The 109,582-nt window shown below is 40.4% G+C and overlaps 13 protein-coding genes, 1 long non-coding RNA gene and 1 pseudogene across 16 annotated transcripts; all 15 read right to left on the bottom strand.

Moving 5' to 3' along the window:
• Positions 1-16,162: 16,162 nt before the first annotated feature.
• LOC138595691 (ADP-ribosyl cyclase/cyclic ADP-ribose hydrolase 1-like) lies at positions 16,163-17,678 on the bottom strand. Its single transcript, XM_069667059.1, has 5 exons — positions 17,483-17,678; positions 17,188-17,308; positions 16,946-17,081; positions 16,540-16,613; positions 16,163-16,240 (listed from the first exon to the last, which is right to left on the bottom strand). Exons 1-5 carry the CDS (start codon positions 17,632-17,634, stop codon positions 16,163-16,165), a joined length of 561 nt encoding a protein of 186 aa, XP_069523160.1. The 5' UTR covers positions 17,635-17,678.
• A 3,451-nt stretch (positions 17,679-21,129) lies between these two features.
• Positions 21,130-23,897, bottom strand: LOC138596220 (ADP-ribosyl cyclase/cyclic ADP-ribose hydrolase 1-like). Its single transcript, XM_069667835.1, has 8 exons — positions 23,755-23,897; positions 23,460-23,580; positions 23,218-23,353; positions 22,812-22,885; positions 22,439-22,512; positions 21,663-21,746; positions 21,391-21,477; positions 21,130-21,296 (listed from the first exon to the last, which is right to left on the bottom strand). Exons 1-8 carry the CDS (start codon positions 23,895-23,897, stop codon positions 21,242-21,244), a joined length of 774 nt encoding a protein of 257 aa, XP_069523936.1. The 3' UTR covers positions 21,130-21,241.
• Positions 23,898-25,291: 1,394 nt separating this feature from the next.
• Positions 25,292-34,478, bottom strand: LOC138596122 (ADP-ribosyl cyclase/cyclic ADP-ribose hydrolase 1-like). Of its 3 annotated transcripts, none has more exons than XM_069667728.1 (8): positions 34,283-34,478; positions 33,988-34,108; positions 33,746-33,881; positions 33,352-33,425; positions 32,979-33,052; positions 32,203-32,286; positions 25,657-25,743; positions 25,292-25,562 (listed from the first exon to the last, which is right to left on the bottom strand). In XM_069667728.1, the coding sequence occupies exons 1-8, from the start codon at positions 34,432-34,434 to the stop codon at positions 25,508-25,510; spliced, it is 783 nt and encodes a 260-aa protein (XP_069523829.1). In that variant the 5' UTR covers positions 34,435-34,478; the 3' UTR covers positions 25,292-25,507. The 3 variants fall into 3 exon arrangements, with proteins under 3 accessions (XP_069523829.1, XP_069523831.1, XP_069523830.1); XM_069667730.1 differs by lacking the exons at positions 32,203-32,286; positions 32,979-33,052; positions 33,352-33,425; ... (1 more) ...; positions 33,988-34,108; positions 34,283-34,478 and adding exons at positions 25,930-26,013; positions 26,706-26,779; positions 27,079-27,152; ... (1 more) ...; positions 27,727-27,847; positions 28,021-28,163; XM_069667729.1 differs by lacking the exons at positions 25,292-25,562; positions 25,657-25,743 and adding exons at positions 31,597-31,834; positions 31,929-32,015.
• Positions 34,479-39,241: 4,763 nt separating this feature from the next.
• On the bottom strand, positions 39,242-40,757 carry LOC138595690 (ADP-ribosyl cyclase/cyclic ADP-ribose hydrolase 1-like). Its single transcript, XM_069667057.1, has 5 exons — positions 40,562-40,757; positions 40,267-40,387; positions 40,025-40,160; positions 39,619-39,692; positions 39,242-39,319 (listed from the first exon to the last, which is right to left on the bottom strand). Exons 1-5 carry the CDS (start codon positions 40,711-40,713, stop codon positions 39,242-39,244), a joined length of 561 nt encoding a protein of 186 aa, XP_069523158.1. The 5' UTR covers positions 40,714-40,757.
• Positions 40,758-44,149: 3,392 nt separating this feature from the next.
• LOC138596116 (ADP-ribosyl cyclase/cyclic ADP-ribose hydrolase 1-like) lies at positions 44,150-47,029 on the bottom strand. Its single transcript, XM_069667720.1, has 8 exons — positions 46,834-47,029; positions 46,539-46,659; positions 46,297-46,432; positions 45,891-45,964; positions 45,518-45,591; positions 44,742-44,825; positions 44,470-44,556; positions 44,150-44,375 (listed from the first exon to the last, which is right to left on the bottom strand). The coding sequence occupies exons 1-8, from the start codon at positions 46,983-46,985 to the stop codon at positions 44,321-44,323; spliced, it is 783 nt and encodes a 260-aa protein (XP_069523821.1). The 5' UTR covers positions 46,986-47,029; the 3' UTR covers positions 44,150-44,320.
• A 3,353-nt stretch (positions 47,030-50,382) lies between these two features.
• Positions 50,383-53,308, bottom strand: LOC138596117 (ADP-ribosyl cyclase/cyclic ADP-ribose hydrolase 1-like). The gene is made up of 8 exons (XM_069667721.1): positions 53,113-53,308; positions 52,818-52,938; positions 52,576-52,711; positions 52,170-52,243; positions 51,797-51,870; positions 51,021-51,104; positions 50,748-50,834; positions 50,383-50,653 (listed from the first exon to the last, which is right to left on the bottom strand). Exons 1-8 carry the CDS (start codon positions 53,262-53,264, stop codon positions 50,599-50,601), a joined length of 783 nt encoding a protein of 260 aa, XP_069523822.1. The 5' UTR covers positions 53,265-53,308; the 3' UTR covers positions 50,383-50,598.
• A 4,763-nt stretch (positions 53,309-58,071) lies between these two features.
• On the bottom strand, positions 58,072-59,587 carry LOC138595689 (ADP-ribosyl cyclase/cyclic ADP-ribose hydrolase 1-like). Its single transcript, XM_069667056.1, has 5 exons — positions 59,392-59,587; positions 59,097-59,217; positions 58,855-58,990; positions 58,449-58,522; positions 58,072-58,149 (listed from the first exon to the last, which is right to left on the bottom strand). The coding sequence occupies exons 1-5, from the start codon at positions 59,541-59,543 to the stop codon at positions 58,072-58,074; spliced, it is 561 nt and encodes a 186-aa protein (XP_069523157.1). The 5' UTR covers positions 59,544-59,587.
• A 4,763-nt stretch (positions 59,588-64,350) lies between these two features.
• LOC138595688 (ADP-ribosyl cyclase/cyclic ADP-ribose hydrolase 1-like) lies at positions 64,351-65,866 on the bottom strand. The gene is made up of 5 exons (XM_069667055.1): positions 65,671-65,866; positions 65,376-65,496; positions 65,134-65,269; positions 64,728-64,801; positions 64,351-64,428 (listed from the first exon to the last, which is right to left on the bottom strand). Exons 1-5 carry the CDS (start codon positions 65,820-65,822, stop codon positions 64,351-64,353), a joined length of 561 nt encoding a protein of 186 aa, XP_069523156.1. The 5' UTR covers positions 65,823-65,866.
• Positions 65,867-69,302: 3,436 nt separating this feature from the next.
• LOC138596214 (uncharacterized) lies at positions 69,303-69,890 on the bottom strand. The gene is made up of 3 exons (XR_011308575.1): positions 69,859-69,890; positions 69,587-69,673; positions 69,303-69,492 (listed from the first exon to the last, which is right to left on the bottom strand). It is a non-coding gene; the product is annotated as an uncharacterized lncRNA (long non-coding RNA).
• A 740-nt stretch (positions 69,891-70,630) lies between these two features.
• LOC138595686 (ADP-ribosyl cyclase/cyclic ADP-ribose hydrolase 1-like) lies at positions 70,631-72,146 on the bottom strand. Its single transcript, XM_069667054.1, has 5 exons — positions 71,951-72,146; positions 71,656-71,776; positions 71,414-71,549; positions 71,008-71,081; positions 70,631-70,708 (listed from the first exon to the last, which is right to left on the bottom strand). Exons 1-5 carry the CDS (start codon positions 72,100-72,102, stop codon positions 70,631-70,633), a joined length of 561 nt encoding a protein of 186 aa, XP_069523155.1. The 5' UTR covers positions 72,103-72,146.
• A 3,370-nt stretch (positions 72,147-75,516) lies between these two features.
• Positions 75,517-78,389, bottom strand: LOC138596196 (ADP-ribosyl cyclase/cyclic ADP-ribose hydrolase 1-like). Its single transcript, XM_069667811.1, has 8 exons — positions 78,247-78,389; positions 77,952-78,072; positions 77,710-77,845; positions 77,304-77,377; positions 76,931-77,004; positions 76,155-76,238; positions 75,882-75,968; positions 75,517-75,787 (listed from the first exon to the last, which is right to left on the bottom strand). The coding sequence occupies exons 1-8, from the start codon at positions 78,387-78,389 to the stop codon at positions 75,733-75,735; spliced, it is 774 nt and encodes a 257-aa protein (XP_069523912.1). The 3' UTR covers positions 75,517-75,732.
• A 1,610-nt stretch (positions 78,390-79,999) lies between these two features.
• Positions 80,000-82,067, bottom strand: LOC138595685 (ADP-ribosyl cyclase/cyclic ADP-ribose hydrolase 1-like; annotated as a pseudogene).
• A 2,771-nt stretch (positions 82,068-84,838) lies between these two features.
• On the bottom strand, positions 84,839-88,096 carry LOC138596082 (ADP-ribosyl cyclase/cyclic ADP-ribose hydrolase 1-like). The gene is made up of 8 exons (XM_069667677.1): positions 87,883-88,096; positions 87,647-87,767; positions 87,412-87,547; positions 87,017-87,090; positions 86,697-86,770; positions 86,327-86,410; positions 85,656-85,739; positions 84,839-85,574 (listed from the first exon to the last, which is right to left on the bottom strand). The coding sequence occupies exons 1-8, from the start codon at positions 88,032-88,034 to the stop codon at positions 85,520-85,522; spliced, it is 780 nt and encodes a 259-aa protein (XP_069523778.1). The 5' UTR covers positions 88,035-88,096; the 3' UTR covers positions 84,839-85,519.
• A 10,006-nt stretch (positions 88,097-98,102) lies between these two features.
• LOC138595567 (ADP-ribosyl cyclase/cyclic ADP-ribose hydrolase 1-like) lies at positions 98,103-100,787 on the bottom strand. The gene is made up of 8 exons (XM_069666862.1): positions 100,627-100,787; positions 100,333-100,453; positions 100,091-100,226; positions 99,693-99,766; positions 99,375-99,448; positions 99,005-99,088; positions 98,243-98,323; positions 98,103-98,157 (listed from the first exon to the last, which is right to left on the bottom strand). The coding sequence occupies exons 1-8, from the start codon at positions 100,785-100,787 to the stop codon at positions 98,103-98,105; spliced, it is 786 nt and encodes a 261-aa protein (XP_069522963.1).
• A 3,862-nt stretch (positions 100,788-104,649) lies between these two features.
• Positions 104,650-107,657, bottom strand: LOC138595596 (ADP-ribosyl cyclase/cyclic ADP-ribose hydrolase 1-like). The gene is made up of 8 exons (XM_069666910.1): positions 107,503-107,657; positions 107,222-107,342; positions 106,978-107,113; positions 106,005-106,078; positions 105,836-105,909; positions 105,052-105,135; positions 104,786-104,863; positions 104,650-104,704 (listed from the first exon to the last, which is right to left on the bottom strand). The coding sequence occupies exons 1-8, from the start codon at positions 107,655-107,657 to the stop codon at positions 104,650-104,652; spliced, it is 777 nt and encodes a 258-aa protein (XP_069523011.1).
• Between the last annotated feature and the right edge of the window lie 1,925 nt (positions 107,658-109,582).

Genomic DNA, 109,582 nt, shown 5'->3' with positions numbered 1-109,582 from the left:
TGGTTTACATTTAAAACATTGACTGTGAAAATCCCAGCCTACGAGTAGCTGCTTTCAGGTTTGGCATTTGATGTTTGATTGAAATCATGAACATGTTAAGATATTGGTTAATTGCTAGTTGGGCAAAATATGCCAGTCAAAAGTTTGGACACACTTTCACCTGTATGAGAAAATGTGTCCAAACTGTTGACTGGTAGTGTATTTGTAATTGTCCAGGAGGATGTGGATCATTTATAGAAACTTTAAAGTACAAGTGGGGTTTATTTTCCATGTAAGACAGAACAGCATCCACTCGGGCAGTTTGAAGTTGCTACGATTGTGATCTGAACAAACTAAAACATACAAAAAAGTAATGTTTTAGTTTATTCTCTGTGAGTGGCTGCATTTAATCTAGTCATAGTAACAATATTCAATGACAGATGGTTTACAACAATGTTATAGTGCACTATTTCTTTGTAGGTGTGTTTATAATATATACTGAGAAGAATATTAAATAAATTGACTTAACAATTTTACAGCATTCATTTAGAACTTGATGGAAACTTTGATGTTTTATGAACACCTGGTTGTACATGTCTGTATATGATCGATGTTTTACTGTGTTTTCAATCAGTTATAAGCTGTTTACTTACCAGGTATGAGTGCTTTTTTAAGCAATGACCTTAGAGTGCATCATCAACCAGTTGTTCATTTCCGTACTGCCAAATAAATGCAAAATAGTCAGGATCAAGAAAGGGTATTACAAATATCTTGTGTTCTCTTTTATTATTATTACAGGATTTCATCCTTTAAGGCAACTGAAATTCTTATTTTGATGGTAATACTAGAAATAATAGAATGTCATGGAAAAGAAAGAAGCAGTTGTTACACCTCCTTCTGTTCACCAGAAGAGGTCGCTAAAGGTCAGCTAAAGAATTACCACCACTCAACAGAGTAAATAAATGCTTGTTCTTCTTAAAATAAGCACTGGAGACAGACACGCACCTGGAAACTGGGGCTTTCCAGATCAAACAGCCAGCCTTCAGTGGGTTCGAGACAGTCACCATCTTTGGACAATCTGCAGGTGGCATCAGCGTCTCGCTGTTGGTGAGTATGAAGGGCTGTTTTTAGTTATTTGATCGGAGCTGAGGCGATAATTACCCGGGTCTACTGCAGAGTCATTTGACCCGGCTCTGAATGCCGATTGTAACCTTTCCCAGTAAGCAAAAAAGCTGAGTGTTAGCGGGTTTTTTGACCAGTGGGAAAGCGGCTTATGTGTCAGCCCTGTGACTGACTGGGTGATCAGTCCATGGTGTACCCCGCCTCTCACCCTGCCCCCTGTGACCCCGACAGATACTGGATGGATGGATGACAGCTGTTGTTTGGCGTATAAAAAAGCAACTGTTCGCTCTATCAACTTCAAACTTCAAAGTACTTCATCAAAGTTTTGTGCTCACAGCTTGTTTATGCAGCGGAGAAGTCTGTTAAATACTACATATGTCCACGCTGGGTGAAGTTTACTGACACTGTGGAGGAACCATTTCTGTCTTTTAATTGAAATTTCCATTTGCAGCTTATTCTAAAGTGTTTTTTTTATTATAATACATTAACAACACATATAAGGAAAGCTTTTTCTAGATTTTTTTATGTTTTAGTTTCAGCTATTTTTGGGTCCAGCTATTGATGGCGTGTTCCTGACAGGCCCACCTGAGGATGTTTTAAAGAGCCAAGAGTTTCAGAAGGTTCCTATGCTGATTGGAGTGACCAATCATGAGTTTGGATGGATGCTCCCACAGGTAAACTCTACTAAACTAAACAAGTTTAACTACTTGTATCTGGAGGACATGCACATTAACTTACAAGGATTGGCAGTATATTAAGATTTACATGCATTTAACCAAAACATATTTTGATGGCCTTTTTGCTCATTTTCAAAAGATGCAATGCAAGAATATCAGTAAAACCTTCATAGTACAGTTTTTCCACATTAATTGTAAACACTTAAAGTGTTTGGTTTAGCTGACATACTGCCTGTGCCCTGATCAGCTCTTAGTACCTCCCGGATGGGATCAAGGTATGGAGAGGGAAGATGTGCTATCAGTGCTGGACATGTTCTTTCCCTCTCGTGTAAGTGACCGCAGTGCAGTTTTGAACGTATTCACTCAACTGTGCAAGAGAGCCAACACACGGATGCACATTCAGTGATTTATTTACATGATAAATAAACAAGCAACAGTGATTATATGTACCAACAGATTCCTTCAAACTTTCAGAAACACGCTGAATAAATAAATGTTACTACACATTTTTTCTTCTTCTCTCACAAGCTCTATATTTCCTCTTTTACAGGCCTCAGGTGCAAATGAACCGATACTGAATGAATACATGCAACAGAGCGACTCTCCACAAAACACGAGGGATGCTCTCACGGAGATTCTCAGCGACAAGGTCCTCGTTCTCCCCATACTGAAAGTGTCTGCGTACCACCGAGGTACTTTCAAAACATTTCAAAACAATTACAGCCCTCATGGTCTTAACATGACGTGTATGATGCTTTCTCCTGGCAGACACTGGTGTGCCTGTGTACGTCTACGAGTTCCAGCATTCACCTCTGATGCACAGTGGAAAAGGACCCACTTTCGACCACTACACTTTGTTTTTCCTTGGTATCCCTTCTGTACTGGGCACACTGTGATTACAGGTCCAAGAAACAGAAAGATCCTTCATTCTTTTTTGCAACTTTGACTAATACTATCCATGCATACAGTGTTTGGGCAGTGCAATAATTGACATCACCCGTGTCAGAAGAAGAGGAGGAACTGAGTACAATCACATTGGCTTACATTGCAAACTTTGCACGCAATGGGTAGAGTATTTTTTTATGCTTTACTAGAGGTTTTTGTTTCCCAGGGTAAGTTAAGTGTTTTTTGTGTGTGTTTGCGTGTTCCACATAGGTCTCCTAATGGGCCTGGTGGAATGGCCTCATTATGGCAACAACCAAAACTACCTGAAGCTGAACCTGCAGCAGACTGCTGGCCAAGGACTGAGCTCATTTCCTGGTTGCTGTCCTGCCAGAGAAGCTAGCAAAGTCTCACCCTGCTAATGATGAGCTCTGATCTGAGACTTCAGTAAAGTGCAGTCCACATTATCAAACAAAGAGTGAGGAGTAGATTGATTTTCACGGTTTGTTTTCTAGAGTATAACGCGCTTGTATCACCATATGGTGAGGGTTGATTTGACGGATCTCCCAGTTTGGACATTTTGCCTGAGTTGTGCAGTTGCATTCAAGTACAGCCTGTGGTGTCCGAGTCACCTGGAGAAACAGAGACACCATGTTAAAGTATGCATGCCTTTGTTCTATATTTCCTGTAGTTAACAAGGAAGGATAAAAAAGACTTTCAAATGAGATGTTGTACCTGAGATTTTAGGACGCGTAGCTCACTGTGAACTTTTCTCAACCTCTTCTCCACTTCCAGAGACTTCTCCTTCAGCTTCTCTCGGTCCTTTCGCTCCTTCAGAAAGTCCTCCTTGTAAACGTCTGCCTAAAATAGAGGACATAGAAATGTTATTTAATGATTCATACGGGCATTTGGTGAAGTGTATTAAAGGAATAGTTCATAATTTTGGGAATCATTCTTAGTGGGATGAGAAGATTGACAACAATCTCGTGTCTAGGCTAGCATAGGTTAGCATACAACTGGATGCAGAGGGACAAAGTTAGCCTAGCCTTTTCCAAAGTTTAAAAGGTGCCTCACTAAACCAGTGTTAGTTGTTTTATAATTCCTGTTTGCGTACAGCATAAGGAACAAGATAGGCCGACAACTTATTTATTTGTAAAATATAGACTTTGGAAGGATTTTTACCTTGTCCAACCTAGCATATCTAATTAGGCAAGTTGTTTACATAAGCAGCTTGTTAGCTTAGCTTAGCACAAGGGCTGAAAACAAAGGGAAACAGCTAGCCTAGCTCTTTCTGAAAGTAAAAAATGTTCTATCTACCTTAAATATGTTCAAAAAAGTGTAAAATAGCAATTTGTGGTTTTGTGGGGACCTGTATGATTATTTCTCAGACGGGGGGAGGTTACCGCTCCTGGCCAAGAAATAGTTCCACACGTATTTCCACACAAAACCACATTTTTTCTTATTAATCTTTATTTTTCTGTATGGATCAAGCTAATTTCATGTTGATAATTTAGCTTTAAAGCTGCTGGTAGACAGCTTTGTTACTTGTGGACAAAGCCACAAGTGTCTGCCTCTATTTCTAGTCCTTATGCTAAGCTAAGCTAACTGTTTCCTGTTTTTAACAAATTAAAGATACAAGTTTGGTATCAATCTTCTCAGCAAACTTCCGGCAAAAAAAGTGAATGTGAATAAATGAAGATGAACAAAGCTCACTTGATGTTTCCAGACTTGCTGTAGTGTTTCACTGTTCACTTCACGAGGTTCAGTAGTCTGAAGTGAATCCTCTAGAGCCTGTAGAAACATTTTAAATCAAATTTTATACCACTGTAGTTGCCTCCGATATGTAATTGTTTTGATGTGAAGGGTGTTTTAGGTCCCTCGATCTGTAACAGGAGCGTGTTTCATATTGAGTTACCTTGTTTAGTCGTCTGATCTCCTCGTGCTGATGCTGCCCTCTTCGGATTAAAGTGCTATTTTGTGCTCGCAGCTCCTTCGCCTCCATCTCTGCTTTTAGTAACTTACAGTGGACATCGGCGTCACAAGTCTGTGGGATTATTATAAATTATTAACATGTTTCAACAGATTAAATCCAACTTGGAACGAAGACAAAGTCAAATCAGAAGGACGGTGAATTTGTCCCCTTCTTACCTTCTCTTTGAAGTACTGTCTCATGGTTCTGTACTCTTTTGCCCATTTCTCATTAATAGAAAGAAGCTGTGTGAAACAGAAAGAACATTTGAGTACTGAAATGTCCGTGTGTTTGTGGATGGACATATATCTCACTTCTGAAATGTACTCACCTCTTGCTTCTGCTCCTCCAAGATAACAATCCGTGCTTTCATTCTGACTGCACTGCTGGCAGTTGCTTCTTCTAACTGAAGTTAATAAAAGAGGAACTGTTAAAATATGGCACAAAATACGTCCGACTATACTAGTTATGCAACGTGATTGTTCACTAACTTCCTTTTACACATTTTTGGAAGTTTTGTATGGGAGTGTTGCCAGTAATATGAGCATGTTAATTTCCTTGTGGTCGGGAAACAGATTATGACAGCATAAGAATGAATATGTTCGCACGGCACTATCTTCCAGTGTTGCAACTGTTAATATTACCTGGGTGTCTCCCTGATGACCGTCTGGATGATAGTCTGCAGCTGGATGAAGCTTTTCTTCAACGGAGCGGTCCACCACACATAAATCATAACTGAAAGCATTAAATCACATGACCAAAAATTTAATTTATTTAACTTTATATTAAAACAAAGCCAGTAAATCGCAAGTCGAACATGTGAGATGTCTCACCTGTCTATATTTGGCAGTGATGGATACAGTCTGTTGGTCGTGACAGTTTCACCGGCCTGTGATCGCTCCACAGGAAGCCTGTGTGTTGTGTTTTTGTGTAGAGACTGTCAAAACACAAAAGAGAACATCAATTATACATAACAGACAGTTGAAATCAAAAATAAACAACGGCAAGTTAAATATTAAATGTATTGCTTAAATTATCTATCAAGCAAAAATGGCAAAAACTTTGGTATTTTAATGCAGTTTGTTAATAATATGGACATAAGCTCTTCTATGTTTAGTCAATCAAATAACAAATTGTAATATGTAATAATATTTAGGCTAATGTTTTAATATTTAAGCAAAAATGCAGATGCAGATCTGAAATGTTGTGATTGTAGGCTACATGACGGATACGCTGTACTGATGGTGCAACCTGCCTCTGCCTGAAAATGACGGCTGAGTCAAACCCACAGAGGATGTGAATTATCTCCGCACACTCACGCGATCTCACACACACACACACACACACACACACACTCTGCTGCACGTGGCTCTCACATACATTCATACAACCTGATCTGCACGAGTATCATCTTTAAGCAGGAGTCATTAATCTTGTTGACGGAGTAAAACAGTCTACAGTGCAGTTAAAAGTAAAACCTAATTCAGTTAAATAACGAAATTATCTCCTGAGTGCTCGAAGAATGCAGGTGTCGCATAAAAACCTAGTAACTAAATCTTTTTAGCTAGTAGGAGTAGGATTTCTAAAACAAACAAACTTTATAACACTTAAATAACTAAATAAATATGCTTAAAGTCACTTTAAATGTGGAGAAAATATATTAAAAAAATCAACTCACCATATTATTATTGTTTAAGGTCCAGGACACGTGCTGATCCCACAATAAATAGAATTTGAATCAGCCAGTCGCTCAGTGTGCAAGTTATACTGACGATCCTGTGTGACGTGACAAAACCAGCGTCGTCCAATCAGCTGCCGGGATTCCCTCGGGGCTCGTGCGGTCATTGGGCTGAACCGCTGACGGAGTTTGTCGAGGAAAGGAAAGTACAGGCGATTGATCAGCAGCACGAGCGGTAATCAACGATGTGTTGACGGACCAAATCGATGACTAAGAGAAAAATGTACCTCCACACTGCAAGAAATGTCTCATTGCTCACATTAAGTTAAGTAACATTGAGTGTGGTAATATTTAGGAACTTTATAAATTTCATTATTATAAATTAATACAACGAACACAAAATAGCAATGAAACACAAAAAAGTCATAAAAAGATAAAAGATGTCAAATAAATGTCAAAATAAACAATTGTTAAATTCATTTTTGAAGAAATTTAAGATTTTAAATAAAAAAATTTTTATAGGGCCTATGAAAAATAATAATAAAGCCAAACATACCTTGGCTATTTTAATGACATAAACAAACTAGACATGATGACTTAATGTAAAAAGTCTCTCTTTAAGGTCTTCAATATTTTAAGAAAAGGCTTGCTTTTGTAATTGGATCTCTTTCAATTAAAGGAAATCAGGCTTTGAAGAATTTAATTCTAGTTTCAATCGAGAGAAAGGGGAAAAGAAACTACATGAAATCGTGAGCTATGGGAAGATTCGTTTGTTTAAAGCAGGTGCTAATGATTTATGACGTAACAACCAATTAAAAATTATTATGGAATTACAAAATCCTGCAGCTGTGAGCAAAAAACGACTGTAGCCCTGCTTGAGTTGAATACTTTATGGTAAGTAAAGCAGATTACTATTGGAACCATAAGACACACACCTCCTGCTAGCTAGCAGCTGCAGCTAACGTTAGCCTGAGCGAAATCTCTATTTAGACAGGGGCGTGAATTTCCGGGACGTAAAGTGTTCTAGTAGCAGTAGTCAAAGTAAATGTGGAGAGTAAAATCAGGCGGATGTAATACGCCGAAATGACATCCCGGCTCCCATCAGCGGCCTTCTGACGATGATAAAGCTTCTTATTAATCTCTGTAAACAGACATCTGCATGCTAACCGCTAACAATCCATTCTAGATCCAAAATTCAGCTTGAGATAAATTCCCTGAGGCGGTGCCACGAAAGCCGTTCAGCGTTCAAATTTCCCGACTTCAACGAATGCATCAGAAATGATGGATTCGACCTCCGTTCAAAACAAACGAGCATTTAAAAAGTAGTTTTGTTCTCCTCTTGAGGACATACCTGACAAATCTTCATTTTGACTTCTAACTAATCCGCATCATGATGTTGAAATTTCGGCAAAGGTAAGACCCGTTAATTACATGTTAATCACAAGAAAAACAGATTATTTTTGTATACAATGCAGCACGTGGAAAAAGAAGTCGTTTATTACTAACCGCCGGCTATATGTCCTGGTGTACACAGGTGTCCCCAGAGGCTATATAGTCAGACTATAGCTGATGGGATACGAGATTGGCCGCGATTGAGCGCAACATGACAGAGGTAGCTTACTTTTAACTAACAATGCTAACTTACTGTATGCAGCTCAGACCAATGCCATAGATAGGAGGTAGCATCTCCATCTACTCTCAGTGTACGAAACAGGCGCTGCCATCTTGCGCTGATTAAGTCATTTGGAGCCAGAGCTGCGCAGTACTGCCTGTGTTAGTAGGGGCTCGTCCTTTTTCAGGGAAGGCTAAAGACCCTGCTAGCCCCTTCTTTTGCAACCAACAACATGAAATACCAACAAAGTAAGATAAAGTCAAGTGTGCTTTTGGAATCGAGCCGGAGATCGACATTTTTTACAGCGGGCAGGCTGCACTTTGAAGCGCGGTGAGTGAACCGAGAAGCCGGAAATCGTTTTTTTAAAGACTGATATCAACACGAAACTGTCCAAACAAACAAATCACAACTAACGTGGGAAAATCACACATCTCAGGTTAATTTTATTGCTCAATCTTTGCACAGGCTGTTCTCAAAGGTGTTGACTCAGACATGTTTCAAGGAAGAAGGAAAGGGGAAAATACGCTGCAGCTCCTCCTCCAGTAACCGGTACAGTGCAGGGGAGTCAACCCATAGCTGCTCATTTATTCTTATGTGTAACTGAAACCTAATATTTCTTCACATGCAAAGCTGTAAGACGACCCTTTCCTTCTTTTTGGGAATCTCCTCCTCAAATTAAATTCGATCAACCTGTTGCCCAGAAATGTGATCACCCTGAGAGTTGTACAAAAAGCTAACACAATGTATTACAAGTTGTGTGCATGGAATTTTTTTGGTGAAGTAGGAGCTTCCACTTTCATTAGCCTATTTTAATCAGATGTTTTGGCAATGTGATTTGGGATATCCAACTTCATAGTGAGAAACTGCTTCTTTTAAAATTAGAAAAAGAAAAAAGTGAATGTGTATTTTTGGATGGTGGAAGTTTTTTGTAGTTTAAATTGAAAATATTACATAAATATACTTAATTACTTTCTTGCCAAGAGTTAAATGACAAGATCTGTGTTATAAATAAGATAAGATAATACTTTATTGATCCCAGAGGGGAATTTTTTGTGTTGCAGCAGTACAAAGACAGAATAGCAAGTAAGTAAATACAGTGTTATACAACTGTTATACAAGTACGAGTAAGTGACAAGATAAAGGGACAAGTTAAAGTGACATTGTATGTAGGATGAGAGTATACAGTATGGTATGAGGTCTAAGGCATACGATATGGGACAGTATAAGGGGCGGTATAAAAGTGGCAAATAAATACAGTGTGTATATTACAGCCATAAAGCTAGAACTGTGACATGCAGGCCTTGCTTAGCTTAGCACAAAGACTGAAAGGAGGACACAGCTAGCTTAGCTCTGAAGGTTTGTGGCCTAAAGGAAGTTTCAGACCCCTCATATAATACCACAGCTTGTTTTTACAATTTATGTTTTCTAATGACAAACAAATATATATAAATATAATATAATATATTATTTCTTTACTTTTGGACAGAGCTAGACAAGGCATTTTCTGTTGTGTCATTTTGCTACTGTAAACTAAGCTAAGTGCATGGGGGGAAGAATCAGCTAAATCCGCCCACACACCTCAAAGGAAAGTTTGTTGTAGGATCATAAAATGAGATATAACTTCCTTATAACTAAGCTTTAAAGCTGTAAATTATTTTAACATTTGTACTTAAACAGGCTCGCTGATTTCCCCCTCTCTCCATTCAAGCGTAGCTACGCTAGCGACCTGTTAGCTACAACATAATATTCAGCGTATGTAGACATTAGAGCAGTATTACGCTCTTTTTACGCTGCGGTTCCGCCTCAACGCCGTAACAAAGCTCTGCCGTCATGCAGCCTTTGCCATTTTACATTGGACCTAGCAACGCCAGTGTAAAGCTGCCCAAGTGTGTGTTTTTATATAGCGTTCCGGCATTGATGAAACAAATCTTTCTCAAGGTGTAAACAAACAGCACGTGCTTCAGATACACACACACGGTGCTGTTCCGCCCTGCCGGCTCCGCCGTTTACACAGACGCCGTTACGCCTGTTACTACCTCCGATGCCAGCTCAGAGGCAGAACGACTTCGCCCCACCATTCTGCCTCCGTACGTTCTACATAGAACAACGGAACTGAACAGACGCGTAATAATCCCGCCTTGAACTGGCAGTGTAAAAGGGGCTTCAGTCTTCTCATCCAACTCCTCGGTAAGTGAGTAAGTGTATTTCCCAAAATTATACATTTCATACTTCCTGGTGACATTGCTAGTGTTAGCATAATTTTGCATTTACATGTAGTGTTTAAAGCCCTTAAACCAGTAACTGTTTGGGGAACACATTCTGACTCAACCTGAAAAATTCTCTCCACAAAACCACTGACGATAAAAATGCTAATGTTTTAGTATTTGAAACAGAGTTGATAAAATACTCATTGGTCATGTAGGCAGACAAAACCAGGTGAATTATTTTATCTCTTAGCTAGCTAGCATAAACCATCTTGTAATGATGGATGTCTATGGTTAAGTGCCATGTATGAGTATGATAATGTTGAAAATTAGTTTTAATTCAAAGTCTGTGATAGACGAATATGTCTCTTTACTGTAACAGCCTTGTCTTTCTCTTAAAAGATGCCATACAAAGACTCTATTAGGAAGGTCATGTCAGTGGTATTGCCAGTGAGTTAAACTGTGAAAATGTTAAATGACTTGTCACAGAACCCCGTGCTGTGGTTTTACAGAGGGGGCGTCCTTCACGTACAACACCTGTGCAGAGAGAACCCTGGATGTCTCTTCCCAGCACCGACGCAGCCTGTTTACGGTACGTGTGACACAGCAGCAAGTCACCAGAAAGGAAAGAGAAGGTAAAGACTGTTCTGCTGAGCCTCCTTCTTCCTGCCACAACAATCTCACGCTGAAAGTTCACACCGCACTTCTTAAGTTCCGGCCTGTGTTGCCATACACACGCCCTCGCTTCACACATACAATAGATAAGACATTTTGTGGCCTACACCTATGACGTATACACCTATTTATGAGCACTTTATTTTATTTTTAGTGGTGTTGTGGTTTTATATATCTGCATACACCTTCATCTAACCTAAGAAAGCATCTTACAGTTTCACGTGAATCAAAAAAGAAAGTAAAAATGTGTGTAGCATTAAAAACAAGTAGCTCAAGGAGTTTGTGTGGCTGTGTTATTTGAGAGAAGTAGCCACAAAACTGAGAATGAGAATTACCTCTCAAGTTCTGTCTCTGAAAAACGCTCGACTTAATTGCTTGTTCTGTTTCTTAAATTAAATCAGACAAAGCTAAAAAAATCTGCTTTCATTTTTGCTCAGATGATTTATTGTACGATTACAGTCAATGTTTGCACAATTTAAAACTGCCAGACAGTTTTTTTATTGGCTTACCTTAATATAATCTCCAAAAATCATTATCAGTTTAACAACACAATATTATTTGAATATTTAAATTTTGCAACCAAGTAAGGAGTGAAATCATCATCTTTTTACCATAAAGTGAAACATTTTTAAAAAGTAATGAGACATAAAATATGAGTGGAATTTAAACCCAAACATTTTTGTTAAAAATACAAAAGGTAATCATATGATGAATTTAATAATCACAGAAACACACGACGTACGTGATTTGAGGCTCATAACAGTGTTTGCAAATGTCTGAGAAGTTGTCGGTTTATGAACTTTTTCTCTCACTACCCGATTGCACACCATAAATGTCTTATTAAATGAGGAAGTTCCTGGTCATGTAAGTCTGAAGGACACCTCACGACTAAATGATTTGATTCAGGTCAATAATTGTAGCTTGACTTTTGATTTTCTGTAGCAGTGAAGCAACAAGCCCATTTCCTTAAATGGTTCCCTGTACTTTGGTAAGCACATTACATTGATATAATAATCCACCTCATATATTCAGTTGTTTAAAAATACAAAGGCTAACTTGTACGATGCGGTTCTACTATATGTGCAGCATATATCTGTGATATGATATCTAAGATATCTCGGCCCCCGTAGTCTGTATTTGTATCAGAGATACACTTCATGATCTTAGATCTACAGTGAGAGACAAAATATCAGGTTAGATAATGTACTGTGCCACAAAAAATACAAAACATGTTGATTTTTATATTTTTATATCTCACACACAGCATGGTGTACTTACTCAGGTACTTCACAGCAAGTATATTCTATGTTTGGATCCAGGCGTAAGTCCTTTAAATTCTCAGAGGCACAATTTGACCTATGTCAAAGAGATACATGAAAAAAGTCTTGGGAAAGTGTGCCCAAACTTTTGACTGGCAGTGTATATATACATATATGACACATACATGACATATACAGTACATAACATGCACAGAAAAATCACATATGGTGTGAACAAAATGCATAGGCTAATTAAAAGAAAGGAAACGAGGCAAAACATTATTTAAAACAACGTAAAGAAAATTTTACACAGATTGGTTTCAGGTGACTCATTCTATTGGCTAAGGTAAACTCACAGACATTGACTTAATGATCGTCCCATACAGAGTTAAATAGATGATAGAGCAAGATGCTTTGGGTTGTGGCTGCCTTGTGATTGACAACTCGCTACCATGGCAACTGGAAAAATGCCTTGCACAGCAAATGGTTGTTCTAAAGAGTTATTTGATTTGGTATATTCAGAATAAAGTCTATTTTTTGATAGCTAAATTAGCATTAATATCATAGTTACTGTGAATTCCAGATGCACCTTGCTTACCAAGCTAGCACTAGCGTAAGCTGACAATTTGGCATAACCCCTCACTCCTTGCCAGCTCCACCCACTCGACCAAATATGATAACTTCTAACAACAAAAACCCCGAGATAGTGACAGCCAAATAGCAGATTTAAAACGATCAGACCAACGGGTGACAGCTCAGTGGTTATGTCTACTTCTTATACAAAGTCTATGGTTTTAGTTATATGAGAAACTCTATGTGAAGCCTGAAGTCCATGCATGTAAAGGCCTGTGTGCGTATGAAAACTAACTCTTCATTTCTCTAGCACTTTACCATCATAATCTTTTGTCTTTAAAAACTCACGACTATTATTCAAATATTTGTGAGCGTAGCTGCGGTGACATGACCGATAAAGTTGAATTTGAATGACAGTAAAAGAGATATCAATGTTCATACCTTATTGTAGGTTCATCATTATCTCTGAAGATATAGCTGTGTAATTGTTAACTTCACATTCTCATCATGTTGGTAACAGGATTAGATAATAGGAGACGGGCCATCATGCAAAGTCAAACTCCCTACATGCAAAGTCAAACTGACTGAAAAATACAAAGAGGACTTTCAATTCTCTGGCCAACAAACACTAGATTTGTGTTTTGTGACCTAATTATGTTCATAGTGTATTTTAACATATTGTCCCTCAAAGTATTAAACTAACAACTACTTGTTAGTGGGAGGGAGAGGAGATGACGTGTATGCCGCCTTGGTGTTGGCATAAAACAGGTCCACTATTTTATTAAAGATGAAGCAGAGAAATAATCTCTGTCAGCTACACTTCTTCGACACTACTGGGACTGACCATAACCTTCCTGTGTACAAACCTCTGGTTCACAGACAACCAGATGTCACCCCCACTGTTAAAAGATGGACCGACGGGGCTGAAGGGGCTCTCAAGGATTGTTTTGAGTCAGCCTCCGGGAAGTGTTCTGTGGGGATCACGGTGGTGGACTTTCACAGACTCTTACAAGTTCCTGGGTGTTCATCTCAACAATAAACTGGACTGGACAGATCACACCAATGCGCTCTATAAGAAGGGCCAGAGCAGACTCCATCTGCTGAGGAGACTCAGGTCCTTTGGAGTGCAGGGAGCTCTCCTGAGGACCTTTTATGACTCTGTGGTGGCATCAGCCATCTTTTATGGAGTGGTCTGCTTAAGCAGCAGCGCTATGACTGCAGACAGGAGGAGACTAAACCAACTAGTGAAGAAGGCCAGCTTTGTTCTGGGCTGCCCCCTCGATCCTGTGGAGGTGGTGGGAGACAGGAGGATGATGACAAAGCTTCTCATGGAGATGCTTCACCTGCCGGATGTGACAGAGAGATACCGCAAGTCCTTCCTTCCTGCGGCAGTTTAACCAAACGTGCTCCCAGTAGAACAATAAAAGCACATTTCAATACATATATATATATGCACTGTATTGTTTTTGTGTGTGTGTCAGGGAGCTCACTGGTTGTACTCAACCGCCCCAAAATGCATTGCAGCTATTCAGCTTCTTCTATGGCAGAGGTGGACCGGAGATCAGACCGGACATACATAAACGATTAAGTCACGTGATACGGAGAAGACGGCTCTGAGTGTGATGCCAACGGCATCCTAATAGCCAGGTTAGTAGGCAGTATGCAGTACTGTTTGAGTATGTAGCAGGCAGTACGTTAGTATGCGGTTTCGGACACAGCCCTTGTCTCTCGTGTTGATCCACTTCCTACCTTTGTGTGTTTTCCTGCTTGTTTGATTACGTGCCCTGCCCTTATTGTTTTCACCTGCCTCTCTCACCTGTGTCTAATTATGATCACCTCCCAAGTTTATTTAGTCTTTGTGCTCCCTTGTCTCAGTGTCAGTCCGTATGTCTTTGTCCGCGGAACCCTTAGTAAGACCCTTATTCTAGTTGCATGTGTTTTTCTCTCGTGGATTGTAATGATTTTAGGACTCTTCTGTTTTCTCCTCATGACTCATCGTGTTTTCCTTTGTTCTGGTTGGATTTACAGTTGGATCTGCATACACGTTTGTCTAACCTTAGGCAGCAGCTTCCAGTTTGAAATGATCAAGAAAGAAACAAAAGAACGTTCATTTTTGCTCAGATGATTTATTGTACGATTACACTCAGTAAGACAACATTTGCACATTTGAAAGATCAGATAACTGCATGATCTATTCTTCTTCTCACCAACATTTTTACCTCATATCGGATCAAATTCGCACGAACTGAAAAGAAATTAAAACAAATTTAAGATACATCTTCTATTTTGAGATTTGTCTTGTCTAACTGTGTAGTTTGAGATGGAGTGCAGAAGCCTTCACCAGCACGCTCCACAGGTCTTCTTTTCTCTTATGCACTTCTTGATGTGTGACCTACAGTGAAGCAAATAACAAGAGGAATTTACATGAATGTTTTTTGACAGCAACAGCAGAGTACAATGTTACTCGTGACCTGCGGTGAACTTACTGAGTCACTTCCTTGCAAGCATAAACAATTTCTTTTCCATTCAGGATATTGTTTAAATTCTTGAGTGACTCGTTGTTGCACTGATTCCTGAAGAAAAGAAATGCAGGTATATCGGCCTTTATCAGTTTGTCTTTGTACTTATTTTTGTATTATTAAAAGAAAGAGCAGGAGCTATTATCATTTTATCAACAAAAATTTTTTAAAACTACCTACAAAAAGATTATTTAAAAAGCAATGTGGCGAAACGTGCTAAAAAATTACAAGGAAAACATACTTATTCTCCTTAGCAACCAGAACAACTGTGAGCTGTGCCACCCTGGGTGATCGAAGATTTGGAACCTCAACACCTCCAAAGAAACTAACAACAAAAGAGCAACAGTTTAGAGGAATACATCAGCTCTAACATAAAGCAGCGTTTAAATGTTCAAGTGAAGGACTGAGAAACTTTAGACATAAAAAACATTAGAGTTTATCTTATTTAACATCTCTGACTCAATACACAATAAAGTTATTGTTGTAGTGACTTTTAAACAAGAATAGAGCCACTGTTCACTGCGGGGGAGCTGCGGTTTCCGACTCACTCTGATGTTTTGAAGTAAACCCGGAGTTCGGTACGTTGCATCAAAATCATATTTATTTGTCGACTTGCAGCGCACTAACATAAGGATTAACCATTCACCTGCCATCACCTGTCTCCTCCTTTATCTCTTCTATATATGGACATAGAGGTAGGCGGCTTCTTTACTGCGGCCACGGTGCAAATTAAAGGGGCAGCAATTAATGGTGATGCAAAAATAATAATAATTATGAAATTCTCAAACATCTCAGACCATTTGAAGAAAGCAAAAATGGCTCCAACAATTGTTATTGTTTTTGTTATTTCAGAGGCTCTGAAAGTCTGTGGCTCACACTTGCTGACATCCCAACTGTTCGAATGTTCTGTGCATATAAAACATTTTGTGTATATAAAGCAAAGCAACGTTAAAACATGTTTTTCATCAATGAAGAGTTCATAAAAACTGCCAACTTGGCATGTGTAGTGCTGCTTACCTGTTAGCATTGTATGGTTCATCTATCTCACCATTAAGCATTACTGACACTTCACCACAGGCATGTTGTGCAAACTACAGACAGAAGAACAAGATGGTAAAGTGTAAGAAACATAAACAATTGTTATTACACACACAGCTTTAGTGCAAGACTAAAAGGGCAACATTATTTGTACTTTCTACAGTACATGAGGTCAGATTTGCCTCATGTCTCTCCTTCAAAATGAATGCGCGATGTTGCTGCCTGGAGACCAACAAAAAGCCTCATTGATGATGAACCAGGCCGAAAGGCCTCAGTCAGTCCTTCAACGTTGGTCCAACATCATGTCAATGATTTAGCTGGTAAAACAAGTGATTTTCTGCTGGGTGCTTACTCTTGTAGACGCAGTTTTCCAGAATGAGCTTACAGGGTTGGTCTTGTTCTCCTTACAGTGCTCAGTGAATGTTTCTGTAATGACACACACAGAAGATATTTATAAATGTTACTTTTTCACTGTTGACGCTTCAGTCTACGTCTGTGTGATCGTGTACAGACTTTAGGCTTCACATGAAGTTCCTCATATTGTGATGGATATCACAAATTATTCTTTGTTTCTCAGAAGCAGACAAAGAACATGTTATAGTTTAAAGCTGAGGAAGAAAACAGCAAAAGTTAGCATTTTGTATTTGTTGATGTATTTTTACTGCATTTCATGCATGCTAGTTGATCACATGTAGCCTGCTTCACCAATCTTTTTCCATTTTAAGGCTATGTGATGCACTGTGACTTATGAGTCTTACCATTGTTGCCCTCCTTCCCACACCATTCCAGTCCATCCAGCACAGATCCCAACAAAGTGTCCTCCAAGGTGAACAAACAATCTCTCTTCTTAGTGAACTCATGGACCAAATCCTTTGTTTTGCTCCAGAACATCGTCTAACACAAAAAGAGTAGACATGACGAGGTTAAATATACAAATTATATTCTGCTTTGATTAATGAGCATATGTTTGTTAGACAGTTGTGTGATCGTGGATGTTTACTTTGCCACACGGATGCTTGAAGGGGGTCTCAGCAAAGAGTTGATCATAGTTTCCCTCAGAAAAGTCACTATGTTTCTTCCCTACATAAGCTTGTTGAAAGGTAGCCAATGTTTTTTCACAGCTGAAAAATAAATGTCAGTACTTAGGATATAAAAGAAATTATAGACCATTTGCACATAATGAACAGAATAATGTTTTTCTTCTTGTTATTAAAAAATGAATGTTTTTTTTTTTCACAATCCTGACGTTTATTCAAATGGCAACAACTTTAAATCAGAAATATAAAGAGACTTACATGTGGCTTGTCTCTCCATACGCCTCACATCTCTTCATGAATGTTGCCTTGAACTTGGCTGTTCGAGGAGTCAGCCGCACAGAAAGAACAACTACAGCAACCACGACCAATACAACAGTGACAATACAACCAATGGCCTTTTTAGACACCATCTTCAAGCTCCTGTAAAATGAAGCTCTGATGAAGTTTTGGCCTCACAGAGCTGCTAATATGTGTTTACGGTTCGTGTGAAACAGCAGCAAGTCACTAAAAAAGGAAAGAGGAGGTCAAGTTCTGCTGAGCCTCCCTTTCCTGCCACAATCTCACACTTTAAGTTCACGCCGCTTTTTGTTGTCACTTTACTTTTTGTTCCTGTGTACCCTCGCTTCACACATATAATAGATAAGACATTTTGTAGCCTACACCTACAAATATTAAAGTGAAATCAGGTGTTATATTTTTATGAGCACTTTCTTTTCTTCTTAGTGGTGTTGTGATTTCATATATATCTGCATACACCATCTAACCTTAGGCAGCAGCTTCTAGTTACATGTGAATCAAAAAAGAAAGTATAAGTAGCATGAAAAACAAGTAACTCAAGGTGTTTGTGTGGCTGTGTGATTTCAGAGAAGTGTCACGGCCCCTCTTCTTGGAACACTCTTCTGTTGTTTTGCAGCAGCCAGTCTTGTGCAGACCTCCTATGGTGTTGGCATAAAACAGGTCCACTATTTTATTACAGATGAAGCAGAGAAATAATTCTGTCCTCGGTCTCTGTCAGCTACACTTCTTCGACACTACTGGGACTGACCATAACCTTCCTGTGTACAAACCTCTGGTTCACAGACAACCAGCTGTCACCCCCACTGTTAAAAGATGGACCGACGGGGCTGAAGGGGCTCTCAAGGATTGTTTTGAGTAAGCCTCTGGGAAGTGTTCTGTGGGGATCACGGGGAGGACATTGACAGTCTCACACACTGCATAATGGACTACATCAATTTCTGGACTACACCGTACTTACCAGGACTGTATGGTGTTTCCGTGGATCACCCCCGGCACAAAGGCCCTTCTCAAGGACAAAAAGAGGCTTTTTAAGTCAGGAGATGAAGACTGCAGAAAGAGCTGAGGAGGAAGATCAGGGAGGGGGAAAGCAGCTACAGGAGGAAGATGGAGGATCAACTGCAGCGGAACAACGTCAGCTGAGTCTGGAGGGGCCTGAAAACCATCTCTGGCCACAAGGACTCCAACACTCAGCTGGTAAGGGACCAGGAGTGGGTGAAAGACCTGAACATGTTCAGGTTTGAACAGTCATCCACCCCTCTCCCTGCCCATTCCACCCTGCCTCAACTCGCCTCCCCCGAGGCCTCCCCACAATCCCCTGCTCCAACCTGTCCCTTTCAAAAAGCCAGGTGAAAAAAAAACTGAGCAGGATCAAGGTCAAGAAGACTGCGGGCCCGGATGGCATCAGCTCCAGGCTCCTCAGATCCTGCGCAGACCAGCTGTGCGGGATTACAGAGCACATGTTCAACATGAGCCTGAAGCTGGGGAGAGTACCACACTGTGGAAGACATCCTGCGTGGTACCGGTGCTGAAAATCTCGCACCCCAAGGACCTCAACCACTACAGGTCAGTGGCACTGACATTGCATCTGATGAAGACCCTGGAGAGGGTGGTCCTTTGCCATCTGCGCCCCCTGGTGAGCTCATCGATGGAGCACTGTGAGAATCATGTTTTTTGATTTCTCCAGTGCTTTGAACACCGTACAGCCCATGCTTCTGAGGGACAAGCTGGAGCACACAGGAGTCACCTCACATCATGGCTCCTGGATTATCTAACCAATAGGCCCCAGTTTGTGAGGACACAGAACTGTGTGTCCGACATGGTGGTCTGCTGTATGGGGGCCCCGCAGGGGACCATTCTGGCTCCCTTCTTCACCCTGTATGTTGCAGAATTCTCCCACCACACAACCAACCGTCACCTACAGAAGTTCTCTGACGACCTTGCCACCACTGGCCTCATCACTGATGGGGACGATAGGAAGTACTGGGAACTGACACAGCACTTTGTGGACTGGTGCCAGTTGGACTGCCTCCAGTTAAACGCAGGGAAAACCAAAGTACTGGTGGTGGACTTTTACAGACTCTTACAAGGACCTGGCTGTTCATCTCAACAATAAACTGGACTGGACAGATCACATCAATGCCCTTTATAAGAAAGGCCAGAGCAGAATCCATCTGCTGAGGAGACTCAGGTCCTTTGGAGTGCAGAGAGCTCTCCTGAGGACCTTTTATGACTCTGTGGTGGCATCAGACTGCAGACAGGAGGAGACTAAACAAACTAGTGAAGAAGGCCAGCTTTGTTCTGGGCTGCCCCCTCGATTCTGTGGAGGTGGTGGGAGACAGGAGGATGATGACAAAGCTTCTCATGGAGATGCTTCACCTGCCGGATGTGACAGAGAGATACCGCAAGTCCTTCCTTCCTGCGGCAGTTTAACCAAACATGCTCCCAGTAGAACAATAAAAGCACATTTATTTATATATACATATATAAATATATATATATAATGATTTGTGGTTCGGTGTTCATATATTTTTTCCTGTTTTACTGTCACTTTGTCTCTTGTTGTCATGAGTTCTTATTGTTTAGTTTTAAATTTAGTTTATTCCGTGTTCTTGTCACGATTTAGTCTTGTTTAGTTAGCATTTCTTTTGTGTCTCATTGGTTAGATCATTTCCTGTTTTACTTTGTCACCTTGGGTGTGTCCGAAACATACTATGATACATGCATACTATCATACTAATCATACTAACCGTGACATCAAATTGAGTATGTCATGCGTTCCCATCTCATAGTATGCTATTTTGTGTATGCGAGAAATGCCCGGATGTATACTAGATCGGCTCCAATGTTTGAGCATGAGACGGGAGCTCACTGGTTGTGCTAAACCGCCCCACACTGCATTGCGGCTATTCAGCTTCTACTATGGCGGAGATAGACCGGAGATCAGACCGGACATACGTAAACTTTTAAGTCACGTGATACGGAGAAGATGGCTCTGAGTGTGATGCCAACGGCATCCTAATAGCCAGGTTAGCAGGCAGTATGCAGTACATACTTTTTGAGTATGTAGCAGGCATTACATTAGTATGCGGTTTCGGACATAGCCCTTGTCTCTCATGTTGATCCACTTCCTGCCTTTGTGTGTTTTCCTGCTTGTTTGATTACGTGCCCTGCCCTTATTGTTTTCACCTGCCTCTCTCACCTGTGTCTAATTATGATCACCTCCCAAGTTTATTTAGTCTCTGTGCTCCCTTGTCTCAGTGTCAGTCCGTATGTCTTTGTCTGTGGAACCCTTAGTAAGACCCTTATTCTAGTTGCATGTGTTTTCCTCTCGTGGATTGTAATGATTTTAGGACTCTTCTGTTTTCTCCTCATGACTCATCGTGTTTTCCCTTGTTCTGGTTGGATTTACAGTTGGATCTGCATACACGTTTGTCTAACCTTAGGCAGCAGCTTCCAGTTTGAAATGATCAAGAAAGAAACAAAAGAACGTTAATTTTTGCTCAGATGGTTTATTGTACGATTACACTCAGTAAGACAACATTTGCACATTTGAAAGATCAGATAACTGCATGATCTATTCTTCTTCTCACCAACATTTTTACCTCATATCGGATCAAATTCGCAAGAACTGAAAAGAAATTAAAACAAATTTAAGATACATCTTCTATTTTGAGATTTGTCTTGTCTAACTGTGTAGTTTGAGATGGAGTGCAGAAGCCTTCACCAGCACGCTCCACAGGTCTTCTTTTCTCTTATGCACTTCTTGATGTGTGACCTACAGTGAAGCAAATAACAAGAGGAATTTACATGAATGTTTTTTGACAGCAACAGCAGAGTACAATGTTACTCGTGACCTGCGGTGAACTTACTGAGTCACTTCCTTGCAAGCATAAACAATTTCTTTTCCATTCAGGATATTGTTTAAATTCTTGAGTGACTCGTTGTTGCACTGATTCCTGAAGAAAAGAAATGCAGGTATATCGGCCTTTATCAGTTTGTCTTTGTAATTATTTTTGTATTATTAAAAGAAAGCAGGAGCTATTATCATTTTATCAACAAAAAAAAATTAAAACTACCTACAAAAAGATTATTTAAAAAGCAATGTGGCGAAACGTGCTAAAAAATTACAAGGAAAACATACTTATTCTCCTTAGCGACCAGAACAACTGTGAGGTGTGTCACCCTGGGTGATCGAAGATTTGGAACCTCAACACCTCCAAAGAAACTAACAACAAAAGAGCAACAGTTTAGAGGAATACATCAGCTCTAACATAAAGCAGCGTTTAAATGTTCAAGTGAAGGACTGAGAAACTTTAGACATAAAAAACATTAGAGTTTATCTTATTTAACATCTCTGACTCAATACACAATAAAGTTATTGTTGTAGTGACTTTTAAACAAGAATAGAGCCACTGTTCACTGCGGGGGAGCTGCGGTTTCCGACTCACTCTGATGTTTTGAAGTAAACCCAGAGTTTGGTACGTTGCATCAAAATCATATTTATTTGTCGACTTGCAGCGCACTAACATAAGGATTAACCATTCACCTGCCATCACCTGTCTCCTCCTTTATCTCTTCTATATATGGACATAGAGGTAGGCGGCTTCTTTACTGCGGCCACGGTGCAAATTAAAGGGGCAGCAATTAATGGTGATGCAAAAATAATAATAATTATGAAATTCTCAAACATCTCAGACCATTTGAAGAAAGCAAAAATGGCTCCAACAATTGTTATTGTTTTTGTTATTTCAGAGGCTCTTAAAGTTTGTGGCTCACACTTGCTGACATCCCAACTGTTCGAATGTTCTGTGCATATAAAACATTTTCTGTATATAAAGCAAAGCAACGTTAACAAATGTTTTTCATCAATGAAGAGTTCATAAAAACTGCCAACTTGGCATGTGTAGTGCTGCTTACCTGTTAGCATTGTATGGTTCATCTATCTCACCATTAAGCATTACTGACACTTCACCACAGGCATGTTGTGCAAACTACAGACAGAAGAACAAGATGGTAAAGTGTTAGAAACATAAACAATTGTTATTACACACACAGCTTTAGTGCAAGACTAAAAGGGCAACATTATTTGTACTTTCTACAGTACATGAGGTCAGATTTGCCTCATGTCTCTCCTTCAAAATGAATGCGCGATGTTGCTGCCTGGAGACCAACAAAAAGCCTCATTGATGATGAACCAGGCCGAAAGGCCTCAGTCAGTCCTTCAACGTTGGTCCAACATCATGTCAATGATTTAGCTGGTAAAACAAGTGATTTTCTGCTGGGTGCTTACTCTTGTAGACGCAGTTTTCCAGAATGAGCTTACAGGGTTGGTCTTGTTCTCCTTACAGTGCTCAGTGAATGTTTCTGTAATGACACACACAGAAGATATTTATAAATGTTACTTTTTCACTGTTGACGCTTCAGTCTACGTCTGTGTGATCGTGTACAGACTTTAGGCTTCACATGAAGTTCCTCATATTGTGATGGATATCACAAATTATTCTTTGTTTCTCAGAAGCAGACAAAGAACATGTTATAGTTTAAAGCTGAGGAAGAAAACAGCAAAAGTTAGCATTTTGTATTTGTTGATGTATTTTTACTGCATTTCATGCATGCTAGTTGATCACATGTAGCCTGCTTCACCAATCTTTTTCCATTTTAAGGCTATGTGATGCACTGTGACTTATGAGTCTTACCATTGTTGCCCTCCTTCCCACACCATTCCAGTCCATCCAGCACAGATCCCAACAAAGTGTCCTCCAAGGTGAACAAACAATCTCTCTTCTTAGTGAACTCATGGACCAAATCCTTTGTTTTGCTCCAGAACATCGTCTAACACAAAAAGAGTTGACATGACGAGGTTAAATATACAAATTATATTCTGCTTTGATTAATGAGCATATGTTTGTTAGACAGTTGTGTGATCGTGGATGTTTACTTTGCCACACGGATGCTTGAAGGGGGTCTCAGCAAAGAGTTGATCATAGTTTCCCTCAGAAAAGTCACTATGTTTCTTCCCTACATAAGCTTGTTGAAAGGTAGCCAATGTTTTTTCACAGCTGAAAAATAAATGTCAGTACTTAGGATATAAAATAAATTATAGACCATTTGCACATAATGAACAGAATAATGTTTTTCTTCTTGTTATTAAAAAATGAATGTTTTTTTTTTTCACAATCCTGACGTTTATTCAAATGGCAACAACTTTAAATTAGAAATATAAAGAGACTTACATGTGGCTTGTCTCTCCATACGCCTCACATCTCTTCATGAATGTTGCCTTGAACTTGGCTGTTCGAGGAGTCAGCCGCACAGAAAGAACAACCACGACCAATACAACAGTGACAATACAACCAATGGCCTTTTTAGACACCATCTTCAAGCTCCTGTAAAATGAAGCTCTGATGAAGTTTTGGCCTCACAGAGCTGCTAATATGTGTTTACGGTTCGTGTGAAACAGCAGCAAGTCACTAAAAAGGAAAGAGGAGGTCAAGTTCTGCTGAGCCTCCCTTTCCTGCCACAATCTCACACTTTAAGTTCACGCCGCTTTTTGTTGTCACTTTACTTTTTGTTCCTGTGTCCCCTCGCTTCACTCATGGAGATGCTTCACCTGCCGGATGTGACAGAGAGATACCGCAAGTCCTTCCTTCCTGCGGCAGTTTAACCAAACGTGCTCCCAGTAGAACAATAAAAGCACATTTTTATGTATATATATATAATGATTTGTGGTTCGGTGTTCAGATATTTTTTCCTGTTTTACTGTCACTTTGTCTCTTGTTGTCATGAGTTCTTATTGTTTAGTTTTAAATTTAGTTTATTCCGTGTTCTTGTCACGATTTAGTCTTGTTTAGTTAGCATTTCTTTTGTGTCTCATTGGTTAGATCATTTCCTGTTTTACTTTGTCACCTTGGGTGTGTCCGAAACATACTATGATACATGCATACTATCATACTAATCATACTAACCGTGACATCAAATTGAGTAGTAGTATGCGGTTTCGGACACAGCCCTTGTCTCTCATGTTGATCCACTTCCTGCCTTTGTGTGATTTCCGGCTTGTTTGATTACGTGCCCTGCCCTTATTGTTTTCACCTGCCTCTCTCACCTGTGTCTAATTATGATCACCTCCCAAGTTTATTTAGTCTTTGTGCTCCCTTGTCTCAGTGTCAGTCCGTATGTCTTTGTCTGTGGAACCCTTAGTAAGACCCTTATTCTAGTTGCATGTGTTTTTCTCTCGTGGATTGTAATGATTTTAGGACTCTTCTGTTTTCTCCTCATGACGCATCGTGTTTTCCCTTGTTCTGGTTGGATTTACAGTTGGATCTGCATACACGTTTGTCTAACCTTAGGCAGCAGCTTCCAGTTTGAAATGATCAAGAAAGAAACAAAAGAACAACAGCGACAGTACCACCGATGGCTAAGACTGCCATCTTCAAGCTCCTTCTGTAAAATGAAGCTCTGATGAAGTTTTGACCTCACAGAGCTGCTAATATGTGCTTACGGTTTCAAGTCACTAGAAATGAAGAGGAAGTTCTGCTGAGCCTCGTACTTCCTGCCACAACACTCACAGTGCAAGTTCACACCGCTCTACAAATTTAAAACCGAAAGCTGTATTTTTTTTTTTCATGAGAGCTTTATTATATCAAAGAAAGTAGCACTAAAGATGAATTTATTTCATGCGGTCACCTGTCAAGTTTGTGAATCATTCTTGTTTTCTCTCTTAAATCACACCAGACAAAGCAAACAAAACAAACGTTCATTTTTGCTCAGATGATTTATTGTACGATTACACTCAGTCAGACAACATTTGCACATTTGAAAGATCAGATAACTGCATGATCTATTCTTCTTCTCACCAACATTTTTACCTCATATCGGATCAAATTCGCAAGAACTGAAAAGAAATTAAAACAAATTTAAGACACATCTTCTATTTTGAGATTTGTCTTGTCTAACTGTGTAGTTTGAGATGGAGTGCAGAAGCCTTCACCAGCACGCTCCACAGGTCTTCTTTTCTCTTATGCACTTCTTGATGTGTGACCTACAGTGAAGCAAATAACAAGAGGAATTTACATGAATGTTTTTTGACAGCAACAGCAGAGTACAATGTTACTCGTGACCTGCGGTGAACTTACTGAGTCACTTCCTTGCAAGCATAAACAATTTCTTTTCCATTCAGGATATTGTTTAAATTCTTGAGTGACTCGTTGTTGCACTGATTCCTGAAGAAAAGAAATGCAGGTATATCGGCCTTTATCAGTTTGTCTTTGTAATTATTTTTGTATTATTAAAAGAAAGAGCAGGAGCTATTATCATTTTATCAACAATTTTTTTTTAAAACTACCTACAAAAAGATTATTTAAAATCAATGTGGCGAAACATGCTAAAAAATTACAAGGAAAACATACTTATTCTCCTTAGCAACCAGAACAACTGTGAGCTGTGCCACCCTGGGTGATCGAAGATTTGGAACCTCAACACCTCCAAAGAAACTAACAACAAAAGAGCAACAGTTTAGAGGAATACATCAGCTCTAACATAAAGCAGCGTTTAAATGTTCAAGTGAAGGACTGAGAAACTTTAGACATAAAAAACATTAGAGTTTATCTTATTTAACATCTCTGACTCAATACACAATAAAGTTATTGTTGTAGTGACTTTTAAACAAAAATATAGCCACTGTTCACTGCGGGGGAGCTGCGGTTTCCGACTCACTCTGATGTTTTGAAGTAAACCCAGAGTTTGGTACGTTGCATCAAAATCATGTTTATTTGTCGACTTGCAGCGCACTAACATAAGGATTAACCATTCACCTGCCATCACCTGTCTCCTCCTTTATCTCTTCTATATATGGACATAGAGGTAGGCGGCTTCTTTACTGCGGCCAGGGTGCAAATTAAAGGGGCAGCAATTAATGGTGATGCAAAAATAATAATAATTGTGAAATTCTCAAACATCTCAGACCATTTGAAGAAAGCAAAAATGGCTCCAACAATTGTTATTGTTTTTGTTATTTCAGAGGCTCTGAAAGTCTGTGGCTCACACTTGCTGACATCCCAACTGTTCGAATGTTCTGTGCATATAAAACATTTTGTGTATATAAAGCAAAGCAACATTAAAACATGTTTTTCATCAATGAAGAGTTCATAAAAACTGCCAACTTGGCATGTGTAGTGCTGCTTACCTGTTAGCATCGTATGGTTCTTTTCTCTCACCATCAAGCATTACTGACGCTGCACCACAGGCATGTTGTGCAAACTACAGACAGAAGAACAAGATGGTAAAGTGTTAGAAACATAAACAATTGTTATTACACACACAGCTTTAGTGCAAGACTAAAAGGGCAACATTATTTGTACTTTCTACAGTACATGAGGTCAGATTTGCCTCATGTCTCTCCTTCAAAATGAATGCGCGATGTTGCTGCCTGGAGACCAACAAAAAGCCTCATTGATGATGAACCAGGCCGAAAGGCCTCAGTCAGTCCTTCAACGTTGGTCCAACATCATGTCAATGATTTAGCTGGTAAAACAAGTGATTTTCTGCTGGGTGCTTACTCTTGTAGACGCAGTTTTCCAGAATGAGCTTACAGGGTTGGTCTTGTTCTCCGTACAGTGCTCAGTGAATGTTTCTGTAATGACACACACAGAAGATATTTATAAATGTTACTTTTTCACTGTTGACGCTTCAGTCTACGTCTGTGTGATCGTGTACAGACTTTAGGCTTCACATGAAGTTCCTCATATTGTGATGGATATCACAAATTATTCTTTGTTTCTCAGAAGCAGACAAAGAACATGTTATAGTTTAAAGCTGAGGAAGAAAACAGCAAAAGTTAGCATTTTGTATTTGTTGATGTATTTTTACTGCATTTCATGCATGCTAGTTGATCACATGTAGCCTGCTACACCAATCTTTTTCCATTTTAAGGCTATGTGATGCACTGTGACTTATGAGTCTTACCATTGTTGCCCTCCTTCCCACACCATTCCAGTCCATCCAGCACAGATCCCAACAAAGTGTCCTCCAAGGTGAACAAACAATCTCTCTTCTTAGTGAACTCATGGACCAAATCCTTTGTTTTGCTCCAGAACATCGTCTAACACAAAAAGAGTTGACATGACGAGGTTAAATATACAAATTATATTCTGCTTTGATTAATGAGCATATGTTTGTTAGACAGTTGTGTGATCGTGGATGTTTACTTTGCCACACGGATGCTTGAAGGGGGTCTCAGCAAAGAGTTGATCATAGTTTCCCTCAGAAAAGTCACTATGTTTCTTCCCTACATAAGCTTGTTGAAAGGTAGCCAATGTTTTTTCACAGCTGAAAAATAAATGTCAGTACTTAGGATATAAAAGAAATTATAGACCATTTGCACATAATGAACAGAATAATGTTTTTCTTCTTGTTATTAAAAAATGAATGGGGTTTTTTTCACAATCCTGACGTTTATTCAAATGGCAACAACTTTAAATCAGAAATATAAAGAGACTTACATGTGGCTTGTCTCTCCATACGCCTCACATCTCTTCATGAATGTTGCCTTGAACTTGGCTGTTCGAGGAGTCAGCCGCACAGAAAGAACAACCACGACCACTACAACAGTGACAATACAACCAATGGCCTTTTTAGACACCATCTTCAAGCTCCTGTAAAATGAAGCTCTGATGAAGTTTTGGCCTCACAGAGCTGCTAATATGTGTTTACGGTTCGTGTGAAACAGCAGCAAGTCACTAAAAAAGGAAAGAGGAGGTCAAGTTCTGCTGAGCCTCCCTTTCCTGCCACAATCTCACACTTTAAGTTCACGCCGCTTTTTGTTGTCACTTTACTTTTTGTTCCTGTGTCCCCTCGCTTCACTCATATAATAGATAAGAAGTTTTGTGGCCTACACCTACAAATATTAAAGTGAAATCAGGTGTTATATTTTTATGAGCACTTTCTTTTCTTCTTAGTGGTGTTGTGATTTCATATATATCATCTAACATCTACACCATCTAACCTTAGGCAGCAGCTTCTAGTTACATGTGAATCAAAAAAGAAAGTATAAGTAGCATGAAAAACAAGTAACTCAAGGTGTTTGTGTGGCTGTGTGATTTCGGAGAAGTGTCACGGCCCCTCTTCTTGGAACACTCTTCTGTTGTTTTGCAGCAGCCAGTCTTGTGCAGACCTCCTATGGTGTTGGCATAAAACAGGTCCACTATTTTATTACAGATGAAGCAGAGAAATAATTCTGTCGTCGGTCTCTGTCAACTACACTTCTTCGACACTACTGGGACTGACCATAACCTTCCTGTGTACAAACCTCTGGTTCACAGACAACCAGCTGTCACCCCCACTGTTAAAAGATGGACCGACGGAGCTGAAGGGGCTCTCAAGGATTGTTTTGAGTAAGCCTCTGGGAAGTGTTCTGTGGGGATCACGGGGAGGACATTGACAGTCTCACACACTGCATAATGGACTACATCAATTTCTGGACTACACCGTACTTACCAGGACTGTATGGTGTTTCCGTGGATCACCCCCGGCACAAAGGCCCTTCTCAAGGACAAAAAGAGGCTTTTTAAGTCAGGAGATGAAGACTGCAGAAAGAGCTGAGGAGGAAGATCAGGGAGGGGGAAAGCAGCTACAGGAGGAAGATGGAGGATCAACTGCAGCGGAACAACGTCAGCTGAGTCTGGAGGGGCCTGAAAACCATCTCTAGCCACAAGGACTCCAACACTCAGCTGGTAAGGGACCAGGAGTGGGTGAAAGACCTGAACATGTTCAGGTTTGAACAGTCATCCACCCCTCTGCCTGCCCATTCCACCCTGCCTCAACTCGCCTCCCCCAAGGCCTCCCCACAATCCCCTGCTCCAACCTGTCCCTTTCAAAAAGCCAGGTGAAAAAAAAACTGAGCAGGATCAAGGTCAAGAAGACTGCGGGCCCGGATGGCATCAGCTCCAGGCTCCTCAGATCCTGCGCAGACCAGCTGTGCGGGATTACAGAGCACATGTTCAACATGAGCCTGAAGCTGGGGAGAGTACCACACTGTGGAAGACATCCTGCGTGGTACCGGTGCTGAAAATCTCGCACCCCAAGGACCTCAACCACTACAGGTCAGTGGCACTGACATTGCATCTGATGAAGACCCTGGAGAGGGTGGTCCTTTGCCATCTGCGCCCCCTTGTGAGCTCATCGATGGAGCACTGTGAGAATCATGTTTTTTGATTTCTCCAGTGCTTTGAACACCGTACAGCCCATGCTTCTGAGGGACAAGCTGGAGCACACAGGAGTCACCTTGCATCATGGCTCCTGGATTATCTAACCAATAGGCCCCAGTTTGTGAGGACACAGGACTGTGTGTCCGACATGGTGGTCTGCTGTATGGGGGCCCCGCAGGGGACCGTTCTGGCTCCCTTCTTCACCCTGTATGTTGCAGAATTCTCCCACCACACAACCAACTGTCACCAACAGAAGTTCTCTGACGACCTTGCCACCACCGTCAGCCTCATAACTGATGGGGACGATAGGAATTACTGGGAACTGACACAGCACTTTGTGGACTGGTGCCAGTTGGACTGCCTCCAGTTAAACGCAGGGAAAACCAAAGTACTGGTGGTGGACTTTTACAGACTCTTACAAGGACCTGGCTGTTCATCTCAACAATAAACTGGACTGGACAGATCACATCAATGCCCTTTATAAGAAAGGCCAGAGCAGAATCCATCTGCTGAGGAGACTCAGGTCCTTTGGAGTGCAGAGAGCTCTCCTGAGGACCTTTTATGACTCTGTGGTGGCATCAGACTGCAGACAGGAGGAGACTAAACAAACTAGTGAAGAAGGCCAGCTTTGTTCTGGGCTGCCCCCTCGATTCTGTGGAGGTGGTGGGAGACAGGAGGATGATGACAAAGCTTCTCATGGAGATGCTTCACCTGCCGGATGTGACAGAGAGATACCGCAAGTCCTTCCTTCCTGCGGCAGTTTAACCAAACATGCTCCCAGTAGAACAATAAAAGCACATTTATTTATATATATATATATAAATATATATATATAATGATTTGTGGTTCGGTGTTCATATATTTTTTCCTGTTTTACTGTCACTTTGTCTCTTGTTGTCATGAGTTCTTATTGTTTAGTTTTAAATTTAGTTTATTCCGTGTTCTTGTCACGATTTAGTCTTGTTTAGTTAGCATTTCTTTTGTGTCTCATTGGTTAGATCATTTCCTGTTTTACTTTGTCACCTTGGGTGTGTCCGAAACATACTATGATACATGCATACTATCATACTAATCATACTAACCGTGACATCAAATTGAGTATGTCATGCGTTCCCATCTCATAGTATGCTATTTTGTGTATGCGAGAAATGCCCGGATGTATACTAGATCGGCTCGAATGTTTGAGCATGAGACGGGAGCTCACTGGTTGTGCTAAACCGCCCCACACTGCATTGCGGCTATTCAGCTTCTACTATGGCGGAGATAGACCGGAGATCAGACCGGACATACGTAAACTTTTAAGTCACGTGATACGGAGAAGATGGCTCTGAGTATGATGCCAACGGCATCCTAATAGCCAGGTTAGTAGGCAGTATGCAGTACATACTGTTTGAGTATGTAGCAGGCAGTACATTAGTATGCGGTTTCGGACACAGCCCTTGTCTCTCATGTTGATCCACTTCCTGCCTTTGTGTGTTTTCCTGCTTGTTTGATTACGTGCCCTGCCCTTATTGTTTTCACCTGCCTCTCTCACCTGTGTCTAATTATGATCACCTCCCAAGTTTATTTAGTCTTTGTGCTCCCTTGTCTCAGTGTCAGTCCGTATGTCTTTGTCTGTGGAACCCTTAGTAAGACCCTTATTCTAGTTGCATGTGTTTTCCTCTCGTGGATTGTAATGATTTTAGGACTCTTCTGTTTTCTCCTCATGACGCATCGTGTTTTCCCTTGTTCTGGTTGGATTTACAGTTGGATCTGCATACACGTTTGTCTAACCTTAGGCAGCAGCTTCCAGTTTGAAATGATCAAGAAAGAAACAAAAGAACGTTAATTTTTGCTCAGATGGTTTATTGTACGATTACACTCAGTCAGACAACATTTGCACATTTGAAAGATCAGATAACTGCATGATCTATTCTTCTTCTCACCAACATTTTTACCTCATATCGGATCAAATTCGCAAGAACTGAAAAGAAATTAAAACAAATTTAAGACACATCTTCTATTTTGAGATTTGTCTTGTCTAACTGTGTAGTTTGAGATGGAGTGCAGAAGCCTTCACCAGCACGCTCCACAGGTCTTCTTTTCTCTTATGCACTTCTTGATGTGTGACCTACAGTGAAGCAAATAACAAGAGGAATTTACATGAATGTTTTTTGACAGCAACAGCAGAGTACAATGTTACTCGTGACCTGCGGTGAACTTACTGAGTCACTTCCTTGCAAGCATAAACAATTTCTTTTCCTTTCAGGATATTGTTTAAATTCTTGAGTGACTCGTTGTTGCACTGATTCCTGAAGAAAAGAAATGCAGGTATATCGGCCTTTATCAGTTTGTCTTTGTACTTATTTTTGTATTATTAAAAGAAAGAGCAGGAGCTATTATCATTTTATCAACAAAATTTTTTTAAAACTACCTACAAAAAGATTATTTAAAAAGCAATGTGGTGAAACATGCTAAAAAATAACAAGGAAAACATACTTATTCTCCTTAGTGACCAGAACAACTGTGAGCTGTGTCACCCTGGGTGATCGAAGATTTGGAACCTCAACACCTCCAAAGAAACTAACAACAAAAGAGCAACAGTTTAGAGGAATACATCAGCTCTAACATAAAGCAGCGTTTAAATGTTCAAGTGAAGGACTGAGAAACTTTAGACATAAAAAACATTAGAGTTTATCTTATTTAACATCTCTGACTCAATACACAATAAAGTTATTGTTGTAGTGACTTTTAAACAAAAATAGAGCCACTGTTCACTGCGGGGGAGCTGCGGTTTCCGACTCACTCTGATGTTTTGAAGTAAACCCGGAGTTCGGTACGTTGCATCAAAATCATATTTATTTGTCGACTTGCAGCGCACTAACATAAGGATTAACCATTCACCTGCCATCACCTGTCTCCTCCTTTATCTCTTCTATATATGGACATAGAGGTAGGCGGCTTCTTTACTGCGGCCACGGTGCAAATTAAAGGGGCAGCAATTAATGGTGATGCAAAAATAATAATAATTATGAAATTCTCAAACATCTCAGACCATTTGAAGAAAGCAAAAATGGCTCCAACAATTGTTATTGTTTTTGTTATTTCAGAGGCTCTTAAAGTTTGTGGCTCACACTTGCTGACATCCCAACTGTTCGAATGTTCTGTGCATATAAAACATTTTGTGTATATAAAGCAAAGCAACGTTAACAAATGTTTTTCATCAATGAAGAGTTCATAAAAACTGCCAACTTGGCATGTGTAGTGCTGCTTACCTGTTAGCATCGTATGGTTCTTTTCTCTCACCATCAAGCATTACTGACGCTTCATCACAGGCATGTTGTGCAAACTACAGACAGAAGAACAAGATGGTAAAGTGTTAGAAACATAAACAATTGTTATTACACACACAGCTTTAGTGCAAGACTAAAAGGGCAACATTATTTGTACTTTCTACAGTACATGAGGTCAGATTTGCCTCATGTCTCTCCTTCAAAATGAATGCGCGATGTTGCTGCCTGGAGACCAACAAAAAGCCTCATTGATGATGAACCAGGCCGAAAGGCCTCAGTCTGTCCTTCAACATTGGTCCAACATCATGTCAATGATTTAGCTGGTAAAACAAGTGATTTCCTGCTGGGTGCTTACTCTTGTAGACGCAGTTTTCCAGAATGAGCTTACAGGGTTGGTCTTGTTCTCCGTACAGTGCTCAGTGAATGTTTCTGTAATGACACACACAGAAGATATTTATAAATGTTACTTTTTCACTGTTGACGCTTCAGTCTACGTCTGTGTGATCGTGTACAGACTTTAGGCTTCACATGAAGTTCCTCATATTGTGATGGATATCACAAATTATTCTTTGTTTCTCAGAAGCAGACAAAGAACATGTTATAGTTTAAAGCTGAGGAAGAAAACAGCAAAAGTTAGCATTTTGTATTTTGTCTGCATTTCATGCATGCTAGTTGATCACATGTAGCCTGCTACACCAGTCTTTTTCCATTTTAAGGCTATGTGATGCACTGTGACTTATGAGTCTTACCATTGTTGCCCTCCTTCCCACACCATTCCAGTCCATCCAGCACAGATCCCAACAAAGTGTCCTCCAAGGTGAACAAACAATCTCTCTTCTTAGTGAACTCATGGACCAAATCCTTTGTTTTGCTCCAGAACATCGTCTAACACAAAAAGAGTTGACATGACGAGGTTAAATATACAAATTATAATCTGCTTTGATTAATGAGCATATGTTTGTTAGACAGTTGTGTGATCGTGGATGTTTACTTTGCCACACGGATGCTTGAAGGGGGTCTCAGCAAAGAGTTGATCATAGTTTCCCTCAGAAAAGTCACTATGTTTCTTCCCTACATAAGCTTGTTGAAAGGTAGCCAATGTTTTTTCACAGCTGAAAAATAAATGTCAGTACTTAGGATATAAAATAAATTATAGACCATTTGCACATAATGAACAGAATAATGTTTTTCTTCTTGTTATTAAAAAATGAATGTTTTTTTTTTTCACAATCCTGACGTTTATTCAAATGGCAACAACTTTAAATCAGAAATATAAAGAGACTTACATGTGGCTTGTCTCTCCATACGCCTCACATCTCTTCATGAATGTTGCCTTGAACTTGGCTGTTCGAGGAGTCAGCCGCACAGAAAGAACAACTACAGCAACCACGACCAATACAACAGTGACAATACAACCAATGGCCTTTTTAGACACCATCTTCAAGCTCCTGTAAAATGAAGCTCTGATGAAGTTTTGGCCTCACAGAGCTGCTAATATGTGTTTACGGTTCGTGTGAAACAGCAGCAAGTCACTAAAAAGGAAAGAGGATGTCAAGTTCTGCTGAGCCTCCCTTTCCTGCCACAATCTCACACTTTAAGTTCACGCCGCTTTTTGTTGTCACTTTACTTGTTGTTCCTGTGTCCCCTCGCTTCACTCATATAATAGATAAGAAGTTTTGTGGCCTACACCTACAAATATTAAAGTGAAATCAGGTGTTATATTTTTATGAGCACTTTCTTTTCTTCTTAGTGGTGTTGTGATTTCATATATATCATCTAACATCTACACCATCTAACCTTAGGCAGCAGCTTCTAGTTACATGTGAATCAAAAAAGAAAGTATAAGTAGCATGAAAAACAAGTAACTCAAGGTGTTTGTGTGGCTGTGTGATTTCGGAGAAGTGTCACGGCCCCTCTTCTTGGAACACTCTTCTGTTGTTTTGCAGCAGCCAGTCTTGTGCAGACCTCCTATGGTGTTGGCATAAAACAGGTCCACTATTTTATTACAGATGAAGCAGAGAAATAATTCTGTCCTCGGTCTCTGTCAACTACACTTCTTCGACACTACTGGGACTGACCATAACCTTCCTGTGTACAAACCTCTGGTTCACAGACAACCAGCTGTCACCCCCACTGTTAAAAGATGGACCGACGGAGGTGAAGGGGCTCTCAAGGATTGTTTTGAGTAAGCCTCTGGGAAGTGTTCTGTGGGGATCACGGGGAGGACATTGACATTCTCACACACTGCTTAATGGACTACATCAATTTCTGGACTACACCGTACTTACCAGGACTGTATGGTGTTTCCGTGGATCACCCCCGGCATAAAGGCCCTTCTCAAGGACAAAAAGAGGCTTTTTAAGTCAGGAGATGAAGACTGCAGAAAGAGCTGAGGAGGAAGATCAGGGAGGGGGAAAGCAGCTACAGGAGGAAGATGGAGGATCAACTGCAGCGGAACAACGTCAGCTGAGTCTGGAGGGGCCTGAAAACCATCTCTAGCCACAAGGACTCCAACACTCAGCTGGTAAGGGACCAGGAGTGGGTGAAAGACCTGAACATGTTCAGGTTTGAACAGTCATCCACCCCTCTGCCTGCCCATTCCACCCTGCCTCAACTCGCCTCCCCCAAGGCCTCCCCACAATCCCCTGCTCCAACCTGTCCCTTTCAAAAAGCCAGGTGAAAAAAAAACTGAGCAGGATCAAGGTCAAGAAGACTGCGGGCCCGGATGGCATCAGCTCCAGGCTCCTCAGATCCTGCGCAGACCAGCTGTGCGGGATTACAGAGCACATGTTCAACATGAGCCTGAAGCTGGGGAGAGTACCACACTGTGGAAGACATCCTGCGTGGTACCGGTGCTGAAAATCTCGCACCCCAAGGACCTCAACCACTACAGGTCAGTGGCACTGACATTGCATCTGATGAAGACCCTGGAGAGGGTGGTCCTTTGCCATCTGCGCCCCCTGGTGAGCTCATCGATGGAGCACTGTGAGAATCATGTTTTTTGATTTCTCCAGTGCTTTGAACACCATACAGCCCATGCTTCTGAGGGACAAGCTGGAGCACACAGGAGTCACCTCACATCATGGCTCCTAGATTATCTAACCAATAGGCCCCAGTTTGTGAGGACACAGGACTGTGTGTCCGACATGGTGGTCTGCTGTATGGGGGCCCCGCAGGGGACCGTTCTGGCTCCCTTCTTCACCCTGTATGTTGCAGAATTCTCCCACCACACAACCAACTGTCACCTACAGAAGTTCTCTGACGACCTTGCCACCACTGGCCTCATCACTGATGGGGACGATAGGAAGTACTGGGAACTGACACAGGACTTTGTGGACTGGTGCCAGTTGGACTGCCTCCAGTTAAACGCAGGGAAAACCAAAGTACTGGTGGTGGACTTTTACAGACTCTTACAAGGACCTGGCTGTTCATCTCAACAATAAACTGGACTGGACAGATCACATCAATGCCCTTTATAAGAAAGGCCAGAGCAGACTCCATCTGCTGAGGAGACTCAGGTCCTTTGGAGTGCAGGGAGCTCTCCTGAGGACCTTTTATGACTCTGTGGTGGCATCAGACTGCAGACAGGAGGAGACTAAACAAACTAGTGAAGAAGGCCAGCTTTGTTCTGGGCTGCCCCCTCGATTCTGTGGGGCTGGTGGGAGACAGGAGGATGATGACAAAGCTTCTCATGGAGATGCTTCACCTGCCGGATGTGACAGAGAGATACCGCAAGTCCTTCCTTCCTGCGGCAGTTTAACCAAACATGCTCCCAGTAGAACAATAAAAGCACATTTATTTATATATATATATATAAATATATATATATAATGATTTGTGGTTCGGTGTTCATATATTTTTTCCTGTTTTACTGTCACTTTGTCTCTTGTTGTCATGAGTTCTTATTGTTTAGTTTTAAATTTAGTTTATTCCGTGTTCTTGTCACGATTTAGTCTTGTTTAGTTAGCATTTCTTTTGTGTCTCATTGGTTAGATCATTTCCTGTTTTACTTTGTCACCTTGGGTGTGTCCGAAACATACTATGATACATGCATACTATCATACTAATCATACTAACCGTGACATCAAATTGAGTATGTCATGCGTTCCCATCTCATAGTATGCTATTTTGTGTATGCGAGAAATGCCCGGATGTATACTAGATCGGCTCGAATGTTTGAGCATGAGACGGGAGCTCACTGGTTGTGCTAAACCGCCCCACACTGCATTGCGGCTATTCAGCTTCTACTATGGCGGAGATAGACCGGAGATCAGACCGGACATACGTAAACTTTTAAGTCACGTGATACGGAGAAGATGGCTCTGAGTATGATGCCAACGGCATCCTAATAGCCAGGTTAGTAGGCAGTATGCAGTACATACTGTTTGAGTATGTAGCAGGCAGTACATTAGTATGCGGTTTCGGACACAGCCCTTGTCTCTCATGTTGATCCACTTCCTGCCTTTGTGTGTTTTCCTGCTTGTTTGATTACGTGCCCTGCCCTTATTGTTTTCACCTGCCTCTCTCACCTGTGTCTAATTATGATCACCTCCCAAGTTTATTTAGTCTTTGTGCTCCCTTGTCTCAGTGTCAGTCCGTATGTCTTTGTCCGTGGAACCCTTAGTAAGACCCTTATTCTAGTTGCATGTGTTTTCCTCTCGTGGATTGTAATGATTTTAGGACTCTTCTGTTTTCTCCTCATGACGCATCGTGTTTTCCCTTGTTCTGGTTGGATTTACAGTTGGATCTGCATACACGTTTGTCTAACCTTAGGCAGCAGCTTCCAGTTTGAAATGATCAAGAAAGAAACAAAAGAACGTTCATTTTTGCTCAGATGGTTTATTGTACGATTACACTCAGTAAGACAACATTTGCACATTTGAAAGATCAGATAACTGCATGATCTATTCTTCTTCTCACCAACATTTTTACCTCATATCGGATCAAATTCGCACGAACTGAAAAGAAATTAAAACAAATTTAAGATACATCTTCTATTTTGAGATTTGTCTTGTCTAACTGTGTAGTTTGAGATGGAGTGCAGAAGCCTTCACCAGCACGCTCCACAGGTCTTCTTTTCTCTTATGCACTTCTTGATGTGTGACCTACAGTGAAGCAAATAACAAGAGGAATTTACATGAATGTTTTTTGACAGCAACAGCAGAGTACAATGTTACTCGTGACCTGCGGTGAACTTACTGAGTCACTTCCTTGCAAGCATAAACAATTTCTTTTCCATTCAGGATATTGTTTAAATTCTTGAGTGACTCGTTGTTGCACTGATTCCTGAAGAAAAGAAATGCAGGTATATCGGCCTTTATCAGTTTGTCTTTGTACTTATTTTTGTATTATTAAAAGAAAGAGCAGGAGCTATTATCATTTTATCAACAAAAATTTTTTAAAACTACCTACAAAAAGATTATTTAAAAAGCAATGTGGCGAAACGTGCTAAAAAATTACAAGGAAAACATACTTATTCTCCTTAGCAACCAGAACAACTGTGAGCTGTGCCACCCTGGGTGATCGAAGATTTGGAACCTCAACACCTCCAAAGAAACTAACAACAAAAGAGCAACAGTTTAGAGGAATACATCAGCTCTAACATAAAGCAGCGTTTAAATGTTCAAGTGAAGGACTGAGAAACTTTAGACATAAAAAACATTAGAGTTTATCTTATTTAACATCTCTGACTCAATACACAATAAAGTTATTGTTGTAGTGACTTTTAAACAAGAATAGAGCCACTGTTCACTGCGGGGGAGCTGCGGTTTCCGACTCACTCTGATGTTTTGAAGTAAACCCGGAGTTCGGTACGTTGCATCAAAATCATATTTATTTGTCGACTTGCAGCGCACTAACATAAGGATTAACCATTCACCTGCCATCACCTGTCTCCTCCTTTATCTCTTCTATATATGGACATAGAGGTAGGCGGCTTCTTTACTGCGGCCACGGTGCAAATTAAAGGGGCAGCAATTAATGGTGATGCAAAAATAATAATAATTATGAAATTCTCAAACATCTCAGACCATTTGAAGAAAGCAAAAATGGCTCCAACAATTGTTATTGTTTTTGTTATTTCAGAGGCTCTGAAAGTCTGTGGCTCACACTTGCTGACATCCCAACTGTTCGAATGTTCTGTGCATATAAAACATTTTGTGTATATAAAGCAAAGCAACGTTAAAACATGTTTTTCATCAATGAAGAGTTCATAAAAACTGCCAACTTGGCATGTGTAGTGCTGCTTACCTGTTAGCATTGTATGGTTCATCTATCTCACCATTAAGCATTACTGACACTTCACCACAGGCATGTTGTGCAAACTACAGACAGAAGAACAAGATGGTAAAGTGTAAGAAACATAAACAATTGTTATTACACACACAGCTTTAGTGCAAGACTAAAAGGGCAACATTATTTGTACTTTCTACAGTACATGAGGTCAGATTTGCCTCATGTCTCTCCTTCAAAATGAATGCGCGATGTTGCTGCCTGGAGACCAACAAAAAGCCTCATTGATGATGAACCAGGCCGAAAGGCCTCAGTCAGTCCTTCAACGTTGGTCCAACATCATGTCAATGATTTAGCTGGTAAAACAAGTGATTTTCTGCTGGGTGCTTACTCTTGTAGACGCAGTTTTCCAGAATGAGCTTACAGGGTTGGTCTTGTTCTCCTTACAGTGCTCAGTGAATGTTTCTGTAATGACACACACAGAAGATATTTATAAATGTTACTTTTTCACTGTTGACGCTTCAGTCTACGTCTGTGTGATCGTGTACAGACTTTAGGCTTCACATGAAGTTCCTCATATTGTGATGGATATCACAAATTATTCTTTGTTTCTCAGAAGCAGACAAAGAACATGTTATAGTTTAAAGCTGAGGAAGAAAACAGCAAAAGTTAGCATTTTGTATTTGTTGATGTATTTTTACTGCATTTCATGCATGCTAGTTGATCACATGTAGCCTGCTTCACCAATCTTTTTCCATTTTAAGGCAATGTGATGCACTGTGACTTATGAGTCTTACCATTGTTGCCCTCCTTCCCACACCATTCCAGTCCATCCAGCACAGATCCCAACAAAGTGTCCTCCAAGGTGAACAAACAATCTCTCTTCTTAGTGAACTCATGGACCAAATCCTTTGTTTTGCTCCAGAACATCGTCTAACACAAAAAGAGTAGACATGACGAGGTTAAATATACAAATTATATTCTGCTTTGATTAATGAGCATATGTTTGTTAGACAGTTGTGTGATCGTGGATGTTTACTTTGCCACACGGATGCTTGAAGGGGGTCTCAGCAAAGAGTTGATCATAGTTTCCCTCAGAAAAGTCACTATGTTTCTTCCCTACATAAGCTTGTTGAAAGGTAGCCAATGTTTTTTCACAGCTGAAAAATAAATGTCAGTACTTAGGATATAAAAGAAATTATAGACCATTTGCACATAATGAACAGAATAATGTTTTTCTTCTTGTTATTAAAAAATGAATGTTTTTTTTTTTCACAATCCTGACGTTTATTCAAATGGCAACAACTTTAAATCAGAAATATAAAGAGACTTACATGTGGCTTGTCTCTCCATACGCCTCACATCTCTTCATGAATGTTGCCTTGAACTTGGCTGTTCGAGGAGTCAGCCGCACAGAAAGAACAACTACAGCAACCACGACCAATACAACAGTGACAATACAACCAATGGCCTTTTTAGACACCATCTTCAAGCTCCTGTAAAATGAAGCTCTGATGAAGTTTTGGCCTCACAGAGCTGCTAATATGTGTTTACGGTTCGTGTGAAACAGCAGCAAGTCACTAAAAAAGGAAAGAGGAGGTCAAGTTCTGCTGAGCCTCCCTTTCCTGCCACAATCTCACACTTTAAGTTCACGCCGCTTTTTGTTGTCACTTTACTTTTTGTTCCTGTGTACCCTCGCTTCACACATATAATAGATAAGACATTTTGTAGCCTACACCTACAAATATTAAAGTGAAATCAGGTGTTATATTTTTATGAGCACTTTCTTTTCTTCTTAGTGGTGTTGTGATTTCATATATATCTGCATACACCATCTAACCTTAGGCAGCAGCTTCTAGTTACATGTGAATCAAAAAAGAAAGTATAAGTAGCATGAAAAACAAGTAACTCAAGGTGTTTGTGTGGCTGTGTGATTTCAGAGAAGTGTCACGGCCCCTCTTCTTGGAACACTCTTCTGTTGTTTTGCAGCAGCCAGTCTTGTGCAGACCTCCTATGGTGTTGGCATAAAACAGGTCCACTATTTTATTACAGATGAAGCAGAGAAATAATTCTGTCCTCGGTCTCTGTCAGCTACACTTCTTCGACACTACTGGGACTGACCATAACCTTCCTGTGTACAAACCTCTGGTTCACAGACAACCAGCTGTCACCCCCACTGTTAAAAGATGGACCGACGGGGCTGAAGGGGCTCTCAAGGATTGTTTTGAGTAAGCCTCTGGGAAGTGTTCTGTGGGGATCACGGGGAGGACATTGACAGTCTCACACACTGCATAATGGACTACATCAATTTCTGGACTACACCGTACTTACCAGGACTGTATGGTGTTTCCGTGGATCACCCCCGGCACAAAGGCCCTTCTCAAGGACAAAAAGAGGCTTTTTAAGTCAGGAGATGAAGACTGCAGAAAGAGCTGAGGAGGAAGATCAGGGAGGGGGAAAGCAGCTACAGGAGGAAGATGGAGGATCAACTGCAGCGGAACAACGTCAGCTGAGTCTGGAGGGGCCTGAAAACCATCTCTGGCCACAAGGACTCCAACACTCAGCTGGTAAGGGACCAGGAGTGGGTGAAAGACCTGAACATGTTCAGGTTTGAACAGTCATCCACCCCTCTCCCTGCCCATTCCACCCTGCCTCAACTCGCCTCCCCCGAGGCCTCCCCACAATCCCCTGCTCCAACCTGTCCCTTTCAAAAAGCCAGGTGAAAAAAAAACTGAGCAGGATCAAGGTCAAGAAGACTGCGGGCCCGGATGGCATCAGCTCCAGGCTCCTCAGATCCTGCGCAGACCAGCTGTGCGGGATTACAGAGCACATGTTCAACATGAGCCTGAAGCTGGGGAGAGTACCACACTGTGGAAGACATCCTGCGTGGTACCGGTGCTGAAAATCTCGCACCCCAAGGACCTCAACCACTACAGGTCAGTGGCACTGACATTGCATCTGATGAAGACCCTGGAGAGGGTGGTCCTTTGCCATCTGCGCCCCCTGGTGAGCTCATCGATGGAGCACTGTGAGAATCATGTTTTTTGATTTCTCCAGTGCTTTGAACACCGTACAGCCCATGCTTCTGAGGGACAAGCTGGAGCACACAGGAGTCACCTCACATCATGGCTCCTGGATTATCTAACCAATAGGCCCCAGTTTGTGAGGACACAGAACTGTGTGTCCGACATGGTGGTCTGCTGTATGGGGGCCCCGCAGGGGACCATTCTGGCTCCCTTCTTCACCTTGTATGTTGCAGAATTCTCCCACCACACAACCAACCGTCACCTACAGAAGTTCTCTGACGACCTTGCCACCACTGGCCTCATCACTGATGGGGACGATAGGAAGTACTGGGAACTGACACAGCACTTTGTGGACTGGTGCCAGTTGGACTGCCTCCAGTTAAACGCAGGGAAAACCAAAGTACTGGTGGTGGACTTTTACAGACTCTTACAAGGACCTGGCTGTTCATCTCAACAATAAACTGGACTGGACAGATCACATCAATGCCCTTTATAAGAAAGGCCAGAGCAGAATCCATCTGCTGAGGAGACTCAGGTCCTTTGGAGTGCAGAGAGCTCTCCTGAGGACCTTTTATGACTCTGTGGTGGCATCAGACTGCAGACAGGAGGAGACTAAACAAACTAGTGAAGAAGGCCAGCTTTGTTCTGGGCTGCCCCCTCGATTCTGTGGAGGTGGTGGGAGACAGGAGGATGATGACAAAGCTTCTCATGGAGATGCTTCACCTGCCGGATGTGACAGAGAGATACCGCAAGTCCTTCCTTCCTGCGGCAGTTTAACCAAACATGCTCCCAGTAGAACAATAAAAGCACATTTATTTATATATACATATATAAATATATATATATAATGATTTGTGGTTCGGTGTTCATATATTTTTTCCTGTTTTACTGTCACTTTGTCTCTTGCTGTCATGAGTTCTTATTGTTTAGTTTTAAATTTAGTTTATTCCGTGTTCTTGTCACGATTTAGTCTTGTTTAGTTAGCATTTCTTTTGTGTCTCATTGGTTAGATCATTTCCTGTTTTACTTTGTCACCTTGGGTGTGTCCGAAACATACTATGATACATGCATACTATCATACTAATCATACTAACCGTGACATCAAATTGAGTATGTCATGCGTTCCCATCTCATAGTATGCTATTTTGTGTATGCGAGAAATGCCCGGATGTATACTAGATCGGCTCCAATGTTTGAGCATGAGACGGGAGCTCACTGGTTGTGCTAAACCGCCCCACACTGCATTGCGGCTATTCAGCTTCTACTATGGCGGAGATAGACCGGAGATCAGACCGGACATACGTAAACTTTTAAGTCACGTGATACGGAGAAGATGGCTCTGAGTGTGATGCCAACGGCATCCTAATAGCCAGGTTAGCAGGCAGTATGCAGTACATACTTTTTGAGTATGTAGCAGGCATTACATTAGTATGCGGTTTCGGACATAGCCCTTGTCTCTCATGTTGATCCACTTCCTGCCTTTGTGTGTTTTCCTGCTTGTTTGATTACGTGCCCTGCCCTTATTGTTTTCACCTGCCTCTCTCACCTGTGTCTAATTATGATCACCTCCCAAGTTTATTTAGTCTCTGTGCTCCCTTGTCTCAGTGTCAGTCCGTATGTCTTTGTCTGTGGAACCCTTAGTAAGACCCTTATTCTAGTTGCATGTGTTTTCCTCTCGTGGATTGTAATGATTTTAGGACTCTTCTGTTTTCTCCTCATGACTCATCGTGTTTTCCCTTGTTCTGGTTGGATTTACAGTTGGATCTGCATACACGTTTGTCTAACCTTAGGCAGCAGCTTCCAGTTTGAAATGATCAAGAAAGAAACAAAAGAACGTTAATTTTTGCTCAGATGGTTTATTGTACGATTACACTCAGTAAGACAACATTTGCACATTTGAAAGATCAGATAACTGCATGATCTATTCTTCTTCTCACCAACATTTTTACCTCATATCGGATCAAATTCGCAAGAACTGAAAAGAAATTAAAACAAATTTAAGATACATCTTCTATTTTGAGATTTGTCTTGTCTAACTGTGTAGTTTGAGATGGAGTGCAGAAGCCTTCACCAGCACGCTCCACAGGTCTTCTTTTCTCTTATGCACTTCTTGATGTGTGACCTACAGTGAAGCAAATAACAAGAGGAATTTACATGAATGTTTTTTGACAGCAACAGCAGAGTACAATGTTACTCGTGACCTGCGGTGAACTTACTGAGTCACTTCCTTGCAAGCATAAACAATTTCTTTTCCATTCAGGATATTGTTTAAATTCTTGAGTGACTCGTTGTTGCACTGATTCCTGAAGAAAAGAAATGCAGGTATATCGGCCTTTATCAGTTTGTCTTTGTAATTATTTTTGTATTATTAAAAGAAAGCAGGAGCTATTATCATTTTATCAACAAAAAAAAATTAAAACTACCTACAAAAAGATTATTTAAAAAGCAATGTGGCGAAACGTGCTAAAAAATTACAAGGAAAACATACTTATTCTCCTTAGCGACCAGAACAACTGTGAGGTGTGTCACCCTGGGTGATCGAAGATTTGGAACCTCAACACCTCCAAAGAAACTAACAACAAAAGAGCAACAGTTTAGAGGAATACATCAGCTCTAACATAAAGCAGCGTTTAAATGTTCAAGTGAAGGACTGAGAAACTTTAGACATAAAAAACATTAGAGTTTATCTTATTTAACATCTCTGACTCAATACACAATAAAGTTATTGTTGTAGTGACTTTTAAACAAGAATAGAGCCACTGTTCACTGCGGGGGAGCTGCGGTTTCCGACTCACTCTGATGTTTTGAAGTAAACCCAGAGTTTGGTACGTTGCATCAAAATCATATTTATTTGTCGACTTGCAGCGCACTAACATAAGGATTAACCATTCACCTGCCATCACCTGTCTCCTCCTTTATCTCTTCTATATATGGACATAGAGGTAGGCGGCTTCTTTACTGCGGCCACGGTGCAAATTAAAGGGGCAGCAATTAATGGTGATGCAAAAATAATAATAATTATGAAATTCTCAAACATCTCAGACCATTTGAAGAAAGCAAAAATGGCTCCAACAATTGTTATTGTTTTTGTTATTTCAGAGGCTCTTAAAGTTTGTGGCTCACACTTGCTGACATCCCAACTGTTCGAATGTTCTGTGCATATAAAACATTTTCTGTATATAAAGCAAAGCAACGTTAACAAATGTTTTTCATCAATGAAGAGTTCATAAAAACTGCCAACTTGGCATGTGTAGTGCTGCTTACCTGTTAGCATTGTATGGTTCATCTATCTCACCATTAAGCATTACTGACACTTCACCACAGGCATGTTGTGCAAACTACAGACAGAAGAACAAGATGGTAAAGTGTTAGAAACATAAACAATTGTTATTACACACACAGCTTTAGTGCAAGACTAAAAGGGCAACATTATTTGTACTTTCTACAGTACATGAGGTCAGATTTGCCTCATGTCTCTCCTTCAAAATGAATGCGCGATGTTGCTGCCTGGAGACCAACAAAAAGCCTCATTGATGATGAACCAGGCCGAAAGGCCTCAGTCAGTCCTTCAACGTTGGTCCAACATCATGTCAATGATTTAGCTGGTAAAACAAGTGATTTTCTGCTGGGTGCTTACTCTTGTAGACGCAGTTTTCCAGAATGAGCTTACAGGGTTGGTCTTGTTCTCCTTACAGTGCTCAGTGAATGTTTCTGTAATGACACGTACAGAAGATATTTATAAATGTTACTTTTTCACTGTTGACGCTTCAGTCTACGTCTGTGTGATCGTGTACAGACTTTAGGCTTCACATGAAGTTCCTCATATTGTGATGGATATCACAAATTATTCTTTGTTTCTCAGAAGCAGACAAAGAACATGTTATAGTTTAAAGCTGAGGAAGAAAACAGCAAAAGTTAGCATTTTGTATTTGTTGATGTATTTTTACTGCATTTCATGCATGCTAGTTGATCACATGTAGCCTGCTTCACCAATCTTTTTCCATTTTAAGGCTATGTGATGCACTGTGACTTATGAGTCTTACCATTGTTGCCCTCCTTCCCACACCATTCCAGTCCATCCAGCACAGATCCCAACAAAGTGTCCTCCAAGGTGAACAAACAATCTCTCTTCTTAGTGAACTCATGGACCAAATCCTTTGTTTTGCTCCAGAACATCGTCTAACACAAAAAGAGTTGACATGACGAGGTTAAATATACAAATTATATTCTGCTTTGATTAATGAGCATATGTTTGTTAGACAGTTGTGTGATCGTGGATGTTTACTTTGCCACACGGATGCTTGAAGGGGGTCTCAGCAAAGAGTTGATCATAGTTTCCCTCAGAAAAGTCACTATGTTTCTTCCCTACATAAGCTTGTTGAAAGGTAGCCAATGTTTTTTCACAGCTGAAAAATAAATGTCAGTACTTAGGATATAAAAGAAATTATAGACCATTTGCACATAATGAACAGAATAATGTTTTTCTTCTTGTTATTAAAAAATGAATGTTTTTTTTTTTCACAATCCTGACGTTTATTCAAATGGCAACAACTTTAAATCAGAAATATAAAGAGACTTACATGTGGCTTGTCTCTCCATACGCCTCACATCTCTTCATGAATGTTGCCTTGAACTTGGCTGTTCGAGGAGTCAGCCGCACAGAAAGAACAACTACAGCAACCACGACCAATACAACAGTGACAATACAACCAATGGCCTTTTTAGACACCATCTTCAAGCTCCTGTAAAATGAAGCTCTGATGAAGTTTTGGCCTCACAGAGCTGCTAATATGTGTTTACGGTTCGTGTGAAACAGCAGCAAGTCACTAAAAAAGGAAAGAGGATGTCAAGTTCTGCTGAGCCTCCCTTTCCTGCCACAATCTCTCACTTTAAGTTCACGCCGCTTTTTGTTGTCACTTTACTTGTTGTTCCTGTGTCCCCTCGCTTCACTCATATAATAGATAAGACATTTTGTGGCCTACACCTACAAATATTAAAGTGAAATCAGGTGTTATATTTTTATGAGCACTTTCTTTTCTTCTTAGTGGTGTTGTGATTTCATATATATCTGCATACACCATCTAACCTTAGGCAGCAGCTTCTAGTTACATGTGAATCAAAAAAGAAAGTATAAGTAGCATGAAAAACAAGTAACTCAAGGTGTTTGTGTGGCTGTGTGATTTCAGAGAAGTGTCACGGCCCCTCTTCTTGGAACACTCTTCTGTTGTTTTGCAGCAGCCAGTCTTGTGCAGACCTCCTATGGTGTTGGCATAAAACAAGTCCACTATTTTATTACAGATGAAGCAGAGAAATAATTCTGTCCTCGGTCTCTGTCAGCTACACTTCTTCGACACTACTGGGACTGACCATAACCTTCCTGTGTACAAACCTCTGGTTCACAGACAACCAGCTGTCACCCCCACTGTTAAAAGATGGACCGACGGGGCTGAAGGGGCTCTCAAGGATTGTTTTGAGTAAGCCTCTGGGAAGTGTTCTGTGGGGATCACGGGGAGGACATTGACAGTCTCACACACTGCATAATGGACTACATCAATTTCTGGACTACACCGTACTTACCAGGACTGTATGGTGTTTCCGTGGATCACCCCCGGCACAAAGGCCCTTCTCAAGGACAAAAAGAGGCTTTTTAAGTCAGGAGATGAAGACTGCAGAAAGAGCTGAGGAGGAAGATCAGGGAGGGGGAAAGCAGCTACAGGAGGAAGATGGAGGATCAACTGCAGCGGAACAACGTCAGCTGAGTCTGGAGGGGCCTGAAAACCATCTCTGGCCACAAGGACTCCAACACTCAGCTGGTAAGGGACCAGGAGTGGGTGAAAGACCTGAACATGTTCAGGTTTGAACAGTCATCCACCCCTCTCCCTGCCCATTCCACCCTGCCTCAACTCGCCTCCCCCGAGGCCTCCCCACAATCCCCTGCTCCAACCTGTCCCTTTCAAAAAGCCAGGTGAAAAAAAAACTGAGCAGGATCAAGGTCAAGAAGACTGCGGGCCCGGATGGCATCAGCTCCAGGCTCCTCAGATCCTGCGCAGACCAGCTGTGCGGGATTACAGAGCACATGTTCAACATGAGCCTGAAGCTGGGGAGAGTACCACACTGTGGAAGACATCCTGCGTGGTACCGGTGCTGAAAATCTCGCACCCCAAGGACCTCAACCACTACAGGTCAGTGGCACTGACATTGCATCTGATGAAGACCCTGGAGAGGGTGGTCCTTTGCCATCTGCGCCCCCTGGTGAGCTCATCGATGGAGCACTGTGAGAATCATGTTTTTTGATTTCTCCAGTGCTTTGAACACCATACAGCCCATGCTTCTGAGGGACAAGCTGGAGCACACAGGAGTCACCTCACATCATGGCTCCTAGATTATCTAACCAATAGGCCCCAGTTTGTGAGGACACAGGACTGTGTGTCCGACATGGTGGTCTGCTGTATGGGGGCCCCGCAGGGGACCGTTCTGGCTCCCTTCTTCACCCTGTATGTTGCAGAATTCTCCCACCACACAACCAACTGTCACCTACAGAAGTTCTCTGACGACCTTGCCACCACTGGCCTCATCACTGATGGGGACGATAGGAAGTACTGGGAACTGACACAGGACTTTGTGGACTGGTGCCAGTTGGACTGCCTCCAGTTAAACGCAGGGAAAACCAAAGTACTGGTGGTGGACTTTTACAGACTCTTACAAGGACCTGGCTGTTCATCTCAACAATAAACTGGACTGGACAGATCACATCAATGCCCTTTATAAGAAAGGCCAGAGCAGACTCCATCTGCTGAGGAGACTCAGGTCCTTTGGAGTGCAGGGAGCTCTCCTGAGGACCTTTTATGACTCTGTGGTGGCATCAGACTGCAGACAGGAGGAGACTAAACAAACTAGTGAAGAAGGCCAGCTTTGTTCTGGGCTGCCCCCTCGATTCTGTGGGGCTGGTGGGAGACAGGAGGATGATGACAAAGCTTCTCATGGAGATGCTTCACCTGCCGGATGTGACAGAGAGATACCGCAAGTCCTTCCTTCCTGCGGCAGTTTAACCAAACATGCTCCCAGTAGAACAATAAAAGCACATTTATTTATATATATATATATATATATATATATATATATATATATAATGATTTGTGGTTCGGTGTTCATATATTTTTTCCTGTTTTACTGTCACTTTGTCTCTTGTTGTCATGAGTTCTTATTGTTTAGTTTTAAATTTAGTTTATTCCGTGTTCTTGTCACGATTTAGTCTTGTTTAGTTAGCATTTCTTTTGTGTCTCATTGGTTAGATCATTTCCTGTTTTACTTTGTCACCTTGGGTGTGTCCGAAACATACTATGATACATGCATACTATCATACTAATCATACTAACCGTGACATCAAATTGAGTATGTCATGCGTTCCCATCTCATAGTATGCTATTTTGTGTATGCGAGAAATGCCCGGATGTATACTAGATCGGCTCCAATGTTTGAGCATGAGACGGGAGCTCACTGGTTGTGCTAAACCGCCCCACACTGCATTGCGGCCATTCAGCTTCTACTATGGCGGAGATAGACCGGAGATCAGACCGGACATACGTAAACTTTTAAGTCACGTGATACGGAGAAGATGGCTCTGAGTGTGATGCCAACGGCATCCTAATAGCCAGGTTAGTAGGCAGTATGCAGTACTGTTTGAGTATGTAGCAGGCAGTACGTTAGTATGCGGTTTCGGACACAGCCCTTGTCTCTCATGTTGATCCACTTCCTACCTTTGTGTGTTTTCCTGCTTGTTTGATTACGTGCCCTGCCCTTATTGTTTTCACCTGCCTCTCTCACCTGTGTCTAATTATGATCACCTCCCAAGTTTATTTAGTCTTTGTGCTCCCTTGTCTCAGTGTCAGTCCGTATGTCTTTGTCCGTGGAACCCTTAGTAAGACCCTTATTCTAGTTGCATGTGTTTTCCTCTCGTGGATTGTAATGATTTTAGGACTCTTCTGTTTTCTCCTCATGACGCATCGTGTTTTCCCTTGTTCTGGTTGGATTTACAGTTGGATCTGCATACACGTTTGTCTAACCATAGGCAGCAGCTTCCAGTTTGAAACGATCAAGAAAGAAACAAAAGAACGTTCATTTTTGCTCAGATGATTTATTGTACGATTACACTCAGTCAGACAACATTTGCACATTTGAAAGATCAGATAACTGCATGATCTATTCTTCTTCTCACAAACATTTTTACCTCATATCGGATCAAATTCGCAAGAACTGAAAAGAAATTAAAACAAATTTAAGACACATCTTCTATTTTGAGATTTGTCTTGTCTAACTGTGTAGTTTGAGATGGAGTGCAGAAGCCTTCACCAGCACGCTCCACAGGTCTTCTTTTCTCTTATGCACTTCTCGATGTGTGACCTACAGTGAAGCAAATAACAAGAGGAATTTACATGAATGTTTTTTGACAGCAACAGCAGAGTAAAATGTTACTCGTGACCTGCGGTGAACTTACTGAGTCACTTCCTTGCAAGCATAAACAATTTCTTTTCCTTTCAGGATATTGTTTAAATTCTTGAGTGACTCGTTGTTGCACTGATTCCTGAAGAAAAGAAATGCAGGTATATCGGCCTTTATCAGTTTGTCTTTGTACTTATTTTTGTATTATTAAAAGAAAGAGCAGGAGCTATTATCATTTTATCAACAAAATTTTTTAAAACTACCTACAAAAAGATTATTTAAAAAGCAATGTGGCGAAACGTGCTAAAAAATAACAAGGAAAACATACTTATTCTCCTTAGTGACCAGAACAACTGTGAGCTGTGTCACCCTGGGTGATCGAAGATTTGGAACCTCAACACCTCCAAAGAAACTAACAACAAAAGAGCAACAGTTTAGAGGAATACATCAGCTCTAACATAAAGCAGCTTTTAAATGTTCAAGTGAAGGACTGAGAAACTTTAGACATAAAAAACATTAGAGTTTATCTTATTTAACATCTCTGACTCAATACACAATAAAGTTATTGTTGTAGTGACTTTTAAACAAAAATAGAGCCACTGTTCACTGCGGGGGAGCTGCGGTTTCCGACTCACTCTGATGTTTTGAAGTAAACCCGGAGTTCGGTACGTTGCATCAAAATCATATTTATTTGTCGACTTGCAGCGCACTAACATAAGGATTAACCATTCACCTGCCATCACCTGTCTCCTCCTTTATCTCTTCTATATATGGACATAGAGGTAGGCGGCTTCTTTACTGCGGCCACGGTGCAAATTAAAGGGGCAGCAATTAATGGTGATGCAAAAATAATAATAATTATGAAATTCTCAAACATCTCAGACCATTTGAAGAAAGCAAAAATGGCTCCAACAATTGTTATTGTTTTTGTTATTTCAGAGGCTCTTAAAGTTTGTGGCTCACACTTGCTGACATCCCAACTGTTCGAATGTTCTGTGCATATAAAACATTTTGTGTATATAAAGCAAAGCAACGTTAAAACATGTTTTTCATCAATGAAGAGTTCATAAAAACTGCCAACTTGGCATGTGTAGTGCTGCTTACCTGTTAGCATTGTATGGTTCATCTATCTCACCATTAAGCATTACTGACACTTCACCACAGGCATGTTGTGCAAACTACAGACAGAAGAACAAGATGGTAAAGTGTTAGAAACATAAACAATTGTTATTACACACACAGCTTTAGTGCAAGACTAAAAGGGCAACATTATTTGTACTTTCTACAGTACATGAGGTCAGATTTGCCTCATGTCTCTCCTTCAAAATGAATGCGCGATGTTGCTGCCTGGAGACCAACAAAAAGCCTCATTGATGATGAACCAGGCCGAAAGGCCTCAGTCTGTCCTTCAACATTGGTCCAACATCATGTCAATGATTTAGCTGGTAAAACAAGTGATTTCCTGCTGGGTGCTTACTCTTGTAGACGCAGTTTTCCAGAATGAGCTTACAGGGTTGGTCTTGTTCTCCGTACAGTGCTCAGTGAATGTTTCTGTAATGACACACACAGAAGATATTTATAAATGTTACTTTTTCACTGTTGACGCTTCAGTCTACGTCTGTGTGATCGTGTACAGACTTTAGGCTTCACATGAAGTTCCTCATATTGTGATGGATATCACAAATTATTCTTTGTTTCTCAGAAGCAGACAAAGAACATGTTATAGTTTAAAGCTGAGGAAGAAAACAGCAAAAGTTAGCATTTTGTATTTGTTGATGTATTTTTACTGCATTTCATGCATGCTAGTTGATCACATGTAGCCTGCTACACCAGTCTTTTTCCATTTTAAGGCTATGTGATGCACTGTGACTTATGAGTCTTACCATTGTTGCCCTCCTTCCCACACCATTCCAGTCCATCCAGCACAGATCCCAACAAAGTGTCCTCCAAGGTGAACAAACAATCTCTCTTCTTAGTGAACTCATGGGCCAAATCCTTTGTTTTGCTCCAGAACATCGTCTAACACAAAAAGAGTAGACATGACGAGGTTAAATATACAAATTATAATCTGCTTTGATTAATGAGCATATGTTTGTTAGACAGTTGTGTGATCGTGGATGTTTACTTTGCCACACGGATGCTTGAAGGGGGTCTCAGCAAAGAGTTGATCATAGTTTCCCTCAGAAAAGTCACTATGTTTCTTCCCTACATAAGCTTGTTGAAAGGTAGCCAATGTTTTTTCACAGCTGAAAAATAAATGTCAGTACTTAGGATATAAAATAAATTATAGACCATTTGCACATAATGAACAGAATAATGTTTTTCTTCTTGTTATTAAAAAATGAATGTTTTTTTTTTTCACAATCCTGACGTTTATTCAAATGGCAACTACTTTAAATCAGAAATATAAAGAGACTTACATGTGGCTTGTCTCTCCATACGCCTCACATCTCTTCATGAATGTTGCCTTGAACTTGGCTGTTCGAGGAGTCAGCCGCACAGAAAGAACAACTACAGCAACCACGACCAATACAACAGTGACAATACAACCAATGGCCTTTTTAGACACCATCTTCAAGCTCCTGTAAAATGAAGCTCTGATGAAGTTTTGGCCTCACAGAGCTGCTAATATGTGTTTACGGTTCGTGTGAAACAGCAGCAAGTCACTAAAAAGGAAAGAGGATGTCAAGTTCTGCTGAGCCTCCCTTTCCTGCCACAATCTCTCACTTTAAGTTCACGCCGCTTTTTGTTGTCACTTTACTTGTTGTTCCTGTGTCCCCTCGCTTCACTCATATAATAGATAAGACATTTTGTGGCCTACACCTACAAATATTAAAGTGAAATCAGGTGTTATATTTTTATGAGCACTTTCTTTTCTTCTTAGTGGTGTTGTGATTTCATATATATCATCTAACATCTACACCATCTAACCTTAGGCAGCAGCTTCTAGTTACATGTGAATCAAAAAAGAAAATATAAGTAGCATGAAAAACAAGTAACTCAAGGTGTTTGTGTGGCTGTGTGATTTCAGAGAAGTGTCACGGCCCCTCTTCTTGGAACACTCTTCTGTTGTTTTGCAGCAGCCAGTCTTGTGCAGACCTCCTATGGTGTTGGCATAAAACAGGTCCACTATTTTATTACAGATGAAGCAGAGAAATAATTCTGTCCTCGGTCTCTGTCAACTACACTTCTTCGACACTACTGGGACTGACCATAACCTTCCTGTGTACAAACCTCTGGTTCACAGACAACCAGCTGTCACCCCCACTGTTAAAAGATGGACCGACGGGGCTGAAGGGGCTCTCAAGGATTGTTTTGAGTAAGCCTCTGGGAAGTGTTCTGTGGGGATCACGGGGAGGACATTGACAGTCTCACACACTGCATAATGGACTACATCAATTTCTGGACTACACCGTACTTACCAGGACTGTATGGTGTTTCCGTGGATCACCCCCGGCATAAAGGCCCTTCTCAAGGACAAAAAGAGGCTTTTTAAGTCAGGAGATGAAGACTGCAGAAAGAGCTGAGGAGGAAGATCAGGGAGGGGGAAAGCAGCTACAGGAGGAAGATGGAGGATCAACTGCAGCGGAACAACGTCAGCTGAGTCTGGAGGGGCCTGAAAACCATCTCTGGCCACAAGGACTCCAACACTCAGCTGGTAAGGGACCAGGAGTGGGTGAAAGACCTGAACATGTTCAGGTTTGAACAGTCATCCACCCCTCTGCCTGCCCATTCCACCCTGCCTCAACTCGCCTCCCCCAAGGCCTCCCCACAATCCCCTGCTCCAACCAGTCCCTTTCAAAAAGCCAGGTGAAAAAAAAACTGAGCAGGATCAAGGTCAAGAAGACTGCGGGCCCGGATGGCATCAGCTCCAGGCTCCTCAGATCCTGCGCAGACCAGCTGTGTGGGATTACAGAGCACATGTTCAACATGAGCCTGAAGCTGGGGAGAGTACCACACTGTGGAAGACATCCTGCGTGGTACCGGTGCTGAAAATCTCGCACCCCAAAGACCTCAACCACTACAGGTCAGTGGCACTGACATCGCATCTGATGAAGACCCTGGAGAGGGTGGTCCTTTGCCATCTGCGCCCCCTGGTGAGCTCATCGATGGAGCACTGTGAGAATCATGTTTTTTGATTTCTCCAGTGCTTTGAACACCATACAGCCCATGCTTCTGAGGGACAAGCTGGAGCACACAGGAGTCACCTCACATCATGGCTCCTGGATTATCTAACCAATAGGCCCCAGTTTGTGAGGACACAGGACTGTGTGTCCGACATGGTGGTCTGCTGTATGGGGGCCCCGCAGGGGACCGTTCTGGCTCCCTTCTTCACCCTGTATGTTGTAGAATTCTCCCACCACACAACCAACTGTCACCTACAGAAGTTCTCTGACGACCTTGCCACCACTGGCCTCATCACTGATGGGGACGATAGGAAGTACTGGGAACTGACACAGGACTTTGTGGACTGGTGCCAGTTGGACTGCCTCCAGTTAAACGCAGGGAAAACCAAAGTACTGGTGGTGGACTTTTACAGACTCTTACAAGGACCTGGCTGTTCATCTCAACAATAAACTGGACTGGACAGATCACATCAATGCCCTTTATAAGAAAGGCCAGAGCAGAATCCATCTGCTGAGGAGACTCAGGTCCTTTGGAGTGCAGAGAGCTCTCCTGAGGACCTTTTATGACTCTGTGGTGGCATCAGACTGCAGACAGGAGGAGACTAAACAAACTAGTGAAGAAGGCCAGCTTTGTTCTGGGCTGCCCCCTCGATTCTGTGGAGGTGGTGGGAGACAGGAGGATGATGACAAAGCTTCTCATGGAGATGCTTCACCTGCCGGATGTGACAGAGAGATACCGCAAGTCCTTCCTTCCTGCGGCAGTTTAACCAAACATGCTCCCAGTAGAACAATAAAAGCACATTTATTTATATATACATATATAAATATATATATATAATGATTTGTGGTTCGGTGTTCATATATTTTTTCCTGTTTTACTGTCACTTTGTCTCTTGCTGTCATGAGTTCTTATTGTTTAGTTTTAAATTTAGTTTATTCCGTGTTCTTGTCACGATTTAGTCTTGTTTAGTTAGCATTTCTTTTGTGTCTCATTGGTTAGATCATTTCCTGTTTTACTTTGTCACCTTGGGTGTGTCCGAAACATACTATGATACATGCATACTATCATACTAATCATACTAACCGTGACATCAAATTGAGTATGTCATGCGTTCCCATCTCATAGTATGCTATTTTGTGTATGCGAGAAATGCCCGGATGTATACTAGATCGGCTCCAATGTTTGAGCATGAGACGGGAGCTCACTGGTTGTGCTAAACCGCCCCACACTGCATTGCGGCTATTCAGCTTCTACTATGGCGGAGATAGACCGGAGATCAGACCGGACATACGTAAACTTTTAAGTCACGTGATACGGAGAAGATGGCTCTGAGTGTGATGCCAACGGCATCCTAATAGCCAGGTTAGCAGGCAGTATGCAGTACATACTTTTTGAGTATGTAGCAGGCATTACATTAGTATGCGGTTTCGGACATAGCCCTTGTCTCTCATGTTGATCCACTTCCTGCCTTTGTGTGTTTTCCTGCTTGTTTGATTACGTGCCCTGCCCTTATTGTTTTCACCTGCCTCTCTCACCTGTGTCTAATTATGATCACCTCCCAAGTTTATTTAGTCTCTGTGCTCCCTTGTCTCAGTGTCAGTCCGTATGTCTTTGTCCGTGGAACCCTTAGTAAGACCCTTATTCTAGTTGCATGTGTTTTCCTCTCGTGGATTGTAATGATTTTAGGACTCTTCTGTTTTCTCCTCATGACGCATCGTGTTTTCCCTTGTTCTGGTTGGATTTACAGTTGGATCTGCATACACGTTTGTCTAACCTTAGGCAGCAGCTTCCAGTTTGAAATGATCAAGAAAGAAACAAAAGAACGTTCATTTTTGCTCAGATGGTTTATTGTACGATTACACTCAGTAAGACAACATTTGCACATTTGAAAGATCAGATAACTGCATGATCTATTCTTCTTCTCACCAACATTTTTACCTCATATCGGATCAAATTCGCACGAACTGAAAAGAAATTAAAACAAATTTAAGATACATCTTCTATTTTGAGATTTGTCTTGTCTAACTGTGTAGTTTGAGATGGAGTGCAGAAGCCTTCACCAGCACGCTCCACAGGTCTTCTTTTCTCTTATGCACTTCTTGATGTGTGACCTACAGTGAAGCAAATAACAAGAGGAATTTACATGAATGTTTTTTGACAGCAACAGCAGAGTACAATGTTACTCGTGACCTGCGGTGAACTTACTGAGTCACTTCCTTGCAAGCATAAACAATTTCTTTTCCATTCAGGATATTGTTTAAATTCTTGAGTGACTCGTTGTTGCACTGATTCCTGAAGAAAAGAAATGCAGGTATATCGGCCTTTATCAGTTTGTCTTTGTACTTATTTTTGTATTATTAAAAGAAAGAGCAGGAGCTATTATCATTTTATCAACAAAAATTTTTTAAAACTACCTACAAAAAGATTATTTAAAAAGCAATGTGGCGAAACGTGCTAAAAAATTACAAGGAAAACATACTTATTCTCCTTAGCAACCAGAACAACTGTGAGCTGTGCCACCCTGGGTGATCGAAGATTTGGAACCTCAACACCTCCAAAGAAACTAACAACAAAAGAGCAACAGTTTAGAGGAATACATCAGCTCTAACATAAAGCAGCGTTTAAATGTTCAAGTGAAGGACTGAGAAACTTTAGACATAAAAAACATTAGAGTTTATCTTATTTAACATCTCTGACTCAATACACAATAAAGTTATTGTTGTAGTGACTTTTAAACAAGAATAGAGCCACTGTTCACTGCGGGGGAGCTGCGGTTTCCGACTCACTCTGATGTTTTGAAGTAAACCCGGAGTTCGGTACGTTGCATCAAAATCATATTTATTTGTCGACTTGCAGCGCACTAACATAAGGATTAACCATTCACCTGCCATCACCTGTCTCCTCCTTTATCTCTTCTATATATGGACATAGAGGTAGGCGGCTTCTTTACTGCGGCCACGGTGCAAATTAAAGGGGCAGCAATTAATGGTGATGCAAAAATAATAATAATTATGAAATTCTCAAACATCTCAGACCATTTGAAGAAAGCAAAAATGGCTCCAACAATTGTTATTGTTTTTGTTATTTCAGAGGCTCTTAAAGTTTGTGGCTCACACTTGCTGACATCCCAACTGTTTGAATGTTCTGTGCATATAAAACATTTTCTGTATATAAAGCAAAGCAACATTAACAAATGTTTTTCATCAATGAAGAGTTCATAAAAACTGCCAACTTGGCATGTGTAGTGCTGCTTACCTGTTAGCATTGTAGGGTTCATCTATCTCACCATTAAGCATTACTGACACTTCACCACAGGCATGTTGTGCAAACTACAGACAGAAGAACAAGATGGTAAAGTGTAAGAAACATAAACAATTGTTATTACACACACAGCTTTAGTGCAAGACTAAAAGGGCAACATTATTTGTACTTTCTACAGTACATGAGGTCAGATTTGCCTCATGTCTCTCCTTCAAAATGAATGCGCGATGTTGCTGCCTGGAGACCAACAAAAAGCCTCATTGATGATGAACCAGGCCGAAAGGCCTCAGTCAGTCCTTCAACGTTGGTCCAACATCATGTCAATGATTTAGCTGGTAAAACAAGTGATTTTCTGCTGGGTGCTTACTCTTGTAGACGCAGTTTTCCAGAATGAGCTTACAGGGTTGGTCTTGTTCTCCTTACAGTGCTCAGTGAATGTTTCTGTAATGACACACACAGAAGATATTTATAAATGTTACTTTTTCACTGTTGACGCTTCAGTCTACGTCTGTGTGATCGTGTACAGACTTTAGGCTTCACATGAAGTTCCTCATATTGTGATGGATATCACAAATTATTCTTTGTTTCTCAGAAGCAGACAAAGAACATGTTATAGTTTAAAGCTGAGGAAGAAAACAGCAAAAGTTAGCATTTTGTATTTGTTGATGTATTTTTACTGCATTTCATGCATGCTAGTTGATCACATGTAGCCTGCTTCACCAATCTTTTTCCATTTTAAGGCAATGTGATGCACTGTGACTTATGAGTCTTACCATTGTTGCCCTCCTTCCCACACCATTCCAGTCCATCCAGCACAGATCCCAACAAAGTGTCCTCCAAGGTGAACAAACAATCTCTCTTCTTAGTGAACTCATGGACCAAATCCTTTGTTTTGCTCCAGAACATCGTCTAACACAAAAAGAGTTGACATGACGAGGTTAAATATACAAATTATATTCTGCTTTGATTAATGAGCATATGTTTGTCAGACAGTTGTGTGATCGTGGATGTTTACTTTGCCACACGGATGCTTGAAGGGGGTCTCAGCAAAGAGTTGATCATAGTTTCCCTCAGAAAAGTCACTATGTTTCTTCCCTACATAAGCTTGTTGAAAGGTAGCCAATGTTTTTTCACAGCTGAAAAATAAATGTCAGTACTTAGGATATAAAATAAATTATAGACCATTTGCACATAATGAACAGAATAATGTTTTTCTTCTTGTTATTAAAAAATGAATGTTTTTTTTTTTCACAATCCTGACGTTTATTCAAATGGCAACTACTTTAAATCAGAAATATAAAGAGACTTACATGTGGCTTGTCTCTCCATACGCCTCACATCTCTTCATGAATGTTGCCTTGAACTTGGCTGTTCGAGGAGTCAGCCGCACAGAAAGAACAACTACAGCAACCACGACCAATACAACAGTGACAATACAACCAATGGCCTTTTTAGACACCATCTTCAAGCTCCTGTAAAATGAAGCTCTGATGAAGTTTTGGCCTCACAGAGCTGCTAATATGTGTTTACGGTTCGTGTGAAACAGCAGCAAGTCACTAAAAAGGAAAGAGGATGTCAAGTTCTGCTGAGCCTCCCTTTCCTGCCACAATCTCTCACTTTAAGTTCACGCCGCTTTTTGTTGTCACTTTACTTTTTGTTCCTGTGTCCCCTCGCTTCACTCATATAATAGATAAGACATTTTGTGGCCTACACCTACAAATATTAAAGTGAAATCAGGTGTTATATTTTTATGAGCACTTTCTTTTCTTCTTAGTGGTGTTGTGATTTCATATATATCATCTAACATCTACACCATCTAACCTTAGGCAGCAGCTTCTAGTTACATGTGAATCAAAAAAGAAAATATAAGTAGCATGAAAAACAAGTAACTCAAGGTGTTTGTGTGGCTGTGTGATTTCAGAGAAGTGTCACGGCCCCTCTTCTTGGAACACTCTTCTGTTGTTTTGCAGCAGCCAGTCTTGTGCAGACCTCCTATGGTGTTGGCATAAAACAGGTCCACTATTTTATTACAGATGAAGCAGAGAAATAATTCTGTCCTCGGTCTCTGTCAACTACACTTCTTCGACACTACTGGGACTGACCATAACCTTCCTGTGTACAAACCTCTGGTTCACAGACAACCAGCTGTCACCCCCACTGTTAAAAGATGGACCGACGGGGCTGAAGGGGCTCTCAAGGATTGTTTTGAGTAAGCCTCTGGGAAGTGTTCTGTGGGGATCACGGGGAGGACATTGACAGTCTCACACACTGCATAATGGACTACATCAATTTCTGGAATACACCGTACTTACCAGGACTGTATGGTGTTTCCGTGGATCACCCCCGGCACAAAGGCCCTTCTCAAGGACAAAAAGAGGCTTTTTAAGTCAGGAGATGAAGACTGCAGAAAGAGCTGAGGAGGAAGATCAGGGAGGGGGAAAGCAGCTACAGGAGGAAGATGGAGGATCAACTGCAGCGGAACAACGTCAGCTGAGTCTGGAGGGGCCTGAAAACCATCTCTGGCCACAAGGACTCCAACACTCAGCTGGTAAGGGACCAGGAGTGGGTGAAAGACCTGAACATGTTCAGGTTTGAACAGTCATCCACCCCTCTGCCTGCCCATTCCACCCTGCCTCAACTCGCCTCCCCCAAGGCCTCCCCACAATCCCCTGCTCCAACCAGTCCCTTTCAAAAAGCCAGGTGAAAAAAAAACTGAGCAGGATCAAGGTCAAGAAGACTGCGGGCCCGGATGGCATCAGCTCCAGGCTCCTCAGATCCTGCGCAGACCAGCTGTGTGGGATTACAGAGCACATGTTCAACATGAGCCTGAAGCTGGGGAGAGTACCACACTGTGGAAGACATCCTGCGTGGTACCGGTGCTGAAAATCTCGCACCCCAAAGACCTCAACCACTACAGGTCAGTGGCACTGACATCGCATCTGATGAAGACCCTGGAGAGGGTGGTCCTTTGCCATCTGCGCCCCCTGGTGAGCTCATCGATGGAGCACTGTGAGAATCATGTTTTTTGATTTCTCCAGTGCTTTGAACACCATACAGCCCATGCTTCTGAGGGACAAGCTGGAGCACACAGGAGTCACCTCACATCATGGCTCCTGGATTATCTAACCAATAGGCCCCAGTTTGTGAGGACACAGGACTGTGTGTCCGACATGGTGGTCTGCTGTATGGGGGCCCCGCAGGGGACCGTTCTGGCTCCCTTCTTCACCCTGTATGTTGTAGAATTCTCCCACCACACAACCAACTGTCACCTACAGAAGTTCTCTGACGACCTTGCCACCACTGGCCTCATCACTGATGGGGACGATAGGAAGTACTGGGAACTGACACAGGACTTTGTGGACTGGTGCCAGTTGGACTGCCTCCAGTTAAACGCAGGGAAAACCAAAGTACTGGTGGTGGACTTTTACAGACTCTTACAAGGACCTGGCTGTTCATCTCAACAATAAACTGGACTGGACAGATCACATCAATGCCCTTTATAAGAAAGGCCAGAGCAGAATCCATCTGCTGAGGAGACTCAGGTCCTTTGGAGTGCAGAGAGCTCTCCTGAGGACCTTTTATGACTCTGTGGTGGCATCAGACTGCAGACAGGAGGAGACTAAACAAACTAGTGAAGAAGGCCAGCTTTGTTCTGGGCTGCCCCCTCGATTCTGTGGAGGTGGTGGGAGACAGGAGGATGATGACAAAGCTTCTCATGGAGATGCTTCACCTGCCGGATGTGACAGAGAGATACCGCAAGTCCTTCCTTCCTGCGGCAGTTTAACCAAACATGCTCCCAGTAGAACAATAAAAGCACATTTATTTATATATACATATATAAATATATATATATAATGATTTGTGGTTCGGTGTTCATATATTTTTTCCTGTTTTACTGTCACTTTGTCTCTTGCTGTCATGAGTTCTTATTGTTTAGTTTTAAATTTAGTTTATTCCGTGTTCTTGTCACGATTTAGTCTTGTTTAGTTAGCATTTCTTTTGTGTCTCATTGGTTAGATCATTTCCTGTTTTACTTTGTCACCTTGGGTGTGTCCGAAACATACTATGATACATGCATACTATCATACTAATCATACTAACCGTGACATCAAATTGAGTATGTCATGCGTTCCCATCTCATAGTATGCTATTTTGTGTATGCGAGAAATGCCCGGATGTATACTAGATCGGCTCCAATGTTTGAGCATGAGACGGGAGCTCACTGGTTGTGCTAAACCGCCCCACACTGCATTGCGGCTATTCAGCTTCTACTATGGCGGAGATAGACCGGAGATCAGACCGGACATACGTAAACTTTTAAGTCACGTGATACGGAGAAGATGGCTCTGAGTGTGATGCCAACGGCATCCTAATAGCCAGGTTAGCAGGCAGTATGCAGTACATACTTTTTGAGTATGTAGCAGGCATTACATTAGTATGCGGTTTCGGACATAGCCCTTGTCTCTCATGTTGATCCACTTCCTGCCTTTGTGTGTTTTCCTGCTTGTTTGATTACGTGCCCTGCCCTTATTGTTTTCACCTGCCTCTCTCACCTGTGTCTAATTATGATCACCTCCCAAGTTTATTTAGTCTCTGTGCTCCCTTGTCTCAGTGTCAGTCCGTATGTCTTTGTCCGTGGAACCCTTAGTAAGACCCTTATTCTAGTTGCATGTGTTTTCCTCTCGTGGATTGTAATGATTTTAGGACTCTTCTGTTTTCTCCTCATGACGCATCGTGTTTTCCCTTGTTCTGGTTGGATTTACAGTTGGATCTGCATACACGTTTGTCTAACCTTAGGCAGCAGCTTCCAGTTTGAAATGATCAAGAAAGAAACAAAAGAACGTTCATTTTTGCTCAGATGGTTTATTGTACGATTACACTCAGTAAGACAACATTTGCACATTTGAAAGATCAGATAACTGCATGATCTATTCTTCTTCTCACCAACATTTTTACCTCATATCGGATCAAATTCGCACGAACTGAAAAGAAATTAAAACAAATTTAAGATACATCTTCTATTTTGAGATTTGTCTTGTCTAACTGTGTAGTTTGAGATGGAGTGCAGAAGCCTTCACCAGCACGCTCCACAGGTCTTCTTTTCTCTTATGCACTTCTTGATGTGTGACCTACAGTGAAGCAAATAACAAGAGGAATTTACATGAATGTTTTTTGACAGCAACAGCAGAGTACAATGTTACTCGTGACCTGCGGTGAACTTACTGAGTCACTTCCTTGCAAGCATAAACAATTTCTTTTCCATTCAGGATATTGTTTAAATTCTTGAGTGACTCGTTGTTGCACTGATTCCTGAAGAAAAGAAATGCAGGTATATCGGCCTTTATCAGTTTGTCTTTGTACTTATTTTTGTATTATTAAAAGAAAGAGCAGGAGCTATTATCATTTTATCAACAAAAATTTTTTAAAACTACCTACAAAAAGATTATTTAAAAAGCAATGTGGCGAAACGTGCTAAAAAATTACAAGGAAAACATACTTATTCTCCTTAGCAACCAGAACAACTGTGAGCTGTGCCACCCTGGGTGATCGAAGATTTGGAACCTCAACACCTCCAAAGAAACTAACAACAAAAGAGCAACAGTTTAGAGGAATACATCAGCTCTAACATAAAGCAGCGTTTAAATGTTCAAGTGAAGGACTGAGAAACTTTAGACATAAAAAACATTAGAGTTTATCTTATTTAACATCTCTGACTCAATACACAATAAAGTTATTGTTGTAGTGACTTTTAAACAAGAATAGAGCCACTGTTCACTGCGGGGGAGCTGCGGTTTCCGACTCACTCTGATGTTTTGAAGTAAACCCGGAGTTCGGTACGTTGCATCAAAATCATATTTATTTGTCGACTTGCAGCGCACTAACATAAGGATTAACCATTCACCTGCCATCACCTGTCTCCTCCTTTATCTCTTCTATATATGGACATAGAGGTAGGCGGCTTCTTTACTGCGGCCACGGTGCAAATTAAAGGGGCAGCAATTAATGGTGATGCAAAAATAATAATAATTATGAAATTCTCAAACATCTCAGACCATTTGAAGAAAGCAAAAATGGCTCCAACAATTGTTATTGTTTTTGTTATTTCAGAGGCTCTTAAAGTTTGTGGCTCACACTTGCTGACATCCCAACTGTTTGAATGTTCTGTGCATATAAAACATTTTCTGTATATAAAGCAAAGCAACATTAACAAATGTTTTTCATCAATGAAGAGTTCATAAAAACTGCCAACTTGGCATGTGTAGTGCTGCTTACCTGTTAGCATTGTAGGGTTCATCTATCTCACCATTAAGCATTACTGACACTTCACCACAGGCATGTTGTGCAAACTACAGACAGAAGAACAAGATGGTAAAGTGTAAGAAACATAAACAATTGTTATTACACACACAGCTTTAGTGCAAGACTAAAAGGGCAACATTATTTGTACTTTCTACAGTACATGAGGTCAGATTTGCCTCATGTCTCTCCTTCAAAATGAATGCGCGATGTTGCTGCCTGGAGACCAACAAAAAGCCTCATTGATGATGAACCAGGCCGAAAGGCCTCAGTCAGTCCTTCAACGTTGGTCCAACATCATGTCAATGATTTAGCTGGTAAAACAAGTGATTTTCTGCTGGGTGCTTACTCTTGTAGACGCAGTTTTCCAGAATGAGCTTACAGGGTTGGTCTTGTTCTCCTTACAGTGCTCAGTGAATGTTTCTGTAATGACACACACAGAAGATATTTATAAATGTTACTTTTTCACTGTTGACGCTTCAGTCTACGTCTGTGTGATCGTGTACAGACTTTAGGCTTCACATGAAGTTCCTCATATTGTGATGGATATCACAAATTATTCTTTGTTTCTCAGAAGCAGACAAAGAACATGTTATAGTTTAAAGCTGAGGAAGAAAACAGCAAAAGTTAGCATTTTGTATTTGTTGATGTATTTTTACTGCATTTCATGCATGCTAGTTGATCACATGTAGCCTGCTTCACCAATCTTTTTCCATTTTAAGGCAATGTGATGCACTGTGACTTATGAGTCTTACCATTGTTGCCCTCCTTCCCACACCATTCCAGTCCATCCAGCACAGATCCCAACAAAGTGTCCTCCAAGGTGAACAAACAATCTCTCTTCTTAGTGAACTCATGGACCAAATCCTTTGTTTTGCTCCAGAACATCGTCTAACACAAAAAGAGTTGACATGACGAGGTTAAATATACAAATTATATTCTGCTTTGATTAATGAGCATATGTTTGTCAGACAGTTGTGTGATCGTGGATGTTTACTTTGCCACACGGATGCTTGAAGGGGGTCTCAGCAAAGAGTTGATCATAGTTTCCCTCAGAAAAGTCACTATGTTTCTTCCCTACATAAGCTTGTTGAAAGGTAGCCAATGTTTTTTCACAGCTGAAAAATAAATGTCAGTACTTAGGATATAAAATAAATTATAGACCATTTGCACATAATGAACAGAATAATGTTTTTCTTCTTGTTATTAAAAAATGAATGTTTTTTTTTTTCACAATCCTGACGTTTATTCAAATGGCAACTACTTTAAATCAGAAATATAAAGAGACTTACATGTGGCTTGTCTCTCCATACGCCTCACATCTCTTCATGAATGTTGCCTTGAACTTGGCTGTTCGAGGAGTCAGCCGCACAGAAAGAACAACTACAGCAACCACGACCAATACAACAGTGACAATACAACCAATGGCCTTTTTAGACACCATCTTCAAGCTCCTGTAAAATGAAGCTCTGATGAAGTTTTGGCCTCACAGAGCTGCTAATATGTGTTTACGGTTCGTGTGAAACAGCAGCAAGTCACTAAAAAGGAAAGAGGATGTCAAGTTCTGCTGAGCCTCCCTTTCCTGCCACAATCTCTCACTTTAAGTTCACGCCGCTTTTTGTTGTCACTTTACTTTTTGTTCCTGTGTCCCCTCGCTTCACTCATATAATAGATAAGACATTTTGTGGCCTACACCTACAAATATTAAAGTGAAATCAGGTGTTATATTTTTATGAGCACTTTCTTTTCTTCTTAGTGGTGTTGTGATTTCATATATATCATCTAACATCTACACCATCTAACCTTAGGCAGCAGCTTCTAGTTACATGTGAATCAAAAAAGAAAATATAAGTAGCATGAAAAACAAGTAACTCAAGGTGTTTGTGTGGCTGTGTGATTTCAGAGAAGTGTCACGGCCCCTCTTCTTGGAACACTCTTCTGTTGTTTTGCAGCAGCCAGTCTTGTGCAGACCTCCTATGGTGTTGGCATAAAACAGGTCCACTATTTTATTACAGATGAAGCAGAGAAATAATTCTGTCCTCGGTCTCTGTCAACTACACTTCTTCGACACTACTGGGACTGACCATAACCTTCCTGTGTACAAACCTCTGGTTCACAGACAACCAGCTGTCACCCCCACTGTTAAAAGATGGACCGACGGGGCTGAAGGGGCTCTCAAGGATTGTTTTGAGTAAGCCTCTGGGAAGTGTTCTGTGGGGATCACGGGGAGGACATTGACAGTCTCACACACTGCATAATGGACTACATCAATTTCTGGAATACACCGTACTTACCAGGACTGTATGGTGTTTCCGTGGATCACCCCCGGCACAAAGGCCCTTCTCAAGGACAAAAAGAGGCTTTTTAAGTCAGGAGATGAAGACTGCAGAAAGAGCTGAGGAGGAAGATCAGGGAGGGGGAAAGCAGCTACAGGAGGAAGATGGAGGATCAACTGCAGCGGAACAACGTCAGCTGAGTCTGGAGGGGCCTGAAAACCATCTCTAGCCACAAGGACTCCAACACTCAGCTGGTAAGGGACCAGGAGTGGGTGAAAGACCTGAACATGTTCAGGTTTGAACAGTCATCCACCCCTCTGCCTGCCCATTCCACCCTGCCTCAACTCGCCTCCCCCAAGGCCTCCCCACAATCCCCTGCTCCAACCTGTCCCTTTCAAAAAGCCAGGTGAAAAAAAAACTGAGCAGGATCAAGGTCAAGAAGACTGCGGGCCCGGATGGCATCAGCTCCAGGCTCCTCAGATCCTGCGCAGACCAGCTGTGCGGGATTACAGAGCACATGTTCAACATGAGCCTGAAGCTGGGGAGAGTACCACACTGTGGAAGACATCCTGCGTGGTACCGGTGCTGAAAATCTCGCACCCCAAGGACCTCAACCACTACAGGTCAGTGGCACTGACATTGCATCTGATGAAGACCCTGGAGAGGGTGGTCCTTTGCCATCTGCGCCCCCTTGTGAGCTCATCGATGGAGCACTGTGAGAATCATGTTTTTTGATTTCTCCAGTGCTTTGAACACCGTACAGCCCATGCTTCTGAGGGACAAGCTGGAGCACACAGGAGTCACCTTGCATCATGGCTCCTGGATTATCTAACCAATAGGCCCCAGTTTGTGAGGACACAGGACTGTGTGTCCGACATGGTGGTCTGCTGTATGGGGGCCCCGCAGGGGACCGTTCTGGCTCCCTTCTTCACCCTGTATGTTGCAGAATTCTCCCACCACACAACCAACTGTCACCTACAGAAGTTCTCTGACGACCTTGCCACCACCGTCAGCCTCATAACTGATGGGGACGATAGGAATTACTGGGAACTGACACAGCACTTTGTGGACTGGTGCCAGTTGGACTGCCTCCAGTTAAACGCAGGGAAAACCAAAGTACTGGTGGTGGACTTTTACAGACTCTTACAAGGACCTGGCTGTTCATCTCAACAATAAACTGGACTGGACAGATCACATCAATGCCCTTTATAAGAAAGGCCAGAGCAGAATCCATCTGCTGAGGAGACTCAGGTCCTTTGGAGTGCAGAGAGCTCTCCTGAGGACCTTTTATGACTCTGTGGTGGCATCAGACTGCAGACAAGAGGAGACTAAACAAACTAGTGAAGAAGGCCAGCTTTGTTCTGGGCTGCCCCCTCGATTCTGTGGAGGTGGTGGGAGACAGGAGGATGATGACAAAGCTTCTCATGGAGATGCTTCACCTGCCGGATGTGACAGAGAGATACCGCAAGTCCTTCCTTCCTGCGGCAGTTTAACCAAACATGCTCCCAGTAGAACAATAAAAGCACATTTATTTATATATATATATATAAATATATATATATAATGATTTGTGGTTCGGTGTTCATATATTTTTTCCTGTTTTACTGTCACTTTGTCTCTTGTTGTCATGAGTTCTTATTGTTTAGTTTTAAATTTAGTTTATTCCGTGTTCTTGTCACGATTTAGTCTTGTTTAGTTAGCATTTCTTTTGTGTCTCATTGGTTAGATCATTTCCTGTTTTACTTTGTCACCTTGGGTGTGTCCGAAACATACTATGATACATGCATACTATCATACTAATCATACTAACCGTGACATCAAATTGAGTATGTCATGCGTTCCCATCTCATAGTATGCTATTTTGTGTATGCGAGAAATGCCCGGATGTATACTAGATCGGCTCGAATGTTTGAGCATGAGACGGGAGCTCACTGGTTGTGCTAAACCGCCCCACACTGCATTGCGGCTATTCAGCTTCTACTATGGCGGAGATAGACCGGAGATCAGACCGGACATACGTAAACTTTTAAGTCACGTGATACGGAGAAGATGGCTCTGAGTATGATGCCAACGGCATCCTAATAGCCAGGTTAGTAGGCAGTATGCAGTACATACTGTTTGAGTATGTAGCAGGCATTACATTAGTATGCGGTTTCGGACACAGCCCTTGTCTCTCATGTTGATCCACTTCCTGCCTTTGTGTGTTTTCCTGCTTGTTTGATTACGTGCCCTGCCCTTATTGTTTTCACCTGCCTCTCTCACCTGTGTCTAATTATGATCACCTCCCAAGTTTATTTAGTCTCTGTGCTCCCTTGTCTCAGTGTCAGTCCGTATGTCTTTGTCCGTGGAACCCTTAGTAAGACCCTTATTCTAGTTGCATGTGTTTTCCTCTCGTGGATTGTAATGATTTTAGGACTCTTCTGTTTTCTCCTCATGACTCATCGTGTTTTCCCTTGTTCTGGTTGGATTTACAGTTGGATCTGCATACACGTTTGTCTAACCTTAGGCAGCAGCTTCCAGTTTGAAATGATCAAGAAAGAAACAAAAGAACGTTCATTTTTGCTCAGATGGTTTATTGTACGATTACACTCAGTAAGACAACATTTGCACATTTGAAAGATCAGATAACTGCATGATCTATTCTTCTTCTCACCAACATTTTTACCTCATATCGGATCAAATTCGCACGAACTGAAAAGAAATTAAAACAAATTTAAGATACATCTTCTATTTTGAGATTTGTCTTGTCTAACTGTGTAGTTTGAGATGGAGTGCAGAAGCCTTCACCAGCACGCTCCACAGGTCTTCTTTTCTCTTATGCACTTCTTGATGTGTGACCTACAGTGAAGCAAATAACAAGAGGAATTTACATGAATGTTTTTTGACAGCAACAGCAGAGTACAATGTTACTCGTGACCTGCGGTGAACTTACTGAGTCACTTCCTTGCAAGCATAAACAATTTCTTTTCCATTCAGGATATTGTTTAAATTCTTGAGTGACTCGTTGTTGCACTGATTCCTGAAGAAAAGAAATGCAGGTATATCGGCCTTTATCAGTTTGTCTTTGTAATTATTTTTGTATTATTAAAAGAAAGCAGGAGCTATTATCATTTTATCAACAAAAAAAAATTAAAACTACCTACAAAAAGATTATTTAAAAAGCAATGTGGCGAAACGTGCTAAAAAATTACAAGGAAAACATACTTATTCTCCTTAGCGACCAGAACAACTGTGAGGTGTGCCACCCTGGGTGATCGAAGATTTGGAACCTCAACACCTCCAAAGAAACTAACAACAAAAGAGCAACAGTTTAGAGGAATACATCAGCTCTAACATAAAGCAGCGTTTAAATGTTCAAGTGAAGGACTGAGAAACTTTAGACATAAAAAACATTAGAGTTTATCTTATTTAACATCTCTGACTCAATACACAATAAAGTTATTGTTGTAGTGACTTTTAAACAAGAATAGAGCCACTGTTCACTGCGGGGGAGCTGCGGTTTCCGACTCACTCTGATGTTTTGAAGTAAACCCAGAGTTTGGTACGTTGCATCAAAATCATATTTATTTGTCGACTTGCAGCGCACTAACATAAGGATTAACCATTCACCTGCCATCACCTGTCTCCTCCTTTATCTCTTCTATATATGGACATAGAGGTAGGCGGCTTCTTTACTGCGGCCACGGTGCAAATTAAAGGGGCAGCAATTAATGGTGATGCAAAAATAATAATAATTATGAAATTCTCAAACATCTCAGACCATTTGAAGAAAGCAAAAATGGCTCCAACAATTGTTATTGTTTTTGTTATTTCAGAGGCTCTTAAAGTTTGTGGCTCACACTTGCTGACATCCCAACTGTTCGAATGTTCTGTGCATATAAAACATTTTCTGTATATAAAGCAAAGCAACGTTAACAAATGTTTTTCATCAATGAAGAGTTCATAAAAACTGCCAACTTGGCATGTGTAGTGCTGCTTACCTGTTAGCATTGTATGGTTCATCTATCTCACCATTAAGCATTACTGACACTTCACCACAGGCATGTTGTGCAAACTACAGACAGAAGAACAAGATGGTAAAGTGTTAGAAACATAAACAATTGTTATTACACACACAGCTTTAGTGCAAGACTAAAAGGGCAACATTATTTGTACTTTCTACAGTACATGAGGTCAGATTTGCCTCATGTCTCTCCTTCAAAATGAATGCGCGATGTTGCTGCCTGGAGACCAACAAAAAGCCTCATTGATGATGAACCAGGCCGAAAGGCCTCAGTCAGTCCTTCAACGTTGGTCCAACATCATGTCAATGATTTAGCTGGTAAAACAAGTGATTTTCTGCTGGGTGCTTACTCTTGTAGACGCAGTTTTCCAGAATGAGCTTACAGGGTTGGTCTTGTTCTCCTTACAGTGCTCAGTGAATGTTTCTGTAATGACACACACAGAAGATATTTATAAATGTTACTTTTTCACTGTTGACGCTTCAGTCTACGTCTGTGTGATCGTGTACAGACTTTAGGCTTCACATGAAGTTCCTCATATTGTGATGGATATCACAAATTATTCTTTGTTTCTCAGAAGCAGACAAAGAACATGTTATAGTTTAAAGCTGAGGAAGAAAACAGCAAAAGTTAGCATTTTGTATTTGTTGATGTATTTTTACTGCATTTCATGCATGCTAGTTGATCACATGTAGCCTGCTTCACCAATCTTTTTCCATTTTAAGGCTATGTGATGCACTGTGACTTATGAGTCTTACCATTGTTGCCCTCCTTCCCACACCATTCCAGTCCATCCAGCACAGATCCCAACAAAGTGTCCTCCAAGGTGAACAAACAATCTCTCTTCTTAGTGAACTCATGGACCAAATCCTTTGTTTTGCTCCAGAACATCGTCTAACACAAAAAGAGTTGACATGACGAGGTTAAATATACAAATTATATTCTGCTTTGATTAATGAGCATATGTTTGTTAGACAGTTGTGTGATCGTGGATGTTTACTTTGCCACACGGATGCTTGAAGGGGGTCTCAGCAAAGAGTTGATCATAGTTTCCCTCAGAAAAGTCACTATGTTTCTTCCCTACATAAGCTTGTTGAAAGGTAGCCAATGTTTTTTCACAGCTGAAAAATAAATGTCAGTACTTAGGATATAAAAGAAATTATAGACCATTTGCACATAATGAACAGAATAATGTTTTTCTTCTTGTTATTAAAAAATGAATGTTTTTTTTTTTCACAATCCTGACGTTTATTCAAATGGCAACAACTTTAAATCAGAAATATAAAGAGACTTACATGTGGCTTGTCTCTCCATACGCCTCACATCTCTTCATGAATGTTGCCTTGAACTTGGCTGTTCGAGGAGTCAGCCGCACAGAAAGAACAACTACAGCAACCACGACCAATACAACAGTGACAATACAACCAATGGCCTTTTTAGACACCATCTTCAAGCTCCTGTAAAATGAAGCTCTGATGAAGTTTTGGCCTCACAGAGCTGCTAATATGTGTTTACGGTTCGTGTGAAACAGCAGCAAGTCACTAAAAAAGGAAAGAGGATGTCAAGTTCTGCTGAGCCTCCCTTTCCTGCCACAATCTCTCACTTTAAGTTCACGCCGCTTTTTGTTGTCACTTTACTTGTTGTTCCTGTGTCCCCTCGCTTCACTCATATAATAGATAAGACATTTTGTGGCCTACACCTACAAATATTAAAGTGAAATCAGGTGTTATATTTTTATGAGCACTTTCTTTTCTTCTTAGTGGTGTTGTGATTTCATATATATCATCTAACATCTACACCATCTAACCTTAGGCAGCAGCTTCTAGTTACATGTGAATCAAAAAAGAAAGTATAAATAGCATGAAAAACAAGTAACTCAAGGTGTTTGTGTGGCTGTGTGATTTCGGAGAAGTGTCACGGCCCCTCTTCTTGGAACACTCTTCTGTTGTTTTGCAGCAGCCAGTCTTGTGCAGACCTCCTATGGTGTTGGCATAAAACAGGTTCACTATTTTATTACAGATGAAGCAGAGAAATAATTCTGTCCTCGGTCTCTGTCAACTACACTTCTTCGACACTACTGGGACTGACCATAACCTTCCTGTGTACAAACCTCTGGTTCACAGACAACCAGCTGTCACCCCCACTGTTAAAAGATGGACCGACGGAGGTGAAGGGGCTCTCAAGGATTGTTTTGAGTAAGCCTCTGGGAAGTGTTCTGTGGGGATCACGGGGAGGACATTGACATTCTCACACACTGCATAATGGACTACATCAATTTCTGGACTACACCGTACTTACCAGGACTGTATGGTGTTTCCGTGGATCACCCCCGGCATAAAGGCCCTTCTCAAGGACAAAAAGAGGCTTTTTAAGTCAGGAGATGAAGACTGCAGAAAGAGCTGAGGAGGAAGATCAGGGAGGGGGAAAGCAGCTACAGGAGGAAGATGGAGGATCAACTGCAGCGGAACAACGTCAGCTGAGTCTGGAGGGGCCTGAAAACCATCTCTAGCCACAAGGACTCCAACACTCAGCTGGTAAGGGACCAGGAGTGGGTGAAAGACCTGAACATGTTCAGGTTTGAACAGTCATCCACCCCTCTGCCTGCCCATTCCACCCTGCCTCAACTCGCCTCCCCCAAGGCCTCCCCACAATCCCCTGCTCCAACCTGTCCCTTTCAAAAAGCCAGGTGAAAAAAAAACTGAGCAGGATCAAGGTCAAGAAGACTGCGGGCCCGGATGGCATCAGCTCCAGGCTCCTCAGATCCTGCGCAGACCAGCTGTGCGGGATTACAGAGCACATGTTCAACATGAGCCTGAAGCTGGGGAGAGTACCACACTGTGGAAGACATCCTGCGTGGTACCGGTGCTGAAAATCTCGCACCCCAAAGACCTCAACCACTACAGGTCGGTGGCACTGACATCGCATCTGATGAAGACCCTGGAGAGGGTGGTCCTTTGCCATCTGCGCCCCCTGGTGAGCTCATCGATGGAGCACTGTGAGAATCATGTTTTTTGATTTCTCCAGTGCTTTGAACACCATACAGCCCATGCTTCTGAGGGACAAGCTGGAGCACACAGGAGTCACCTCACATCATGGCTCCTGGATTATCTAACCAATAGGCCCCAGTTTGTGAGGACACAGAACTGTGTGTCCGACATGGTGGTCTGCTGTATGGGGGCCTCGCAGGGGACCATTCTGGCTCCCTTCTTCACCCTGTATGTTGCAGAATTCTCCCACCACACAACCAACTGTCACCTACAGAAGTTCTCTGACGACCTTGCCACCACCGTCGGCCTCATAACTGATGGGGACGATAGGAAGTACTGGGAACTGACACAGGACTTTGTGGACTGGTGCCAGTTGGACTGCCTCCAGTTAAACGCAGGGAAAACCAAAGTACTGGTGGTGGACTTTTACAGACTCTTACAAGGACCTGGCTGTTCATCTCAACAATAAACTGGACTGGACAGATCACATCAATGCCCTTTATAAGAAAGGCCAGAGCAGACTCCATCTGCTGAGGAGACTCAGGTCCTTTGGAGTGCAGGGAGCTCTCCTGAGGACCTTTTATGACTCTGTGGTGGCATCAGACTGCAGACAGGAGGAGACTAAACAAACTAGTGAAGAAGGCCAGCTTTGTTCTGGGCTGCCCCCTCGATTCTGTGGGGCTGGTGGGAGACAGGAGGATGATGACAAAGCTTCTCATGGAGATGCTTCACCTGCCGGATGTGACAGAGAGATACCGCAAGTCCTTCCTTCCTGCGGCAGTTTAACCAAACATGCTCCCAGTAGAACAATAAAAGCACATTTATTTATATATATATATATAAATATATATATATATATATATATATATATATAATGATTTGTGGTTCGGTGTTCATATATTTTTTCCTGTTTTACTGTCACTTTGTCTCTTGTTGTCATGAGTTCTTATTGTTTAGTTTTAAATTTAGTTTATTCCGTGTTCTTGTCACGATTTAGTCTTGTTTAGTTAGCATTTCTTTTGTGTCTCATTGGTTAGATCATTTCCTGTTTTACTTTGTCACCTTGGGTGTGTCCGAAACATACTATGATACATGCATACTATCATACTAATCATACTAACCGTGACATCAAATTGAGTATGTCATGCGTTACCATCTCATAGTATGCTATTTTGTGTATGCGAGAAATGCCCGGATGTATACTAGATCGGCTCCAATGTTTGAGCATGAGACGGGAGCTCACTGGTTGTGCTAAACCGCCCCACACTGCATTGCGGCCATTCAGCTTCTACTATGGCGGAGATAGACCGGAGATCAGACCGGACATACGTAAACTTTTAAGTCACGTGATACGGAGAAGATGGCTCTGAGTGTGATGCCAACGGCATCCTAATAGCCAGGTTAGTAGGCAGTATGCAGTACTGTTTGAGTATGTAGCAGGCAGTACATTAGTATGTGGTTTCGGACACTGCCGTTGTCTCTCATGTTGATCCACTTCCTACCTTTGTGTGTTTTCCTGCTTGTTTGATTACGTGCCCTGCCCTTATTGTTTTCACCTGCCTCTCTCACCTGTGTCTAATTATGATCACCTCCCAAGTTTATTTAGTCTTTGTGCTCCCTTGTCTCAGTGTCAGTCCGTATGTCTTTGTCCGTGGAACCCTTAGTAAGACCCTTATTCTAGTTGCATGTGTTTTCCTCTCGTGGATTGTAATGATTTTAGGACTCTTCTGTTTTCTCCTCATGACGCATCGTGTTTTCCCTTGTTCTGGTTGGATTTACAGTTGGATCTGCATACACGTTTGTCTAACCATAGGCAGCAGCTTCCAGTTTGAAACGATCAAGAAAGAAACAAAAGAACGTTCATTTTTGCTCAGATGATTTATTGTACGATTACACTCAGTCAGACAACATTTGCACATTTGAAAGATCAGATAACTGCATGATCTATTCTTCTTCTCACAAACATTTTTACCTCATATCGGATCAAATTCGCAAGAACTGAAAAGAAATTAAAACAAATTTAAGACACATCTTCTATTTTGAGATTTGTCTTGTCTAACTGTGTAGTTTGAGATGGAGTGCAGAAGCCTTCACCAGCACGCTCCACAGGTCTTCTTTTCTCTTATGCACTTCTCGATGTGTGACCTACAGTGAAGCAAATAACAAGAGGAATTTACATGAATGTTTTTTGACAGCAACAGCAGAGTAAAATGTTACTCGTGACCTGCGGTGAACTTACTGAGTCACTTCCTTGCAAGCATAAACAATTTCTTTTCCTTTCAGGATATTGTTTAAATTCTTGAGTGACTCGTTGTTGCACTGATTCCTGAAGAAAAGAAATGCAGGTATATCGGCCTTTATCAGTTTGTCTTTGTACGTATTTTTGTATTATTAAAAGAAAGAGCAGGAGCTATTATCATTTTATCAACAAAATTTTTTAAAACTACCTACAAAAAGATTATTTAAAAAGCAATGTGGTGAAACATGCTAAAAAATAACAAGGAAAACATACTTATTCTCCTTAGCGACCAGAACAACTGTGAGCTGTGTCACCCTGGGTGATCGAAGATTTGGAACCTCAACACCTCCAAAGAAACTAACAACAAAAGAGCAACAGTTTAGAGGAATACATCAGCTCTAACATAAAGCAGCTTTCAAATGTTCAAGTGAAGGACTGAGAAACTTTAGACATAAAAAACATTAGAGTTTATCTTATTTAACATCTCTGACTCAATACACAATAAAGTTATTGTTGTAGTGACTTTTAAACAAAATTAGAGCCACTGTTCACTGCGGGGGAGCTGCGGTTTCCGACTCACTCTGATGTTTTGAAGTAAACCCGGAGTTCGGTACGTTGCATCAAAATCATATTTATTTGTCGACTTGCAGCGCACTAACATAAGGATTAACCATTCACCTGCCATCACCTGTCTCCTCCTTTATCTCTTCTATATATGGACATAGAGGTAGGCGGCTTCTTTACTGCGGCCACAGTGCAAATTAAAGGGGCAGCAATTAATGGTGATGCAAAAATAATAATAATTATGAAATTCTCAAACATCTCAGACCATTTGAAGAAAGCAAAAATGGCTCCAACAATTGTTATTGTTTTTGTTATTTCAGAGGCTCTTAAAGTTTGTGGCTCACACTTGCTGACATCCCAACTGTTTGAATGTTCTGTGCATATAAAACATTTTCTGTATATAAAGCAAAGCAACGTTAACAAATGTTTTTCATCAATGAAGAGTTCATAAAAACTGCCAACTTGGCATGTGTAGTGCTGCTTACCTGTTAGCATTGTATGGTTCATCTATCTCACCATTAAGCATTACTGACACTTCACCACAGGCATGTTGTGCAAACTACAGACAGAAGAACAAGATGGTAAAGTGTTAGAAACATAAACAATTGTTATTACACACACAGCTTTAGTGCAAGACTAAAAGGGCAACATTATTTGTACTTTCTACAGTACATGAGGTCAGATTTGCCTCATGTCTCTCCTTCAAAATGAATGCGCGATGTTGCTGCCTGGAGACCAACAAAAAGCCTCATTGATGATGAACCAGGCCGAAAGGCCTCAGTCAGTCCTTCAACGTTGGTCCAACATCATGTCAATGATTTAGCTGGTAAAACAAGTGATTTTCTGCTGGGTGCTTACTCTTGTAGACGCAGTTTTCCAGAATGAGCTTACAGGGTTGGTCTTGTTCTCCTTACAGTGCTCAGTGAATGTTTCTGTAATGACACACACAGAAGATATTTATAAATGTTACTTTTTCACTGTTGACGCTTCAGTCTACGTCTGTGTGATCGTGTACAGACTTTAGGCTTCACATGAAGTTCCTCATATTGTGATGGATATCACAAATTATTCTTTGTTTCTCAGAAGCAGACAAAGAACATGTTATAGTTTAAAGCTGAGGAAGAAAACAGCAAAAGTTAGCATTTTGTATTTGTTGATGTATTTTTACTGCATTTCATGCATGCTAGTTGATCACATGTAGCCTGCTACACCAATCTTTTTCCATTTTAAGGCTATGTGATGCACTGTGACTTATGAGTCTTACCATTGTTGCCCTCCTTCCCACACCATTCCAGTCCATCCAGCACAGATCCCAACAAAGTGTCCTCCAAGGTGAACAAACAATCTCTCTTCTTAGTGAACTCATGGACCAAATCCTTTGTTTTGCTCCAGAACATCGTCTAACACAAAAAGAGTTGACATGACGAGGTTAAATATACAAATTATATTCTGCTTTGATTAATGAGCATATGTTTGTTAGACAGTTGTGTGATCGTGGATGTTTACTTTGCCACACGGATGCTTGAAGGGGGTCTCAGCAAAGAGTTGATCATAGTTTCCCTCAGAAAAGTCACTATGTTTCTTCCCTACATAAGCTTGTTGAAAGGTAGCCAATGTTTTTTCACAGCTGAAAAATAAATGTCAGTACTTAGGATATAAAATAAATTATAGACCATTTGCACATAATGAACAGAATAATGTTTTTCTTCTTGTTATTAAAAAATGAATGTTTTTTTTTTTCACAATCCTGACGTTTATTCAAATGGCAACAACTTTAAATTAGAAATATAAAGAGACTTACATGTGGCTTGTCTCTCCATACGCCTCACATCTCTTCATGAATGTTGCCTTGAACTTGGCTGTTCGAGGAGTCAGCCGCACAGAAAGAACAACCACGACCAATACAACAGTGACAATACAACCAATGGCCTTTTTAGACACCATCTTCAAGCTCCTGTAAAATGAAGCTCTGATGAAGTTTTGGCCTCACAGAGCTGCTAATATGTGTTTACGGTTCGTGTGAAACAGCAGCAAGTCACTAAAAAGGAAAGAGGAGGTCAAGTTCTGCTGAGCCTCCCTTTCCTGCCACAATCTCACACTTTAAGTTCACGCCGCTTTTTGTTGTCACTTTACTTTTTGTTCCTGTGTCCCCTCGCTTCACTCATGGAGATGCTTCACCTGCCGGATGTGACAGAGAGATACCGCAAGTCCTTCCTTCCTGCGGCAGTTTAACCAAACGTGCTCCCAGTAGAACAATAAAAGCACATTTTTATGTATATATATATAATGATTTGTGGTTCGGTGTTCAGATATTTTTTCCTGTTTTACTGTCACTTTGTCTCTTGTTGTCATGAGTTCTTATTGTTTAGTTTTAAATTTAGTTTATTCCGTGTTCTTGTCACGATTTAGTCTTGTTTAGTTAGCATTTCTTTTGTGTCTCATTGGTTAGATCATTTCCTGTTTTACTTTGTCACCTTGGGTGTGTCCGAAACATACTATGATACATGCATACTATCATACTAATCATACTAACCGTGACATCAAATTGAGTAGTAGTATGCGGTTTCGGACACAGCCCTTGTCTCTCATGTTGATCCACTTCCTGCCTTTGTGTGATTTCCGGCTTGTTTGATTACGTGCCCTGCCCTTATTGTTTTCACCTGCCTCTCTCACCTGTGTCTAATTATGATCACCTCCCAAGTTTATTTAGTCTTTGTGCTCCCTTGTCTCAGTGTCAGTCCGTATGTCTTTGTCTGTGGAACCCTTAGTAAGACCCTTATTCTAGTTGCATGTGTTTTTCTCTCGTGGATTGTAATGATTTTAGGACTCTTCTGTTTTCTCCTCATGACGCATCGTGTTTTCCCTTGTTCTGGTTGGATTTACAGTTGGATCTGCATACACGTTTGTCTAACCTTAGGCAGCAGCTTCCAGTTTGAAATGATCAAGAAAGAAACAAAAGAACAACAGCGACAGTACCACCGATGGCTAAGACTGCCATCTTCAAGCTCCTTCTGTAAAATGAAGCTCTGATGAAGTTTTGACCTCACAGAGCTGCTAATATGTGCTTACGGTTTCAAGTCACTAGAAATGAAGAGGAAGTTCTGCTGAGCCTCGTACTTCCTGCCACAACACTCACAGTGCAAGTTCACACCGCTCTACAAATTTAAAACCGAAAGCTGTATTTTTTTTTTTCATGAGAGCTTTATTATATCAAAGAAAGTAGCACTAAAGATGAATTTATTTCATGCGGTCACCTGTCAAGTTTGTGAATCATTCTTGTTTTCTCTCTTAAATCACACCAGACAAAGCAAACAAAACAAACGTTCATTTTTGCTCAGATGATTTATTGTACGATTACACTCAGTCAGACAACATTTGCACATTTGAAAGATCAGATAACTGCATGATCTATTCTTCTTCTCACCAACATTTTTACCTCATATTGGATCAAATTCGCAAGAACTGAAAAGAAATTAAAACAAATTTAAGATACATCTTCTATTTTGAGATTTGTCTTGTCTAACTGTGTAGTTTGAGATGAAGTGCAGAAGCCTTCACCAGCACGCTCCACAGGTCTTCTTTTCTCTTATGCACTTCTCGATGTGTGACCTACAGTGAAGCAAATAACAAGAGGAATTTACATGAATGTTTTTTGACAGCAACAGCAGAGTACAATGTTACTCGTGACCTGCGGTGAACTTACTGAGTCACTTCCTTGCAATCATAAACAATTCCTTTTTGTTTCAGGTAATTGTTTAAATTCTTGAGTGATTCTTTGTTGCACTGATTCCTGAAGAAAAGAAATGCAGGTATATCCGCCTTTATCAGTTTGTCTTTTTCCTTTTTTTGTATTATTAAAAAGAAAGAGCAGGAGCTATTATAAAAAGCCAATAAAAATAATAACAAGGAAAACATACTTATTCTCCTTAGTGACCAGGACAACTGTGAGGTGTGTCACCTTGGGTGGTTGGAGATTTGGAACCTCATAAAGTCCAAAGAAACTAACAGTACAAACAAAAGAGCAACATTTTAGAAGGAATACATCAAGTCAGGTCGCTAACATTAAGCAGCATTGAAACATACAAGTAAAGGACTGAAAAACTTTAGACAAAGATGGACTTGATCTTATCAAGGGATTTATTTTAAGGTTTCATTTACCTTAAAATATGCTGGACCACAGAGCCAAAGCAGTGAACAACCATTAAACTCTCTGCCTACACTATTATGGCCTTTCCAATAGGGTTATGTTGATGCAAGAGCATTGTGATGATAGTGATTCACACTCGCCCACAACCCTACTGCCATTGTTAATATTTTGCATATAAAACAACAAAGCATGAGAAAAAGGTTGTGCCTTTTTTGTCATCATTCAAGAGTTCATACAAACTGTCAACATGGCATGTGTAGTGCTGCTTACCTCTTAGGAACATATGGTTCATCTATCTCACCATCGAGCATTACAGTGACATGACCACAGGCATATTGTGCAAACTACAGACACAAGAACATTATGGTATGTTGATGATGAACCAGGCAACTTGTGTCAAAGTCATTGACTGAATTAATGTATAAGCTGGTGAAACTAGTGATGTCCTGCTGGGTACTTACTTTGGTAGAGGCTATTTGCCAGAATGAACTGACAGGGTTGGTCCCTGCAATGCTTAGTGAATGTTTCTAGAATAACACAAACACACAGAGAACATATTTATAAATGTTACTTTTTCACTATTGAAGCTTCTGTCTACTTCTCGTACAGCTAACTGTGATAGATTTCACAAATGATTCCCTTTTTTCAGAAACATACAAAGCAGACAAAGACAATATAAAATAATTTCTTTAAACTGGGGTAGGCAAAACAGCAAAAGAGAGAATTTTGTTTTGTTATATATTGTCTGTATTTAACAATCAAGATCTTTAGCTTACTCCACCCATCTGTTTCCATTTTTAAGGCTATGTGCTGCACTGTGACTGATGAATCTTACCCTTGCTGTTCACCTCCCCACACCAGCTCAGTTCATTCGGCACATATCCCAACAAAGTGTGTCTCATGGTGATGTAACAATCTCCCTTCCCAGTGAACTTATGGACCACTTCTTCTGTTTTGCTCCAGAGCATCGTCTAACCCCAAAAGAGTTGACATGACATGGTTAAATATACAAAGGAAATCTGCTTTGATGAATGTGCATGAGGCTGTTACACAGACAGTTGTGTGATTATGGATGTTTACTTTGCCACATGGATGCTTGAAGGGGGTCTCAGCAAAGAGTTCATCATAGTCTTTCTCAGAAACATGACATTTATCCTTCCCTACATAAGCTTTTTCAAAGGTAGCCAATGTTTTTTCACAGCTGAAAAATAAATGTCAGTAATTAGTACATGAAAAGTTGTTTTTACCCATAATGAATGCTTGTTTTAGCTAAAATGATGCTTGTACACAATCCTGATGTGAATCAAATGGCAACAACTTATGAATGAAAAGACACTTACATTTGTTTTTTCTCTGGAAACTCCAAACACTCCACACACTGACTGAGGAGTCAGCAGTACCGAAGGAACAAGGAGAACCAGGACGACCATGATGGTGACGGTACCATCGATGGCGAAGGCCTTTGAAGACACCATCCTAAAGCTCAGTCTGTAGAATGAAGCTCTGTGGAAGTTTTCTTCTCTCAGAGCACTTTATATAGAAGTGTTGTCGCCTCGGACTGTACGATAGATATGGGACGAGAAGGCTCCAGCACAAAGAAGGTTGTGATGCAATTATGATAAAACAGTTCCAGTATGTAGGCAAATTTTTTTAATTATTTGATTTCAAACTACTGCACCTCTGTCATAAAACTTATACAGGGAATTCTTGGTTTTGCATTTTTCCTAGATGTAGATAAAAATGGGCGTGTCTACAAGACTATCCGTCCTAAATTTTAATTAAGTATTTTTCACTGAATCAAGTAGATTCAGTGTGTTTTTTACCCTAACCCAAAGAGTGAAACTGAGCTGGGGGCTGCAGGGTGGTGCAGCGGTTAGCGCTGGCTCCTGGTTCGAATCCCGGTTCAGACATAGGGCACCTTTCTGTGTGGAGTTTGTATGTTCTCACCGTGCATGCGTGGGTTCCCTCCGGGTACTCCGACACCCGTTAATTGGTGACTCTTAAATTGGCTGAAGGTGTCATGGTCTGGGCAGTGCCTCTCCCTCATTCCTAGTGTTTCAGTTGTTTTTTCCCCTTCCTTGTGTGTATTGTTGTTCCCTTGTTTGTTTTCTTTCCAGTACCATAAGCTTCTTGGGGTACATCATTGAGAGCGGGCAGTTGAGGACTAACCCTGAAAAGATCAGTGCTGTGGCAGAGTGGACTGCATCCACCAGACGAAAACAGCTTTTAGGTTTTCTATCGCTGATTCATTCGGGATTACAGAAGGATAGCAGCCCCCCTTTCTCGTCTCAACTACCCTACCATTCAGTTTGCCTCAGAGGCTAAACATGCCTTTTCCAAAATAAAGGGGCTATTCACATCCACACCTATCTTGGTCCAACCTGACCCCTCCTGTCAGGGGTGGGAGCAGTTCTCTCCCAGGTCTCTGACCCTGATCAAAAGCTCCATCCCTGTGCCTTCATCTCCCGTCGCCTCTCTCTGCTGAACGCAATTATGACATTAGAAACAAAGAGCTTCTTGCTGTCAAACTTGACAGACACTGGTTGGAGGGAGCAGAAAGGCCATTTGTGGTGTGGACCGACCATAAAAACTTAGCCTACATCCAAACAGCCTTAACTACTGTCAAGCCTGTTGGGCACTGTTTTTTGGTCGATTTAACTTCACTCTCACCTACAGACCTGGTTGTAGAAATATCAAACTTGATGCACTCTCTCGTCAGCATCTCTCTGAAGAGTGTACCCCCAGCCCCAGACACCATCCCACCATCCTTCCCCCAACCTGTGTTGTAGCAGCTGTTTCCTGGGAGATTGAATCAGTGGTGAGTGAGGCACAAGGACACAACCTGATCAATTGCCTGTGTGTCCCTGACTCTGTTTGCTCACAGGTTCTTCTGTGGGGGTACACTTCCTGTTTTGCCTGTCATCCAGGAATGAGTCGCACCCAATCCCTTCTCAAGAGACATTTCTATTGGCCCACCATTGAAGCAGATACTTGTGCCTTTCTCTCAGCCTGCTTTGTTGCTCTGTACTCGAGGGAAGTCCTCTGATCGCCCTCCTGCTGGCCTGTTAAGTCCTCTCCCTGTTCTAAGTCGCCCTTGGTCCCACACTGCCCAAGATTTCATCACTGGTCTACCACAATCACAAGGTAATTCAGCATTGTTGACTGTTTCTCTAAAGCAGTCCACTTTGTAGCACTTTCCAAACTCAGCTCAGGAAAGTGCTGACGTCCTGGTGCTTCATGTCTTCCGTCTCCATGGCATTCTGCTTGATCATGATCGGGGCCCTCAATTTATATCTCAGGTTTGGAGGGCATTCTGTCAAGCTCTTGGTGCAACTGTAAGTCTCTCCTCTGGTTTCCACCCTCAGACCAATGGCCAAACAGAAGAGGGTAAACCAAGACCTGGAAGCAGCTCTAAGGTGCGCAACAGCTACTAATCCCACTTCCTGGAGCTCCCAGCTCACCTGGGTGGAATATACTCAAAATTCTTTAACCAGTACTGCCACAGGCGTGTCCCCATTTGAGGCTTCTTTGGGTTATCTGCCACCTCTGTTTCCCTTCCAGAAGAGTGAACTCCTTATACCATAAATATTGCATCAGCTATAACAAATTTTAACATCCACCTTTATGCAGACGATACAGTTCTGTACTGCTTTGCTAACACTGCACATTCAGCCATTGAAATCCTCCAGCAAGCTTTTGATCAATTACAACATGCTATGTTTGCAAACAAGACCGAATGTATGATATTCTCTAGAGCCAGAGACATCCCGGACAATGGTTTACTTATCACAACTCTAAAAGGATTTTTAGATGGAAATATATTTGCAAATCTCCACCTATTTGTGCGGATTCTTTTGTGACTGTTCAACTGCACTGCCCCACGCAAAGTCTTGCAAGCGCCACGTGGCGCGTGTCTTGTACAACATTAATTTTTGTCTGTAAATCTGTATCTGTGCCTCTAATTTATCACGTATATATCACCATTTGAACTTCAACTTAGCATTTTAGCATTTTTAAATGGAATCTCAATCTTTTTATGTGAATTCTTTTGAGACTGTTGTACCGTGCCTTGTGTATCACACAAAAAAACACACACAGGGAAGTCCCGGCGCTTTCCAGCAGATGGCGGTGTCATACCAAACCCAGGTACCAGCACTTGCACACAGACAATCATTATCAACGCAAGTATCAAAAGACAAGTGCAAAACGTCACATTTTAACATTTAATTTATTAAAATATTCACATTCTGCCATTTATTTCTCTCTTTTCTGTTCAGTGGTGTAGTGGTTTTCTGTCTGCATTCACTTTCTTCTGACCTTACGATAAAAAACCAACATCCTTTCTTGTTTTCATTCTTAAATCAAACCAGACAAAGCAAATAAGAAAAGTTAAATTTTTGCTCTTATTATCTATTGAACCATGACACAATCAGTCAATATTTACACATTTCAAAACTGTCAGATAACTGCATGATCTGTTATTTTGCTCACCTGTTCAAACCTGTTAATTTCCAACAATCACTATGAACTAACAAACTTTTATTTGAAATTTATTTAAACTGCGATCATCAGTTGAACATAGTAACATAGCAGGACTGATTTTTTTTTTTTTTAACAAAAAGAGAAACATAGAAAAGGTACTCATATGATAAATGTATTTCTTAAATGTACAGTATATATCAAGATTCATGAGACATTTTAGGTCAAACTGAAGAATAGGCACAAACGCTACGTAATTTGAAAATTATGTGATAGCACATTAAGAAATAAGCACGGACTGAAAATAAAAAATGTATTTGATTAAATGTTCTATTTAGCTACTTTATGTTTAGTCACGGGCTGCACGGTGGTGCCGTGGTTAGCGCTGTTGCCTCAGAGTTAGAAGGTCACCAGTTTAAACCCCAGTTTGTACTGAGTACAGAATCCTTCACCAGCAGGCTCCACAGGGTGTGTTTTCTTCAATGCACTGCTCCACGTGTGATCTACAACAAAGTTAAAACAAGAGGTGAACAGTGTCATTCATTCTTTGTGTTAGCAAAAAAGTAGATGTGCTGTGAGCTTACCTCGCCACTGCCTTGCAGGTACAACCTATACCTTGATGCAGGTCCTTCCTTAAACTCCCAAGAGATTCACAGGTACAACTTCCCCTGAAAAAAAGATATGCGGATATAAAAAAACAGTTGCTCTATTTTCAGTACTGGCCAGTTTTTCTTTGTATGCATTTTGCTCTGTCGAATAGTGTTGTTCGCGTTTTTTTTGTATGGCTCTTTGGTGTGAACGACAGGAACCGAGCCGTTCTTTTTATAGTTTCACTGCCTGCCCCAGATCAGCTCCCCTTTATGCTGAATTACTGCAGGCAGCTATTTTCAACTACAACTCCGCTACACTAGGTCACGTGCAGCAGAATCATGTCACCACAACATAGTGCCAATGGTGAGCAACATTTTAACTCTCCGCCAAGTTTGTTGTTTTGTGGTTGACATCTCTGTAGTCATACAGAGTTGTATCAGAAATGATTGGCAGGTTTGCGTGTCTGACCAAAGAAGGATGAGCCGCTCTCGGAAAGGAACAGAAACATAAGATCCGGCTCCCTTCCAATAGCTGTCATTCCCAACCCTATTGTCAAACAACCACAGCAGTAACACAATATTCAACACATGACGTTTTTACAAAATCATACTTTTTTTTAAAGCAGAAAGGCAAAAAACAGCTGAAAATAACAATGAACTCGTACCAACTCTCCTTAGTGACCAGAACAACAGTGAGGTGTGTCACCTTGGATGGTTGAAGATTTGGAACCTCAACACCTCCAAAGAAACTAACAGCAACAACAAAAGAGCAACAGTTTAGAGGTATACATCAAATCAGGGCTCTAACATGAAGCAGCGTTTAAGTGTTCAAGTGAAAGACTGAGAAACTTTAGACAAAACAGATTAAAGCTTAAAGTCTGTGGCTCACACTTGCCGACATCCCAACTGTCATATTCAAATGTTCTGTGCATATAAAACATTTTCTGTATATAAAGCAAAGCAACGTTAAAAAATGTTTTTCATCAATGAAGAGTTCGTAAAAACTGCCAACATGGCATGTGTAGTGCTGCTTACCTGTTAGAGTTGTATGGTTCTTTTCTCTCACCATCAAGCATTACTGACGCTTCACCACAGGCATGTTGTGTAAACTACCGACAGAAGAGTAAGATGGTAAAGTGTTAGAGAAATTAACAACTTTTATTACACACACAGCTTTAGTGCAAGACTAAAAGGGCAACATTATTTGTACTTTCTATGGTACATGACTCATGTCTCTCCTTTGAAATATATGTGCAATGTTGCTCCCTGGAGAACAAATGATGATGAACCAGGCCGAAAGACATCTGTCTGTCTTTAATGTTGGTCCATCATTATGTCAGTGACTGAATGCTTACCCTTGTAGAGGCAGTTTTCCAGAATGAACTGACAGGGTTGGGCTGGCATTTTTGGCACTGTTGAGTATATGTTTCTGTAATGACACATACAAAGACACACAGGACATATTTGTAAATGTTACCTTTTCACTGTTGAAGCTTCAGTCGACTTCTGTGTGATCGTGTACAGACTTTAGGCTTCACATGAAGTTCCTCATATTGTGATGGATATCACAACTTTTTTTCTCAGAAGCAGACAAAGAACATGTTATAATTTAAAGCTGAAGTAGAAAACAGCAAAAGTTAGCATTTTGTATTTTGTCTGCATTTCATGCATGCTAGTTGATCACATGTAGCCTGCTACAATCTTTTTCCATTTTAAGGCTATGTGATGCACTGTGACTTATGAGTCTTACCCTTGTTGCCCTCCTTTCCACACCATTCCAGTCCATCCAGCACAGATCCCAACAAAGTGTCCTCCAAGGTGACAAAACAATCTCTCTTCTTAGTGAACTCATGGACCAAATCCTTTGTTTTGCTCCAGAACATCGTCTAACACAAAAAGAGTTGACATGACGAGGTTAAATATACAAATTATAATCTGCTTTGATTAATGAGCATATGTATGTTAGACAGATTGTGGATGTTTACTTTGCCACACGGATGCTTGAAGTTGGTCTCAGCAAAGAGTTGATCATAGTTTCCCTCAGAAAAGCCACAATGGTCCTCCCCTACATAAGCTTGTTCAAAGGCAGCCCATTTATTTTCACAGCTGAAAAATAAATGTCAGTACTTAGGGTATAAAAGAAATAATAGACCATTTAGACATAATGAATAGAACGTTTGTTTTTTTAAATAATCCTGACTGAAAATATAAAGAGACTTACATGTGGCTTGTCTCTCCATACGCCTCACATCTCTTCTTGAAAGTTGCCCTGAACTGGGCTGTTTGAGGAGTCAGCAGTACCAAAGGAACGACAACAACGGCAACCACGACCACCACAACAGCGACAGTACCACCGATGGCTAAGACTGCCATCTTCAAGCTCCTTCTGTAAAATGAAGCTCTGATGAAGTTTTGACCTCACAGAGCTGCTAATATGTGCTTACGGTTTCAAGTCACTAGAAATGAAGAGGAAGTTCTGCTGAGCCTCGTACTTCCTGCCACAACAATCTCACAGTGCAAGTTCACACCGCTCTACAAATTTAAAACCGAAAGCTGTATTTTCTTTTTTCATGTGAGCTATTATATCAAAGAAAGTAGCACTAAAGATGAATTTATTTCATGGGGTCACCTGTCAAGTTTGTGAAACACAAACACATCATTTTTGTTTTCTCTCTTAAATCAAACCAGACAAAGCAAACAAAAAAAACGTTCATTTTTACGCAGATGATTTATTGTACGATTACACTCAGTCAGACATCTGTACATTTGAAAGATCAGATAACTGCATGATCTGTTCTTCTTCTCACCAACATTTTTTACCTCAAATCTGATCAAATTTGCAAGAAGTGAAAAGAAATTAAAACAAATTTAAGACACATCTTCTATTTTGAGATGTTATGACGTGTCTTGTCTGTGTAGTTTTACATCGAGTGCAGAAGCCTTCACCAGCACGCTTTACAGCTCTCCTTTTCTCTCAAGCAGCTCTCGTTGTGTGATCTACAGTGAAGCAAATAAGAAGAATTTACATGAATGTTTTTTGACAGCAACAGCAGAGTACAATGTTACTCATGACTCATTCCTTTTTGTTTCAGGATATTGTTTAAATTCTTGAGTGATTTGTTGTTGCACTGATTCCTGAAAAAAAGAAATGCAGGTATATCGGCCTTTATCAGTTTGTCTTTGTAATTATTTTTGTCTCATTAAAAGAAAGAGCAGGAGCTATTATAATGTTGTCAACAAAAAAAAATTAAAACTACCTACAAAAAGATTATTTAAAAAGCAATGTGGCGAAACGTGCTAAAAAATAACAAGGAAAACATACCATTTGCACATAATGAATAGAATAATATTTTTTTGTTATTAAAAAATGAATGTTTTTTTTTCACAATCCTGACGTTTATTCAAATGGCAACAACTTAATTAGAAATATAACGAGACTTACTTCATGAGCTGTTTGAGGAGTCAGCAGCACAGAAAGAACAACGACAACCACGATAAATACAACAATGACCATAAGACTGACGGCTACGGCCTTTACAGACACCATCTTCAAGCTCCTGTAAAATGAAGCTCCGATGAAGTTTTGGCCTCACAGAGCTGCTAATAATTGTTTACGGTACGTGTGAAACAGCAGCAAGTCACTAGAAAGGAAAGCGGAGGTAAAGTTCTGCTGGGGCTCCTTCTTCCTGCCACAATCTCACACTGAAAGTTCACACCGCTCTTTAATGTCACTTTACTTTTTGTTCCTGTGTCCCCTCGCTTCACTCATATAATAGATAAGACATTTTGTGGCCTACACCTACAAATATTAAAGTGAAATCAGGTGTTATATTTTTATGAGCACTTTCTTTTCTTCTTAGTGGTGTTGTGATTTCATATGTATCTGCATACACCATCTAACCTTAGGCAACAGCTTCTAATTACATGTGAATCAAAAAAGAAAGTATAAGTAGCATGAAAAACAAGTAACTCAAGGTGTTTGTGTGGTTGCGTGATTTGAGAGAAGTGTCACGGCTCCTCTACTTGGTACGCTCTACTGTTGTTTTGCAGCAGCCAGTCTTGTGCACACCTCCTATCACCACACACCTCTGCGTTGCTCTTTTGTTTGCTCCTTTGTTTTTACACCACAACATCCATGCAGCACATTTCCACTCATCCACACCCCACATGACTGACTTGTTTTTGACTATTTATGTTGTAAATAAATTACTTTCTTTATTAGTATATCCCTGTGTCCTCCAATTTTGTTGCAGTTTAAGAGCCGGGCTGTGACAGAAGTAGCAACAAAACTCATGCAATACTTCATGAAAAGTTATAATTAAGTTTGATTAATTATTGAGAATGACCTGTCCTTTGTCAGTATTTCTTTTCTTGAAAAAACACATCACTTAATTGCTTGCTTTCTTGCTTAAATTAAAGCAGGCTGCTTAAAGACTGTGCTGCCCAACTGTGTCAACCTCTCCGAAGGGATCTTTAACCTGAGTCTACAGCTGGGGCGGGTGCCGGCTCTGTGGAAAACCATCCTGTGTTGTACCGGTACCAAAAATAAAATGTCCAGCTGAACTAAATGACTACAGACCGGTGGCCCTTACTTCGCACAGCAAGAAAACCCTTGAGTGGATGATTCTACGCCTACTGAGGCTTGAGGTCAAAGACAAACTCAATCCCCTGCAGCTTGCATACAAAGAACACATTGGAGTAAGTGATGCTGTCCTCTACAGGCTTCACCGGGCCCTATCTCATCTGGATGAATCTGGCGCTTATGTGAGAATCATGTTCTTTGATTTTTCAAGCACATTCAACACAATCCAACCCCTCATACTCAAAGACAAGCTCATATGGGAGTGGATCCTTCCTCTGTTTCCAGGATCACAGATTACCTGACAGGAAGGCCACAGTTTGTCAGGTTGGGGAAATGTGTTTCTGGGACATTAATGAGCAGCACGGGGGCTCCGCAGGGGTCTGTCCTGGCTCCATTCCTGTTCACATTCTATACAGCAGACTTCAGATACAACTCTGAGTCCAGCCACATCCAGAAATACTCAGATGACACTGCTATTGTTGCGTGTATCAGGAATGGACAGGAGCCTTCAGTGACTGGAGTCACAAAAACTGCCTCCTACTGAATACCTCAACGACAAAGGAGATGATAATAGATTCCACAGGTCCAAGCCCCCTCATCAGCCAGTGAACACTTGTGGGGTGGACATCGAGGTGGTGCCAACCTATAAATATCTAGGTGTACACCTGGATAACAAGTTGGACTGGTCTCTTAACGCAGACGCACTCTACAAAAAGGGATTCAGATTTCTCGACATCTGCAGTAAGATGCTGCAGATGTTTTATCAGTCCGTGGTGGCAAGTGTGTTTTATGCTGCAGTCTGCTGGGGAGGCAGTATAAGACACAAGGATGCAAGGCAACTGGACACACTGGTGAAAAAAGCTGGCTGATTGGAGCCAGGTTGGACTCACTGGGGGATGTGGTGGAGAGATGCACATTGAAGAAGGTTGAGGCCATTCTAAACAACACGGATCATTCACTTCATAACACCTTGATGGAGCAAAGAAACAACGGTGGTGGACGGCTCCTCTCTCTTCGCTGCAGGACGGAGAGATATAGAAGATTTTTGGTACCCACAGCCGTCGGACTTTTTAATTCTTTAGTAAATAGGAGATGAAATGCCAGACAAATTAATTTCCCTTTGGGGATCGATAAAGTTATTGTTATTGTTATTTAACAACTCAGTGGGCCATTTTTCAACAAACAAATCAAATATCACAAATAATAGATGAGACACTTTGTGGTCTACACCTACAAATATAAAACTGGAAGCTGCATTTTTGATGAGCACTTTCTTTACTTTTCAATGGTGTAGTGGTTTTGTCTTTCTGCATACACCTTTGTCTAACCTTAGGCAGCACTGCCAGGAAGAGAAACATTTTTAAAAAGAAATGAGACATAAAACATTGGTGGAATCTGAACCACAACATTTATGATTAAAAAATACAACACAAAAGGCAATCACATGATGGATGTAATAAAGAGAGAACTACAAGTCATGAGGAGGATCACAAGGATCTTCATAATAAAAAAGGATTGTTTTTTATTTCCTTATATTGTTTATGGACATATTCCTGCCATTGCTCTCCAACAATCATACCATAGTCCAGTGGAAACCTCACAACTAACCGATTGAATTCAGGTCCATAATTGGAGCTTAACTTTTGATTTCCTTTACATTCGCAGACACCTTTACAGAGATAATTGACCTCATATATTCAGTTGATAGTACTGACAGAAATGAATCAAACAAACCTGTACACATCTATATTTGCTTTTTGCAGGTATTATCAACACAATCAGTTCATATGGCCACATGCTAATTCTGCAAACTTACAAATGCATGAAAAAAGTTAAAAAGCAGCGCTAAAGTGATGTTTTTCCTATTTGTATGTTAGCTTGTGCAGAAGGTATGCTGTGGTTCTGTCAAAAAGAATTCAAGCAAAACTAAAAATATTTGAAAGCACAGCTGCAGTGACATAAGTGACAAAGTTTAATTTGAACATTTTCTTTGCATCTATTAATGCAAAGATACAAAACAAAAAGTGTTACATACAATGATCTCTGTGTTATTAACATGACGGCAAATAATAGCTATCGAATGTTTGATTCAGTTACATTTTTAATTCACATTCGTGTCAAAGAAAAATTGAAACACTTGGCTGAGACACTCAATGAAGACTAGTCAGAGCCAAAACAATAAAAGAGATATAACACTGTCCTTATCTCATTTTAGGTAAATCATTATCTAAGAACAGGACTGAGGATGGACATGCATGCAAAGTAAACTGCTTGATCTGTTCTTAGCTCACCCAAACTGTTACCTGAAGATCACTTCACAAAATATTTATCACATTTAACAGAATTATTTGTTTAAAAAAGCAGAAGCTAATCAAACCAGTAAGTCAAAACTTTGTGTCATGTGGCTCTACTATCTGTGCAGCACATGACACACTGAAACCATTGATTTAGGATTAAGTCTTCTTGACAAAACAGGCCCCACAGTCTGTATTTGTATCAGAGATACACTCCACTACCTTAGATCTATAATGAGAGAGAAAATATCAGGTTAGATAATGTACTGTGGCACAAAAAATAGAAAACATGATGATTTTTATATTTTTATATCTCACACACAGCATGGTGTACTTACTTGGGTACTTCACTGCAAGTATATTCTACCCTTGGATCCAGTTTCTTGCGTATGTCCTTTATATTCTTAGAGGAACAATTTGACCTATGTCAGAGAGACACATGAAAAAAGTCTTTAGTTTTAATTTGCTCAGTTTGTCTTCCTGTTTTGTGCAAAAGTAAAACCACTGTGTGAAAACTTGTCCATTCACTACTTGTTTAAACACAATATTCACTGAACAGGGAAACATGTGACACATAACATGCACAGAAAAATCAGTTGGTGAGTACAAAATGTATAATTAAAAGAAACGAAATGAGGTGATTTAAAACAACAAAATCAAAATCTTACACAGAGCCGTATTCAGTGACCAGAATTACATTCAGGTACTTCACTTTAGGATGTTTAAGTTCCGGTATCTCAAACTTCCCAAATGTCCTGTTGGTGAAAAAAATAAAATCAGAGAGTGTATTTTTTTTTTAATTGTTGTATTACTCAACAACGCGGTGTCCCACAGGGTTCAAATCTTGGGTCACTATTATTCAACATTCCCTCTTGATCAAACAATTCATGACATTAATGTCAATGTCATATTATTATTATCATAGTAATTATTATGTTTCTTTTAGCCATGTTCAGACCAAAGTCAAGCAAAATTAGTATTTAAATGTATTATTGTTTATGTGACCTCAATTTTGGGTATGTTAAGAATATTATAAAAGAAGGAAAAGGGAAACGCTCATTTAATTTCTTGTCAACAACACAGTATTATAAAATGTTCATAAAAATGTACACAGGAGAAAGGTAGTACATACCTATCTGGATTAAACAGATTTTTAAGGCATCCATTTAGCAATAGCGTGACATTTTGACAAGCATAATCTGCAAACTAAAGACATAAAGATGTGATGATAACGACACATTATTTTCATCACAGGGAGAAAAATATAGAGGAGAAGAAAGACAAAAAAATTAACATATTACATATTAAGCAAGATTTTTACTTGTTATTACATGACAAATATTTTGTTTGAACAATTAACTTTTCATAAATAACCTGTTATTAATTAGATTAATTCTTCTAATGGGTCGGCAGCGATGCTCTTCCACACTTACTTTTTCTGAGGCTTTGTTCCAGAATGAGTAAACAGGGCTGCCCTCACGATTTTTGCACTTTGTGCACATTTCAGTGAATGTTTCTGAAACAACATATAATATTCAGTACTTTTTCCATTTATTCTAGTTGCTAAAGAAAATTCACAGACATTGGATGCTGGGCACTGCCTAGTGAACATTTTTCGAATAAAACACATACAATTCTCAATACACATACAATTCCATGTATCACAAGGAACATCCCTGTGCATATGACATCAGGCATATAATCAATGTTTATTTGATACACTGTGTAAAGGAAGCGGAAGTAGACTCTGAATGTATGGACATCTGCCTTAAACCTGCATAATTTCTATTGGCCAGCAGGAGCATGAAAACAGTGTAATTGTGTTGAAGTCAATTGATCCCTTATCTGTGCAGATCTTGTTCAGGGTTACAGAGGGCTGGAGCCTATCCCAGCTGTCATTGGCCGGTACACCTGGACTGATCACCATTGTTTTAATGAGTGAATTTTGTCAATCACAATTTAATCATTACGTCAATGCATTATCTATAATGATATATAGATGTATCGCTTGTCAACTTGAGAGACAAATTAACCTACTGAGAATTACTTAGATTTACTTATTTATTCTTAGAATAATAAACATAGCTGATCCAATATGGTCCTAGCACCCGTTGGTGCTCCGGCCCTAATTAAAAACTAAACTGAACTAAGTGGGACTCAGTGCTGAGGTTTTCTATTGTCCAGCATCTGAGGAGTCTTACCATTGCTGCCTTCCTTTCAACACCATGTCTTGTTGTCCAGCACAGATCCCAACAGAGTGTCACTCAGGGTGAAACAAGATTTATTTTTCTTTTTGCTGACCAGATCCTTTGTTTGGCTCCAGAGCATTGTCTAAAAACAGATGATATCACATTATTATAAAGGTATTATTTTACATTATAAAATAAGTCTGCTTTAATTAGATAATGTGAAAGACCCATTGATAACTGATATTTACTGTGTGGCATGGATGTTTGAAGGGGACTGCCGCAAATAAGGGATCGTAGGCTTCCATAGGCACGCTGCAAGCATTCTTCCCTACGTAGGCTTCTTCAAAGATTGAAAATATTTTTTGACAGTCTGGTCTAATAAAAAAAAAGTGTCATATCTTGTGAAATTTGAATGATGCTGCTGCATATTGTTCTTGTAGGTCTATAATTGTGGTTTGGCATTTCCTAATTATTGACACCAAGAAGATTTTGGTTACAATTAAAGTTATTCAAGCACACAGAAGATCAATGTAGACATTAACTCAGATTGTTCTTACTCATAATGTTACCAGGCAAAATATGCAGAACTTATCATTTTCACAAAGACTATAAGAACTGAGAATATTAAAAACTTAAAGTACAAACTCTTACTTGTTGTTTTCTCCCTCGTGTTTGTTACAGCTGTCAATAAAATATTGTTCAAAGTCTTCTCTGGTAGGATTACATTGAATGTATATCTCTCTGACTACAAAAGCGAAAAAAAATAAATCAATTAAAATACCAATTGCAGCTAAAATTAATGGCCAGTCCCTCCCAATAGTCTTTCTGCACTCCATTTGAAAGTCTGAAAGATTTGAGGAAGTGAAAAGATGCAAGATGACAAAACTGTTCAAAGGTCATGATGAGGCTACTTACAGTATTATAAAACATGTGCTGTTGCGTACCTAATGTACATCCCAAACAAACAACATTTGAAGTACTCAGAAAATATTCAAAACAACACTTTAAGAACAAACGGGAAAGGAAACAAGTAAAATTAACAAAATACAAAATACATGCCATTGACTGAAGACTCTGGTGTTTGTAACTGTGTTATTACTTTTATTTTGTCGTGATATCAACATTTACATTTTTTGTTGCCTTATTATATATTTTTATCATTATTACATTATGTTATTAAGTTGACAGAGATATTAATGTTATCTTATACACACTGGCGAAACCATGCAAAAAAAGCCTTTTTAGTCCTTTAAAGTTGAACTTTAATTTTAACAAAATAGTTTCATTTTAAATCCAATATGCAGAGAGCCAAAACAATAAGACATATCACTGTCCTTAGTATAGGTGAATCATTATGATGTTAAAGCTGTGCTGATTTCATTTCCCCCGATGTTGGTGACATCGTGCAAATGGCCAACAAACACGAGTGTTTTGTTTGACTTTTATGTTGTTACCTTATTATGTTTGTAATATATGTTATTATTATATTGTAATATATCCGCTCCTGGAAGCTAAAGCATGATTAACATTTTCTGGATAAGCTAATGCATCTAAGCACCATTTGCTTCTATGGAAGAAATAAAAAACTGTAATAATAAATAAGCATTTGTTTCACTGAGCCCTACTTGCCTTAATCACAAACTTTAAATTGTTCAACTTATGTCATCAGGATAATTCACACAGACAACCATTATCACACTTAGGAATCCAAAGACAAGTGCACAACCTCATATTTTAACATTTTATTTAAAAACATTTTACTTTCTTTCTTTCTTTTCTTCTCAGTGGTGTACTTGTTCTATCTGTCTGCATTATATCAAACCAGACACAGCAAATAAAAAAAAGTTTCATATTTGCTCAGATGATTTATTGTACGATTACACTCAGTCAGTCAGTATTTACACAAAACCATCAGATAACTGTATGATCTCTTATTTTTCCCAACTGTTCTTTTCCAACAACCATTATCAACTTAATAGCAAATTTTTATGAACATTTTTCAAAAACTGCCACAAAATAAGAAGTGAAATCGTCTTTTGGTTATCTGCCACCTCTGTTTCCCTTCCAAAAGAGTGAACTCCTTATGTCCTAAATATTGCATCAGCTATAACAAATTGTAACATCCACCTTTATGCAGACGATACAGTTCTGTACTGCTTTGCTAACACTGCACATTCAGCCATTGAAATCCTCCAGCAAGCTTTTGATCAATTACAACATGCTATGTTTGCAAACAAGACTGAATATATGATATTCTCTAGAGCCAGATACATCCCAGACAATGGTTTACTTATCACAACTCTAAAAGGATTTTTAGATGGAAATATATTTGCGAATCTCTATTTGTGCAGATTCTTTTGTGACTGTCCTACCGCACTGCTTCACTCAAAGTGCCACATGGCACGTGTCTTGTACAACATTAATTTGTGTCTGTAAATCTGTATCTGTGCCTCTAATTTATCACGTACATATCACCATTTGTACTTCAACTTAGCATTTTAGCATTTTAAAATGGAACTTGTAAATCTCAACCTATCCATGTGAATCCTTTTGAGACTGTTGTTCCGTGCCTTGTGTATCAGACAAAAAAATCCACACACAGGGAAGTCCCGGCACTTTCCAGTAGATGGCGGTGTCATGCCAAAAAGACTGCTCATGCCCAGGTACCAGCACACAGACAATCATTATCAACTCAAGTAGTGAAAGACTTCCTTCTTTTCTGTTCAGTGGTGTAGTGGTTTTCTGTCTGCATTCACTTTCTTCTGACCTTATGATAAAAAACCCACATCCTTCCTTGTTTTCATTCTTAAATCAAACCAGACAAAGCAAATAAGGAAAGTTTAATTTTTGCTCTTATTATCTATTGTGCCATAACACAGTCAGTCAATATTTACACATTTCAAAACTGTCAGATAACTGCATGATCTGTTATTTTGCTCACCTGTTCAAACCTGTTCATTTCCAACAATCACTATGAACTAACAAACTTTTATTTGAATTTTATTTAACTGTGATCATCAGTTGAACATAGTAACATAGCAGGACTGATCTTTTTTTTGTTTAACAAAAAGAGAAACATAGAAAAGGTACTCATATGATAAATGTATTTCTTAAATGTACAGTATATATCAAGATTCTTTAGACATTTTAGGTCAAACTGAAGAATAGGCACGAACGCTACGTAATTTGAAAATTATGTGATAGCACATTAAGAAATAAGCACAGACTGAAAATAAAAAATGTATTTGATTAAATGTTGTATTTAGCTACTTTATGTTTAGTCACGGGGTGCACGGTGGTGCAGTGGTTAGCGCTGTTGCCTCACAGCTAGAAGGTTACCGGTTCAATTCCTGGATTGTACTGAGTACAGAATCCTTCACCAGCAGGCTCCACAGGGTGTGTAATCTTTAATGCACTGCTCCACATGTGATCTACAATACAAAGTTAATGAACAAGAGGTGTACAGTATTACTCATTCTTTGTGTTAGCAAAAAAGTAGATGTGCTGTGAACTTACCTCGCCACTGCCCTGCAGGTACAATCTATACTTCGATGCAGGTTGTTCCTTAAACTCCCAAGAGATTCACAGGTACGTCCCCTGAAAAAAAGATATGCGGATATAAAAAAACAGTTGCTCTATTTTCAGTACTGGCCAGTTTTTCTTTGTATGCATTTTGCTCTGTCGAATAGTGTTGTTTGCGTTTTTTTTGTATGGCTCTTTGGTGTGAACGACAGGAACCGAGCCGTTCTTTTTATAGTTGTGCTCAAATTTCAATGCCTGCCCCAGATCAGCTCCCCTTTATGCCGAATTACCGCAGGCAGCTATTTTCAACTACAACTCCACTACACTAGGTCACGTGCAGCAGAATCATGTCACCACAACATAGTGCCAATGGTGAGGAACATTTTAACTCTCCGCCAAGTTCGTTGTTTTTTTTGTTGACATCTCTGTAGTCATACAGAGTTGTATCATAATTGATTGTCAAATCAATGACGATTAATTGTTCCTACATTATCCTGCTGTTTCCTTTTAAATGTTAAAATTGCAGAATTTTAAATATGCATCAGTCGACACGGGAGAATATAGTGCAGGCACGTTTGCGTGTCTGACCAAAGAACATAAGATCCGGCTCACTTCCAATAGTTGTCATTCCCAACCCTATTGTCAAACAACCACAGCAGTAACACACAATATTCAACGCATGACGTTTTTACAAAATCATACTTTTTTTTAAAGCAGAAAGGCAAAAAAAAGCTGAAAATAACAATGAACTCGTACCAACTCTCCTTAGTGACCAGAACAACAGCGAGGCGTGTCACCTTGTATGGTTGAAGATTTGGAACCTCAACACCTCCAAAGAAACTAACAGCAACAACAAAAGAGCAACAGTTTAGAGGTAAACATCAAATCAGGGCTCTAACATGAAGCAGCGTTTAAATGTTGAAGTGAAGGACTGAGAAACTTTAGACAAAACAGATTAAAGACTTAAGTCTGTGGCTCACACTTGCTGACATCCCAACTGTCATATTCAAATGTTCTGTGCATATAAAACATTTTGTGTATTTAAAGCAAAGCAACGTTAAAAAATGTTTTTCATCAATGAAGAGTTCGTAAAAACTGCCAACATGGCATGTGTAGTGCTGCTTACCTGTTAGAGTTGTATGGTTCTTTTCTCTCACCATCAAGCATTACTGACGCTTCATCACAGGCATGTTGTGTAAACTACAGACAGAAGAACAAGATGGTAAAGTGTTAGAGAAATTAACAATTTTTATTACACACAGCTTTAGTGCAAGACTAAAAGGGCAACATTATTTGTACTTTCTATGGTACATGACTCATGTCTCTCCTTTGAAATATATGTGCAATGTTGCTCCCTGGAGAACAAATGATGATGAACCAGGCCGAAAGACATCTGTCTGTCTTTAACGTTGGTCCATCATTATGTCAATGACTGAATGCTTACCCTTGTAGAGGCGGTTTTCCAGAATGAACTGACAGGGTTGGGCTGGCATTTTTGGCACTGTTGAGTATATGTTTCTGCAATGACACATACAAAGACACACAGGACATATTTGTAAATGTTACCTTTTCACTATTGAAGCTTCAGTCGACTTCTGTGTGATCGTGTACAGACTTTAGGCTTCACATGAAGTTCCTCATATTGTGATGGATATCACAACTTTTTTTCTCAGAAGCAGACAAAGAACATGTTATAGTTTAAAGCTGAAGTAGAAAACAGCAAAAGTTAGCATTTTGTATTTTGTCTGCATTTCATGCATGCTAGTTGATCACATGTAGCCTGCTACACCAATCTTTTTCCATTTTAAGGCTATGTGATGCACTGTGACTTATGAGTCTTACCCCTGTTGCCCTCCTTCCCACACCATTCCAGTCCATCCAGCACAGATCCCAACAAAGTGTCCTCCAAGGTGACAAAACAATCTCTCTTCTTAGTGAACTCATGGACCAAATCCTTTGTTTTGCTCCAGAACATCGTCTAACACAAAAAGAGTTGTCTTGACGAGGTTAAATATACAAATTATAATCTGCTTTGATTAATGAGCATATGTTTGTTAGACAGTTGTGTGATCGTGGATGTTTACTTTGCCACACGGATGCTTGAAGGGGGTCTCAGCAAAGAGTTGATCATAGTTTCCCTCAGAAAAGTCACAATGTTTCTTCCCTACATAAGCTTGTTGAAAGGTAGCCAATGTTTTTTCACAGCTGAAAAATAAATGTCAGTACTTAGGATATAAAAGAAATTATAGACCATTTGCACATAATGAATAGAATAATGTTTTTCTTCTTGTTATTAAAAAATGAATGGGGTTTTTTTCACAATCCTGACGTTTATTCAAATGGCAACAACTTTAAATTAGAAATATAAAGAGACTTACATGTGGCTTGTCTCTCCATACGCCTCACATCTCTTCATGAAAGTTGCCCTGAACTGGGCTGTTCGAGGAGTCAGCAGTACCAAAGGAACGACAACAACGGCAACCATGACCACTCCAACAGTGACAGCACCACCGATGGCTACGGCCTTTTTAGACACCATCTTCAAGCTCCTGTAAGATGAAGCTCCGATGAAGTTTTGGCCTCACAGAGCTGCTAATATGTGTTTACGGTACGTGTGAAACAGCAGCAGGTCACTAGAAAGGAAAGAGGAGGTAAAGTTCTGCTGAGGCTCCTACTTCCTGCCACAATCTCACACTGAAAGTTCACACCGCTCTTTGTTGTCACTTTACTTTTTGTTCCTGTGTCCCCTCGCTTCACTCATATAATAGATAAGACATTTTGTGACATTTTGTGTTAGCTTGTGCAGAAAGTATGCTGTGGTTGTGTCAAAAAGAATTCAAAGAAAACTATAAATATTTGAAAGCACAGCTGCAGTGACATAAGTGACAAAGTTTAATTTGAACATTTTCTTTGCATCTATTAATGCAAAGATACAAAACAAAAAGTGTTACATACAATGATCTCTGTGTTGTTAACATGACGGCAAATAATAGCTATCGAATGTTTGATTCAGTTACATTTTTAATTCACAATCGCGTCAAAGAAAAATTGAAACACTTGGCAGAGACACTCAATAAAGACTTTGTAGTCAGAGCCAAAACAACAAAAGAGATAACACTGTCCTTATCTCATTGTAGGTTAATCATTATCTTAGAACAGGACAGAGGATGGACATGCATGCAAAGTAAACTGCTTGACTGTACTTAGCTCAACCAAAGTGTTACCTGAAGATCATTTCACAAAATATTTATCACATTTAACAGAATTATTTGTTGCTAATCACACCAGTAAGTCAAAACTGTGTGTCATGTGGCTCTAGTATATGTGCAGCGTATCTCCTCTATCCTTAAACCATTGAATTAGGTCGTTGATGATTATCTGAATTAATATTATTATAATTATGATTATTATTAGGTTTATCATTATTATACATACTATCATCTCGACAAAGCAGGCCCCACAGTCAGTTTTTGTATTACACATATAGTCCATGATCTTAGATCTACAATGAGAGAGAAAATATCAGGTTAGATAATGTACTGTGCCACAAAAAATAGAAAACATGTTGATTTTTATATTTTTATATCTCACACACAGCTTGGTGTACTTACTCGGGTAGTTCACTGCAAGTATATTCTACCTTTGGATCCAGTTTCTTGCGTATGTCCTTTATATTCTCAGAGGAACAATTTGACCTATGTCAGAGAGACACATGAAAAAAAGCCTTTAGTTTTAATTTGCTCAGTTTGTCTTCCTGTTTTGTGCAAAAGTAAAACCACTGTGTGAAAAGTTGTCCATTCACTACTTGTTTTATCACAATATTCACTGAACAGGGAAACATGTGACACATAACATGCACAGAAAAATCAGTTGGTGAGTACAAAATGTATAATTAAAAGAAACGAAATGAGGTGATTTAAAACAACAAAATCAAAATCTTACACAGAGCTGTATTCAGTGACCAGAATTACATTCAGGTTCTTCACTTTAGGATGTTTAAGTTCCGGTATCTCAAACTTCCCAAATGTCCTGTTGGTGAAAAAAATAAAATCAGAGAGTGCATTTTTTTTTTAATTGTTGTATTACTCAACAACGCGGAGTCCCTCAGGGTTCAAATCTTGGGTCACTATTATTCAACATTCCCTCTTCATCAAACAATTCATGACATTAATGTCAATGTCATATTATTATTATCATAGTAATAATTATGTTTCTTTTAGCCATGTTCAGACCAAAGTCGAGCAAAATTAGTATTTCAATGTATTATTGTTTATGTGACCTCAATTTTGGGTATGTTAAGAATATTATTATTTGAATTTTATTTAAACTGCGATCATCAGTTGTACATAGTAACATAGCAGGACTGATCTTTTTTTTGTTTAACAAAAAGAGAAACATAGAAAAGGTACTCATATGATAAATGTATTTCTTAAATGTACAGTATATATCAAGATTCTTTAGACATTTTAGGTCAAACTGAAGAATAGGCACGAACGCTACATAATTTGAAAATTATGTGATAGCACATTAAGAAATAAGCACAGACTGAAAATAAAAAATGTATTTGATTAAATGTTGTATTTAGCTACTTTATGTTTAGTCACGGGGTGCACGGTGGTGCAGTGGTTAGCGCTGTTGCCTCACAGCTAGAAGGTTACCGGTTCAATTCAATCTTTAATGCACTGCTCCACACGTGATCTACAATACAAAGTTAATGAACAAGAGGTGTACAGTATTACTCATTCTTTGTGTTAGCAAAAAAGTAGATGTGCTGTGAACTTACCTCGCCACTGCCCTGCAGGTACAATCTATACTTCGATTTTTTTTAAAGCAGAAAGGCAAAAAAAAGCTGAAAATAACAATGAACTCGTACCAACTCTCCTTAGTGACCAGAACAACAGTGAGGCGTGTCACCATTGATGGTTGAAGATTTGGAACCTCAACACCTCCAAAGAAACTAACAGCAACAACAAAAGAGCAACAGTTTAGAGGTAAACATCAAATCAGGGCTCTAACATGAAGCAGCGTTTAAATGTTCAAGTGAAAGACTGAGAAACTTTAGACAAAACAGATTAAAGCCTTAAGTCTGTGGCTCACACTTGCTGACATCCCAACTGTCATATTCAAATGTTCTGTGCATATAAAACATTTTGTGTATTTAAAGCAAAGCAACGTTAAAAAATGTTTTTCATCAATGAAGAGTTCATAAAAACTGCCAACATGGCATGTGTAGTGCTGCTTACCTGTAAGCATCGTATGGTTCTTTTCTCTCACCATCAAGCATTACTGACGCTTCACCACAGGCATGTTGTGTAAACTACAGACAGAAGAACAAGATGGTAAATTGTTAGAGAATAATCATTATCACACTTAGGAATCCAAAGACAAGTGCACAAACTCATATTTTAACATTTTATTTAAAAACATTTTACATTCGTTCTTTCTTTTGTTCTCAGTGGTGTACTTGTTCTATCTGTCTGCATTATATCAAACCAGACAAAGCAAATAAAAAAAGTTTCATATTTGGTCAGATGATTTATTGTACGATTACACTCAGGCAGTCAGTATTTACACAAAACCATCAGATAACTGTATGATCTCTTATTTTGCTCAGCTGTTCTTTTCCAACAACCACTACCAACTTAATAGCAAATTTTTATGAACATTTTTCAAAAACTGCCACAAAATAAGAAGTGAGATCATCAGTTATATCAGAGTTATATCAGTGATATGATAAATGTAATTCTTAAATGTATATATAAAGATTATTTAGACATTTTAGGGCAAACTGAAGAATATGTACAAATGCTACTTAATTAGAAAATGATGTGATAGCACATTAAGAAAGAAATGAGCAAGGACTGAAAATACATAAAAACACATTTGACTAAATGTTCTATTTGGCTGCGTTATCCCAGCTGGAAATGTTTTGTTTTAAGAACGTTATGTGTGACGTTCTGGCAATGTTTTGAGCACGAAGTTTTTATTTGGTTCCCAGAATGTTCCTTTTAATAGTCGGAGAACGTTCTCTGAAAACACGTTCAGAAAGTTGCAGTGAGAATGTTCAAACCACATTTCAGGAACGTTTTATAAATCACATTCTGATAGTTCAGGCCGTACTAACATCCTGAAAAGATCCTCACAATGTTGCAGTGAGCATGTTCTACCTTTCTTTTTATGTATGTATGTTTATAAAAAGGCATTCGGACATCTCAGGCCACAATAACATCCTCAAAATATCTTGTTACAGTTACAGTTAAAACGTCTTGTCTTTGTCTTGTCCTTTGAATATTAGATTAAAACGTTTTCTTTCAAACGTAATTAGAATGCTGGGAACGTTCCCTGCTAGCTGGGATGTTTAGTCTTGTCTAAGTGTTATTTGTTACTGAGTACAGAATCCTTCACCAGCAGGCTCCACAGGGTGTCTTTTCTTCAATGCACTGCTCCACATGTGATCTACAACAAAGTTAAAACAAGAGGTGAACAGTGTCACTCATTCTTTGTGTTAGCAAAAAAGTAGATATACTGTGAGCTTACCTCGCCACTGCCTTGCAGGTACAACCTATACCTTGATGAAGGTCCTTCCTTAAACTCCCAAGAGATTCACAGGTACAACTTCCCCTGAAAAAAACAAATGGGGGAGGATTAAAAAACATGTTTTCAGTACCACCCCTTTTGTCTTTGTATGTATTTTTGCTTTGTCAAAAAACATTTAACACATGTAATTAAAAATGATATTCCACAATCATACTTTTTTAGAGCAGAAAGGCAAAAAACGGCTGAGAATAACAAGAAACTCGTACCCACTCTCCTTAGCGACCAGAACAACAGTGAGGTTTGTCACCTTTGGTGGTTTAAGTTGTGGAACCTCAACACCTCCAAAGAAACTAACAGCAACAACAAAAGAGCAACAGTTTAGATGAATACATCAAATCAGGGCGCTTACATGAAGCAGCGATTACATGTTCAAGTGAAGAGCTGTGGATCTTTAGACATAAAAAAACATATACAGTATATAAAATATTTTAAAATTTTCTGTGCAAAATATTTTGTGCATGTTAAGCAAAGCAACACTAAAAAAGTTATTTCTGTCATCTGTCATGCCTGCCCGTTAGGTTAAATTTTCTTTAATTTTTTCCTCATGTGTCTTGTCTGGTACTTCCTGTTTTTTTTTAAATCACTCACCCCTGTCTCTGTTTCAGGTCTGTGTCCTGCCCCTCCCCCGTCGTGTGCTCACCTGCTCCTGATTGTGCTCTCCCCAGCTGTGTCTCATCACCCTCATTACCTCATGTATATTACCCCCTGTCTTCCCCTGTCTCGTTGCCAGTTCGTTTGTACCCTTGTGTCGCGTTCCAGCATTTTTGTTCCTAGCTCTCATGTACGACCTCTGATTCTGACCCTGTTTTGCCTTTTGCCTCACGTCTTTTGGATACCTCAGCTTGATTTTGACTGCCTATTTTGTGTACCGAACCTTTCCCGGCATTAAATCTCTGAAATCTCTCCACTGGTCTGAGTTTGCAATTGAGCCTTTCATTCTTGGTCTGCGGTTCATGACATCATCATTGAAATTGCACGTGTGCTGCTTACCTGTTAGCATCGTATGGTTCTTTTCTCTCACCATCAAGCATTACTGACGCTTCACCACAGGCATGTTGTGCAAACTACAGACAGAAGAATAGGATGGTAAAGTGACCAAGTGACCTCTGTCTGTTCTCTATTAACTGGTAATACTAGTGATGTCCTGCTGGGTACTTACCCTGGTAGAGGCTATTTTCCAGAATGAACTAACAGGGTTGGGCTTGCAGTCCTCACAATGCTCAGTGAATGTGTCTAGAATAACACAAACATATTTAAATGTTACTTTTTCACTACTGAAGCTTCAGTCTACTTCTGTGATAGCTTACACACTTCACACAGAGTTGTTTTTAAATTGTGTTGGACAGCCTATCACAAATGACTCTCTGTCTCTGAAGCATATGTAGCAGCGTTAATGATCCCCGTCGTAATTTGCGACTATTTGCAGGTAGTTTGTTATTTTAAATGTGTCAATACTGTGTCTAATGTGTTCCTATTATTTTCCCTAGTTATTGTGTGTGTAACATGAGCGCCCTCTGCTGGAGCCCCTGCCGACTTGCCAGCCTGCTGTGTCTTTTTTGTAATTAGCTCCGCTGAAATACATGAAAATAAGTTCGTTTTTGCTCGGTAAAAGCGTTTTTTTTATCTTCGTGGTGTGATTAGGAGAGTCTCCGAATTCAATATCAAACCCTTCTTGTTATAATAAGCTCCAGAATTTAAGCTACACCACGGAGATTAACGATGAAGCTACCATGGAGCTCCTTGGTGTAGCTTAATAACACTTACTTCAGTCTGGGTTTTAGCAATTTCCGGAGCATTACAGGAAACGCTATGAGCAACCGAGTATATTTCGGTTGTTGTCAGGTAAATATGCGTTTCATTTAGGCCTACATACATACATGTAATATCATTTTTGACAGTTTATTTCTTGAAGAAAGGCTGTAAGAGACTTTATATGCTTCTGTTGTTTTCAAAACAAACAGTGTGTTGGAGCCAAAAGTGAATGTTTATTCCTGGTTCGTCACACACTACACATGCTTGTATTTGTTGATGTATTTTGTCTGTATTTATTGGGTGCAGTTTGATGAGCTAACTACCCCAATATGTTTCCATTTTTTAAGGCTATGTGCTGCGCCGTGACTGATGAATCTCACCACTGCTGCCCGTCTTCCCACACCAGCTCAGTCCATTCAGCACATGTCCCAACAAAGTGTCCTCCAAGGTGAACAAACAACGTGTCTTCTCAGTGAACTCATGGACCAGATCATGTGCTTTGCTCCAGAACATCGTCTAACCCCAAAAAGAGTTGACATGACGAGGTTAAATATACAAATTACAACGTGCTTTGATGAATGTGCATGAGGCTGTTTCACAGACAGTGTGATTATGGATGTTTACTTTGTTGCATGGATGATCGTAGGGGGTCTCAGAAAAGAGTTGATTGTAGTTTCCCTCAGAAACATTACAGTGGTTCTTCCCTACATAAGCTTGTTCAAAGGCAGCCCATTTACTTTCACAGCTGAAAAAAACATGTCAGGACTTGGCAGATTAGAAAATGTTCATCGGACCACTGTTACCCATAATGAATATTAAATCATTTTGTTTTCATGTTATGGCAAAAATTATTTGTCCTCACATTCCTGATCGATTCCTCGAACTAAAAATGCAAAGACACTTACATTTGTTTTTCCTCTGGAAACTCCAAACACTTCTCCATGAACGTCTCCACGAACTCGGGTTTTTGAGCGGTCAGCAGCACAGAGGGAACAACAATAACCACAACAACCACCACAGCCACAGTACAGCCGATGGCTACGGCCTTTATAGACACCATCTTAAAGCTCCTTCTGTAGAATTAGAAGTTTTCTTCTCACAGAGCTTTTCATGTAGGAGTGCTGTCGCTGGCAGGCAGCCGTGGGGTGCAACAGTCCAAACCCTGGATAAGATTAACATTTTATATCATATGATTTATAGCCAATACACCTCTATAAAATAAACATCATCTATCTAACCAGTTAAAGATACAGAGACCATTTGATCCACTGGAAGGACGCCCTAATAAAGCTGAAAGAGCCAAAACAATAAAAGACATATCACTGTCCTCATCTTATTATAGGTTAATCATTGAACGTGGACGTGATGTCACAGAGCTGGATTGGTTTCACTCACGATATTGGTGACCTGATTACATCACAGGACAGAGGAAGGACGAGCATGCAGAGTAAAAGTGACTGAAAAATACAAAAACAACTCTCACATTTCTGGCCAACAAACATTAGTTTTGTGTTTGACTTTTATTATGTTTGTAGCCCTAACAAATAACATCAAAGTAAGACAATCATTATTGCACTTTAGAATCTAAAGACAAGTGCACAACACAATTTAAAAAACATTTTTTAAACCATTTTAAAGACTGCCGCCAGGTCACAGGAAGTGGACTACCAATGCAAGGTTAACTTAGGTTCACAAGTAGTTTCATGTTAAGTGTGTGATCCGGGGTCCGTTTCACAAAGAAGGTTCAACAAACTCTGAGCCCCGACACCACGATTCACCATGGCAACGGTACACAAAAAGAGGTCCTCCTACGTCACACCAGTGGAGCTCGAAATCCTAACGCGGACGTTCAGCGAATACGAGCATGTTTTTAGAAAAATAAAGTAACAAGAGAGAGAAGCGGCGTGGGAAGAAACTGCTGCCAGAGTAAATTTGCATAAAGTTTGAACTGGTCTATCTATTTAATACTTAATCACAACCGGAAGCTAAAATTTATATTAAATTAGGAGCAATCTAGCGGGAGAAAAAAACATACATGGAAGCACTTCAATCATATTTTAAATATTAAACTAATGAAATATCATTCAGTGGCTGTTGTGTGCATTAGCTTTATCCCTAACATGATGCTGACTTCACATACATTATAATTCATGTTGATTAAACTGAATTTGTTAGTTTAAAAAAAAAATCCAATAACTAACAGCCGTCTTATTTGAGTGCTCTCGGCAGTGGTGGTGGAAAATCTAAAAATGATGACTTTGACACAGATTTGTCTTTTGATTTTTTTTATCATAATTATAAAAGACTTTTGCAAAGCGGTCGGAGCAGCACAGAGACGCAACGTTTCTTCTTTTAATTCGGTAACCGCTCAAACACATGCTTGAGACAGGCTGAATGAATGAGGAAGTCGAATGAGGGTTTTATATTCTAGAGGGAGGAGACGGAGGGAAACTCTGAGTTTCCTGAAGAAAACCTGCTCGCGACCAGGTTAGGTTCACAGACTCAGTTACCATAGTAACCAACTCAGAGTTAAAGTTACCTCTCTTTCTGAAACGGCAAACCCGAGGTTTCCCTCATTTCAGGGTTAACAAACTCAGGGTTTTCATTAAACCCGCTTTCTGAAACGGACCCCTGTTCTTTAGCTCACCCAAATTGTTTGTTTTATTGTTTTTCTGCATTTTTGCCTTTATTACATAGGACAGATGAAGTGCGACAGGAAAGGTAGGGAGTAGAGAGTGGGGGGTGACATGCACCAAATGGATCGGTAGATCGGGAGTCGAACCTGCGATCAGTGCGACGAGGACTGTAGCCTTTGTAAATGGGGCGCCTGCTCTGCCAACTGAGCTAAACCAGCGTCCCAGGTTGTTACATTTAAATATGAATCCCCCCCGACCTTCAACATTCATTGTGGGCCATGTTGTTTTACTTAATGATAGCTAACTTTAGCTAGTCTAGCCAGAAAATAACAACGTCAAGCTTTCCTCT

This window comes from Semicossyphus pulcher, unplaced genomic scaffold, assembly GCF_022749685.1.
Source record: "Semicossyphus pulcher isolate SPU_LCO1_2020_fin unplaced genomic scaffold, fSemPul1.0.p SCAF_18, whole genome shotgun sequence".
Classification (NCBI taxonomy): domain Eukaryota; kingdom Metazoa; phylum Chordata; class Actinopteri; order Labriformes; family Labridae; genus Semicossyphus; species Semicossyphus pulcher.
Note: the sequence above shows the minus strand (reverse complement) of the source record. Positions and strands in the feature narration are given on the sequence as shown.

Bases quoted from the DNA above. Each gene is read 5' to 3' on its own strand.
- LOC138595691 (XM_069667059.1), bottom strand. From the start codon at position 17,634: ATGGTGTCTAAAAAGGCCATTGGTTGTATTGTCACTGTTGTATTGGTC. The intron at 16,614-16,945 runs GTAAGACTCATA...GTGTCATTACAG, and splicing joins TGGGAAGGAGGGCAACAATG to AAACATTCACTGAGCACTGT. The intron at 16,241-16,539 runs GTAAGCACCCAG...TTCTGTCTGTAG, and splicing joins GGAAAACTGCGTCTACAAGA to TTTGCACAACATGCCTGTGG.
- LOC138596220 (XM_069667835.1), bottom strand. From the start codon at position 23,897: ATGGTGTCTAAAAAGGCCATTGGTTGTATTGTCACTGTTGTATTGGTC. The intron at 23,354-23,459 runs GTAAACATCCAC...TTTTTGTGTTAG, and splicing joins TCAAGCATCCGTGTGGCAAA to ACGATGTTCTGGAGCAAAAC. The intron at 21,297-21,390 runs GTAAGTTCACCG...GCTTCACTGTAG, and splicing joins GCTTGCAAGGAAGTGACTCA to GTCACACATCAAGAAGTGCA.
- LOC138596122 (XM_069667728.1), bottom strand. From the start codon at position 34,434: ATGGTGTCTAAAAAGGCCATTGGTTGTATTGTCACTGTTGTATTGGTC. The intron at 33,882-33,987 runs GTAAACATCCAC...TTTTTGTGTTAG, and splicing joins TCAAGCATCCGTGTGGCAAA to ACGATGTTCTGGAGCAAAAC. The intron at 25,563-25,656 runs GTAAGTTCACCG...GCTTCACTGTAG, and splicing joins GCTTGCAAGGAAGTGACTCA to GTCACACATCAAGAAGTGCA.
- LOC138595690 (XM_069667057.1), bottom strand. From the start codon at position 40,713: ATGGTGTCTAAAAAGGCCATTGGTTGTATTGTCACTGTTGTATTGGTC. The intron at 40,161-40,266 runs GTAAACATCCAC...TTTTTGTGTTAG, and splicing joins TCAAGCATCCGTGTGGCAAA to ACGATGTTCTGGAGCAAAAC. The intron at 39,320-39,618 runs GTAAGCACCCAG...TTCTGTCTGTAG, and splicing joins GGAAAACTGCGTCTACAAGA to TTTGCACAACATGCCTGTGG.
- LOC138596116 (XM_069667720.1), bottom strand. From the start codon at position 46,985: ATGGTGTCTAAAAAGGCCATTGGTTGTATTGTCACTGTTGTATTGGTC. The intron at 45,592-45,890 runs GTAAGCACCCAG...TTCTGTCTGTAG, and splicing joins GGAAAACTGCGTCTACAAGA to TTTGCACAACATGCCTGTGG. The intron at 44,557-44,741 runs GTATGTTTTCCT...TCTTTTCTTCAG, and splicing joins CTGGTCGCTAAGGAGAATAA to GAATCAGTGCAACAACGAGT.
- LOC138596117 (XM_069667721.1), bottom strand. From the start codon at position 53,264: ATGGTGTCTAAAAAGGCCATTGGTTGTATTGTCACTGTTGTATTGGTC. The intron at 52,939-53,112 runs GTAAGTCTCTTT...TTTATTTTTCAG, and splicing joins TATGGAGAGACAAGCCACAT to CTGTGAAAAAACATTGGCTA. The intron at 52,244-52,575 runs GTAAGACTCATA...GTGTCATTACAG, and splicing joins TGGGAAGGAGGGCAACAATG to AAACATTCACTGAGCACTGT.
- LOC138595689 (XM_069667056.1), bottom strand. From the start codon at position 59,543: ATGGTGTCTAAAAAGGCCATTGGTTGTATTGTCACTGTTGTATTGGTC. The intron at 58,523-58,854 runs GTAAGACTCATA...GTGTCATTACAG, and splicing joins TGGGAAGGAGGGCAACAATG to AAACATTCACTGAGCACTGT. The intron at 58,150-58,448 runs GTAAGCACCCAG...TTCTGTCTGTAG, and splicing joins GGAAAACTGCGTCTACAAGA to TTTGCACAACATGCCTGTGG.
- LOC138595688 (XM_069667055.1), bottom strand. From the start codon at position 65,822: ATGGTGTCTAAAAAGGCCATTGGTTGTATTGTCACTGTTGTATTGGTC. The intron at 65,270-65,375 runs GTAAACATCCAC...TTTTTGTGTTAG, and splicing joins TCAAGCATCCGTGTGGCAAA to ACGATGTTCTGGAGCAAAAC. The intron at 64,429-64,727 runs GTAAGCACCCAG...TTCTGTCTGTAG, and splicing joins GGAAAACTGCGTCTACAAGA to TTTGCACAACATGCCTGTGG.
- LOC138595686 (XM_069667054.1), bottom strand. From the start codon at position 72,102: ATGGTGTCTAAAAAGGCCATTGGTTGTATTGTCACTGTTGTATTGGTC. The intron at 71,082-71,413 runs GTAAGACTCATA...GTGTCATTACAG, and splicing joins TGGGAAGGAGGGCAACAATG to AAACATTCACTGAGCACTGT. The intron at 70,709-71,007 runs GTAAGCACCCAG...TTCTGTCTGTAG, and splicing joins GGAAAACTGCGTCTACAAGA to TTTGCACAACATGCCTGTGG.
- LOC138596196 (XM_069667811.1), bottom strand. From the start codon at position 78,389: ATGGTGTCTAAAAAGGCCATTGGTTGTATTGTCACTGTTGTATTGGTC. The intron at 78,073-78,246 runs GTAAGTCTCTTT...TTTATTTTTCAG, and splicing joins TATGGAGAGACAAGCCACAT to CTGTGAAAAAACATTGGCTA. The intron at 75,788-75,881 runs GTAAGTTCACCG...GCTTCACTGTAG, and splicing joins GCTTGCAAGGAAGTGACTCA to GTCACACATCGAGAAGTGCA.
- LOC138596082 (XM_069667677.1), bottom strand. From the start codon at position 88,034: ATGGCAGTCTTAGCCATCGGTGGTACTGTCGCTGTTGTGGTGGTCGTG. The intron at 87,768-87,882 runs GTAAGTCTCTTT...TTTATTTTTCAG, and splicing joins TATGGAGAGACAAGCCACAT to CTGTGAAAATAAATGGGCTG. The intron at 86,411-86,696 runs GTAAGCAGCACT...TGTTGCTGTTAG, and splicing joins GAACCATACAACTCTAACAG to TTTCTTTGGAGGTGTTGAGG.
- LOC138595567 (XM_069666862.1), bottom strand. From the start codon at position 100,787: ATGGTGTCTAAAAAGGCCGTAGCCATCGGTGGTGCTGTCACTGTTGGA. The intron at 99,449-99,692 runs GTAAGCATTCAG...TTCTGTCTGTAG, and splicing joins GGAAAACCGCCTCTACAAGG to TTTACACAACATGCCTGTGA. The intron at 99,089-99,374 runs GTAAGCAGCACT...TGTTGCTGTTAG, and splicing joins GAACCATACAACTCTAACAG to TTTCTTTGGAGGTGTTGAGG.
- LOC138595596 (XM_069666910.1), bottom strand. From the start codon at position 107,657: ATGGTGTCTATAAAGGCCGTAGCCATCGGCTGTACTGTGGCTGTGGTG. The intron at 107,114-107,221 runs GTAAACATCCAT...TTTTGGGGTTAG, and splicing joins ACGATCATCCATGCAACAAA to ACGATGTTCTGGAGCAAAGC. The intron at 106,079-106,977 runs GTGAGATTCATC...GTGTTATTCTAG, and splicing joins TGGGAAGACGGGCAGCAGTG to ACACATTCACTGAGCATTGT.